The 123502-nt window shown below is 39.6% G+C and overlaps 7 protein-coding genes across 7 annotated transcripts; all 7 read right to left on the bottom strand.

Moving 5' to 3' along the window:
• Positions 1–10899: 10899 nt before the first annotated feature.
• Positions 10900–13664, bottom strand: LOC139146135 (uncharacterized). Its single transcript, XM_070717563.1, has 5 exons — positions 13520–13664; positions 12787–12915; positions 12325–12435; positions 11551–11698; positions 10900–11092 (listed from the first exon to the last, which is right to left on the bottom strand). Exons 2-5 carry the CDS (start codon positions 12787–12789, stop codon positions 10983–10985), a joined length of 372 nt encoding a protein of 123 aa, XP_070573664.1. The 5' UTR covers positions 12790–12915; positions 13520–13664; the 3' UTR covers positions 10900–10982.
• Positions 13665–17203: 3539 nt separating this feature from the next.
• LOC139146222 (uncharacterized) lies at positions 17204–17689 on the bottom strand. The gene has a single exon (XM_070717630.1). It carries the CDS (start codon positions 17687–17689, stop codon positions 17204–17206), a length of 486 nt encoding a protein of 161 aa, XP_070573731.1.
• A 1307-nt stretch (positions 17690–18996) lies between these two features.
• Positions 18997–20904, bottom strand: LOC139146221 (uncharacterized). Its single transcript, XM_070717629.1, has one exon. It carries the CDS (start codon positions 20902–20904, stop codon positions 18997–18999), a length of 1908 nt encoding a protein of 635 aa, XP_070573730.1.
• Positions 20905–21618: 714 nt separating this feature from the next.
• Positions 21619–22296, bottom strand: LOC139146220 (uncharacterized). The gene has a single exon (XM_070717628.1). The coding sequence runs from the start codon at positions 22294–22296 to the stop codon at positions 21619–21621; it is 678 nt and encodes a 225-aa protein (XP_070573729.1).
• An 11244-nt stretch (positions 22297–33540) lies between these two features.
• Positions 33541–36650, bottom strand: LOC139146132 (leukocyte cell-derived chemotaxin 1-like). The gene is made up of 5 exons (XM_070717560.1): positions 36498–36650; positions 35712–35840; positions 35262–35372; positions 34335–34482; positions 33541–33853 (listed from the first exon to the last, which is right to left on the bottom strand). Exons 1-5 carry the CDS (start codon positions 36582–36584, stop codon positions 33744–33746), a joined length of 585 nt encoding a protein of 194 aa, XP_070573661.1. The 5' UTR covers positions 36585–36650; the 3' UTR covers positions 33541–33743.
• A 5835-nt stretch (positions 36651–42485) lies between these two features.
• Positions 42486–66977, bottom strand: LOC139145538 (neuronal acetylcholine receptor subunit alpha-2-like). Its single transcript, XM_070716768.1, has 7 exons — positions 66857–66977; positions 56374–56480; positions 52550–52704; positions 51833–51877; positions 47519–47628; positions 45847–46849; positions 42486–45310 (listed from the first exon to the last, which is right to left on the bottom strand). Exons 2-7 carry the CDS (start codon positions 56447–56449, stop codon positions 45194–45196), a joined length of 1506 nt encoding a protein of 501 aa, XP_070572869.1. The 5' UTR covers positions 56450–56480; positions 66857–66977; the 3' UTR covers positions 42486–45193.
• Positions 66978–69659: 2682 nt separating this feature from the next.
• On the bottom strand, positions 69660–119840 carry LOC139145537 (sialate:O-sulfotransferase 2-like). The gene is made up of 9 exons (XM_070716767.1): positions 119704–119840; positions 113893–114958; positions 82226–82346; positions 78473–78678; positions 78006–78148; positions 74486–74663; positions 73592–73756; positions 73030–73233; positions 69660–72559 (listed from the first exon to the last, which is right to left on the bottom strand). The coding sequence occupies exons 2-9, from the start codon at positions 114278–114280 to the stop codon at positions 72195–72197; spliced, it is 1770 nt and encodes a 589-aa protein (XP_070572868.1). The 5' UTR covers positions 114281–114958; positions 119704–119840; the 3' UTR covers positions 69660–72194.
• Positions 119841–123502: the final 3662 nt, after the last annotated feature.

The raw sequence follows: 123502 nt of genomic DNA, 5'->3' as shown, positions 1-123502 counted from the left end.
AGCCAGTGAGAGAGTGAAACCCGAATTTCGCTGGTGCTCAGAGAATGTTAAATCCCTTCAGTATATGAAATAAAAACGTCGATTAAACTCAAGGTCAGCCTTCTCCAGATTTTGAAATTCAAAGTCGTCAGTGTAATAGGTAAATTATTTTCTTCTCCGAGCTGGACAACATATTCTTTATTGGAAAGCACAAAATAATATAATTGATATCTATCTATTCTATCTATCTATCTATCTATCTATCTATCTATCTATCTATCTATCTATCTATCTATCTATCTATCTATCTATCTATCTATCTATATGTCTGTCTGTCTGTATGTCTGTCTGTCTACTCATCCATCCATCTTACCGTCCTTCTGTCTGTCTGTCGATCTATCTATCTACATTTGACATTGAACTTACAGTGACTGTCAGACGAGTCATCTTTCACTTATCCGGATCACTTAATTTGACTTAACATTATGATAGTAAAATTAACGAGTTACCTCATAAAATTTGGTAAACATCATTCATGAAAACGATAGAATTACCTCGCTTTTCGTGTTAATGAAATAGTAACAATGATAGTAATGACTGGAACATACGTTTATACATGCCTCAACCACAAATCGTTATATCCACTTTAAAAGAGTAAAATTTAGGTAATCGTCATAAAAATATCATTTCTAGGTTTTTGTGCTTTGATATCATGTCGTTTGCGTCCCTCCAGCCTGAAAATTGATCAACATTACAATTTGATTTGTTTTGGTTTTATATATAGTATTTTGATACCATGAGTTTTATATTTCGGCAAAAACGTGTAAATCTCTCAGTAATATACCTGTTGTGTCCTTTACCCTGTCCTGAACCCGGAAAGTGTGGGTGAGGCTTAATATCATGAACCGGATTTTATTTTGACAAGCTTACTTGCACAAGAACGTGTCAAATAGTCTTAGTAAGTAGACAGATGTTCACACGGCAATTTCCGCGCTTCCAACAACAAAGTTTTGAAATTACAGGCATATTGTTCTTTTATAAGCATCTTTTCCCGGTTCATGCTACTTTTGCACTTCTCACTGACAGAAACTTGTCAACGTTGACATGCAGCTTTTGACCAAAGTAAAGCCAAAAATATATCATTTTCGTCTAATCCTTGAAATGTGGCGAAAATTATACAATAGTTCGGTTCGAATATCATTTTTCTTGTTTTAAATTCTCTTGCCCTAACCACTTTTGTCACGATATCCATCAAATTCTACAATAATACATTCGTTGTTTCAATAAAAGTTTGTGAACATACTAGATAGCGAGAGTGTGAGTCCGGGTGCATCATGAACTCTACAACGTATGGAGGGGTCGCAGTCAGAAAAATTGTAACAAGTTTAGCTCGGTGATTGAGCCACTATTTTAATGGTGGGGATTTAGCCGAGCGGTTTGACACTGTGATGTCTTCGCTAGGTGACTGCGGCGTATGTTGCGAGTTCGAATCCTGTCGAGAATTTACTGAATTAATACTACAGTTGGAGGGCTAATAATAGACAATGAAAATATACACTCTTCTTTATATCCCCCTGTGCTTAATATCCTAATATATTTTTGTGTATCTGTCACTTATTTAACTACTTAGACATCAAAAGTATAGCTATCCAACAGCACAACCTCAAGGTCTCTGTTTATTGATATGCATTGTGTACCTGCCGTTTGCCTTACTCCAGCCAAAGCATGCCATGTCGAGAAAGTGTCATGTCTACTCTGCGTAGATTTGGTAAGGTAAGATATTAATAAGGCAAAAATGCATGTTCTTCTACTTAACTCATATTGTAAACTGACGTCAGAAAATTACAGAAATAATCTTTATTTTCTGAAATATATTTTACACTGCAATAGGGCTTTGAGATCCCCAAGAGACCCCCATTATGTTCTGTGAAAAAGGCGTGACCGAACATTTGCAGTTTTCTATTTAACCTTGAGATGACGTATCTGGATTTTCCCATCCACCCCGGCCATAGTAAATGAACGCTCCCTTAAGCCAAGAAACACTCAAACTACCGGTATTGACAAATTTCGTGTACTATTTTGCATTTTGTTTCGTTCGTTGAAATGTGATAAAATTCAGAAATATTGAAGCAAAAATCGTTATCACAAATTTACATACCTAATTATCACAGGCATTAAGGTACTTCTCATTAAAATCATGGACATTATCCATTTGGACTAGTCGAGTCGATGGCCCCAATACTTGGAAAAAAATTCATAGCAAATCAGAGCTACCAACCATAATGGAAAGACAAAACTTATCAAGAATAATAATCCAAGAAAAGAACGCTTTACTGTTGATTTGAAACTATGTTTGACTGTATTTTCATTATAGATGATTGTCGAGAGTTTAAGTGTTTGCAAACGGCACACTTTGGGTTGTGTTGAGTGCATGAACTGAAGGGTTAATGGAGGGACTAGATTACCATACTCAGTGCTCGTTAAGTAAGGATCTTGGGTCAATTTCAACATAGCAAACCAAGAACAAAGATTGTTCGACATTCTCTCAATATTTTCGTGTCTGCTTATTCTAACCAGCTGATACCTGAAATCAATGTCACACATAGTGAGGGCTTGTTGTTCACTTGTATGAGATGTAAAAAAGTTGTCCTTGTGCGTCGATCTCTAAAATTCACGTCGCTTGTTAATACGTAAAAACTCATCTGAAAACAACAGTCGTGGGAAAGTACTGTGATTTTTTATGTCCTGTAAATGTCGGTCATGAACCAGGAAACCAAACTGGGGGAGAGAGAGAGAGAGAGAGAGAGAGAGAGAGAGAGAGAGAGAGAGAGAGAGAGAGAGAGAGAGAGAGAGAGAGAGAGAGAGAGAGAGACAGAGACAGAGAGAGACAGAGAGAGACAGACAGACAGACAGACAGACAGACGACAGACAGACAGAGACACAGACACAGACAGAGACAGACTACAGACAGACAGACAGAGACAGAGACAGAGACAGACAGAGACAGAGACAGACAGACAGACAGACAGACAGAGACATACAGAGACACAGACAGAGACAGACACAGACACACAGAGACAGACAGACAGAGTCAGAGAGATAGACAGAGAAAGATAGACACAGAGCGAGACAGACAGACACAGGGAGACACAAAGAGAGACATACACTGAGAGAGAAAGAAAGACAGACACACTGAAATCGTTGGGTATAGAGACAAAGAGACACAGGCAGACAGATAGACAGCCGGACAGATAGACAGAGATATTAAAATACTTTCATTTGGGATCAAGGTTAGTATCAGCGAGAATAAGCTAAAATGGAGGCAATTTCTTGATACAAGGAACACTCGTTAGGGTGATTTTCGACTTTTTCAGTACATATTTGACGTCGACTTAATTCAATGTTCCCGCCGACCACACCTCAAGTTACCGTGAGTTGCGTGTCTGGCACAGATTTCAAATTGCCATGCGCTGTAAGGTCAGCATTTTATGAGCAAATAATTACAATCAGAATGAAAGAATTAATTTGACAGGTTATCAATCATGCAATCTTTCATACTTTTCGCTCAATTATTGTTGGACTGCCGCGATACTTTTGGATGTGTATTATATAATTGCTTCCCTGACACTGCTTTGTGGAGCATAACCGCAGATCTGAGTTGTGTATTTTCTGTTGATAAAACGTTTACAATGCATAAACAGCGATGCCTGTAAAAAAACGCGGTGAATTTCGGTCATGAACCGGGAAACCAAACTTTGGAAAGCTGATCAGAACTCGGTTCTGTATTTTCTGTCGATGAAACGTTAACACAAAGAGCGATGCATGTAAAATACACAACGCGATGAATGTCGGTCATGAACCGGGAAACCAAACTTTGGAAGACAGACTGAGAGAGAGAGAGAGAGAGAGAGAGAGAGAGAGAGAGAGAGGAGAGAGAGAGAGAGAGAGAGAGAGAGAGAGAGAGAGAGAGAGAGAGAGAGAGGTAGTTAACTTAGTTCTGTAGTTAAAGCGTGTACACAAGGCGATGCCAATTACAATAGCGTACTCTATTTAAGAAATCCTCAACCGGCATTTACATGACCTCACCAACGTCTGTTTTCCTTGATGAATTAAGTATTGCAGCAGTTCTTCGCTACGGGAACTGTGATGAACAAGCAAATGCTTGAGCAATTTTATGCCAATGTCCAAACACGAAAACTCAATCATGTATGCAGAATAACAGATCACGACCTAACATATTGATATGTTTACTCTGCAGACTTTGAATAGCAGACAAGGGATAGCAGACTACTCACCTTGAGAAATCTAAAGACACTTAATACAGGTAATACTTACACGTGCATGCAATAATTAATAGAAACGGCGAAATGTTTTCCCACATGGACACTATTGACATCATTAATATCGGAAGCCGACTGTACATCGACTGTTCATGAAAGCATGCAGCACGAAGATTTAGTGCCACTTTGACACCACCAATACGTTGCATCAGCACGTGGCTTTACGGATCCACATCGTATAGTTGTATTTTTTTCACTTTCTCCTTTAGTTCCAGTTTTGTGTTTCGGACCAGAGCTAGCAAAATATTTGCGAGTGAAACGCGTGGGTAGGGTATACGCTATACAGGGAGTTTCATCGGCAGATACTAATTTACAACTGCGCTCAAAGGTACCGCGTTCGATCGCTTGGAAAGCCTGACCTGGGCTACATGGGTCTGTACAAAATACAAAAGACACAAGGGAAACTATTGCAAGTGATTTCATTTTTTTTTTAAATCACCGACTTGAAACAAGTCTAGAACTGTCACAGTGAAGAGATCGATACAGGTAGGCCCTGCAATTCAAAACTACATCGGCACTTTACTCATGTAGCTAGACGAGTATATCGCATGGACAACATGTATAAATTGCTACTCTATTTTGACTGACTGCACTAGCGATGGTTCGCATTACACATTACTGAAGGAGAAAATTTACATGGCACATTTTTAGTCCTTTTAGCTGATCACATTGTTCCTGAACTCGTAAAATAAATTAAAGCCAGGTTTTCATCTAAGTGACATGTGCAAGCGCGCAATTTTTACTGCTTCTTAAGAGTGTCGATCTGCCATGTTCTGCTCTGAATGCTAAAGCTCTTCTCTGAGCATTGCATCAGTAGCTCTAAATTGTGAAATAACATCCCCGGCAGTTTTTTCTTTCTAATGTTTGGATGCTACATACCCTGTGCTCTAAAAGAATTTAACATCGTTCCACTATCCGTGGTCAATGGGCTCTGCATTTCGACGTTTCGATTAACAGGTGGTCAAGTTAGAATCGGCAAAGTTGCAATGAGTAGCGCCCTCAAGCGACCGATCTACAAGTTTGTCCGAAACACAAATGTGGAATTTTAGAAAAGAGTGAAACAATTAAAAATAAAATGAGGATTCGTAAAGCCACGTGCTGATTCAACGTAATGATGGCGTCGATACGCTAAAAGCTTAGTGCCTCATGCTTTTATGAACATACAAGTCAAGTCAACATACAGTCGGTTTCCGACATCTATGGTGTCATTAGTTTCCGTGTATGAGAACATTTCGTAATTTCATTAATTATTGCCTTCACGTGTGAGTAACAATTATCTGTAAGTGTCTGTAGTTCCTCAACGTGAGTAGTCTGCTATACCTTGTCTGCTATTCAAAGTCTGCAGAGTAAACATATCAATATGTTTGGTCGTGATCTGTTGTTCTGTTTACTTAATTTACTTTCCGTATTCGGACATTTGCACAAAATTGCTTATGCAGAGCTTGTTCATACGTTTTCTATAGCGAACGCCCACTGCAACTCTTAATTCATCATGGAAAGCAGACGTTGATGAGCTCATAAAATGTTTGTTGGAGATTTCTTAAATGGGCGTTTGCAACTGGCATCGCTTGTTATGTACTCTCTCTCTCTCCAGTCTGTCTTTCAAAGTTTGGTTTCCCGGTTCATGACCGACATTCATCGCCTTGTTTTGTTGGTTTTTGGTTTCTTTTTTATTTAACAGCAGGCATCCTATATGTTTATTTAAAGATTTTATCAACAGAAAATACACAACCGAGGTCTGAGGCTATGCTCCACAAAGCAGTGTAAGGAAAGCAAATGTGTAATGCATACCTTGTGCTTTGAAAGACTTTAACGTCGGCCCACTAACTATGGTCAATGGGTTCTACATTTCAACGTTTTGTAGGTGACTCCATGCACGGTCACTTACGGAGAGATTCATCGTGTGATATCGATGACCATCGTTCGTCATATGGACATTGCCAGTCTCACAAAACTGAAATCAAACTTTTACTTAGGGGTAAAAAGTTCAGTCCTAGGATCTGTGATTATTCGTGGCGCGCGGATGCTGGCCATAATCACTTAGTTTGTGTTTAGAAGTTGAGAGGTCACCGCCTACGTCACTGTAGTGACGTGCTGCAGGGATGGTAGTGGTCTCATGCTACATGTGCTAACGGTCACGAATGGGTTAAACACACGACGCCAAGTTAGATGTGAACTCTCGTACCTTTATGAATGCTCGTACGAGGTTTGGCCTGAGACCACTACCTGCAGGGATCCTCGACCAACAGTTTTACGCTAGCAAAATTGCGGTCTCCGTGTAGTCATGTCGGGCAAACCTAGAAAAAAGGCAATATTTCAGTGAATTTTGAGCGGATTTCTGATCGTGGTGAGTCCCTAATAACCAAGCTGTCGATGAGTGTTGGCAATTTGTAATTTGGATGGAATTTTTTTACGAAATATCGTCGAACAAACTTGCGCAAAGGGTGAATGCGGCGGATTTGGACGCTAGTCTATTCAATATCCCATAGCTGTGGTGGCGGGGTTAAAATCGTAAAAGTCAAAACCAGCCCGTAAAAGGCAGGAATCCCGTCTGAAAACACCACAGCTATGGACCCACAGCTAGACATCCATCTTGTTGTCGCAATCTCTCTTATCAAACTTTCAAACTAAAGTTAGAGTGACTGCTAAATTCGTCATCTTACGCTGACCTTGATCACAACCACTTAACATCTCGAAATTACCTGGCTATCTTTAACAATTTTGTGAACATGCTTTCACGAAAACGATAAAATTTCTTTGTTTTTTATGTTTGATAGCAACGATTTTTCTTCATGGCAATAAAATTTGTTGCATGGTTCGTCCAAATTAAGGTCATAAAGCCATTGTTTCTATTTGAACTTTAATAATGGTTGCTTCCCTCCAGTCTTGGATTAAAACAAAAAATATTTCTGAACTTTGAGATTTTTCAATTTCTTTTGCTTTTAAATGTGTTCGCACAATTTATAGAGCTTTTGTTATAATCAATTTCCTATTCGACAAAAATTTGTATTCCTCTGTCATAAACCTTTTGTCTCCTTTTTCCTGTCCTGAACCCGGAAATAATGGGTAAGGCTAAATGCCATGGACCGGATTTATTCTAAATTATTCACTTATACAAGAAAGTATGCCAAGTGGCTCTGAGAAGACATGTCGTGACGGATCATTAAGTTGTCTTCTTACGAGACTATGTTCTTTTCATCACATGTACGAGCGTTTACTCAGTTGTTCACACGGCTATTTTAAGCCCGTAAAGCAAATATTTTTGAAATTACAGGCAAACTGTTCCGTTTGTAAGCATATTTTCCCGGTTCATGTTACTTTGCACGACTCAATGACAGAAACTTGCCAACGTTAACGTTGGCATGCAGTTTTAGACTAAGGTGAAGCCGAAAATAAGAAATGTTGCATCTGATCCTTGAAACGTGGCAAAAATTGTGCAGCCATTTGGTTTGAATCCCTTTTTGTTTTTATATTCTGTTTCCTCTTACCACTTTAGCCATGTCCATCAAATTCTACAGCTATATTGCTTCCATAAAAGTTAGTTAGCGATGCGTGATATCGACAGTGTATGCGGGTGCTTCATGGACTCAACTGCGCGTGGAGGGGTCGCTGTCAGGAAAATTGTATCAACTATACTCGGTTATTGAACCTGATTTTAAGGGTGGGGATTTAGCCGAGTGCTTTTTACTGTGGTGTCTTTGCTAATGCCGTACGCTGTGAGTTCGAATGAACCGCTAGAGAATGTAACGAATTAATACTACTGTATAGGAGGTTTAATAATAGACCATGAAGAAATACTATCTTATTTATATTCTCTTGCGTTAATATCCTAAGATATTTTGAGTACAAGCGCAAGGTCCATATTTGTTTACATGCAGTTGGCACCTGCCGTTTGGCTTACTAGAGCCAAAGCGTGCCATGCTATGAACGTGTCTTTTCTACTCTGCTGCTAAAAGGTATGGAATGTATCACAAGTCTTTGTAGATTTTTGATGGCAAGATGTTAATAAGACAAAAAGGCGAGTACTTGTATTTAACTCATAGTGTATACTGACGTCTGAGCAGTACAGAAATAAGCTTTATTTTCTTAAATGTCTTTGTACACTGCAATAGGGCTTTTTGTCCCAAGAGAACCCCTCTGTGCTGTGTAAGAAAGTCGCGACCTCCATTTGCAGTTTTCTATTTAACCTTGAGATATCCTCTCTGTAGGTTTTTTACATACCTTATTATTACAGGCATTACAATTGTTAAGGTCCTTCCTGACTCGACCATGTCCATTATCCATGTCATTTGGCCCCAATGCTCAGAAAAATACATAGCAAATCAAAGCTACCAACCATAAAGGAAAGACAAAACTTAGCAAAATATAACAATCAAAGCAAAGAACATTGTTGATTTGAAAGCATGTCTTGACTCTATTTTCTTTAGCGTATGATGGTCAAAATTTTAGGTGCTAACAAATGACAGACAGACAGACAGACAGACAGAGGTTAAATCTCTTTCAGCAAAATCAAGGTTAGTATTAGCGAGAATAAGCTAAGATGGAGGTCATTCCTTGGTACAAGAAACACGGCGATTTACGTAAACTTAGTTCACGCATGGACTACCTCCATGGTTCACGTGACCACACGTCAAGTTACCGTGTATTCCGTGTTTGACACATATTTTAAGTTGCCATGCACTGTAAGGCCATCATTTTTATGCAGCAAATGATTACAATCTTAGGGAGAGAACCGGCATTTTGTACTCTTTATTTATTAGATAGCTTATCAATCATGCTATATTTCATGCTTTTCACTCAGTTATTGCTTGATTGCTGCGGTACTGCGGGATATGTATTATATGTTTGCTTTCTTGACAGTACTTTGCGGAGCAAAGCCTCAGATCTCGGTTGTAAATTTTCTGTTGATAAAACGTTTACATAAACACGGATGCCAGTAAAAACGCGATGAATGTCGGTCATGAACCGGGAAACCAAACTTTGGAAGATACACTGGAGAGAGAGAGAGAGAGAGAGAGAGAGAGAGAGAGAGAGAGAGAGAGAGAGAGAGAGAGAGTTCAACGTGTACACAAAAAGCGATGCTAGTTACAAACGCGTTCTTTATTTAAGAAATCAACAACACCATTTTCATGACCTCATCAACAACTGCTTTCCATATTCAATTAAGAGTTGCATGGGCCTCCGCTATGAAAACGTGATGAACAAACATTGCATGAGCAAAACCAAGTTTGCAGAAGAATAGATTACAACCAAACATTTTGATACGTCTACTCTGCAGACTGAACAGGAGACCGTGACAAGGGATAGAGGACTACTTATGTTGGAGAATCTACAGACACTCACAGATATTAGTTACTCACACATGCATGGCAATACTTAATGAAATGGCAAATTTTAGACACGCGGATACTAATGACACCAGATGTCGGAAACCGACTGTATGTCGACTTGATAGGTTTTAATGTTCATAAAAACATGCATCACTAAGCTTTTAGCTTATCGACACCACCAATACATTGTATCAGCACGTAGTTTTATGAATCCACATCGTAGTTTTTATTTTTCTTCACTCTTTCTTTAAATCCCAGTTTTGTGTATCGGACAAGAGTTAGAAAAAGCTTTGCAAGTGGAAATGAGGATGCACTGTCGTACATCACACTGGTGGATCAGTCGCTTTAGGGTGCACCTCTCCGTGTTCCCTGTGAGTCCCTCCAAAAGTTTAACCTGACTTGATTGGCCGTTACAGAAGTGCAGAGATTCACAGAAGTACAAAGATTATAATCTTTTAAGTTTTCCACCGGAGTGAAAGTTAATTCTGGTCCATAACGATTTCTCCCGACAGAGTTCACCTCATTTGCCAGGATAGGACACACCACAAATGCCACCGATAGGGTATCCTACAATTAACACCTATAGGGTACAACACAATCGCCATCGATTTGGCACACCACAATTCCTTTTCCTCCCACTCTACAGTACCGGTGTAAAGAAGAAAGTGTTAGTGAAATCAGGAGCACCATATTGTTTCTAATATGTACAATTGAAGACTAAAGTCTTTAAATGTGATATCAAGTCCACGATAGCGATTCTCGGATGAGCTTGAGATCACCTTCAACCGATGAAATCATAGGTATCAAAAATATCGGGAGCACTTTAATTATGTTGGCAGTGGTGACGACTACAACCCTAGCAACACCAACGGCGATGGTGGTTATGATGATAATAACAGTGATGACAGTGGCAATGATAACGATGATGATGATGATGATGATTATTATAATGATGATGATGACGATGGTTTGAGTAGTGGCAATTGCACACGTGACTATAGCTTCGCGCATTGTCATTGGTTACACATTCTTTACAATTTACAAATCCCCTCAATGTTGCAAAACGCACAGCCAATCGACAGAGGTAAATGATCAAATTGACAAGATACACTAACAACAATGCAAAAACACTGTTACAGTAGTTTATTATATTTGACTTAAACCATGGATTCCTTGGAGATTGTACATCAGTTACAAATTATGCAACAGTTCATGTAGAGCAAGAAGAGAAAGAGTCTATTTTATTGAGTGATCTTGATTTAAAATCAGTCATATTAACTGTGCACTCCGGGGTAGGTTTCCTTTTGTGAGATTGATGGCGCTTTTGATGACTTTATTTGCCCCAAGAACATCTCAACTGGTACCTGCATCCATATCGCCAACTACCATTGATGTATTGGACTCCGCACACCAATTGGTGGCGACATTGTCGTCTTGTGCGGCCTGATACAGACATGATACAAGTGAAAAAAGGTTTAAACTAGTGATTTGAAACAACATTCTCTATTTAGGAACAGTAACCTCTATTATGTTGACTCTTACTTTATTGGGCTATACATCGTTGGAATCTCTGGTATTAAAATCTATTTCTCTTGTATTGACGTTCTAGATGTACTTATAATGATCATTAAACTACGATAGGCTAATCTTACATTTTACTGCTTTGTATAGTGGGTTTATTTTATTTGTCTCTTACTCTGTCAAGTGATCTAAAACTAGTATAGTGTCGGCTACAGAAGACTTTATGTTCGTGCATCCCTATGATATATATATTTACGTTTAAAATATTGATTCGCCTCAAAGGTAAATCCCTCTCATTTTGTTCGAGAAACCTCTTTTGAAACATTGAACAAAGTATGTAATGTAAAGGAAACAGACAAAAAAGTCACTGTTCCACATACCAGTCTGCTGGCCAGCGATCACCCAGTACGCATCTCTGTCTCCACACTTCTCGCCAATCGTGCCGCCTAGGACCGACGAGTCCTTGATTGGATCGCCGGCAATGGTAAAGTACTCGTCAGACCCGTCCGCTACATCTTGTGGAACACCCTGTTGGTGGTATGATCAAAATGACTCCTAGTATTTTTCCAAGCGACTAAATAGTAATGGTATTACTCATTATTCAGATAGGGTTCGATACTGCGGCAATTCGCTTCCCTTGGCAGGAAATTCCCCGTCGTCCACTAACAATATTAAATGTTTAAAAAGCGATTGCATTTGAGTTTCAGCAGTCCATCTAAACTTACTAAGCGTACAATATTTTGTTGCAAAATTCACAGGTCTCTTATTTCGATTCATCAAAGTATAATTATTGTTACTACTAGACAGTAGATGTATATAACGCTGAATTTATTGAATTTCGATTTAGTCATTGTTATCCTAAGGTAAATACTTTGCGTAAATTCTATTTCGGAAAGATACAAATTCGCTACTGATACATCCCATAATGTTTGTGTCTCCTTCGCGATACCCCCAAATATAACGTCTCATTATAATGATTCCATGGGCACTTCGACAAAACCGTGACTTGTTTCTAGTGTCGTGTCATGAATGTCGTAAATTGTTATGTTTTTGATGTTTCACAAATCCTACGATCAGGACTGTAGCACATGTACCTACGACAATCTTTGCCCGACGGAACACTTTTGCATCCTATTGAAAAAATTTTGTTTTACCTTTGCGTTCTCTAGTACAGACTTCAACTCAGTTGGCTGCGTGTTCTTCCTTGCATCCATAGGGTTGATGTAACAGATTTTGTCGTCCTCTGGAATGACAGCTTCTAGACCCTGTGTGAGAAAGATGAATCTATTCAGTTTCGGCGGTATGTGAATAATTTACGCTTATTGATATTTGGACTTGCCCCATCTAATGCTACGGAAGAAATTCTGACGCATTGCTTGAAAGCTAGTATCGTAGGGCACAGCGATTGTTAAGCGTCTAATACCATATTTAAACACCCACCCACAGGGATAAAAAGAGGCAGCCTGCCTCTTCGGTATTTGAACCTCTGTAATTATTCAGAAGTTCTTCGAATTCTGCCGTACAGCGTTCGTCAACACAGTATACTTACACGACTATTCAATCATTCGATCCTATATTTTGAATATACAGCTATTTCAATTACTATATGTACTAACCATGTTGAAATCTTTGACGACCAATGCTGGAGTGGGATCGGTAGTCTTGTAGATCTCGATGTTCTTGTCCTCGTTGATGTACACATGTTCATCTTCTTTGTCGGTGAATTTCACTGTGTACGACTTTCCCTGAATTCAAGGTTTGAAAAGTTGAATGTATTTACTCAAACAAAGAGGAGCAACTCATAGTAGTATGTAGATTGTATGTAAAATATCTTATATACATAAGAAACTCGACAAAATCAACTCAGAAATCTGCAGGTATGAAATACACAAGTACCAAGTGCCTCCAAAGGTGTGGCTACTGTTCGCGTCATTCGTTATTTTCGGAAGAGTGGCCTCTGAAGATGTGGTTATACCCTTACGGATAAATTTTAGGGAAAGAGTGCAAAATTTACCGTTTACTCGGTAGACCATAACGAGCAAGAAAAAGTAATATTAGTTCTCGGCGGAAATATTGTTTTGATTTATATAGAAACACATTCTAGGTAAACATTTTTTAATATGTAATACTATGCCATTGTTTGAAACGACTGTCCGACTCAGAAAACATGAATCCGTGAGAAAAAGACCCGTTAGTGTTATTCTCAGAGTTAGAACTGTTACAGTGGCTGTATGGTATGGAGTTCGTCAACAACCTCTTACTTATTCTAGCTTGCAGGGGAAACTTTGAAAGACAGACATTAAAGGAGGCAATGTTACGTAAGATGAATAGTAAAACAATATTTCTTACTTCAAATCCAGAGATTGAGCCAGCAGTAGTTGATCGAATACCAGTGACGGCCAGACAAAAGATAGTGAACTGTAAAAGTTGCTCATGGTTGCTTCTGTCTTGAGTTCCTTTTGAAATAACGATAGGTAATACTGAACAAGCTCGTTCGATATTCCCTTTATAAAGAGTCAGAAAATATGGATTTTGCTGACGATTGCAGGTAGCCTAGTCAATTAAAGTTTTTGGACAGGTGAACACACGATTGGACGATCATAATCGGTTTGGTTTTTTGGTTTTATTGGGCTCCATATACAGACAACCCGCTACTTGGTACTTCTTAGTTGTTTACGAATTAGAAGAAAAATTGCCATTTACATTGTATTTTTTATTGTATCAATATATATCATCGTCAGTTAATGCTGTAAAGCTATCAATTATAACCTTTCTGTGCCGGTTAAGCAAACTATTGAATTAAGTAGTAAAGTGAACATTTGAACAATCCGATACGGACGCCGCTCTGTAGTTCACAAAATGACCAATATGTAATTTCAGGGTATAAACATGCCACGTTTCAAAAGCCTACATGAAATTCAGTGAATGCAGGAAGAAACGAAAGAGGGATGCTGTTTATCCTTTGCGTTGGCTGCAAACGTTATCTGACAATTGTGCTGTCGTACTAAACAATTTATGATCAACTTTTTTTCAGTCATTTGCATAACTTCTATGTTGAAAAAATCATAAAATGTTTTAAATTTTTCGTATTCTTTGCTAAAGAACCATTTTCATCCAAAGTAAACTAAACTAAATGATCAGCGTTTGAAGTATTTGTTAAAGCGAGGAGGTACTTCTTTAAATTAACCAATCTTTTGAATTCAAAGTGAAAATCATATCCATATTCATCTTAAACCGGGCGGGGTCGTTGGAATCAAAGCGATATGGAAAGATAAAACTGACTCCCTCTCTCAGTTCATCAATTGTAAGAATGTGGCCCTCTTTCTGAATTGTCCTTTACAATGTACGCTGGAATCCTAACTTACGGATAGTAGTATACCCGCACCACTGTTGTAGGGGACAATATCAATGCGTTTACTGTATTTGAGGCGTACATTATGATGAGTTAAAATATATAGACCAGTCACAGTCAAATAATTTTTAGAGGTTTAGCAGACGGTGAAGATTTCTGGACAAATATATAATTTGCCAAGTCTGAAAAGACAAGTAAACTATCGTAAGGGCAAAAAGTAAATGTCTTCATTCTGATAACACCCCAAAATCTAGTGCCGGCGATTCTATAAGACTTCATTTAGTAGACTCTTAAGATTAAAACGACTGAACGTCATGGCCATTTTTGCTAACAATTTTCTCGTTTTGCAATCTTTTGGGGGTCGGGCATTGTAGACTGTTCTGCATAATTGATAGCGAAAAGACTGCTCATTGACGGTATTGTGTTGTCGAGTTGATGGAATGGCGTCATCATAAAACTGACTTAAAATTAACTAAGCCTACTGGCAAACAATGTATGAGTCACTATAATTTACGAACATGCAGAGTCGGCAAAACTCTTTACATTGATAGTGCAAAGAAATATGAAAATAATAAACCAGCGTGTTTTTAATTAAAGTACGCGTTGGCGTGGCACAATGAATGAAACAAGTCAAACAGAAAGAAAGATCGTCAAATATAAAGAACCCATGCTGTGGCAGCTTTTTAAAAAATTGGAAAAGTAAATGAGATGTGGCATATCCCACTGTTGCATATACTTTCACTAATTTTATATATATAAAAATTCACGGATAAATGAAAATAATGACAAGTTTTCGTTGAAATTTTAAGAATATATTTGTACCTGATGGTCGGGTATAATAATTTTTCATACAGTAATAATTTAGGCCGATGAAAATTTGCTGCAAAAGTGCTTCAGTTCACAATATTAACTGCAAGTTGACTTTGCGGACAGCTACTTCAAAAAAGATTTAAAATGGTAGAGTTGAAAGGTCGCTTAAAGGTACATGACTGCACTCCCTCCGAGTTACGAACTGCCGATCTGCTGCGGCACGCAAGGTCTGATGGGTAATTTTTGATAACAGTGAACGCACCTGCCATACGTTAACGGCTCCACTTTTAACCACATTCTTCTCTGCGGGACAAAATTTCATCCGAGATACAGGTGCGTTCTAGTTAATTCGTGATACAAATAAAGAATGTGAAGGTTCGACGTCCTTTGGATTTGCTTCTCCGTGGAATGTTATGATTTGACCGAGAAAGTGGTATTTGTTTGTTCGATGCTTCACTTTGTAATTACACATCCTTCTTAAATCCATCACTACAAAACAAAACTCACAGTGTCACACTACTATGAATTACAAAGCCAATATCTTAAATACTAGACAGTTCCTGAGATGTTGTTGCATCTGCATTCTTTCCCGCGGTTACCGTTCCCATTTTCGGTTTGCATACAATACAGTGCAAGTATTTTTAAAAAGCGCGTAGCGGTATGTGCTGACAAGCCTACATTGTGGAGGTGATCAGTTTTATATCCAGCATTAACATAATGTTGACAACAATGGGAAAGAATGTTCAGGGATGTTTAAATCTCTCATATGACCTTCTACCTATATGGATACCACATAGTAAACCTGAAAATGAGAGTTTCTGGTTTAGTTATCGTTTGTGGTTATGGGTTGAATTGGAAATGTCACTAATGTATATTGATAAGGTCACTCCACTTATATTTAAGCAATAATATACCCCCTCCCGACCCATGCTGTATGAAAGCAAACTTTGCACTCCGTAGTGTACGAGGCGAGGCCGAGTACATTATGGAGTGCAAAGTTTGCTTGAGTCCATTATGGGCCGGGTGTCGTGATGGGGTTTTATGATCAAGGTTCTTGTCTGACTTATACACAGAACTGCGAACGACACCAGTTCATGCTGAGAACACAAGCTTTATTATTGAACACGCCGTGAGATAGAAAAAGGCGCCAACCGGAACACAACTGTAGCAATTACATATAAAGGCGCCAAAGCGCATGCACCGAATGTAATAGAACACCAAGGATAAACATTTTTTGGCGGGAGATTATAGTCCACAGTCATTGGATGAAAGTTACCAAAGAGTCTGATTGGTAGACGGATAACACATAGGCTCTGCTTAGTCCTATTAATAATGTTCAAATGATGTGTCATTTGTTCTCCGACATTCTCCCGGCGACGAAAGATAATCTTGAACACTTTCAATATGAATTATCAATAAATGTTTCGTTGAACAAAAACTTAGAAATTTCAAAGAGTTAATTGACTCAACAGTTACAGCAATTTATGAAAGTTCGGATATTCTCATCCTGGCTGCAATGGCTGCATCTCTGGACGGTCTGCCCGACTCTGGCGGGTCATTGGTTTTCTCAGTAGAAATTTCTTGCCGATGGGTGTCTTCCCGCTCGTTCATATCTTTGTCTTCAGATGATGATAATTCTTGAGAGGCTACCTCAAGAGGATATAACTTGTGTATAGGGCGGTTGGTGTGTCCCCTGGCGGTGGAGATTTCAGCTGATCGCACCAACTTGTCACGTCCATAAACAAGTCTCTTCACAGTCCCGAGCTGCCATTTCATCCTACGATCGATATCACTATGGATCAGTACCACATCTCCCACTTTAATTACATTGTGCTTGTTTCCGGAACCGGAGTGACGTTCTCTCAAAGCTGTCAATACTCGGTTGACCACCGCTTCCAGAACTGTTGTTGGAGATTTGACAAATGTGCGTAACGTCTGTTAACATCATTGTGGTTTCCAAAAGTCGGGTCTTCGATTTCTTCATCGGAGACTGTGATGTATGGTAGTGAGGTTAAGCTTCTACCATGTAACAGGTGATTTGGGGTCAGGCTAACGTCATCATCCGCACTGGATGAAACGAAGGTGAGTGGGCGATCATTTAATACAGTCTCAATTTCGGTGACGACGGTAGCAAGCTCATCATACGTGATGAATGATCGACCGAGAACCTTTTTAATCGCATTCTTCGTGAGACTTATGAGCCGCTCCCAAAAGCCGCCAAACCACGGCGCACGTTTGGGTATGAAAGTCCATTTCACTCGCTGAGATGAGAGATAATCTCGAACATCAGGCGTGTCGAGCAAGGAGCGTATCTCCTCGGCTCCAGAGATGTACGTCGAGGCGTTGTCGGATAACATTCGGCTAGGCAGGGATCGTCTTGCAGCAAACGGCGAAACGCAGTAGAAATGTTTTAGTCGTCAAATCCGGTACCAATTCCAAGTGTATGGCCCGTGTAACCGCACAGGTAAACAGGCACACGTATGCCTTGTTTTGTTTACCATCAATAGCCTTGGTGAGGAGAGCCCCCGTGAAGTCGACCCCCGTCACACTGAATGGAGGGGTGATGTTCACGCGATATGCAGGCAGCGGAGCTTGGACTGGGTTAGTGTACGGCTTTCCTTCAACTTTCAGACAGGTAACACAGTTGTGAAGAATCTTGCTAACGATACGTCGTATTTCGGTATCCAGTACTGTTGACGAATTTGTGTTACAGTCGACTGGACTCCTCCATGGAATACGCGTTCGTGTGCTTTCAGAACGACCAGTTTAGTGAATTCATGGTGAGGAAGGCAGCAACGCTGGAAATTTCGTGACATAGTCCAATGCTGCATTGTGTACACGGCTGCCACATCGAAGTGTGCCCTCGTTATCGAGAAATAGGTTAAGTTGTTGAACAACGGTCCGAACCTCTTCACATTCATCCTCATGGAATGAATAGTGTCTGTATATATCTCAGATTGTACGTCTTTAATCCAGATCTGTTCAGCATGTCGTATCTCGTCCTGTGAGACTTCTCCTGACGGCGTGTCTCTCTTTCGCTGTAGTCGAGATTTGAAACGAAATACATACGAAGTAACGCGGAATAGTTTGTCTAACGAGCTGAAACGAGTAATGTCCACCGCGTATTGTATGCCAACATAAACTGCGGGGTCGATTTCCGTGTTTGATGAGCCGATGTTCTCAGTGGATCGGCGAGAAAGATCCTCAACGTGTTGCAATTTTATCGGCAACCTCAGCATCGATTTGTGTGTGAGGCTCGATCATGAAGTCGTCCGTTGTAGCGATATGGTGCACTGCGCTATCAAACAGTTCACAGATTGGCCAGTCTCCATTTTCTTTCAACCAAGTAGGGCCATTCCACCATAGAGTAGAATTGGCTAGTTGATCAGAAGTAATGCCTCGAGTTAACAAATCAGCTGGGTTGTCAGCGGAGGGGCAATATTTGTAGATGTGACGAAAACCATTGATCTCTCTGACGCGATTGCTTACGAAGATCTCTCTGACGCGATTGCTTACGAAGATCGGCAGCTTCTTGACACTGTTGATCCAATACAACGCAATTTGACTGTCCGACCAGAGATACCGCTGTGTAATGTTATCTTGCCGGAGAGAGCATTTATTACGAATTTGCTGAGTCGAGTGCCAATCAGGGCGGCCATCAGTTCTAACCGAGGCAGTGACAAATCGGACGTTGGGCGACGCGTGCCTTGGCCATAACGATAGAAGTTTCACTTGAACTGCGGAGATAAACTACAGCTCCGTAGGCGGTAGTGCTGGCGTCAGCGAAAACATGAACTTCGCAGTCGTCGTTATCTTTATTCCCTGAGAAGTATTGGCGGTTTATTGTCGTCTTGCGTGTAGCATTCAAGTCCGCTGCGATCTGTATCCATTGAGAGTTCAATTCAGCATCGAGCGGTTCGTCCCAAGGGAGCCCGCGTTTCCATAGTGACTGCACAAAGAGTTTAGCTTTGATGTGAACTGGAGCTACGAAGCCCAGTGGGTCGTACAGTGTAGCGGAGGAACTGAGAACATCTCGTTTCGTTATCAATTCATTTGGAATAGGCTCGCTATTATTTTCTGAGTAGGTCATCGTGTCGCTTTCTGGCTCCCAACGCAGGCCGAGTACTGGTACATCACGAGAGGGTTCGTAGATATCGTCCTGTTTTGCGAGTTCACATAGTCGTTCACTGTTGGACGTCCATGAGCGTAGCTTGAACCCACACGACTGCATGAGGTGGTTTGCGTCGTTGTAATATGACACGGCCTTTTCATCAGACTTGGCACCGTCTATCACATTGTCAACATAAATATTATGTTTGAGGTCATCAGCTGTCGGTATGGAGGCGTTACTTTCCAAGTGGGTCTTGATTACAGCGTTGAGCATGAATGGGGAACAAGCCGCCCCAAACAGAACAGACTTGAATTGATAAACATCAAATGGACTTTCGGGATCACGAATGTCCGATAACCAAAGAAATTTGGTGTATTGACGCTCGTCTTCCTCTAGACGTATGTTTAAGAATGCCTTTTCAATGTCACTGACGAAAGCGACTCGGTTAGCGCGAAATCGTAGCAAAATGGCAGGTAAATCATTGATTAATGACGGCCCAGTTTGAAGACAGTCGTTTAGACTTGCCGAGTCAGCATTTTGTTTGCTACTGCAGTCGTATACAATACGTATCGGAGTGGTAACTGAGTCCTTCTTGACAGCTCGATGCGGCAAATAATGTCCTTCAGTTTTGTTGTCATCTTGAATCTTCTCGACGAAGTCTCGGCGCAGTTGATCGGTGATGATGTCGTCATATCTCTTCGTTAAGTCAGGGGTCAAACGGCGAACCATAGCGCGCGTGCGATTTTCAGTTGCCGCATAGTTTGAAGGCAGTGGCGGATGATCAGTTTTCCATGGTAAACGGGCTATGTATTTACCATTTTCAACACGTAGATGAGTGTCCCGATATGTTTCGAAGTCGGTATTTTCATCATTTTGCGAGTCTGCCTTCACTCCGATGAGCTCTAAATTCCACCAGTTTCGTATGTCATCGTCGGTGTGTGTTTCTACGTTCACGTGATGAATATTAATGTCAGAGTCCAATTTCCCACGCTTTCCAGTAGGACCGGACAACAAGTAGCCGAACTTAGATGATATTGCAGTTGGACCTGCCCCGCGCACGATATGGTTTCCAACAAAGTTCCAATATTGATCGGCTCCGATGAGCACATCAATTTCCATAGTTTTAACATTGGAAACTGGGTGGGCAAGCTTTAATCCCCGTAGATGGTCTGAGTTGAGTATTTCTGCTGACACGTGGTTGAATAGGTTGGACGAAATCTCGGGAATTATCAGGGCGTTGACAGTACTGGTATGCCCATTCTGTTCGTGCAAAGTTACCATTGCACTTTTCATGGAATGAATTTGTTTCGAATTGTCCCCGAATGTTGACAGGCTCACGTTCTCATGAGTGTCCGATTTCAAGTTGAGTTTGTCAGCAAATCGCTGCGTGATAAAAGTTCTGTTGGACCCATCGTCAAACAGCACGGTAGCGTTGATAGGTTTCCTATCGCCGACCGACATAGGAATGACTGCCGTCTTGAGGAGAACCGATCCGTTGGGTGTAGATTTCCCTTTGTGTCGTCTGTCTTCGCCAATGCCACATGAACTTCAGAAGTTCCCTTTTTCTCAGACGTTGTAGCTGATTTGGTGTCATGAAGGGTAGAGTGATGTTTACGCTTGCAGATCTTGCAAGTGTAACGAGACTTGCAATCGCTCACGCGATGCTTTCCAAGGCAATTGTAACAGAGACGATCGCGTTTGACAATGTCTAAGCGACGTTTCGGGTCGGTGACAACTTGGCAATCACTTGTGTAGTGATTTCCCTTACAAAACACGCATGTTTTGATTCTCAAAGGCTTTGTTGTGCGCGTAGATGCGGCCCTAGTATGAAATGAAGCGGTCATATTAGGCTGTGTTGCTGTGTCCGCAACCGATAACTCATCGAGTGGAACTCCGGCTTGAATGGCGTCGATTTCCCGTAGGATGGCTTTGCGCAACTCTGGTAAAGTCCAAGCCTTGTTTCCGTGATCTCTTGCAATCTGTTTCCGAATATTGTTAGGTAGTTATTATCTCGAATCATGGGAATGAGAAGTTCTCCATAAGCGTTCTCTTCTTTGCCAAGTGATTGTAAACCGCGAATATGACTTTCTAATGTGTCATAAAACAATCTCAGACTGTTAATGTCACTCGTAGGTTGAGGAATCTGCCACAGTGCAGTCATGTGCGCATCGATGATCAATGATTCTTCGTAGCGTTCGATCCGTAGCGTTCGATGAGTAGCTCTAAAGCATGGTCGTAGTTGGAGTTTGTCAAGGCGAGACCGCTAATCGTACGGGCAGCTTCATCAGTTAAAACGCTGCGTAAGTATGTGAACTTTTGAATGTTCTCGAGGTTCTTATCATTATGGATGGACGATTTGAAAGTGTCGTAGAAACTCACCCACTCGAGTACGTTTCCTGAGAAAGTTTTCAGCTGTAGTTTCGGTAATGCGACCGTTTTCTTCGATGTGTCTTGAGTAGCGGTGTCGGAGTTCGCCGATGGGCCAGTCGCATTGTTCGGTTTGTTGTTTTTGATGAAATCAGTGATCTTGTCGTTTCTCTCGAATATCTCGGACATGTAGTCGCCGGATTCTTGGCTCGCAGCATCGTAGCTTGCTTCATCCGTATTATCTAAGATATCTTCTTCGATCTTGGTTAAAGATTCGTATTTCTGAGTTAGTTGAGTGTTCAATGCTGTGAGTATCCTGTAAGCTTCAGTCTTGTTCTCAGCTGCAGCGAACGTTGATGTGAGTTGTTCTGCACGGTTGAACAGCCTCGTCATTTGGGCACGTTGTCCCCTGCGCTTGAGTTTCAACTTGGCCAATTTCGTTGCCAGTTGCTCGGCTTGAGTTGGTTGCTGCTCCTCGTCAGACATCCTAATCCTGGTCTCGGCACCAAAAAATGTCGTGATGGGTTTTATGATCAAGGTTCTTGTCTGACTTATACACAGAACTGCGAACGACACCAGTTCATGCTGAGAACACAAGCTTTATTATTGAACACGCCGTGAGATAGAAAAGGCGCCAACCGGAACACAACTGTAGCAATTACATATAAAGGCGCCAAAGCGCATGCACCGAATGTAATAGAACACCAAAGGATAAACATTTTTTTGGCGGGAGATTATAGTCCACGGTCATTGGATGAAAGTTACCAAAGAGTCTGATTGGTAGACGGATAACACATAGGCTGTGCTTAGTCCTATTAATAATGTTCAAATGATGTGTCATTTGTTCTCCGACACCGGGAGGGGGTATACTATTGCTATTATTTTATAGTTTTGGCAATGCCAGTGAATTTTTTAGTAGTAGAAGACACAATAAAAAGGGAATTTAAACTGAAGCAATGTCTCTGTCGTGAGCATCGTCGGCATGATCGGCCCTGACTCTGTATACTGTATACATTTACACGCACTCCACACTGCACTGCACTGAACACGCACGTTCAACACAAAAAGGGGCAGTACTTTCACGGTTCGATTTTGAAATACAAAAAAAAGCGATGTATTTTAATTTCGAAGGAAATGAAAAACTTGAAAAGTCAACTTGAATATCATGCCATTAAAGAAGTTAAAACATGATGAAATGCCAGGCATAAAGAAAATTGAACTTTAATGCTTCGACATCAGCGAGCTACATTGTATCAACTGATCGATACGATCGTTATGACGTCGCTAGTAGTACAGCATTTAATTGAAAAACAATATCAACAGAGTTTAACACAGTTATTTAAATGTTTAAATGATTGTATCTATAATTTGATTTTCCGATGGCGTCTTGAAAAGAGCTATTGTATTTGGCGAACTGGAAAACACGATGTAAATGGTTGCTTGAAAATTACGGTTGACAAATACTGGGGGTTCTTCGTCGGGAACTTGTCGAACCCGATGATGAAAGTTGTCGCCGATTACAGCCGGTGCATCAAAACTAGGTAACCGAGATGTTAGATTAACGGAGACCTGACGGTCGTCATGATTGGTAGTGGTAGCTGGCCTTGATTCGAGACTATGAATGACGCCGGAGTCATTTCCGCAGACGCTACCTGTCAAGGTTGATGACAGCTGCCGTTGTTGGCCCGTTGATGACTGGTTCGAGTATCTTTTCAAGCTTACCTCGTTTACGTGCCACTACCGTACATAATATGCCGCGTGTCAAACCCAGCATAGTCTAAAAGTGCTAGTTGCAAGCGTACTGAGTTCTGTTTCACCTATACAGCAAAGAAGCGAGCCATGTTGTAAACAACATATAGTATACTGCACACTGCAGCGTATCGAACGGGAACAGCTGAGCGCGAGCCAGACAGAGCATACGACAAGTGCATGCGGGAGGATTAAAAATATTTGATAAATCTTCAAGTAAGACATTATTATCGATATTGTGCACCATTATGAAGCTTTATCGTTTTATATTTCCCAGAGCCTACGGGCTCCTTTTCAATGCCTTTGCTTGTTTACAAACAAAACCTTGTATCGTTATGCTCGCTGTGGGACCACAATGCTGATAATCAGATACATTATCAATAATAATCAGGGTATGATGTCACAAAATTCACTTGTATTGACAAAGGTATAATATAATGTCTATTTAGTTCTCAGAATGATTTACAATCAATAAAATGCAAGTAACCTTTGCGTCATTGAATACGCATCTGACGTAGTAAATGGTTCAATCGTCTAACTAGTCGTCCACAACGTTCATTAGTTTTCAGCCTCAAAGGACTATTGACAAACAAGATACCTTTTCTGAAAACAGACTTTAATGGACAATACACGGGGAGATAACTTACGTCAAAGATCGTAGTATCATGGCCCACAGTCAAGCGCAATTACTCTAAAAATGAACGTGATTGAAAAAGTTGTACCTATATAGTGTATACCGATCAATTTCGTTTCTAATTAAACGGACAGTTGAGGGCGTGCTGTGAAAGCCAAAAGTTTGAAAAAATGATAAAATGCGTAGATACGAACTGTGCAGAATGAGAACAGTGATTGTGACAACGCCATTATCTTACAATTCACAGGGATTAGAATGTAATGGAATGGTTATTGCTTTTTGCTCGGTGAGTAGGCTGTGTAGGTTGCGAGTTTGAATCAGTTGAAAATAATTACTTTGAGAAGCTCTCTCAAGCTCTCTCTCTCTCTCTCTCTCTCTCCTCTCTCTCTCTCTCTCTCTCTCTCTCTCTCTCTCTCTCTCTCTCATCTCTCTCTCTCTCTCTCTCTCTCTCTATCTATCTATCTATCTATCTATCTATCTATCTATCAAATCCATCTATCTATCTGTGTCTGTGTCTTTGTATCTACTATCTATCTATCTATGTCCGTCCATCCGTGTCATCCATCTTTCCGTCTATTCATCTATCTATCTGTTGATCTATCAACATTGAAGTTACATTGACTGTTAAATGTATCGTCTTTCACTGATCCGGATCGCTGCCACTTAAAAACGAAAAATTACCTAGCTGTCTACAACAAATTTGGGAACACGATTTCATGGAAACGATAGATTTATGATAGCAACGATTGAAACGTGCCTTTCTGACATGCGTCTGCTATAACTCGATACATCCAATTTTATTCATGGCGTAAAATTTGTTGCATGGTTCGTTCAAATTTTAGGTCATAAAGCCATTACATCTATTTTTCCTGCTTTGGTAACAGTTGTGTCCCTCCAGACTTGGATAGGACGAAAAATACTTCTGAACTTTGAGATTTTTTTCCTTTCTTCTGCTTTTAAATGTGTGTGTACAATTTATAGTATTTTTTCTTAAAATGGGTTTCATATTCGACAGACACTTGAAAATTCTTCCGTCATAATCTGTGTTGTCTCCTTTTCCCTGTTCTGAACATGGAAATAATGGGTGAGGCTAAATATCATGGTCCGAACGTTATTTTAAAAAGCCAACTTGTACAAGGAAGCATGTCAAAGTAGCTCCGAGAAGACATGTCATGACATAACATTAACATTAAATTGTTTTCTTACGAGACATTAGTGTTCTTTTCATCACATGTGTTACCTTTTACTCAGTTGCTCACACGACAATTATCAGCCCGTACGACAACACATTTTCGGAATTACACGCATATTATGACAGAGCTCCATGACCTCGGAGGTCGCTCTGTGGCGTTCCGAAGGTATTTCCCGACGGATACAGTTTATTCTGCCGCCAGTACTTTTTCGAGCGAAGAATTTGTTATCAACCCCACTCAATATTTTACTCATTTGCCGTTGTTGATCTTCGTTGGCGACTGATTTACATGTATGGTGACTGGATACCGAATCCAGCTCATACTCTTCGTCGCCATGCTTCCATACGGTGACGTAAAATCTGGCAAGAATTTACGTCGTGGGTCAAGCTCGACAGGTGGAAATACTCTTGGGTCTACCAGTTTTCGTTGTAATTGTCCAACGCCAGTCGTTGGAAACAGCAACTTCGCGACGCGTTTTCATAACGACATTTTAGTTTGTTTGCAACCTGACGAGAGCTTTGACGTCTTCGGTCGAGACCGCAGGAACTGGCATGCAAAGACTGCACACGGAAAAGCAACTCGACATTCTAGTATCAACCGCTCTGCATCTTGTGAAGACAACAACATATAGCAGTGAAAATTGTAATAGTCACCGTCAGAAAATACTCTTCATAGATGAAAGGATAATTGCTTCAAACAAATGAAACTGCATGTTGACTGCATTTAGCTCGTCCGAAAGTGATGGACATCGCACGCCAAGTATTTCATGTCCCAGGCTTTGGCTACCATTTTATGGACTTTGGTAGCCCAAGGGAAAAGTTGGTAGTCTGTGGACGCGGGACTACCGCTAATTTCGAGCCCTGTCTGTGAAAATGGCGTAACCTCCATTTGCAGTTTTCTATTCAACCTTGAGATGACCTCACTGGATTTTTCCCATCCACCCCGGCCATAATAAATGAACGCTCCCTCAAGCCAAGAAACATTCGCTCTACTTGTTTTGCATAACTGTTTACATATTTCGTATATTATTTTGCATTTTGTTTTCTTCTGAAAATGTGATAAAATTCAGAAATATAGAAGCAAAAATCGTTATCACAAATTTAATTAACTATTAATTATAACAGGTATTTCATTGGTTTAGGTACTTTCTGATTAGATCATGGACATTATCAAATACAATGAAAAAATACATAACAAATCAGAGCTAAAAACCATAATGAATCGACAAAACTTATCAACTAATAATAAAGAAAGCAAAGAACACAAGAACGCTATTGAACCCATAATACGGTTTTAATGTTGATTGGAAAGCATATTTTGACTCTATTTTCTTTATAGATGATGATCGAGAGTTTAAGTGTGTGCAAACGGTATACTTTTACTTCACACGATTGGAACTAATTTTGGATGATTGGATTTTCATATTTTTCAAATTTCTCAAAAGTGTTAGGTGCCGTATAGCTAAATGTTTCAATATTGCAAATTACTCATAAAATCAAGTGTGTAATGTGAAAAGAAAAGCATATGCGATTCAATTTGTAGATTAAATCGACATCACTTCACCATTCAATTATCCCAAATTAGTTCCAATCGTGTTAGTTGTGTTGAGTGCATGATTCGCAGGGTTGATGGTGGGACTAGATTACCATACTGAGGTGCTCGTTTTCAACATAGCAAACCAAGAACAAAGATTGTACGACATTCTCTTGAAAATTTTTGTGTCTCCTTATACTGACCAGCTAATACCTGAAATCCGTGTCACACATGGTAAGATTTTAATGTTCACATGTATCAGAAAAATGAAAAAGGGTTCCTTAAAAATCATGTCGATTTTAATGCATAAAAAGTCATCGGAAAACAACAGTCGTTGGAAAGTACTGTAATTGTTTTATGTTCTGTGAATGTCGATCATGAACCGGGAAACCAAACTTAGAGAGAGTCTGGAGAGAGAGAGAGAGAGAGAGAGAGAGAGAGAGAGAGAGAGAGAGAGAGAGAGAGAGAGAGAGAGAGAGAGAGAGAGAGAGAGAGAGAGAGAGAGAGAGAGAGAGAGAGAGACAGACAGACAGACAGACAGACAGACAGAGACAGAGACAGACATTCAGACAGACAGATAGAGACAGGCAGGCAGAGACAGACAGACAGACAGACAACAGACAGACAGACAGACAGACAGGCACAGACAAAGAGACACAGGCAGACAGATAGACAGCCGGACAGATAGACAGAGATATTAAAATACTTTCATATGGGATCAAGGTTAGTATCAGCGAGAATAAGCTAAAATGGAGGCAATTTCTTGATACAAGGAACACTCGTTAGGGTGATTTTCGACTTTTTTGCTCACGTGTGAACACGTGAGCATATGTCGCAGCGATGTCTGTCTGTCTGTCTGTCTGTCTGTCTGTGTGTCTGTCTGTCTGTCTGTCTGTCTGTCTGTCTGTCTGTCTGTCTGTTGGTCCATTTTCTCAAAAACGGCTGAACGTATTTCAGTCAAATTTGGTAGACATCTTCAGAATTCAAATGGCTAGAACTGAAAAGGTTTTGGTGGGCGTGGCTTGGATATTAATGAAGTTATGAAAGTTTTAATTTTTCTGTTACGCCGCGTATGACAAGTGAAAACAATCGACTGTTTGAGGGCGCTGTGAAATGTGCTTGTCCAGGTTGGCTACAGCTGGATAGCACTGGTTTCAACCACGGTCCCTCCGTGTTTCAACCTCGTATTGAACATTAAAAATATGATATTTTATTACTCATTCAACTCACTATTCAAGATAAAATATCGTTTAGCAAATTAGCTTTATCCTTGGTAATTGATTGTTTCCCTCGCTGTTCGATCGCCAGAAATGAGTACATACGTTCTCTACCTAGCCTCATGGCATGGAAGTGCTGATGAATAATAACTTTGGGTCAAAGGTATTGAAGTGTCCAATCAGGTTCGTGCACAGAGTCCAAGGCCATGACCTACTTCATGTACTTCTGCACTGTTTTGAATTTGCTTCGCCAAGAAACGTGTTCGTCACTGTCCATAGAAGTATGTTTGCTCTCCGTTGAGGTTGTTTGTGAAACAAATTCCGGGATAGGCCTTGGAATGCATACGATCGGCATCGCGGCAGTGCATGTAGCTAGCCCTACGAGTATGACGAGAGTGTCCGGCTTTGGCTACGCCGCCTCCCACCTCCGGTAGGCGGCGTAGCCAAAGCCGGACACTGTCGCCATACTCGTAGGGCTATGCATGTAGCGTACCATGCTTGTGTAACTGCCGAGCTCAACGTGCATTCACGGTTGATACTCGTGTACAATCATGATGTGTTCAATTCTGATGAAGATTCATAAGTCTTACTTTTGCAGTCTTTTTTCCGTACGATAATCCCGACAATACGTGTTACTGTTAGACGAGGTGGCCATTTTATGATAAGTTTCAATACTGCACAGCTACATAGCGTCACTATCGTGTGATCGAGGTACAGCGTTGTTGAACGGGATACAGAAACTCTGCAGAGGGAGAAACGATCGTTGACATGAACAGTCAATGTACTTCAGCACGTAGTCCGCAGATAGCGGATCGAGAAAATAAACGTGTCCCAGTAAATAACGGAATATTTATGTACATTAACTCGATATTAATCAAATTTCCAGCTCATCGCAAAAAAATGTATTGCAAAGATTAATTTGTCACTGACAAATACTGCACTGTATGGAAAAAACAACTTCAAGTGGTATTACCCGAGACAAACACTTGTGTTGTCAATTTTGATTTCATTTCATAAACTTCATACTTCATCGAGTATCGTGTATTTCAGCCTTTGTGAAGCCATTTTATTGATATTTTCAATTTTTGTCTTGGCTTTGTTGTGGAACATGTTGAATCGTCTCCGTGGACATGTAGGCAAAAGTGTGACGGGGTCGAAGTGACTTGGGTACCTGGGGCCGACCAAAACCAGTGTGAATTACTGGGGTCAAAGCGGACAGCGGCCGGGATGACGTGTTCCCCAAGCGAGCTACCTTCAGAAGTCTGTTTCATCGCAAAAAACGTCAACTTTTAAAACCCGTCATTTATTTACTGATGTTATTCTCAGCATCACAAACATATACGCCTCTGCTATGTATCACAGCAAATAGTTATATTTGAGCGCCCCGTAAATGGGATCCTCGTTTTTTTGCGAACCCGGAAGTGTGTCTTGCTCAATGCATTTCCTACCTACAGCGAGGGAAACTGCCCGCGTTCCCATACTCCCATGCACCCTTTTTCAATGCCAGTGCAACGCCATCTGTGCAAAATTTGTGGTGGTATGCTCCCGTGTGATGGAAAACCTCTCTTATTCTAACAATGACGTAGTTGACTTTGGACTTCGATTTCGTAAATGTGATGTCCATGCAGTGAGTTTGGGTTGGCGCGCTTATAATGCAATCTTCGCCCGCCTGCGGTCCGATATCCCGCATTTATTAGCGATATTTATCTGTTTTGACTTGACCAAAGTTGGCAAAACTTGCTATGTACATTAAAGATACTATGATACAAGATTATTGAAAGTCATTTGACATTTTTTTCAGCCAATTCCCAATATGCATATTTAATGAACCTTCCAAATTAGGGATATATACTGGCATTTACTTGATAAAATTTGGCGAAACATGCTGTGTACATTGATCATTATACCAGGTTATAACAGTATTGAAAGTCATTTTGCATTTTCATGTCGGCTAATTCATAATTTGCATAAATAGCTAACAAGCTTTCACGGTTTGGCATATAGAGCTTGAAGGACTTGACCAAAGGTAATTACACATGCTATATTGTGATACAATGACAGTACTCAAAGAAATTAGTTATTTTTATTTCAGCTAATTACATATTTGAATACTTAATGACCTTTAGAATTGATCTGTGGTGAAATTCATTGTGTTGATCATAACACTTTAAATGTAGCAAAGCATGTAGCAAAGGTTCAAACTTGCACATAAATGCAATATATAATGAAACACGTGAGCATTTTCAGTTCATATCTGGTTCAATACTGTTTTGACGTCCACTTATAGTTCAATGTTCCCGTCTAACAATACGTCAGGTTACCGTAAGTTGCGTGTCTGTCAAATATTTCAAGTTGTCATGCACTGAGTAAACATTATGAGTAACAATAACATTTTGAGGGTTAGTTGTGAATTAGATAGCTTACCAATCATGAAATATTTCACGATTTTCACGCCTTTCAATTATTTTAGTTTGCCGCGATACTTTTGGATATGCATCATATATTTGCTTTCCCGACACTGATTTGCGGAGCATAGCCTCTGACCTCGGTTGTGTATTTTCTGTAAAAAACAACGCGATGAATGTCGGTCCTGAACCAGGGAACCAAAGTTTTGAAGACAAAATGGAGAGAGAGAGAGAGAGAGAGAGAGAGAGAGAGAGAGAGAGAGAGAGAGAGAGAGAGAGGGGAGGGGGTTAAAACGTGTACACAAAAAGTGATGCCAGTTACAAACGCGTACCCTATTTAAGAAATCCCCAGCAAACATTTTCATGACCTCATCAGCGTATGCTTTCCTAATTAAATTAGGTGTTGCAGTTGGCCTTCGCTATGAAAAACGTGATGAACAATATCTGCATGAGCAATTTTGTGACAATATCCGAATACGGACACTGGATCGAGTAATGCAGGAAAACAGATCACGACTTAACATTTCTATATTTTTACTCTGCGCAGACTATGAATAGGAGACAATGGATAGCAGACATCTCACGTTGGGGAATGTACAGACGTAGACATGTACAGATAGAGGTTACTCACATGTGCATGGGTAGTATGACGTAAATTTAACATACGGACAATATTGACACTACAGATGTCGGAAACTGACTTTATGTCGACTGAATAGGCATGAATGTCCATAAAAGTACAGTCCTTCCATTCTCCACTTTTTTATTTCTGTCTAGAGCTAGCATAAGGTTTACGAGTGGAAATGAGCATATTCAGTCGTTCACCGGACTGGCAGATCAGTCGCTTGAGGGCGCTCCTTTCCTCGTTTCCTGTGAGCAAAGAGTTTAACCTGGTTTTGCTCTTTTAAAAAAATCGATCGGGATTCACAGAAGTACTGAGACTAATGTCTTTTAAGTTTCCGTTTGAGTAGAGTGAACGTAGCTGATACCTGAAACCATTGTCATACATGGTAAAGGCTTGTTGTTTCACCTGTATAAGAAAAGTAGAAAACGTTTTTCCTTATGCGTTAATCTCTAAAAATTCATGTCGATTGATTACAGCGAAAAAACTCATCGGAAGATAACAGTATGTGTGTTGTTATTTTATTGTTCGATGAATGTAGGTCATGAACAGGGAAACCAAACCTTTAGAGAGAGAGAGAGAGAGAGAGAGAGACAGACAGACAGACAGACAGACAGACAGACAGACAGACAGACAGACAGACAGACAGAGACAGACAGAGACAGAGAGACAGAGACAGAGAGACAGAGAGACAGAGAGCGTATACATAAAGCGCTGCCAGCTACAAACCTGTTCTCTATTTAAGAAATCCCCAATCAACATTTCATGACCTCATCAACGTCTGCTTTCCATATTAAATTAAGTGTTCAATGGGCCTTCGCTATACAAAACGTGATGAACAAGCACTGCATGAACAATTTTGTGCCAATGCCCGAACACGAAAAGTAAATCAAGTATGCAGAACAGCAAATCAGATCACGGCCAAACATTTTGATATGTTTACTCTGCAGACTCTGACTAGGAGACAAGGGATAGCAAGACTACTCACATTGAGGAATCTACATACACTTACAGATAATAGTTACTCACACGTGCCGGCAATCATTAATGAAATGAAAATCTTTTTCACACACTAATAGTGATGAAATCTGGTGTCGGAAACTGACTTTATATCGACTTGATAGGCCTTAATGTTCATCTATAAAAGCCTGCATCACTGAACTTTAATTTTATTTTATTATCTATAAATCTATAATTATTATTATTCATCAGACAGGCGAACCCAACTACAAGATGAGGTATCCATAACCCATTACCCGATGGAGCAAAGAGGAGTGCAGTGCCTTGCTCAGGAGCACAACACCGTGATGAAGTCTAGAACTCACATGAACTCGCCATACTCTGATGGCAAGTCCGCCATTCTGGACCCACAGGTCTCAGACCACCATTCTTCGATAGTGAGTTCCGTTACCCTAACCATTGCCCCAACGGTGCCTCGTATCTAGCGTAGCGACACCACCAATACGTTGTATCAGCACGTAGCTTTACGAATCCACATCGGAGTTGTAATGTTTTTTCATTCTTTTCTTTAAATTCCACTTTGTGTTTCGAACAAGATTTAGCATAAGGTTTGCGTGTGGAAATGAGGATGTACAGTTGTACATCAGATTGATAGATTGGTCGCCTGAGGGCGCTCCTCTGTGCTAGCATATAGTCCCAAAGAGTTTAACCCGGCTTGAAGTGGCCGTGGTTTGTCTTTCGGAAAAAGACAGAAGTACAGAGATTCACAGAAATACAGAGATGAATATCTTTCAAGTTTTCCATGGTGAAAGTTAATTCTGCTCCTTAATGAATGCCCCTGATAGAGTACATCACACTTGCCAGCGATAAGACACACCACAAATGCGACCGAGAGGGTACCCCATAATTGACACCTAGAGGGTACAACACAATTGCCATCGATTGGGTACACCACAAATGCTTCTACTCCCACTCGACGGTTCTGATGTAAAGTAGAAAGTGTCAGTGAAATACATTACACTTACAAATGTACACTTGGAGACTAAAAGTTTTTTTTTTTTAAATTTGATATCAAGTTGATAGCGATTCTCGGACGAGCTTCAGATCACCTTCAGCCGAAGCAATCATAGGTATCAAAAATATCGGTAACACTTCAATAATGATAGGAAAAGGTGACGACTACGACACTAACAATACCAACGATGATGGTGGTGATGATGCTGATGATGCTGATGATGATGATGATGATGATGATGATGATAGCTATCTCGTGCTAGCACCTACTAATATTGGTTGCGCATTGCAATTGGTTAAACATTCTTTACCGATCCTCTCGACGTCGGTAGAACACACAGCCAATCGATGGAGTTAAATGATCAAATTGACAAGATGCTCTTAACAAAACAAAAACAAAAAACACTTTTAAAGTAGTTTGTTTTATTTGATTTTAACTATGGATCCTTGTAGTTGAACATTAGTTACAAATTACGCAACAATCTATATAAAGCAAGAAGAGAGTAGTATTTCGTGGAGTGATCTTGATTTAATGTCACCAGTCATATTGACTGTGCATTCCAGAGCTGCTTTCCTCTTGTGAGATTGATGGCTCTTTTGATGACTTTATTTGCCCCAAGAACATCTCAACTGGTAGCTGCAATGACGTTGCCAACGACCATTGATGTATTGGATTCCGCACACCAATTCTTGGCGACATTGACGTCTTGTGCGGCCTGATACAGACATGATACAAGTGAAAAAAAGGCTTCAAACTAGTGATTTGAAACAACATTCTCTACTCAGAAACAGTAACCTCTATTTTGTTGACTCTTACTTTATTGGGCTATATGTCGTTGGAATCTCTGGTATTAAAACCAATATCTCGTGTATTGACGTTCGACATGTTTTATAATGATCATTAAACTACGATAGGCTAATCTTACATTTTACTGCGTTGTAGTGAGTTTATTTTATTAGTTTCTTACTTTGTAAAGTGATCTAAAACTAGTATGGCGTCGGCTAGGGAAGAATTTATAGTCGTGCATCCCTATGATATATATACATATGTTTACGTTTTCAAATATTTTAAAATATTGATTCACCTCAAAGGTAAATCCCTCTCATTTTGTTCGAGTAACCTCTTTTGAAACATTGAACAAAGTTTTGATTGGCAATGTAACAAAAACAGACAAAAAAAGTCACTGTTCCACGTACCAGTCTGCTGGCCAGCGATCACCCAGTACGCATCTCTGTCTCCACACTTCTCGCCAATCGTGCCGCCTAGGACCGACGAGTCCTTGATTGGATCGCCGGCAATGGTAAAGTACTCGTCAGACCCGTCCTCTACATCTTGTGGAACACCCTGTAGGGTATGATCAAAATGATTCCTAGTAATTTTCCAAGCGACTAAATACTAATGGTATTACTCATTATTGGGATAGTGTTCGATACTGCTACAATTCGATTCCCTTGGCAGTCAATTCCCCGTCGTCCACAAACAATATTAAATGTTTAAAAAGCGATTGCATATGAGTTTCACCAGTCCATTTCAACTTAAATATCCAAACTTACTAAGCGTACAATATTTTATTTCAAAATGCACAGGTCTCTTATTTCGATTCATTAAAGTATAATTATTGTTACTACTCGAGAGTAGATGTGTATCTCGCTGAATTTATTGAATTCGATTTGCTCATTCCTTGTCTGGGGTAAACTCTTTGCGTGCATTCTATTCCGAAGAAATAGAACTTCAGTACCGATACTTTCCATAATGTTATATCTCTTTAGCGATAGCCTGCCGAAAGTTATAACTTCAAAGATCGTCCGACAATGGGAAAACACACGGAAAGGAAGGGATGTGATCAAAAGTCGTGATGGCATGAAATACTATGCCATGTTGCTTTTCTGCCGCTCTAAATGTATCCCGGCGATAGTCGTACATCTTATATGTAATGTCTCAATTTAATGTTTGCTTTAGCCATTCAGCTAAACTTGTTTCTAGTGTCGTGTTTCGAATAATCGTAAATTGTTATGTTTTTCATGTTTCACAAACTTCACGATCAGGACTGTAGCGCATGTAGCTACGACCATATTTGCCCTACCGAACTCTTTTGCAAAACTATTGAAATTTTGTTGTTTTACCTCTGCGTTCTCGAGTACTAACTTCAGCTCTGTTGGCTGTGTGTTCTTCCTTGCATCCATAGGATTGATGTAACAGATCTTGTCATCCTCTGGAACGATAGCTTCTAGACCCTGTGTGAGAAATATTGGTCTATTCAGTTTCGGCGGCATGTGAATAATTTATGCTTATGGCTATGTAGACTTACCCCGTTGAATTCTACTGAAGAAATTCTGACGCTATGCGTGAACGCTAATATCGTAGGGCAAAGAGATTGAGAAACGTCTGATACCACATTTTAGGACCAACCCAAAGCCATCAAGAGAGGCAGCCTGCCTCTGCAAATACTAGTATTCAAACGTTACTCGAATTCTGCCCACAGCGTTCATCATCACAGTACACATGTAGGACAATTCAATCATTCGCTCCTATATTTTGAATATTAAGCAATTTCAATTTCTGTCTGAACTTACCATGTTGAAATCTTTGACGATCTCTGCTGTGGTAGGATCTGTAGTCTTGTAGATCTCGATGTTCTTGCCCTCGTTGATGTACACATTTTCATCTTCTTGATTGGTGAATTTCACTGTGTACGATTTTCCCTGAATTCAAGGTTTAAAAAATTGAATGTATTTACACACAAACAGAGGAACAACGCATAGTAGTATGTACATTGTATGTAAAATACCTTACATACATAAGAAACTCGACAAAAGCAACTAAGAAATCTGCAGGTATGAAATACACAAGTAGTGTGTGCCTTCAAAGGTGTGGCTACTGTCCACGTCATTCATTGTTGTCGGGAGAGTGGCTTCCAAAGATGTGGTTATACCCTTTACGGACAAATTTTAAGAAAAAAGTGGAAATTCATCGTTCACTTCGTAGACCACAACAAGCAAGAAAAAGTAATGTTCGTTCTCTGCGGATATATATATATATATATATATATATATATATATATATATATATATATATATATATATATATATATATATATATATATAATAAAAATCCAGAGAAATACTCATTATGGAATACTATGCCATTAATTGACACGACAGTCCGACTCAGAAAATATGAATCCATGAGAAAAAGACGCGTTAGTGCTATACTCGGCGTTAGAACTGTTACAGTGGCTGTATGGTATGAAATTCGTCAACGACCTCTGAAAAATTCTAGCTTGCAGAGAAAACCTTGAAAAACAGACATTAAAGGTGGCAATGTAAAGTAGGATGAACATTAAAAGAATATTTTCTTACTTCAAATCCAGAGATTGAGCCAGCAGTAGTTGATCGAATACCAGTGACGGCCAGACAAAAGATAGTGAACTGTAAAAAGTTGCCCATGGTTGCTTCTGTCTTGATTTCCTCTCGAAATAACGATAGGTAATACTGAACAGGTTTAGCTCTATATTCCCTTTATAAAGAGTCGGAAAATATGGATTTTGCTGACGATTGCAGATGGCCCACTCAATTAAAGTTTGTGAACTGGTGAACACACCATTGGACGATCATTAATCGGTTCGGTTTTATTGGGCTCCATATACAGACAACCCGCTACTTGGTACTTCTTTGTTGTTTACAAATAAGAAGAAAAATTGCCATTTACATCGTGTTTTTTATTGTATCAATGAATATTATTATCTGATAATACTGTAAGGCTATCAATTACTTGCTGATAACCCATTTTTGCCGGTTAAGTAAACTATTAAATCAAGTCGTAAAGTGAACATTTTGAACAAACAGTCAACTAGACGCCGCTCTGTAGTTTACAGAATGATAGTTTCAATATATGATTTCAGGGTAATAAAACATGCCACGTTTCAAAAGCTTACATTAAGTTCAGTGAATGCAGGGAGAAACGAAAGAGGCATTTCGTTGGCTGCAAAAGGATGATAATTCTGTGCAGTAGAGCTAAAGAAAAACCCGACAGAATCTATGATCAACGTTTTCACTCATTTGCAAAACTAGTATCTTCAAAAAGTCATGAAATGTTTTGAATATTTCGTATGCTTTGCTTAAGGAAATTTAAAGAACCATTTTCATCCAAAGTATCGAAACTAATTGATCAGATTTTGAAATATCTGTTAAAGATAAGCAGTAATTCCTAAAATTAATCAATCCTTTGAATTCAAAGTGAAAATCACAATATCCATATACGCATGTTAAATCAATAAGGGAGCCTTTTTATTTTACGGGGGAAAGGGGGGGGGTCGTTGAAATCAAAGTGATATAAGATGTACAATTGATTCCCTCCCTCAGTCCATCAACTGTAAGAATGTGAATTCTCTTCCCGAATAATCCTTTACAACGTATGGTGGAATCCCAACCTATTGCGTTAGGGGACAATATAAGTGCATTGACTGCATTTGAGGCGTATATTTATGTTGAGCTTAAATGTATAGACCAGTCATGGTCAAATAATTTTTAGATGTTTCCAGCCATGGAAGAGCGGGTCCTCGATTGAGTAAAACTTCCGATCTGTGAGTTGGTATTTAGTAGACGCGCGATTTTGATGTTTTAAACGACTTAACTTCTTGACCACTTTTACAAACAATTTTGTCTTTGAGCCATCTTTGAGTGCTAGGCATCTTAGAATGGTCCGCATAGCTTGTAGCGAAAAGTTTACGCATTGACGGTATTATCATGTGTTGTCGATTTGATGACACGGCTTCATTACAAACTGACATGAAATTCACTGAACTTACTGGTTAACAGTATCAGAGTCAGTAAAATCTAAAAATGTCCGGAATTAGCAAAACTCTATACATTGATAGTGCAAAGACATATGAAAATAATAAACCAGCGTGTTTTAATTAACTTATGCGTTGGCGTGGCAAATTGAATGAGACAAATCAAATAGAAAAAAAGATAGTCAAATATAAAGAATCCATGCTGTGACAGCTTTTTAACAAATTGGAACAGTAAATTATGTGGCATGGTCCCACTGTCGCAATAACCTCTCCTATTTTTTTCATATACAATAGATGAAATCCACAGTTAAATGAAAATATATTGACAATAATTTTAAAGAAATGGTGATAATAAAGAGATAAGTAGACATTTAGAACGACTGCAAGAAAGTAAAAGTATGGTAAGTGATAGTGCTACAATTCTCATAATTTTGTATTTAAACTATGCAATGTTTTCAAGTACCTATACACAGTTTGTCGACTGAAAAACACACTTCAAAATATTCTATCATGTTTAGACACTGCGGAAGATTAATGAAGCATAAGTCCTGAACGTATGTTGACGTATGTCAACTTATTGCTCATTAACTCGGGCTCTTACGGGACTATAGAAGAATGGATGGCAGGGGAGCTGATTATGAATTACGTTGAATCAATATACTCCCCCACAGTGCTGTTTCTCTCGGAATCAGACAAAATTTTAAAATTTCTTTTTAGATGCTAAGAAAATCTCAGACTAAGCTTTATAGATGGCAAGAAAAAATTAACTATTTACGTCGAAGAAACGGATGAATATTCTGAATTCGATGGCTTGGCTAGAACTTGAGTTTGAGTTTACAAATTATAGTCTTTTTGACTGTCATATTACATCACGGGGTCCACGGTACGATACGACATGGGGATCCCGTCCATTTGCGTTTATACAAACTATACAGACAACCGTTTTGGTGGCAACGTTAACCAGGTATGTGACTTTATTACTCTTTCAGTGTGTTATCTCTAAAATTTCAGATACGCTAAAATTGGAAAATAAGCAATCACATATGTCTGTCTCCTTATTGGTAAAGAATCTGACACAGACATACAATATTAGAAAATCTTAACAAACTCGGAATAATACTGTGTGCGACCGTCAAGTTTTCGTTGCGATTTGAAGAAATATGTTTGTACCTGGTGGTCCGGTACAATAATTTTTCAGACAGTAATAATTTAGAGCGATTAATATTTGTTGCAAAAATACTTCAGTCCACAAGATGGTATGGTTGACTTTGCGGACAGCCTCAAACAAGATTTTAAATGTTAGAGTTGAAAGGTCACATAGGGAAAATGACTGCTCCCCTCCGGGTTACGAACTGCTGATCTGCTGCGGCACGCAAGGTCTGATGGGTAAATTTTGATAACAGTGAACGCACCTGCCATACGTTAACGGGTGCACTTCCAACCACAGTCTTCTTTGCGGGACAAAATTTCATCCGAGATACAGGTGCGTTCTAGTTCATTCGTAATAGCAATAAAGAATGTGAAGGTTCGACGTCCTTTGGATTTTCTTCTCCGTGGAATGTTATGATTTGATAGAGAAAGTTGCATTTGTTTGTTTGATGGTTCACTTTTTAGTTATATGTCCTTGTTAAATCCATCACTACAAAAACAAATCACTGTGTCACACTATTATGAATCACAAAGCCAATATCTTAAATACCAGAGAGTTCCTGAGATGTTGTTGCATCTGCAGTCTTGCCTGCATGTGTATCTTTAAATTGGCATATATTACAGCAAAAGTCTTGCCCATTTTCGGTTTACAAACAATACAGTGCAGAAATTTTTAAAAAAGGCGCACGGCGGTATGTGCTGACAAGCTTGCATTGTGAATGTGATTAGCAAATTGCGAGTGCCGTTTCATATCCAGCAGTACCATAATGTTGACAATTGTGGGAAAGAATGTTATAGGATATTACGGTTTTAAACCTCTCATATGACCTTCTAGTACCTGTATATAGGCCACATAATAAACCTGAAAATGAGAGTTTCTGGTTTAGTTATTTTGTTTGTTCTTGAGTTGAATTGAAAATGTTATTAATGTCTAGTGATAAGGTCACTCGACCAATATTGTCTTCTCGGTACTCAGAATGATTTACAATCAAATAACCTTTGACCATCGAACACGCATCTGACCTAGCAAATAGCTGTACCATCCAACTAGTCTTCTACAACGTTGACAAAACAGACACGTTTGAGGATTAGCAATATTTACAATTTAGGAGACGATAATTGAAAACACAGACTTTAATTCGCAATACAGGGAGACAACTTACATCAAAGATAGTAGCACCATCGTCCTGCAGTCAAGTATAATTACTCTATCAGTAATCGTGATTTTACTTAATGAAAAGGCTGTAAGACTTTATCCATCAATTTCATTTCTAAGTAAACGGACAGTTGAGGGCGTGCTTCGAAAGCCAAAAGCGGGAAAAAAAATAATGAAATGAGTAGACATGAACTGTGCAGGATGAGAACAGTGTAGACACGAACTATGCAGGATGAGAACAGTGATGGCGCGCAGGGATTTTGTTGTAAGCTTCCAAATAGCAGCAATCGTAGAAAAAGAATGATAGAGTACGTACGCGAAGACCGTTTAATGAACTTTATAAATGAAAATAGCACTACTAAACAGCGATTAGTTTTATCAAGGAATTCTGAATACCATACTGTCTATGTGAAATGCCACCTTCTTGTGTTATATATATGGCAGATTTCTGAAGGAAGAAAGGCGCCAAAATCACAGAGTAGTACAACTTCGCAGCCATTCTTTGCAACTTAATCGGTTGACGGTAAACGCCCTGTCGTGAGAATTATTCTCGGTAACGGCTAGATATCTATCGCAAGTGAGAGTAGCTGGATTTAAGTGAGCGCCCGAATATCTTGAAAATCGAAATGTCACTCTATACCACTACATTGTCATAGGTATACTTAGCTCTTGCCTTATCGCCGTGTCATTACGTTTGAATAAATAAGTCAAGTAATGACCTTAAAGGTATTAAAATGCCCATGTGAGGGCGCTGTTATTTAAAAGCGGCCACCCGCTTAAAATCTGTGATTGGTTAGATTTTCTCTTTCAAGAGATCATTAAAGATAGATATGCACGGTAAACTTTTCACGGAAACCAAAACTAGACAGTGTTTTGACAATCTAGTAATATCTTTTTATCATCACTATATTAATAAATGTAATGTTCATTCGAAAGTATGATTGTTAATTTCCACTAAATATTATTGCACCATATGAAGATAAGTGATCATCTCAGGCCCGTGAATATTCTCATTGATCAAGACTAAGAAAGGCTTGTTTTGAATACTCAGACATTAATAAGTAACACACTTTACATATAGGAATTTGTTTATCGAATATTTGACAAACATTTTAGCACATTTCAAAGTCAAGTCGACCAAAAGTCAACTCAACCTAACAAAGCACCCACCAATTCCTTCGAGCTGACTTGGTCAATCAACTTTAAATTTGTTGACATTTTTTATCATGCTTCTTGCCTTCTAACTTGAATCGGATGTTCTAAGTGAGTGACATGTTCCTTTTAGTGACAATGCCACTATCTTGCAATTCACAGGGACTGGAATGTAATGGAATGGTTACAGCTGACTTTTTGCTAGGAGAGTAGGCTGCATAGATTGTGAGTTTGAATCAGTTGAAAAACTTACTGAATTTTCTTTTAAGTGAGGCCCATATAAAGGTAAACCTAAGGAGAGATGAAAGGCAAAAAAGTGGATATATAGTGACCTACGCGTATACCAGGATAAGAGAAAAAAAACATATTTTGGCCTTCTTGTACACAATTTAACAAAATTTTCAGCACTCTTAACATGCTAGAAGTAAGATTTCGATACATACGTACATATACATACATACATACATACATACATACATACATACATACATACATACATACATACATACATACATACATACATACATACATACATACATACATACATACATACATACATACATACATACATACATACATTTTCACAGCTTTCTTGCTTTCTTGCCTACTTACTTAAGGATGTACGAGCGGTATACGCGCGTTGAATGATTTGTCACTTCCCATAGGATTACTTTGAAATTTGCTGGAAAATCAATTTCTACTATTGTCATTTTCATGAAAATTTGCACAAAGCTCAGTCTAGAGAAATAAATAATAGTGATCAAATAAAATTATATGGTCACCGCGCTAACTTTTGAGATAAACAGCATTGAATTATTTCGTCCATAGAAAATGCATTGGTGAAAAAATGCTGACTCAGCATTTTTTCTCATAAATGGCAAAATTCATGGTCATGTATCTCAAAAACGAGCGCGGTGGGTGACCCCTATTTTTTATCAAACATTTTGATAATACTTACAAAGGAGAATCCAAAAATCGACAATTTAGAGAAATGACATTACTTTTAATTTTACCGATCGTACATCCTTAAGTCTTTCAAGTAATACAAATCGAATCAGATATTGACAAGTAAAGGAAGCACAACGGACACTATGTTTTGACCTGTATTTACTCTGAAAAATGACTTGTGTTCGATACTTATAGGAGTATCATAAACGAAGTAAGCACTGGGGACGCTTGAAGTACATAACGAGAAATTTGTCCTCACGACTCTTAATGCTTTAGTTATTTACCAACATTTATCTGGCAGAGCGTTTACTTTGATACAGAAAGAATGCAATACTATAAAATCTAAATTTGTTTTGGTCAATTCATTTATGCTTTGTTAATCAAACAATCTTATGATTTGTCACCCAAAATACCATTCACAGCAATTCATCACTCTGCTACACACAGCGATTTACCACGGACTTGAAAAGACAAATTGTTGATACTGTGAACAGCGCCGCCAATCGAGTAAAACGTTGTCAAGAGCAATGACTGACTTTACAAAATAAATAATTTATCCCAAACATCAACGGAATGTGTGTAATACGAGAAAGCATGCTTGTATAGATGACGTTGCATTTAAAAATCTAAATGTAACTTTAACTGCACATACTCCTGCTCGGCGAAAAATTCAGAAAGGGTATATATTACTGCTTCTTCAAGGTTTTTATAGACACATTTTGCGGATAAGAATGTATCTTTGTCTGGCGGTTTTTTTAAGCTTCTCTCGTTTACGTCAAGCCAGGATTTAAAAATATCATCGTGCAAGGTCTATAAACCGTTTTGGATGATACGAGTGAGATGGATTATCGTATGTGGCTTTTGAATTAGAAAGATTAAGAAAGCAAATTTTGTCATCAGGTATCGCTACTATATTTTCGACCTAAAATTCATTTTTTGCACTATCCATTCACAAGATATCATCCAATATTATCCCATTGTTGTAAATTTCACATATTTACGATACACGCTATGTTGGTTATAACTCGCCAACCTCATGAGAAATCGCATGAAAATATGGACCCACTTCAAACGCTGACTGCCCTGTTAACACCACTGCCATTAAAACGATTTTCTTGCATAATAGCCGAGTAAATCTACAACATCTACTGTACTGTTGGCAAATGAATTTAGGAGGGTATAGTACGTTTATTAAATAGCCCTTATATTATTTCACAGAATAAGTATATAACACCTGATTTTGTACGAAGATGTCGCCGGCGGCCATATTGTTGGGTGTACCGATAGTATTACTCACAGATTCAGATTTTCGCCATGAATTACTTTGACAAATTGTAATAACGAGCAAACACGAATTTCTTAATACTTACTGGAACAAGACATAACATTTGTTGAGACATAATATGATCCAAATATTTTGAGGGAACGCCACTACTGGGACTTTAAACATTGGTCGATTTACATAGGCAAATCAATATGATTGCTTCGCAATGAAAATGATAACTTAAGAGACCATTGGACGGCAAAACTTATCATTGATAAGTTACGTGCTGTCAGTCACAGGCACTGATTTTGCAGTAAGTGTGAGACTCGTCTTAGAGTATCGCAAGACGTAATAACCAATCAGAAGTGAGAAAATGGTGACAACAATAGCAATAATATCAAAAGGTTTTAGTGTGCATAACTTTTGATGCACGCAACGAAGACTTAGTGTACCCCTACGAACTTGGATAAACTGGTATATAGACAGCCACACTGATTTCTGTTACATCTGCAATTGGCTTATCGTCAATTATCAGCCGCTTTTCAAAAACACCGATTGAAGTCAAATTTAACATGAGCCTAATAAGTCAAAGTACATTGTAACACATGAGATTATTGGAAGTAGAGGATAACATGTTGGATGGGTCACTATTTTAAATCGAAACGGGTCATTTTCATCGCTCTTGGCATAAGAATGCGTAATCGTCTCCTTACGAGAGCCATATTGGATTTTATGAGGAAACAAATTCATGACGAAGCATTTCGGAGACATGCGTTTTACTGACACATGTTCAGGCAGGAGAGAACCACTTCGAGACTTCATGTCGCCAGGCCACGGTCTGTTCTCAAATTGCAAGGCCGAGTTTGTATCGGTGCAGGAAAATATTGTAAGTACATCTCCTTCCGTAATGAGGAATTAAGGGCACAACAACCTTAGTTTGTGCAAAAACTGACGCTTTCGTCTGCATCTAAACATCAAATAATTTAAGTCTCCTCCTTGAGCATGTTTTCGGAATAATGTAATATAGAGTAATTTAAACCATCAGAAAGTTCGCATTTTAATGTCTTGCATAGTGGTACTGTCCCAGAAGCACATAATATCACCTTCTGGCAACTGTCGTCTCTTAGCATGCTCTGTTGCTAATTAAAGTCAGAAATGACAAAACTTGAAACATTTTCGTCAGTATCCCTGACTCTGCACAACGAGCATAAAATAGATGTAAGGAGCCCACTTCCGCCGCGAAATCATGACCTACATACATGCAATACGTTCGTTGCATAGCAGTGCGCAGGACTCTTTCATTGTTATCTTAAATTGCGTATAACCACTTCATAAAGAGAATTTCTGAAACGATTAGGTAGACGTTTCCTGTTGTCGACCATAGCAATGTATGTATGTATGTATGTATGTATGTATGTATGTATGTATGTATGTATGTATGTATGTAGTATTCATGCATACGTATGTATTATTGTCTGTTTCGTTTTTCATTCATAAATTCCACTGTAGGATTGTCACGCAACTTTGAAACTGGCACTAGATTACACAAAAGCCCGTATAAATTCCTATCTGATGCATTATGGCAAAGACCATATCACGGCGCTGATTGTTGTAGTAATATTGCGCATGCTCCAGAGACGTTCGCAATGGTAAATATCCAGAGGAATATTCGGTCGATCACCATAGCAACAAACTTCCAGTCATCTCTTACCTGTCAAAAACAAAAACAACAAAACGTCTTTTAAACCGAAATCAATTTCCATCCATTCAATATAAATAATTCGATAAAACATGCATCTCGATAAATATCAGTAAAGATATTAATCGATTCAATCAATGCATTGTTTGGTCCGGGATTTACCATGCATTTCGCTGTGGCATCTATCTTCCAGGGACACTGGAAATGTTTCATCCAACAGAAAAGCGTCAGTTTACTGTATTTATGTTGTGTTCTGTAGAGCACAGTTTCTTGTGCATGTAAATAATAACGTTTCATATTGTTCATAAATCTTGTGTTGGCAGTTATTTTCGGCAGTTACTTTGACACCTAGTACTTTGTATTTCCACATGCTTGAGGGGCAAAGAAGGAGAGAAAAGATGCACTGGTTTCATCGAACAGAAAAAATTAAAATTTAGCGAAAGTAACAGTAAATGTATGGCGGTTGTGAATTTTGTTAACATGTCACCTGTAGTTGGTGAAAACCATGCATGGGACTCGATGTCGGTTGAGTCATTAGCTTGACTTACCACGTTAGAACTACTTTCATCCCTGATGTAGTCGCTGATGAACCTCACTTCTTCTAAAACTTTTGAATCACTGTCGTTCAATCGTGGAAAGACCGTTTGCGATGAGCATCTAAGGCATGTGTTGGCACAAGTGATTGAAGAAGTATTTTCTGACTCACACGTTGGCGCATTGAGTCCGTTTTGTTCGCAGGGTATCAAGTTGGAGTTGTAGAGTTCCTTTTTCAACATGGCTTCCATTTCAACGCCATCTTTGTTGTTGACTGCGATTTCTTTACTCATGCGACAGATTCTCGGCCGCATGCAAAGCATTCTGGGAAGAATGTTGAGGAAAAGTAGATTGACCCAGGTGGGCATGTCTGTGTGCATTATTCCCGACCGGTGGTGAATATTCAACACGATGACGGTGATGATAATGGAAACCATAACCATGAACTCGGTGAACATGAGGTAGCGCCCTATCAAGGGCATGGCAACTGAAGAGGGCGGCATGATGTCCGCCACCAAGAGTTGAAACACGGAGAGGGCCAGAAGGATCGAGATGCAGAGGCTTACCTTCTCGCCGCTGTCCGGCGGTAGGTAGAACACCATGAGTGTTAAGAATGACATTATCATACACGGTATGATCAGATTTACCACGTAGAAAGCGGATCGGCGCCGGATGACGATGACGTACTCAATGTTGGAATAAATCTCCGGGCAACAGTCATACTTCATCGTGTAATTGATGCCGGGGGCTTCCAAAACCTCCCATTCGCTGTTTTCCCAGAAATCTTCTTTCTCCGCCTCATCTTGCATAAGCATCAGTAAGAGTTCAGTGCCACTGTATGCCCATGACCCGAACTTGAGCGTACAGCGTTGTTCATCGAAAGGAAAGAACTCGATGTCGATTTGACATGGGCTCTTGAATATTGTCGGTGGCGCGTAAAACAAAGTACCATCGTAGTAGAGTCTGGCTTTGAAAGTCTGCTTTGTTGACATAGATGACCCATAGTTTCCATCGGCACTTAAAATAAGAAAAAAAAACGAGATATGTCCTTATTTCTGCATTGAATTTACATTGATGTGAGGTTTGTCAACTGAACGTGTCCTGCTTATTAATTGTATTTCATAATCAGAATCAAACGAGCCAATAACGAGAGTAAAGGAAGTTCAAAGTGTTACTTCCAACGTTTATATCCCTGGAATCAATTAGACTTGTTCAGTTGTCGCTTTTAATGCCAGGCTAGATCGATTCCACACCCTGGAAGGTCTTGGGGTTAAAATACTGAAGGGGCTTTAACTTGACAAGGAGTCGTCGTGCATAAACACGGTGTGCTACTTTGACGTCAGGAGGGATACATAAATTGACCTTTTTTCGCTCTATGAGGAAACAGCTCAACCATGTAGCAATACTAGAACGCCAAATAGATAACTTACGGCCGTTACTTTACTTCCGTTGTCTTTCTAGTTAAACGATACTGCTCTCACTAAAAAATCTCACAATAGTAAAAATAAGATGAGCTAGCTGTTTTGAAAATAGCAGGGACTCGCACAAAATATTGTCATAGCATTGTTCAAAATGTATTATTATTAGTATTAGTATAGTGTAATTTTTTTTTATTTATTTATTTATTTATTTATTTATTTATTTATTTTCAATATCAAAAAAGCATCAGTGAACGTTCGTACTTACTTATTATAGAGTACGATGTCTGGGTACCATACAGTATGTTCGGGTATGGAAGCCGCCGTCAGATTGTTGTAATCCACTGGATCCCATCTTAATCTATAATCAATCCATTGCTGAAATGAAAGGGAGGCAGTGTATGAACAGCAACCGCGGCAAATAGTTCTTTTACTGATCCCATGTTGCAGTGCGTGCTAGGATATGCATAAAATGTTTGTTACTCATAGAACTTTTTAGCCGTAGGGTATACGCAGGGTAAGTTACCTATTTTTTTTTACCTAATGGATACAACTACACGATGCATTTTTGGCATGGAAAATTTTTGCCATTTCGTATAATAATTAGTTGCACAACACCAAATCAGTATGTTTTTGTTGTTCTAAGTGTCTATGTGGTTTTTGATATAGCCGTAGCACTGCAATGTGGGATAACCAGGAAAGGTCTATAGGGTATATGTTCTGTTTCGAATCGCATAGACGATCGATATGGTAAGAATAACTTCAAAACTGTGTAAACGTCTCTTAAACTCAAAACTCAGGCTCGTTTTTTATTTGGGAGGTGAACGCTACGGTTGTGTTAGATGGTGATACATTTTTTATGTACACACAGCCGGAAGGGGATTGCAGAACTGGGACATATCATTCATAACAGAGAATGGAGGCGAAAACATCAACGGTTCAATAAAATCGCAGTGTAATTATAACTTTCCAAGTCACCGAAGCATTGTCGTATGCTTTTTCAAAGCAGCAGTCAATGCCAGCGACGATGATAATGATGATGAAATGTTGTCAATAATAGGATTGATGAGCGTCAAATGGCTTTACATTTTGCGTGACAGTTTTGTATTAAAATCTTGATAGGGAACATGATATTGACAAGACAACCTGAAAGCGAGACTAGCTTCTCGTTTCTTAAATCAGGTCAGTGTAAATATATATTATACGTACTTCTATTTCTCGAACTATTCATAAATAGCAAACATACAAAAAACACTAATGGGTGCATTTCATACAAAAACAGACTCTGTGGTTTACCATATCTGTTATTAATTTCCTGTGTAGACAGCACATATTGCAGTGTCTTAATTCAGTAGCGTTGTTGCGAACAAAGCGGGCGATTGATCTTTCGAAATCTTGTAAATTGTATATTTACATGTAGATCGTTTTTTCAGCACCTTATCTTTATTGTAAATGATTAACAAAACAGTTCAATAATTTAAAAAGGGAAGGCGCGACAGCTCTGAAAAAAATATTGACAATTTGATTTTTGTAATAACTCATTATACGTTGCATTTCTTTATGGAGATAATGTTGAATCTCTCAAGGAAGAAAACATCTGTTCGATTTTTTATCTGTGTGTTATTGTGACCCAGGTCATATCTGCCTTGTGTTCAGTGGGAACGTCATTTATTAAAGAAATGACGAGAGTCTCCATACTTTGACGCTGCAATAATAAAATTTGCCATCTCGATGACCTGAACCTGCTCTTTAAAGGGATAAAACATCAAAGGCTCAGTCAAGGATTTACCACCGTGTACCATCCTTCGCATATCGATTCGGGTGCTTTGACCTGAACACCAACGCAATCCTGTATCCAACATCAGAAAAAAAATTACAGCGCATATACGATGTGTGTGTTCATTTGCGTGTGATCGGTGACAAATCTAGAAAGGTTGGAAACCCAGGGCGATTTCTGCTAATCATGAAATGTTCACCAAGTGAACGACGCGATATGAAGTGCCCCCGATTATCTACGCCGAATCGTTTCGCTTTGAGGAATTGTGTACGGCTTTTTGAAATACCTCTCCTCTGTCAACAGCTTACATTATCCACTTAATGCATTTCAGCACATTTTGCAATTCCCAGCGGCATTGCGAGTTGGGCGCATAAAAAAGGGGCAAATGGAACAGCATCGACGTCTGAGTTCAATGTTGCCACTTTCAAAATATTTTTTAACCACAATTAACCAGCATTTTCGTTGACTTGATATTCCAGAGGGAGTAACAATGCCATATTTGTCACAATCGTTCATGTAAGGCAATCGCTTTAAAAAAAACCCGACGACTCATGCAAACGTATTTTTGCCACTTTGTTCGGTACTCGGTGCATCGAGTTTCCTTTCCCCGTATAATTGCGACTTGACTGAACAAACAGACCAAGTTCACGCTCTAGATGTTGAAAATAGTTCAAGGTCGGCGTGGCAATGTGTCTTGAGAAACATTCGACATCGTGATTGACGCAAGTTGTGGCATGGCCCTCTATGCTCATTTGCAAAAGCATTGCAGAAGATTCGAAACATTGAGTATAGGACATAATCCTCTATTACTGGGCATGCAGGACAAATGCGTTTGGAGCGGTTACTGCATCTGGTTCAAAGACACTGATATTTCATCTGCCATTGATTCATATTAATCGTATTAATTTTCATGGAAAGGCTAGAGACGCATCGGATTTAAGCAGCAAAGTGTAGAACTATATGTGCCCGAGCAATATTTCTGACATTTGTTGCGCTTATTGACATCATGCCTCCGCCTGTAAAACCGTTTGCGTGCTGAACTTACGAAGAGTCTCAGCGCGCGTAATCTAGCGATGAAATTGTCGCAACCCACATTGATGGAAGGACACAACATTTGTCGCATTGTAATGTGCACCTTTAAATGCAATTTTAGTCCATCATTGAAAATGTCGAACGTCCGCGTCGTTTGATTTATTTCTTTTCCGCCGTGATTGACGTTGAAATCAACACAAATTAGCTGAAAGGAAGAAGTATCGATTTTTTGGTCCGATGAAAACAGTCCGCTCGGAATTCAACCCGCAAAGACTCAATCGATGCCCAGTTTTAAATTTCCACACGTTGTGCTGTCGGGCCTTCTGAAAAGTTAGAGCGCAGAGAAGACACTTGACATATGGAAGGTATCAGCTGTCAGGCATCGGCAAAAGCTTTCATTTCCGTCGAGTAACGCTGATGAAAGTGCTCATTATCCCTAACATTCGTTGCCATCGATACCGTCATGTTGATCGAAAGAATGTACAATCGTCTTGTCTCTATCTATCTATCTATCTAGCTATCAATCTATCTACCTATCTATCTATTTCTATCTATCTATCTATCTATCTATCTATCTATCTATCTATCTATCTATCTTTCTATCGATCTATCTATCTAGTTGCTTTCTATCTATCTATCGATCGCTCTATCAGTCTATCAGTCTGTCCGTCCGTCAGTCCGTCCGTATGTCTGTCTGATATCTGTATGTCTGTCTGTCTTACTGTCGGTCATGTATGTATGTATGTATGATTGTATGTATGTATGTATGTATGTATGTATGTATGTATGTATGTATGTATGTATGTATGTACGTATGTATGTATGTATGTATGTATGTATGTATGTATGTATGTATGTATCTATGTATCTATGTATGTATGTATGTATGTATGTATGTATGTATGTATGCATGTATGTATGTATGTATGCATGTATGCATGTATGTGTGTATGTATGTAGGTAGGTGTGTATGTATGTATGGCTTTCCGTTTCGTGATGATCGCGAATTACTGAGCGTGTTCTTATTTAGAGACCCGAGCTATTTCCATGTTTCAATTTTTAAATAATGAATGACTTGCTGAAGAAAATAAAGATGAACTTCAATGGCATCTGAGGTAGGTTATAATGTCCAAATGTATCACTAAGGCCGGGAAGAATGAATAAATTCTTCCCTTAAATCGCAACTTCTACTATAACCAATCTGGATTTTTTTTAATGACAGCAAATACATACTTCCTAGTTGCAATTATTTCAGTGCTAGTGTTGATGACACCCTTCAGTCTCTCGAGTTTTCATGCCGGCGGGACTTCCGGAACGAGACTTCCGTATGGATTCCGAGTAGAGCGGCTATCAACTAATTTAATAGCTTCAGTATTTTTATGTGGTATACCGAAACAGAAGTCGAGGTTGTTTGACCTTGACCAGTTTGGAAAATCTAGACACCAAGCTGTCAGTAACATTGCATTATGTTTGAGAAAAAATCTACGGATAAAAAAATTTGCTTGTTGCCTCTTTAGCTTTGCCAAAAGTAGCCCGAGAAATGATCTTCTCTTCTCTGGCCTATTTGCATATTTCGCAATGTTTTACTCTAAGTAAATAACAAATGCATGGCGGTAAGAAAGAACGAATGAAATTATTAATGAAACTTCTTTAGATTTAACAGACTCTATAACTGACTTATAGTACTCCTGCCCTGTCGGATGCGTTTGAAAAAAAAGATGTAATTGTGTTGTTCGCAGAAGTGCAGAGGGAAAATATTTTTCAAAAACTTACGTGTTTCATCCAAACACTCGTTGTCATGATTTGATTCTTCTCATCCTGTTGAATGGTACATGGTACAAATCAAAATTAATTGTTCAACGTCTGGTACAAGTCTTTAAAAGAGGCACAGGTCTGTGGACACTTAAAGAAAGGTACGTAACATTTCTCCCTGGATGTTTGTTCGGAGTAATAATTTGAAGAAAAAAATTATTGAACCAGTTCAGAAAATTCAATGTTTTTTGAGTGAAAATGACTCTTTCAATGTGTACTGGAACTGTAAGTTGATCCATCATACAATCACAGAAGTCGAAAAAGTTTGTTTTTCTGTTCAAGAGATCAAAAACATATAAACACAGACATGAACACAGTTCTCGTGATACCCTGTTCATCATGACCTTTCCACTTGTTTGTCCATGGCGATGGATAATAACGGAGGTTTAAAACACTCTTTTATTGTATTGTCATCAGTTGTAAACAAATGAGGTCTAATTTTACACAAATCTACCTGTAGAGTACGTTTGTTTGGGAGTTTATAGTGACAATTATTATCATCTACATTGTAAGGAGAATTCGTCAAACGATTAAACTGGTCATTTTTTTCGCGATGAATTATCGATGACGCACATTTTAACACGTATTTCAACTCATAAATATAAATTAATATTTTATGAATCACTGATACTTGTAAACTAAATCACGTTTCTCCTTTGTGGTAATAAAGGTACCTACCACATCCAACAATTGTGTTATTGACAATCCAAACGTCACTGTTAGTGTTTCGCTGGGATTGTACACCGGTCTGGCAAAGTGGTTGTAAACGTCCGCTCGGTTAAATAGTCCCTTTTCATAGAGCAGTCGGTCCTCTGCAGCCAGTGGCCTCTCACCTGTCAACAAGTAAGCAACAATAACTTTCACTTTATAATGATACATCCCTTTGAAGAAATATGCCAGATGGCAGTTTATTGAATGGCAAAGCAATCTTTACAGTGACAGATTTCGCTCTCGTTAACATCCCAAGAAACAGTTGATTTTCCTTTAAATTTGACCAAGGTTCATGAAAGTCTACAAATCTCGCCAGAATCCAAATAACCCTGGTATAAGGCTGTAAGAATTTGATTGTGAACAATCATGTTTAAGCATATGACCTGACTTCCATGTCCCTATATAATTAGGAAGTATAGGTCGAAGACGCCACTTTTTCTGTACGTCTGCACTCGCACACTGATGTCTTATCCTTTACATATCGTAATAAACACGTATTGTAATTTCGAGCCGCATGAATATTACATAAGTCCAAGTTTAACATCTAATTTACTACCATTGCAAACTACACTAGTTGCGTCTACTTTTGATCACCGCTTATGTACGACAGTAAAAATCAATAATCCCTTTAACCTCCTATTTCAGTGTAGGAAATGAACACATCAGTGAACTAACAAATGGTTGTGAGTGCAACCTCATTTCTGCTGTCGTAAGAAATTCACAGAACACATCCCCAACCTTCAAACAGATGTCAATCGATATTTTAAACTCTCTTTTAAAAGCTACCATTTGGCCAATTCGCTCGTCCTCGGGATTTTTTATTAAAAAGTGTTGTGTTTATTGACACAGCTGATTCTCAGGAAAGTCGTGAGGAATTGCCAAAGCTTCATGGGTAACATTGTGACATCGCCATGTCAAGTATACTTGTACTTTTTTAAAAAAATGCAACATTGCCTTATTCTGCGCATGTAATAGCTGTGCATTCAGGTTTGTTCAAAGTTACACTTGAACGTACGATTCTCTACCCGACAACAGAATAATGGTTTTTCCGTCCCTCGGTTGTCGCCCCTCTGTTATCCTTCGGTACCATTTGCTGATGCTTTCTCAAAAGTAACGATGACGGTAATATAGCTATTTTGCAAATAACACGATTTGAACTAATTTGGGATAAGTGGATCTTCATATTTTTCAAATTTCTTAATAGTGTTAGGTGCCCTAGAGCTGAAAGTTGCAATATTACAACTTACTCATAAAAACAAGAGTGTAACTTAAAAGGAAAAGCCGATGAGCTTACATTTGAAGATAAAACCGATCTTACTTCACCATTCAATCATCCCAAATTAGTTTCAATCGTGTGAAATAAAATTACTGCAAAATGTTGTCTCAGTGGCGATGGGTATGAGCATGTAAGTTACATGACAAGCCCTCCGCAAAAATTCGAGAATATGCATCGTTAATTAATGGCACTGATTTGCGACTATCTCAATCAATGCAAACGGATATGAGACATACAGACAGACAGACAGACAAATAGACAGACAGACAGACAGACAGACAGACAGACAGACAGACAGACAGACAGACAGACAGACAGACAGACAGACAGACAGAAAGAAAGAAAGACAGGCAGACAGACGGACGGACAGACAGGTAGACAGACAGAGACAAATAGATGCATACACAGATACACACGTTGTCTCACTTCCATTTCTTCGAGCATTTGACGACCCGAGTAGTGACGTTAAAGGGAACAAATCAAAGAGTTATCAAAGGACTATTTACAACACAATTATAAGAATAATTACATTGCAAGTATTTTAATCCTCATTTGACAGCTGCGCTATAAGCTAAAGATGCAGGTTGGGTTGCAAAGAACAAAACATGCACATTTGTCGGAAATAATGACAAATAAGACAACACAATTTACGTTTGCATTTATGACGATATGCATCTGTACCCCAAATTATCTGGAGCCAGATTCCCTCTAATTGATTGTTCATTTTGTTTGAAGAACGATCTCCATTCCTGAACTTTAGATGAGAAAACCTACTAGGCACTAATGCAAAGCCCAATCTACAGTAAACGTCGTCTGTTTCTGTGTCTGTACTAAAAAATTTCGAGGACCATTGATAAAAGTAATTTGTATTTTGCCCACTTACGGTTGTCCGATCAGATTGGAAGTAAATTATATCTTCAAATAGTGTATTTTTGAATTATTATTTTTGAGTGTAGGTTATAACACAGTAAAATATAATGGCCACCATTCGAGGGTCAATATATTTTACTGTGTAATTACCCTACACTTAAAAAAAGTGGTGGTAAATTTAGCTTACAATTGTGAAAAAACCAAGAAGGCATGTTTTCAATGATGGTTTACCTATGAGCTCAAAACATGCACAAGGACAATAATATCTTGCTGAACCATTGACTTTATTTCTTGTGAGTACGTTATCGATGTAATCCCACGAAAACTACGCGTATATCCATGATGGAATAACTTAATGTTATGACGGTGATGTATTTAATTAACAACTATGAACATGAAAAGGACATTGTCATGAACAAAAAATATGTTTAACAATCCAACATTTTCCGCCCCGAGCACGAGTGGAACACAAACGGACACACTATTAGTTATTCTAACGTTTGCATGATACAGACTTTTTATTTATATACATCATTCTATTAAACAAAAATCTTTTTAGAAACAAGATATATTTTGTTTACATTACTTGTGGCGTTTTCTAATGCAATGAACATTGTAGAAATTCGGAATTACTTTATTCAGCTAATTCTGCTTTCATCGTAGTTGTTACTTGCAATAAGACAAGCCAAATTGTTGTTTACATAATTTACATATTGTGGTAAAGCAATATCAGTAAGGACACAAGGCAAATTTAACGTGAGCAATATATGCACTGTATACATTCCCGGGTAGTTTGAGAAAGTGATAAATCATTCATGAAGAAGGAAGCTATGATCATTTGACATTGGTTGCTGCAAAATGAATTGGTAAAGCATGCCAAAGTAACTTAAAGTATTCAAAGTGCTTAGAATGGCTATTATGAGTACAACTTTGCAGGCAGGATATTAATTGTGCTGTGCGGGTGCATATAACAGTATGCAAATTAGTGCTGTACGAAACACACAAACCATATTAGGATAAGCTATCAGAAAATAGCCAAATTATCGTCGAAAGTTTAGGAAGTTTTGTAACTCTGCGGCCCGTTTTGCGAGCTAGTTAACTCAAGACTCAAGCCTACTTATGGTTCATTTGCCATTTCTATGTATTTTCCATCTCAAGGTTTGATTGGTTTTTACCACGAGGTAAGATATTATGTGCAAACTTAAACTGAAATACTGCTGGCTGGCTGTTATTGCATGGCACCGAAATTGATTTACATTAAAAAGAGGCAATATCATCACAAATCTTGATATTAAATACGTAAAACATGGTTATGAGTTACTTTGTCGTAAGATCAGCCAATTACATCAATAGCTTTAGTTTTAATGAAAATAACCAAATCATTTAGGGCAAAAAAACCAGTAAAATTTGACATATCTCAGTTTTAGGACACAAACTATCTTAATGTGGTAGGGGATGCATGTAAAACTAAGTGGCTAGCTTTAACTTCCCAGAGGTCAAAACTTGTCGCCACACTTTACCCAGTGGTAACTGCTTATGGCCTTCTGTTAAATTAGCTGTTTGTAAGTACAAAGTGGGACATGCGTAAAAGATGACAAACGCCCCTTTTATTTTATTGCAATTCAGTTGAGGAGTTTGTACTTACCGTCAACCTGATGAGTCTGGATATTGCAAATCATGATCAATGTGCAACTCAACAGTGTAAGGAGAGCTGAAACCATCCTTGTGAGCGATGAGTTGTGAAAACCATATCTGACGGATACAATGGAATGAACAGTATCATTGTGAAAGAACGCAACTCGTCAAAGCCATCTAAAAAAATCAATGGCAATCAATGTAGCTGCAGTAATACAAAGCTTTGGAGTGGATAAACGGAGGGAATCGATACCATCTGTTGAAGCATTTTAAGTGTACATGAGCATTATAGCGTTAACGGGTTCATGACTTCAAAGTGATGTCGATAGTAGTGTATGTGTGTTACTTGTGTGGTACTAGCTGTAAAGTATGTGTTTAACAAAAGCGAAGTTATATTAGATGAGTGTATGCGTGGAATATGAGCAATGCAAGGTGGTGCGACGCCTAATGGGGCACAGTATGATTTATGACAGTTTGCTTCGTATCTGTTATATTGCAAAACATGATAAACGTTACATCGATGAAAATGTTCAGGAATATTGTAGGCAGGCGCAGAAGATCAGTTTCACCAATGTCCCTTATTCATAAGACCGTGTTAAAGCTAGCTCGAGCCTCGAAAGTGAAAGACTTTCTCAAAATTTTCTCGAGCAAACTTTCAACCACTCTCTTTCAAATTCAAGAGTAAATTCCGGGATCGCCGAGCAAATTTTGGTACTAGAGCAAAAATTTCCTAATATATCTACCGATATTTGAATTCAAAATGGCCGCAATCCATGTGTTAGCTCTATTGGGAAAAATAAAATTCCCGATTTTCACAAAACTGAGCATTTAAACACTTTATATGCCCCATTAGCTTCAAACGAAAGAATATTGCAAATGTTTGAGTGTCTACATATCTGTCCCCGAGGCGCATTGTACCTTAACGAATCGTATTATTATTTATGACAGTTTGCTTCGTATATGTTATATTGCAAAACATGGTACGTTGCCCATTGTACCTGCAAACGAATCAGTATTATTTGCTTGATTTCGGATTCGCGCCACATGTTAAACTGTACTTGCACTAGCACAAAATGCATTTATCATAGTGTTGCCCTCTAAAGCTTTAAAACTTTTTAAAATATAGTTGGCATTATTCTTTATTCGTTTTTTACCGAATTATACAGGATAAAAAAATTTTGAGCTTTTATTTAAACATCACGGTAGAAATCACATCAACAAGCAACTTTTACAAACACCGATATGAAAGTGTATGAGACAATACAGGATTATAGATATCTTCAGAACAGACATCTGCTTCTGACAAATCGATTTGTTCCCCTAGGCTCTGTGTCGATACAACTGTCACAAAGTGAAGTAAAAGTTGAAGTAGAGATGAGAGAGAGAGAGAGAGAGAGAGAGAGAGAGAGAGAGAGAGAGAGAGAGAGAGAGAGAGAGAGAGAGAGAGAGAGAGAGAGAGAGAGAGAGAGAGACTATTTATAATAGTCAATGGGAAATTCGTGTTCCACTAGCGACCGTAAAATATGTATGATTTGAAATAATCCTTTGTTGTAAGAAAAGCAACTACAGCATGATTTTATATTCTATGAACCAAAACATATTTTATTTACTGTAGTATCCGTGGCCACCTTATCAGAGAACGACCGATTCACTTGAGCTGCGAAAGACTTGCACATTAACCCTAATTTTTGGAACTATTTATAAATTTATAATCAGTATGACCGATAATGGCCCTCGATAATATAGTAAGGGCTAATAGCATCATTGTTGACGGAAGCGAAAAACAGTCGACAAGACACTATAATTATTGGCCGTCGACATGCTTTGCCCAAATGCTCCAGTTCACAAGCGCATGCGCCATTCTTTCACATGCGGATCGATGAAGCTCATCCTTTATTTCGGGCAGTATTAGGAATAGTTAACACACCAGAAAGTGCTCGTAAAATGCCATGAAAAAAGACCCGACTCCTGCCTCAATGCCTAAGTGGATTATTATATTCAATGTTTTTGCAACTGATTCCTGCTGGGTCGACCGCCACATCCTATTGTCTAAAATTCTCTCATGTCGTCATTATTTCCGTATGACATATTTATATGGAAAGGTCAAAGTGGATCTACTTAAGAGATTGACAGTACAGTGATTTTATTTATTATTCTCCAAATATTTTTTGTTATTCATTATTTATTTTCCATCAATTTGATGTTATTTATTATTTGTTTTCCATCCTAATTATGTTAATGTACTTAGTAATCAACTTTCAGTATAAAGAAATGAAATAACAGAAATGTAATTTTTGTATTGTGACATGCTGCTTTCATCAAAGCCTTCTTAAACGAATATTAATATATTTTATGGCATTCTTTACGTTGGTGCACGAGTAATACTGAAAAAACAGCTGGAATCGCAGCAAGACGAAGAAAACATCATCAGCATTTAAAAACACGTTAACCTCGCCCTAGAAAACTACACGTAAGGCAACTTTATTTATAAAAATCTCTCATCTGCAGTCATTGATCTGTCTTAAAAGCTATATTTCGCACTTTAGAAAGAGCCAGATCGGAGATTATTGACGAAGCAGCTATGTCAACTCGGTCATTGTACAAAACGACATGCTATCTCGGTGTTAATGTAAATTTAGTGACGTCATCCTGGGTAATAAAAGATGCAATCGTTTGTGCTACACTTTGGCGCAGCGTGCCATACTTTTCAGGTGAAGTGTTACAATGTCACGGCAGGATATTGTATAAATTGAGGGGTAGATTTTAAGTATTACAGCTAATGTTGGAACTTAAAAGCATGTAATTTGTGAAAAGGGGTGTCAATGGCGTTGACCTTATTGTAATTTCCTCAAACTGTAAAGGTGTCACTACTCTAACAGAGTTCTAGTACACAAATGGACTGTTTTGGTGTTACATGTACGTGCGTTGAAACTGAAATATTTTAATTTTTTTCAAAAACTCCTCAAGGAAACTTCAACCACAATTTACAAAATCACGAGAATAATTATCGTAATGGATGGATAAATGCCTGAAAAAAGCTGGTCTGAGAAAAAATATATTTTTCGATTCTCACAAAGACAAGGCGATAAGAAAACTTCATGTATTCTATAAGCTTCAAAATGAGTCCACGATAGCAGAATACCAATAAAGCGATGAAAATTTGACAGTCTGTATGTCTCAGAGGAGAATTGTTCTGTAAGACGACACGAAAAATATAACATCAAGTTTGTTTACGTGTCCCCAAGAACAGACTAGGAATACCTGTACGGTGTTGTGTGTGTCCTCATCACTGAACGTCGGTATTTGCATGGAAATGCCTGAATTACGAAATCTCTGGCAAAATTATTGCTACTCGTGATCTGACAGAGCAAAACAAGAGACAAATAATGAAGGTGATTACTCAAGGTAGAATGCCGCTTGGGAACAGATATCCGAACTCTTTGATTTTCTGGTCTACCGCTAATAGGGGCTCATTTTAAAAGAACAATTTTCACAGTTTCAGTTTTTTCAAATCGAAAATTTTATTTCCGCATAAAGTTAGCACAAGAATGGTGGCCATTTTGAATTTGAAATCAGGTCAATGTTGAGTAAATTTGTTTCATTATTCCTAAATTTGCAAGGTGACCCTTGAATTCTATTGGCGATTTTGAAGGAGAATAATTGAAAGTTTCATTGAGGAAAGTTTCGGCAGAAGTTTAAGTCTTATACTTTAGAGGCGCGTATACCACCTTAATGCATTTTTCAGTGTACTGAAAGATAAGTAAGTCGATTTCGCTGCGTAAACGTGGAACAGGCAGACCTTGGAGTAGTAGGGTATGCCTATTATTGTTAGGATGATGTTGATGACCAATAATGTCCCAACAGTGACAAGCCATTATCTAATTATATAATTTAGTCATGCGTTAATTAACTGACACTGAATTTTACTGAGCGGTGGGAGATGATTATGATGAAGTTATGATTAAGAGTAAATATAAACACAAAGCGTGCAAATTTTATGCGTTTCCAATTCTCGCTACCTTGAATAGCTAACATCTTATTGGCGGGGGCGGCAAGCTACATGGTATCGAAATGTATTGTGGGTAAAAAGTCGATTTCTCTCCGCAGCAAGAGTTTGAGATGGTGATTTCATATTTACTTTTAACTCACTTATAATCATTTTCGTGGCAAAAAAAGACTGCTTGTTCGTGAAACTAATTCAACTTATTCATCTTGTCATCTTTTACGCGTTTCTGTCTATAAATTCCTGATAACCTTACACTTTACTTTTGCCTCTGTAATCTTTTGTGTTGAAGATATGGTCGACCGCCTGAGACTTTTATGACTCACTTTGCTGGCAAAATCGTATTTGATGTACCGACCGGCAAAAACAGACTACTACACCGTCAGTCAGTGTGCATAATCTCGCAAGACAGTCCCGCTCAAATCGTATTCAACTATCGTAAAAGAGGTTTTCACAATGTCCCCCGGTATTCGGACACTGTGATAGTATTTCTGATGACCGAAGAATGTTGAAGAACTTTCTTCACATTTCCATAGCGATTGAAAGGTGGAATTGACTTGGAGTTATAAAATTTTACGAAATGGTAAAAACCTTGACTCGTATAATAATATTTGATTAGATTTTCATATGAATGGAATGAAGGCGGCGGATTAAAAAAATTTATTTGTAAAAGATGTCCGAAGCTGGCGGTTAAAATGAACGTAAGGGGCATTTACATTCAGATTCTGCAAATACTGATGGGTTTCAGGCAATCACTCTAAGGTTGTAAGTGTATCGGCACTTATATTCTTTCGATTGTGTAATAAATTTGTCCATTTACAAGTCCTGCAGTGAAAAAACGCCGCTTTGGTGAAATTGTGAAACGAGGAATTTATGTCATAAACACGCAAAACTGCGAAATAAAATTGAATTAATCGCCAGTGTTATGTGATTCATATGTTGGAGGATTGAACTCGAAGATACAGTTTCAATTCGTTCAGTGTTCAAGCTTTTTCTTTCCATGGAAGATGGATGGTACAAACAATACGTGTTTATTGAAACCCAAACCTTGAATCAAATTATCGAACATAGAAGATTTAATTTCCGAGGTTATCTTCCCATGAAAATACCTAAAAATAAATAAAATTCAATGAATACGTCAGCAAACAGCGGTTGTCATCGAATCATCGACATTGCAGGCTTAGATAAAAGGTACGAGGTGCCAATAATTTATTGTATTTTTAATTCAAGAGCTATCTTATCGCACTTTTGAGAGAAAATCGTTCTAAATAGGGCTATTGCTTGACACGGCCCACTAATTGCTAAGTCGGCGATTCAAAGAGTGTAGATCGATACGATTGGGAATTCACACTTCTAGGAGAACAATTGACAGAGATTTTGACAAAGAAATATTCGTCAAAACATTACATGCCCATCGTTTTGTGTTTGGAATATTTCTAAGTGAAGTAATCCTTTCACACCGCCACAGAAAGATTGTTTACATTTCTCTGTGTCGTGACCAGCTGTCAAGTTGGGAACATTTTTCAAAGTATTAACGGGAGAAACATCTTGTTTGAATATTCCAGGTGAATGATCAGTGTGTACGTTGTTTTTCACACATATCATGGCCAGTATATCATGCAATATTTGAGTTGCCTCTTCACGTTGTCATTACAATTAAACTTGATAATTCTTTCATTTGGTATCGTGAAAAGTCAATCTATGTACTTGTTGCTTTATTTTACTGTAAGCTGCGTATTATATTTTCAAATGTTACTTGATTGATGACCTTTGATTTGAATACAAATTATGACACAAAGTTTATGTTTCTCGAACTTTTCTTTTCGAGTTGCGTTTTACCTTCACATGGCGGTCAGAGAACCCTGACAGAGAATATTTTCGTCTTTAATACCGGCGAGTTCGTTTAACCAGTGTACATCCTATACAAACATGCCATTTAAAAATTCATGACATCTGGGTATGCTAATTTACATTTACAATTTTGTTACCAAATTCAGCTGATTTTGGTTGACGGCATGAAAAGCACACAAAAATGCAGCATTGCACTGGTTACGTTACGTTAATTGCACAATTGATTACAATGTATTTACTATCCCTAGCATGCAGTAACGTCTGCTTGCAGAAGTCCGCTACACAGGGAATGAAATTCTCTTCGGAGAGCGTAGCTCACGTTATCCATAGAAATACTGAGAGAATAGTACTATAGAAAATATATGATGCTGCATCACCAGAGATGTTTGGCAAGCGTACAATGAACAAAGGAAATCCATCTCTCTTAGCAAATAGTTTGTGAACGGACATTCCCCCCCCCCCGTCCGCAAATGATACTATCAATCTCTCGTTATGTGCCATTCGACTGTTGTCTTTGCGTTCAAGCATGAGAAACTGGGTAAATAACGAGATTCATTTGGACGTGTTTCTTGTTGATCTTCAAGACACACATAATATTACGGACAAAGGAATAATGCAGCGCGGTAAATTGGTAGGAAAGAAGCTTAGGGGACTAGAATATTCTTTTATACGTGTTTTCAATGACTTGCCATGTAAACAAAGTTTCCCAAGCCTTTCGCAATAGTGTCTTTATTGCGATACATAGTAAACAGAACTTCCATGTTAGCTAGTTTTTACTGCATTAACACAGATGTGTGAAATATATACACGCCATTGTAAGTGCTGCCAATAATCACACTTGCCGGGCCAAAAAGCTTGTTACACATTTATTTCAACATTCCAGCCTCGTATTTGCTTCCATTGATCAAATAAAGCATTTATTAATAAACAATTAAGCCAGAGATGGCAACACAAAACCGAAACTGAATGCGCACTGCTGTACGGATATCCCCACCCTGTGTCATTCATAGAAGGCGGCCGTACTAAACATTTTGCCTATACCGGAACATGATCATAAAAATGAATGATTTTTGAATGATGTCAACAAGATGTGACATTTGCAATAATAGGCCGTAGGTATTGTATTGACCCTGGCTTTTGATTACACGTATTTGCATTGGATCTACCTTTCACGGCGTTTTAATTGCACTCCATTGGCAATTAAAATATGTTGCTTACACAAATTTTGATCTTTTTCAGACACAGTGTTTTCTTTTATTTGTTCATTGGGAACAGACGAATTTTACATACTTAGTCGTTTTAACAAATGATATAATTCGAAGAGTGCATTGGTTATTTTTCTTAGCATTCAATTTTGAGGTCGACAAACCTGAAACATCGGTCGTTTACTTATTGAATTATCTCGGAAACATTGAAGCATGTCATCCTTCATTTAAGTTGAGCAAAACAGGGACTGATATTTGCATGTTGCAGCCGTTAAGCAATGTAACTCTGAGCTTACTACACGCCGGAGACATGTTGGCACGATTTGTTTCGAGCAAGACGGACTGCGAAAATCGCTCCCAAGGAGTGAGACTAAATGCCGTTCCTTTCAGCAGGTCTTCCAATTTTCTCGATGGAAAACGGATTTAACATGATTGGGTGGCAGACCCTCTACTTTCGCACTGACAAACATGGACATTTTGAATAAAAGTGTTTGGCCTGCGAGTAATCGGTCAAGTGAGAAATTTTAAAACCATAGTTACGTAACTACTGTAGCATGATCTCTTGTGCCGTGTAACTTACATTTAATAAGTCTTAAAAGACGCAGTAGCTATGACCAAAATTTTACGATTTTCCCCATTTTTGTTACTATAACACAATATGCATTTTCTTATTTTTCTCCCTCAGTAAGGTGTGATGTAAAGCGTTCGTCTTGCAAACGCGATGCACTGTACTGTTTTTGGTAAATGTATTCTAGGCCGGACTGAAATTCAGTGGTTACCAATAACTCTCTACTGTCTGTGCTTTTACGTAATACAATACACACAGGCTGTTTTGATGAGTTGAATGCTGGGTATTGAGACATAGTTGGAAGAACTGGATATGTGTGATATAGTGATGCTCTACTCTGTATGACGATACTTCACACATCACGTTTTTGTGTGATGTGAAATATCTCAGTCGTCTATTTCTACAGGATGATAGGTTCTGACAATGATACACACATGTCGACAAGTCATTTTACGTAAAATTTCCACTGAGTCAAAGTGCGCATGGCTAAGCCAATCGGAAATTTTCAGTTCGCCCCCGGACCGAACACTGGCAGTTCTGTCCCTGTGGACACTGCACCGAAAAATGAAAACAACTGTTTCATTGTTGACTGACGGATGTTTGCTGGGAACTTGAAGAGTATTATATTCAATAATGAATTTTCAGAAACGTAGACCCCAAAACACATTATTTACCAGTCACCCTTATTAGCATTGCATCGATTCTGACGTCATCGCCAATCATTCTAATAGCGAATAATGAGGCAGCTTTCAAAGCCAAAAGTCCAAATTAATTATCATTTAGTCTTCGCATGACTGATTCTTAAAATACCGTCTCGTTGTCTTGCCAAAATCAGTGTAAATCAAGGTCGACACTCAGGGTCCTCGGTAGACAGCAAGCGTTTTCAAAAAGTTCTTTTAAGATGTTTTAACGTCGATCCACGAAAGGATGCGTGTGTTTCCTGGTCAAAGGGACAGTATCTGTAGCTTTTGATGATATTTTCACTATTTTTACTTTTTTCTCCACTTTCTTGCCCTACTCCAAAAAGCATGTTGAGATGCACGCTGTTCAGCTTGTCAACTCAGCCTCGGGCTGTATGTCACACGATTGGCGCTAATTTGGGAGAATAGGATGTGGATTAATCAGCAAATTGTAGCTCATCTACTTCTCCTTATTTTGCTATTCACTTGATTTTATCGGTAATTTGGAATATTACAACTTTCAGCTATTCATATTCTCCAAAATTATTTCCAATCGTGTTATATGCAGACTGCATTGTTTGTTATCAAGCGGAGCATGGTCCGCGCTAAAATTCAAATGTAAACAATAACGGTGCATTCTATAAGTATGAACGCTGCGTTGGCAAGCTATACATAAGACATTTCGACCATATTTTGGAGAGAAGAAAAAGAACTTGCGATTACATTACAGAACAAAGATAGTGTAGTGAAAAAAAAATTGTAAGAGTTACAGCTATACTGGCCCTTTAATCTGAAGGTTTCAGGCTCGAGATATAATCAAATATATGACGCATGGAATTTGCATTACAGAGGAAACAACTGGTGGTGCATATCTCGCGACTATGCAGAAAGAAATGCAATGACAAAGTGGCACAATCTCATATTGCAAACATCCCTTTTAAACGGTGTACAATGTGGGCATACTGCCAGTACATAGGTCAGTTCTTTACACTCATGAGAGGGTCTAGCGTGTCTGCAAGTGATCTCAATATCGGATTACAATTGACAGTAGTTTTGTAGGGTTCATCACAATTTGTAAGAAAGAAACGTGTAGCTTCGCATCATCACTCGACTGACCTGTCTGTGTGTCACTGGGTGGTGTTTGCCACTGGGATATGTCAAAAGTCTAGAAAATCCGAGAACGCTGTTAACATATCGCGTAAAGTCGCATTCACCCGAATTCATTTTAGATGCGATGCCTCTTTTCAGAGCACTTGTGGGTGATTCGCGCCTTGTTTTCGATCATCTTCTAACGGAAGATCGATCCAACGGAAAGAGTATAGCTAGCCTAAAGCGGCACTTCATGGGCGATGTCACTTTCACTTGCAAGGTATGCAAAATAGAGCCAGAAGGAATCAGAATGTAGGTTATAGAAAACTGTCCTGCTTGTTTTTGACAATGTCATAAATGGCGAATTAAAACAGTGGAGCGGAGGCAGTCGTCAATACCTGGTTCTCGCAATAGCGGTTATTGATATAGTCGATGCTAGTCATTTGGTACCTTTAACACGATTGGCACTACTTTGGGAAAATTGGATATTTATATTTTTGTCAGATTTCTCAGAAGTGTTGGGTGCCCTACAGCTGAATGTTGCAATACAAATTAGTCATAAAAACAGGTGCATTGTTTTTTGCAGATTAAACCGACATAAGTTCGCTATCCAAGTATCCCAAACTATTTCAAATCGTGTTCTTTGAAAGATTTGTCATGGCAATTAAACAATTTGTTCATGAAAAAAACCCGTCCATTTCAACTGAACAATTAACCGATACCGGTAAACAAATTTGTCGCAAACATATAAGGAATTAATACAACCTAAAGTTACAAAAGCCTGCATTGCTATCAAAGTTATGTCAGTTAATCGTAACGGCACAGCGAGGGTCGCGTGCTAGTAGATCATAACTTTTAATGCTATTAGAGCAGACGATACAGAGAGGTCAATCAGACGTCGTTTGGGAATGGCAGTTTGTCACAAATTATCTTTTTTACTTTCCTGTGATGGTTGCGTCATTCCCATGGCGGTAGTTTAGCTTGAGTTCCGACAAGATATGTGTGTGTTTTAAGAGTAGTCGTTTTAACCGAATGTTCCTTTACTTAAGGCTCTTTAGGAAATTTTCGCTCTTAATTTGATGCAATAGGGTACTTACATAATCAGTTTGTCCGATGCACCATTTCGAACACAGCATTATTCTGCAGCTCAAAAGATCATCGTGCCCAGAATTGAAACTAGGTCTTCAGACACTGCGGTTGTGCCACTTGTACACTTCATACGCAAGGCGAGAAAATAGCGCGGCGGCATTAAGGATGGCTGCTTAACGAGAGTATCTCTGCAGCAGATATATTTGTTTGATATTTTCCACTCAAAGCTGCAAACGCTGCTCACATTATCGTAGTTGATGCGCGGATGAGGTTGACTCTCTCGTCACCACAGGGGCGCTAGTGGGCTAGTCTTTCTCTCTCGTTGTAAACACCTGTTATTGGCAGCTACAGCGGCGTGAGCAGAATCTCGCCATGAGAAGTTCTTCAGCACCGTGGACCCACGGAGGTTACGATGGCCTCAGTGATTTTGCCGGGCGGAAGACCGAGACAACTCTACGAGCTCAGAGTATACAAACCGCTTTGTGGCAGCGTTCATCCAGCTCACGAGACAAACCGTGGATTCAGGTAGGATAATATGCGAACAAAAGTACGCCGTGATAAAGTTCAATTTTGAATAAAAATAATGGAGCATGCGCACTCCTCGCTCAAGGAAGACAACCATATTGAATATTAAGTGGAAACATAATCAATATTAAGTGAATACGTTAGGATAGATAGCATGTTAAAAACGTTGTCAGAAACAACGTAAGCATTGACAATAGTAACAAGGTTTACGACACGTGTAATCCTTGCCACAGAATTAACATAATCGCTCCTGAGGGTCGAACTTTTTACGAAATTTACTTACGATACCATGTCGACGGTAATCACGACGAATCACTACCGAAAGAATCGGTATTTTACGTCTCCCTCCAACTATCCGATAAGTTTATGTATTTTGAGATCATTAACATCACTATGGTAACCAGCTCTGAAGGAAATCAAAGCTATGCTTGGTTACTCGAGATAATGCTTTCAATATCGATTTGCCGAAACGTGATTTCAAAAACTTTAAGGTACATTTACCTGGGTCTCTTTCAATTAATCTGCCGCCAATGTCACAAGTAAATTAAGGCTAACAGAAGATATCATCTAATATACTCTGCGACAGATATAGGTGTTGTAATTTTATCTCAGAATCCCCTTTCCCGTTGGACTAGGCCTGTTTCCACAGCCTCATCCCGAGATTGCGTCGATGACGACGCCCTCTAGAGTTCGCCCGTCTTGATTCTGTTGCACTATTTTTTGTGTGTGTAGCTGACAGCGTTTACTTTCGTCTTTCCCCTATTTTGTTTGATTGATGCTGCAGTTATCTAACTTGTGAATATCATTAATTTCTTTAGCCTTATAAGTTTGACAAATCCAAAGAGGCTTTTTTATAAAAAAAAAAAATACATGTCATGATGTTTAGGCGGTGTCTGTAAACTCCTCTTGAGTCCAGGAGAAATTTGAGGAGGACTTGAAAAAAATGGGGTAAATTGGGGAGTTAAAAGTGCAGTGGAACTGATAGGGGTTTTGAAAAAATGCTACCGATTGCAAGCAGTATGATGCATCAACATTTAGTAAAAAGTAACCCAAAAATAAGTTTAGCAAAATTCATTCCTAGTGCTTATTTTACACTGTTTCTTTATGACGCCGATGAAGGTTCGCACAAATCACATGAAACTGCTCTACCCACTTTGTTGTGCCAAGAGAACGTCACGTGTTTACAGTAATACGAACATCGCGATCTAGATTACAGTCACGTGACGTTTTCAGTTTTTCAAAGCGTTCTCTCCCAGTTTTCAGGGTATATGCAAAACTTCATTGCTACAAAATAACATGTTAAATTTTCATAATTTCCTCACTGGGGGAGGGATTACCCCTTCCTGCGATCCTCCTAAACCAGCAATCCTACCTCTTCTGTCTCTCCTCGTTGCCTATAAACAATAAGCCTATTTCAGACAAAACCTGCATTTTAAAACTTACTGTTTTAGCTAACGGGGGATCTGTCAAGGGATTGTGTATTTGTCAATGAATAGAGAAATGAGTGAGTATCTTACATATGGCAAATTTTAATGAAGTAATGCTTTTTGATCGAGCACTTGAATCGACCGTTGAGATTCCCCCATTTCGCCTTTTTGATTCGACTTAACATTGAACGAGCGGTCGCACTGTCATGGGAAAATTAACAAATTATTACTAATTGCTGGCCATGAACCTGAGTAGCCATCAAGTGATGGCTACTCAGGTTCTGACTCGGATGGCTAGTACTCGGACCACATCCCTTATAGCAATGTCCTAAAGTCAATTTATCATGAAGTATGATTCAGCGGTATCTTGCTGACCAAACCAACCGTTACATGTAAAACACCCCAACCTAAATTGACTGAACAGGGACTTCACGAGGATATTACACTTGGCCTCAGTCGCTGTTAGACTGATACAGCTTGGCCGACTCACGAGTGACAATGTCGGTGAACTTCCTTACACTTTTTTTTTCAAATATCTAGTTTGTGATATGTAGTAAAGAAATCCAATTTTGTCTAAATTTGCTCCATTTATAATACGAAAAATATATATTGCTTGGATGTTGATGAGGAAAAAAAACTATACACTCGAATAAAACGGGGTATATACCTACAAGTATCGGTCCTTATCGCTCTTCTTATTTACTTTTACATAAAATATTTATAAGAGAAGTTATGGGGCAGACCAGTGATACATTCTTATGTACCATTGGAATGTAGCCGGGCCGAGGTTTGCTTTCATTCGCTGTATTCAAGGGGAATATGACAAAATTGAAACACGACAACAGACAACAGCGTCACATTTTGTATTAAAAATTAAGAACATTTATTTTTGAAAGTGGAAAAATACTTTGTCGTTATCATTTCGTTGCTATTAGTTTAAATCACATTATAAAAGACTTAAACATATTCCATACAATTATGAAGATCAATCCGAGATCAGAATGCATTGGCTTCGCCGCCCTCAAGAAGCAATCAATTTCAAGATAGCTTCACCTGTAATTTCAATAAATTCTTTCATTTTTTCCCCTTCAATAACAGTTTAAATCTCATTATCCCTGACAACGTTGAAGTTACATTGCGGGAAAAAAAACTGGTTCATCAGAACAACAAGGGCGCCAAGAACTTCGCTGTCTAGTTACCGTCTTGCGTGACGCGCGACGGGAATACAGAAATAATCACACGAAAGCCAGTTGGTTCCCCGTAATCGCAGCATAAGCTCCTGTAAAATACTAAGCTCATTTTAACTTCTTTACAATTTCACGTGTGTCATCGGATGTCTTGCGCACAAGAAAAAATAACCCGTCTATTGCGATAAAGGTCAGCGTGAACCTAATATTATACAAGCTTGCTCGAAATAATATGTTACACACACGTAACCTGTAACAAAGTCATCCATTAGTGTTTCGTCTGCTTGCTTGAAAACCTCCTATCACAATTTCTCTTGAAAGTCATATTTGCATGTCTTTTTAGGACTTGAATTCTTCTCATCAAACTTACATCACAATCTAAACATACACATGTTAAAATGCATTATTTGTCGAACAAAACAATATACAAGGCTCTTATATCTTTGCAGTTAATCTTTTTTTTTTAATCCATAACGAAGTTTAAGAGGTTAGGTCCCTGAGCGCTTGAATAGGCTAGCACACATATTTATTTTCATGGCCTATAAATGCGCCACTTATCACGGCTATGGCATAAATCACCTTATTACAATTGAATTTCCGTAGTCGCACTGATACTTAACGCCAACAGTTCAATAACTATGTACGGTTTGATCAGCCGATCGAAGAACCCACGGTAGAACTTGAACGTTTTGTCGATCGGTGCATGTCCGTCACGCCCTCGAAAACGCTGTGTAAAGTTTCAGAAACTTAGTGAGTGGACTGTGGTTAACGGTCCCTGGAATGGGCAACTTCTGCTCCTGTAAATCACTGACCTCACAAGTACAAGATCCCAGTTATAAAACCTTTTGATTGCACGGAAATCTAAAACAACAGGTATTTCACCATTTTATGGAGACCGCGCCCTCTACCGTCCAGACTAGCCTACAGTGCACAGCTGTACTTTTGAATGGCTGCATGACATGAATGGCTCCTTCCGTCGGTTATCCTCGCTCGCCCTCTCACTCATTGAAAACGGACAAGTTATTGGTTATCACACGATGGTACAGTAGTCTACAGAGTTCAAAATATCAAATGAAGAAGATGGGGGAAAAATAAGGCAAAGCTCCCACAACCAAGAACGGCAGGAAGAAGTTGCCAAAAGCAGTAATCCTGAACACTGAACACCGATATAACCGGTAAGTAAATTAATGTTTAAATATAAACTGCCACCATTTAAGACATTCTACAACGTTCATAACATAGTATGAGAATGACAGAATAAAAGCAAAGCTCCCGCAACCAAGAACGGCAGAGGTTACAGACAAGAATAAATTGTGCCCAACATTAACACCGATATAAACGGTAAGTAAATTAATTTTTAAATATAAACTTCAAACTTTGTCCCTGACGGAGAATTTTGCATCGACATGCCTTACAGTCATCACAACAGCGAGCTGGACAGCGCCAGGTGCAATCATCGGGTGCCCACGAATACCGGAAAGTCGCTGATAAGGAGCACCATCGTATCTCACTGTTAAATATGGCTGATATGTACTTTTTTGATTCGAAGAGAAAGGCATTGTTGTGAAAAGTTGTTCTTGATGGGGGTAAAAAAACAACAACATTCGAATAATAAACTGTCCCCCTCTTCGGCATTGCACTTGATTATGCACACTTTGGAAGTAACAAAACGCTTCCTGACCCTGTGTTACGCTGTCTTGGACGAGTATATTCCGCGACCGACCTCTTGAAAAGACGCACTTATGAAAGTTCGAATGCTCTCCCGACATTAAATCGTCACCTGAAAGTAATGTCGTGTTGACGACGGATAGACTGGAATATATGTGGTTACGCAGGTGGCCTGGAGATTTCCAGGGCCTCAAATATAAGCCAACCAGATTAAAGGTCAAGGGGTCAATTTTATCTAGCGGATTAGCCTGTTGTTCACTTGATCCAAGCAAACAGACTATAGCAAAATGACGAATCCCAATGACGGATTGGATTAGAAAGGGGTGTCTACTCTCCAGGTGACGATTCGGGTTCAGAGCAACGTAAGCGCAGGTCGCGCAAGAATACATGTCTAAATTTCAGTTTACCACACCCCTCAAACATTTCCTCGTTACGCCACACTAGAAGTCGAAATATTCACAACAAAAGTCTGCTTGAAGTATAGATTTCCCTCTTCAATGTCCAAATGCCTGCATTGGCCAATCAAACATGACGTTTAATCAGAGATTCAGATCAGGAACGTATTCCTTCGGCAGGGGAGGGTGGCCATGAAGCTTTAACGCCATGGCGACGGCTTTGATGTAAATGTCCACGTATTCGTGCATTTCCTGGGTGAAAGGATCAAACGACAGGCCTTTGTTCCGGGAGGGTCTCTTGAATTTACCCGAGGAGTTCAGTTCGGCGCACAGCAGGCGTTCTTGGCTGATTTCTATGTTTAAAAAGGTCAGTAGCCGGTGGAGCTGGCTGTTGATGTCCGACAACAGGTCTTCGTAGTGAATCACCAGCACTTTCGGGCAGTGCTGCATCCACATTAGGGCCGTGTTTGTCCAGGTCCGCGATTTGCCCATCACGAAGTCCGTCCACTCTGCAGGGAAAAACATGGAGTTGCCGATGAATTAATCGGTTTACACTCAGTACTGGAGGTTTATATTGTTTTCTACGTGTCTGTGATATTATTAACGACTGCTGAATCAACGGTCTGCCAACATTTACGCGGGAAGTGAATCTACTAGAACGGTCTACAAGAGGGAAATTAAATTTAACAACACAATGACAGGTAATTTGTTGCGCAGGGATTTATCTCATACTTATAGCAATATACGTTTATGAATCTGGTATCTTCTTCAAACGTATTTTTTCCTAAATGGCATGATATGTATAATAAACATTGTCTGTTAATTTGCTAAAGGCTGAAGCAATACAGAATCATTTTAGAGAAAAGTGTTTACGGCGCTGCTGAAAGTTACAGCACGCATTTTGCATGGTGACATGCAACTTACAGCTCCTTATCTCTGCGAATTGCGAAAATTAAATCATTGAGGGAAAAACGCCTACCGGTTCCTTTCGTGTATTTGTCCTCTGTGGCGTACCCGGTATGCCCGCCAAACTTCCTGTTGTGCTCGGCTATCATTGCTTTGTAAGGGTTCCTGATAATGAGCACCACGGCATCGTAGTCTTTGATGTGCTCTTGGCTGAAGTCGTGCGTCTTCACGACGACAGTGTTGCGTTTCTTCCAATGTTCCCGCTCACCTTTGAACCCTAGATACATGTAAATACGTATATATTGAGGGGGGGGGGGTAGCACATAGATCTTGAAAAGGGGTGGGGATAGTCAAACTTTGAGAGAAACATCTACACAAATGCGTGGATGGAAACTGAAGAGAAGTGTGACTATGTGAAACCACGTATGTTCTGAATATGCCTAAAGATGGATATCGCATCTTCGAAAATGAACAAGGTCGCACGCCCTCGTTTCTGATAACTCCTTGAAAAAAATCTGGCAGTGCATTCGTGTTCATACATAACGACGAAAGCCTCATTGCCGAAGGAAAATGATTATGATATTTAAAGTCGTGGAGCACTTTCCACGATAATATTTCTATTTTAATGCCGCTACCTTTTTTGAAGAGTTCTCCATCGGTATAAAAGCTCCCTGTGTAAATTCCTGTGGCACGCTCGATTATGTGGCGCACCCACGTGTTCCCCGATCCTGGAAAGCTAGCTAGCGCCACCAACGACATGGACCCTTCAGGTTTCAGTGTGGTATTCTGGCAGCGGGGATCTGAAACAATATTGTTGATAAATGACAAAGTATGTCACAATACGGGTGTTCTAATGATTACAACGCTATTTATTATCCGCCAACGGGGAAGCAGCCATCTGAGAAACAAGGGTTTTCGTTTCCCCCCGGAATGATAATTTGAAAGCGGAAGAGCTTAGATCACAGCCCGGTAACCATGGTAACGCTGCAAAAATTCAAAGGACGGTAGAATCAGCATCAATCACAAGACGACACGGTACTGTGTTGCTAACGATGAACTACTGACGTACAGATGCAGACATATGTCGAAACTATTAAAAGTTTGAAGGGCCAGGTTGTTTATCAAAGCTTTATCGATGAACTGACTCGATACATATTTTCACTGGAGATCATAAAGGAATGACATCAGGAATTTCGTCACTAATACGAAAACTAGGGATTAAAGAAAATGTTGCCCAAAAAACCTGGATTATTTCATCGAGTCGGCGAGAAAGAACATAAACATAATTCAGGTTGCCTACGCGAGTTACCATGGCATTCAAAACCCTCTAGAAATATTCACTTCAAAAACAGTTGAAGCTTTAACCGGAGCAACATGATGCTAGTCTCCCAAGTTGCAATATTCGGAGAGAGAATTTCTACTGTGGACGAGCATTTTTAGGGCTTGTCGCCGTGGCAAACATCTAATGTGGCAACGTCGGCGTATTTGCCTTCAAAGGCTGATGAATTGGCTAAAGTAAATACACATACCTTCAGCCGCAGTTACGTAGACCGAGGCATAGCCACGTCCTCCACAGAAATGACCCTCAAATCCACCGCACGGTACCTCGCATAGACTATCATTTTCCGTGAGTATGTAATTGAAGTTGACCTGTAGGTGTCCACAGTGACACTCGTTCCCGCCACGTAGAGCGGCTATTGAATATTGCTGTGAAGAAGATGCAAAAGAAAGACCGTTCGTTGGTTGGTACATATTGACCGGGAAACCTCAATTAAGAGGCCTTCACATAAGACAAAAGGCAAGACTATCAAAATATGTGCAAAGCAACATCAAAACATCAGAAACAAATACGTCATTTATGGCTGCATGGAATGGATTTAACGATAAACAACACAAAATCAAAAATATCTAGGTGTTTCTTGTTATGGTGTAGGTCGGTCTGCAACAATTTAGACCTTTATTCTCCTAAATGCGACAGTAACAGCAGGTGATCACACACTATGAAAAAGGGGTCAGTGTATGAAATAGGGTAGGCTAGTTTACGAGAAACACTCGAGCTTCCTGCCTCAGGTGTCGGAACTGCACGCAAAGGTCGTATGGGACCCATACGACCGATGTAAACACTGTATCCAAGGTACGACGGTGATTGATGAAAGTTAAAACATGTCTGTCATAATCTACATCGTATAATTTACATGATGCAGCGATGATGAACAGGTGCATCTGGACATCTCGCACGAAATACATTGTTTGTCAACGAGAAACTCGCACAGGCGCAGTTCCGACGACGGTTTCCCTTTAAAGGCAGTGTAAATTTCATTTGAACACTGGCATTTTGAAGCTAAATGAAATGCCTGCAATATACAAACACACACAAGAATACCAAAATAGTTTGGCCCAAACATATTGTTATCAATGGTAAGGGCTGGGTGGGCAACAGACCTATTTATAGAGAATCGGGGAATGAACAGGTAAAAAAACTGAGGACTAAATGAGAATTTGAAAAAAAGCAGATATGGTGTTTTGCTCGTTCATTGATCTGGAAAATGGCCTGGTGACAATGGTAGAGCCACTGTGACTCTTATTGTTCATGTTCTATCAGGCTTGGGTGTTCGTTGACTGTAAAACGATGTCTTATAGGTACGTTCTTTTAACCGTCATAAGTAAATGTTTGATGTTAGCCCCTCCCCGTCCCCACTGAATAACAGGATTATTTCTGGTCAGCGCGCATCATTTTAAAGCCATAGCACAAACCTATTTTTTCCTGCACCTAGGGAGCAGAGATAGACGACGGAGAAAAGTCGCAAGAGATGGTGCGCTTTTATACAAATTACCTTTTATACAAGCATTCAAATAACCAGAATTCGGTACAACACATCATGATAATTAACTGTTTCACTTTATGTTTGGAAAGCAGACTGATTGGAATTAACATAAAAAAAGAAAAATGCGTGTCGCGCATTTTTTTTTTTTTTTTTTTTTTTTTTGAAACTGGGGCATGATCAGAATCAGTTCTCTATTTTACTTTACAGTACATAACGCTGTGATCGCCTCAAAAAGGCAGATCGGGGAGGCCACATGTCCAGACCTCTCTTCTCCAAACCACAGGTCACCCTGTCTCTGTCACGGTTCAGTCTCGCTTGTGATAAAACGCATCTGTACCGCTAAATTTTGACTTAACATAAGACCCAGACAAAATTCCAAATCAAAAATAAACTGTTTTGCTTCAAAGTGTGATCCATATATAAGTTAACATAAAACAGGATGTACATGTGGGGAGAGGTTGTCGAATAACAAAGGACCAACGCGGACAAAAAGGGCCACGATATCCTTTTTTTACGATTACTTCAATCACTGTCTAAAACCATGGAAACTGTAGTAATTAGTAGCGTCGTGCCAAAGCGCACGGAGGTCTGTGTCAAAACACCTTAATTGGATCGTAATTCATGCTCTACAACGTCTTCGCACAACATCCTGCTTGACTGATTAAGCTATTACCTGTAAGTTATCTAAGACCCCATAGTCTGCTCGTTGAAGACTGTGCAACTCAATACAATCACAGTGGATTTCAGTGTCATGAAGAAAATTCAAAATACTGTGTGATGCGTATAATATGAACAATAAGCCTAGGTATCACAGTATAGATTATCGTCACCGCAAGCAAGTCACTGGCGAGAAAGCTTGTGTTGACTGTGCGGATAAGAAACCTTTCAAAGACTTCAGGCTGCTGCTTTACGTCCGACTAACTGTATCTGTGCAATAGACGGACCACCTGCCTGGCTAGACAGACTTGCCTATTGCTGGTTTTCTGTATTAAGTTGGCGGGCCAAATGACTTTGAAACTGTTATGATACGCGAGAATATCGTTTATACTTTATATGCAACTGGATTGTACGTGAGTTTTAATATGAAGCTTGAATGAAATATACTGTGAATGTAGCCCCCTATTTCCCAAATTGTGTTATTAGAATGTACCATGGCTCTGGCGGTGAAAGGTGTATTTATACAAGGGTTTTCCGCAAGATGTCCAAAACATATTGTATTAAAATTCTTCATATTTAACTGATCACCATACAGGAAGTTCCCCCGACCGACAGAGCCACTGACGTTGGAAGGGTGCAACAACTCGATAGAGGGCTCGGCAGTTTGCAATATGTTCTCACTTGGGCATGTGCGAATGGAAGTGTCTCCACACAACGGCGTCCATGGCAACATTTTCATTTCACGGAAGTTGAAATTATCAGCAACATGTTTCTGAAGCCTTGTTTCCCTGTGCGTTCGTAATCCGAATAAGGCACTCCACTGTTCGATCCGTCCTATACTTGCCGCTGCTACGGACCTCTCTATCACTATGTTGTTTTAGTACCGTACCAAAAAAAAAATGTTGTAGCACGTCTAGCGTTGTACTCTGATTTTCCATTCAAACCATGAAACTGCTTGTTTGACTGTGAAAGGACTCCGGTCTATAAAGAATACAACTTTCGTTCTAACATGACTCGTTCAGCTGGCTGGACCCGGAGTCTGGACCATATGCCATAATTGGGTATAACATACAAGAACAAAGTAACTCCCATGATATTCACAGTCAATTACTAGGAAGAGATTTAGTGATTGACTTCAACGGCACGCGAGAGACGTAATTTATTTAATTTATTCCGGAGTCCATTCATGGTCGAGAAGTTTTGAGCACCGTCGCTAGGTGTAAGTTTTGAGGGATGATACTGAATCAACGAAGAGGTTCTAGACATAAGATTAATGCGTAAACATCTACTGTGTCCCTGTTTCTGACTGCAAGAGCGAGATCGCACTAATCAAAATATTCCATCACAGTGACCCAGCGTAGGTGGCGTCCAATAGCTTCCGGGTAAACTTTTTTTTTATAGATGACCTGGGCCCCTCTAAAATAATGCGTTAGCAATGAATTTTACAGCGTAAGCCTATATAGTCTCTTCATAACACGATATTTTGAAACCCAAGAGTCGCCCAATATGCAGGGAAATGGTGCAAAACGTTTTCAGCGTTATAAGAAATGTAAATACACTTCTTTACCTTCTGTAGGCATTGCGTTTTGCAAGCAGCGATGGTCATGGACTTCTCGCGACTAACAAGTCCCTTTTCGAATATGTTTTCTTTATTCGATGTGGCCACGCAGCCTTTGTAACCATCTGTCGTTCCACTCGGAGTTTCATTCTCTGCAAACAAAGCCGGAAACGAGTGTAATTTGGTTGAAAGGAATGGAATATTTTTGTGTTAATGTTAAATACATTTCACAATTACTTCATGTACTGTATTTATTTATCAAGGATGATAGGTGAATTTCATCACATATATTTCAAAGAGTGTTGGCAGTGTCTGTAAAATATGTGTACATGACAGCGAAAGGACGCCCTCTTGAAAGCTAAAACTCATAGTCAATATGATGAATGAAGTAGCTAGAGAAAACGTGCATGTACATGCAGTGTTTGTGTGTGTGTTCTTGTTTTGTTTGTTTTTCCTTTGTTCGCTGTTGTTCTCACCGTTGTTTGTGGTCTTCATATACGCCGGCATGGGAACAGGCTCTCTGACGATGGTGTAGACGGAGAGGAGGAGCGGACCGCCGCAAATCTGCTCTTTGTTGCCGGGGCAAGGCATGGAACATCCCGTTTCATTGGCAGCGGCCGTCTTAATGGCGTTTGAGCACCAACACTCGCTCTGAAATTCTAATCCTGCGTGCATGTAATTCCTGTCACAACGAAAAAAAACCACGGTTGATGAATCGTCTTCTGAAACTGTACAGATTCTGTTTGCTTGTGTGAAATAATTTCAAACGACCTCTATATAAACATCAGAAGAAGAAAATTCAACTATTCAGTGCATTCCTGCTCCTCCTAGTCCAACAGGCTAACTGAACTTTGGCTGGTAATTTAACTATAGGCAGGCTTTGAGAAAGAATCAGCGAATGCACCTTCGTGCACTGACGTTTCAAGATGGCGGTGCAGCCTGGAGCACCTTGGAGAAACGCCAAGAGCAAGATTTGTATTTCAAAAAGAATTTAACATGTCGTTTGGCGGGCTAAATAAACATTGGCGCCTGACATGCGAGTTCAGAGAGCTATCATCCTAGTAGATAGTCGGTACTGGTAGGGATTTGCTGACCAATATAGTGATTATTTCCCGAAAAAAACCGGACATCATTGGAAGAGCAACTACACAGTACAAGATATGCTTCTGCAATGAGTGACACATAATTAGTCAAGCAAACCATTCCAAATCTTTCCTATACGTTTTCTTCGTATCTGCACTGTATTGTGTCTGCACATGTGCAACGCAAACTATTCATCGCTTGACAGAGAAATGCATGCATTTCCCGGCTTACCCCATTAAAAATCAACGAATATACCGAATACTATATTCTAAATCGATTTCTTGTGCACTGGTACAGTTTTTTTTCATTGAATCTGAGTTTATCAAGTTCATCGGTATTGTCACTTTAAGTATAGCGGAAGTTTGGTGCGCCTTGCTTCAAACACTATCAGGTATTCGCTTGGTTGAAATATCGATGACGATCATACTAATATTTATATCACCTTTTCACTAAAAGTATATTAATATACACGCGATGCCGTGCTTTCAGCTATAAATAACAGCTGGTCGATACAAAAAGTGCAAGTTGAATGAATTAGCACAGGGTCAGGGCACGTGGACGAGTTACAATTATTCGTATATTGTTGCACAATGTTCACAAGGTGCCATGGACCTAACCTGTTCACACCAATTCCCTGCAAAACAGGTCCACACAACCATCATTGGTGACAATGGTATTTGGGCCAAACCACCGTGGTAAAAAGGTAAAAACTGCACACACCCAGCAGCGAGGGGGCGCATTATTCCATTTCAGGTTTTCGCTGTGGAATATGTGAACCGCTGACTGATCACTTCATTTTTGTTGAATAGACATGCTAGTTCATCGATCTGTCTGTTGCAATATTGCGACAAGCCTAAACCCTGGAGTGCTTCCTTAAATAGTGCGTTGACTTGGCAAGTCTAATTGGATGAAGGCAATTAGGTTAGAGGACGAGGGTAGATGTGTACGTCTGGGGAAGGGTAGTCTTAAAAAAGATTGGCATGACAGTTTCAAAAACAAGTTTACCTCATCGCCTGCATGAAGTGTCAATAATTGTACGTAAATGATGTTATTCGCAGCAGAGAGGCGACATAAAAATTTTATCCACTCGGAACACATGCCAGCAACTTATTAAGACGCTGAGCCTGTAGCCTTTACTCGTATCCTGTGTAATACCCGCAAGTACAGCTGAATCGGAAATTTTGCCATGAGAATTGAAAACGATGTCAACCCCATTCAAAAGAGCGATGTACTCCTCAATAGACACTTGAATCTGGTTGATTACCACAACAAGCAACGTATCTCTCAGTCTATGGGAGGAAATTAACGGGGTCGTGACCCCTGTTCATGCCATGCGATGCTTTAGCATTGAGTAAGTCTGCGAAAGGGATTATCTTGAAATCATGATTAATCTCTTTCTTTCTCCCCGTTCGAAAAAAGGTCTGATGTGCAGCAGCTCAAAGCCGTCACGGTAATTACGCTCTTCTTTAAGGTAGAACGCGCCTCGGGGACACCTATGCAGACTCTCAAACTATTCTTGTCTGATTTACCACTTGTGAGAACTCACTTTAAAGCTCTTGGTGTAAGAAAAAAATTGACCGTCTTAGTTTTTAGACAATCGAAAATGTCATTTTTCTCTAAAGAGTTAACACAGGGATGGCGGCCATTTTGAATATGAAATGTCGGTAAATCTTGAGTAATTTATTTCTCCGGTACCAAAATTTGCTCGCTGACCCCTGTTTTTATTCTTGATTATGAAAGAGAATGGTTGAAAGATTCCTTGTGGAAAATTTGAGCAAAAGTTTAAGTCTTTCACTTTCGAGGGGAATACTACCTTAACTTGTCTGTTACATATTTCGAGAACATGAAGATGTCATTAAAGGTTATAAGCACGCCAAATGTTGTCGAATAAGTAATTCAAGTCTGGTCTGTTAGTAAGTTATATATCTGTCTGACACAACCACGATCCCTTGAAAGCTATGTCACGGTAAATATCAATAAACGCCTATACTTGATGGATGAGGTCAATCCGTGCTTTACAAGGTGTACACTACCAGAAGTACATTGCTGCAAACGAAAGTGAGCGACGGCCCCGAAAACAAACTAAAATTTGTAAGTTTTATCTTCAAGGGCGGGACAGAATCGGGCAAATGCCCTAAAAGCACAAATGACGTCACTGATGTCTGAGAAATATATAGAGTTTAATTAATAAAGGGAAAATGTCCGCCCACGTCGCAATTTGCAATTCTGGCGTGACCATCAAAGGGGAATGACTGCACATCATAATTTCCTCAACTCACAAATCAACAGCGCGCAGAAAAAAAATTCTTCCGCTCATTATTTCGTAGACTGATACCGGAAAATGAAAATTACCCATAGCTTGAATCGCCGTAGGCTATCAGCTTGTTTTTAAAAATATGACATTCCAGATGCGAGATAAGAAATGGTCCCGAACACGTTCTGATAAATCAATCAATCGCCTATATTGTACTGAAAACGTCTAACAGACCAATCTGCTTAATTGATAGCTCAAGGGCAGAACGGTGTTTAACTTCTTTTACAAACGGAAGGGAGTGTTTTATTGTTTTTTTCTCAATTAGAAGCCGACGCGGTAATTTAATCGGTTGCAAAAATAGTCATTTCTAGGTAATTCGACTGACATTTGCAAAAAAAGATCGATTCGGATGCTCGTGCATATGTTATTTGTTTCAAAATTAGGTGGTCGACCTCTTTTTTCTTTTCAATGTCTTCAGTTCATTTACGGTTAGCGTGTACAACATGGATCTAAGAATTTTGAGAAAGATGACTGACAGAGTGTCCCACATAAATATATGTAATTATTTTTTATTAGAACCTGCTGAATTAATACGGTTAGGAAATTATCCGGGAGCAATAATTGTTGACGATGAATACTGTTGGAATCATCTTCATATATCAGCTGCAGCAGTAACAAGACATATCATCACAACCATCACTATCATCATTCATCATCATTCATCATCATCACCATCATCATCATCACGATATCACATGACTTTACGTTCATTTTTCCCCGAATACAAACTTCAGGGACCACGTGAAAAAAGAGAAAGTATTGAAAACAGACTTAATCCATGCAAACACTAGTTGTCACTGTCTCATAAATGAACAGTACTATAGGAACTCACTTTCTGTGGCAATGACGGATACACGCATCGACGGACATCGCTTTGCTGTCGTGCCACATCATACCCTGTAAAGTCCTCTTGAGGGCGTCCCGGTCGTCCTGAAGACACCCTTTGTAAATAACTGAAAGAGATAAAAACACAAGAATGCAGGTTAACATCGCAAGAGATGAACCATGAGCACGTGGTTGGAAAAATTCAACGGCATAAACGGCATAAAATATAGTAGATGAAATACAGTTGATCACGCATTCAAACATTTGTACCGCCATCATCATTGGCGTGTCTGTCAGTTATGTAACAATATGAACTCACTAATGTTCACACTTACTGTGACATATTTTCGAAGTTTTACCATATTAATTTAAACATATTTCGCTAAACACCCGAAAACAACAGTTCCCGCCGTGAGCCAGTGTGGAATTTCGCAAAATTGCGAGTGGCATTTAGTCGCGGTACATTTTTCTTTTGGCGGGAAGATGAGTGGTAGATATCGTCTGTCAGTTGGCTTGTTTTAGGGACAGCCATGACAGAATCATCACCGACCTGAACTCTTTCATATATATGCACCAACAGTTCACTATGTCTTGGCGCTAACACAATCGGAAGGCTGTCTTACATTCGCAAAAGTTTGATATTCCGGTCTGACGCAGAAAAAGGTGAAAAATCGGAAATCGGAAATTTATCACCCACCCACGTGGTCTACTGAAAAACTGTCACAACGTCTATCGACATCATCGCTCTCGCCTATTAAAAATTAATTCGGTTTAAATTCTGAAGTTCAGTCCCAACGTCACATACCATTATCACTATCACATCATATTATCGAGTCTAAAGCGGAAGTGACGGGATTAAACATAAAGCAGTCGGGGGGAGCCTCGAGACTACATTCGGGTGGGGGGGGGGGGGGCTACATACCCCAAGTATATGGACGCTGTTGAAGTCCTGGCATGGCATTGCGAGAAAAGGGATGTTTCAACCTTGATAGTACAATATAGCCTTACGGAAACAAAAACACCAGCAAATGCGCGCCAGATAAATAAAGACTTGCGAAGCATTTTCAACCCGACGTGAGGATTGGCTCAGCTATCATTATCTACTCTGTCGTCATAGCAACGCCGAGATAGCATCTCCGCGAGACGTCTAATTTGTCGGAGAGAGTACTACTCGACCCAGGGAGCTAGGATAAATCCATGCGATATGAATTTTTACACACCGAAACTGCTCGTCAATAACAAAAGCCGCAAGAGCCCTTATTATTTGATAGTATGACGGCAATTACAACCTCCGCCATGATAAATAATACAGGCTGTTACCACGGTAACAACTGATAGTGTAATATTGTGGCTGATTGATCAAACAATAAATGGATCAGGTTCAAAATATGGTTGGCAAAAGCTATTGAATTGCAACTGTAGATCAAAGCATGGGATGAGTGCCGTACGCGTAATTTTAATCTTTTTCAGAAGAGGGTAATAATCAGAAGCAACAATGAACTGAAACGGTTCTCAATGAATGCTAACAGTAATGACAGCGACATATTCTCGTATAATCGGCCATTTATCACCCATTTCATTGCTTCATCAGGTTTTGTGATTCTACGGCTTTGCCACTTGACTCCCATCAATGCATCTCTGTCGAGCCGGGCAGTTCATCAAACCTTTGAATTTAATTTTAACCAGGCGACACTCAACAACAACAACGACTTTCTTCAAGTTAGAAATATTCACTATTATAGAGACAGATACAGAATCAGGTTTTCACGTCTGGTGGTCTTTCGGAGGGAACGAAAGATTATATCAATAATAAACACCAGTTACTCCAAATGTCTCACTTTTATCTCGTTGTTGATTCCGCAGTATCTATCGCTTACAAGGAAAGAACTTGTGATAGCAATACACGAACGACATTCAATGCAGCACCTAGGTTCTGACGGTATAACGTTTCTTTCGAAACGGAAACCCAGAATATTCATATTTCACCATTATTGCATCCATTTCTGATGTCATCAACACGATTGGAACTAATTTGGGATAATTGGATGGTGAAGATTTGCAAATGTAAGCTCATCTGCTTTTCTTTTTAAGTTACACACTTGTTTTTATAAGTAATTTGTAATATTGCAACAATCAGCCAAAGAGCACCTAACACTTTTGAGAAATTTTAAAAACATGAAAATCCAATTATCCCAAATTAGTTCCGGTCGTGTTCACCGAATATTGTTTGTCTTGCTATATATAATGGCAAACATTTTACAAACAACCCAGCGGCTGGTAAAGCCATACTGCGATGTGCATAAAGCGAAAAACATGCATGACAGTTAACGCATTTGATATAATAAATGACCATTTAATCATGAAACTGCAAGTAGTTCCATAGGGGCAGTACATGTCCGTCCCCAGCCCCTGGGGTTAGACATTTACGCTATCCCCTATGGTAGTTCACAATAACTTGAATTATAAATTTAAGGGTAAAACTGAATAAGTGCGTTACATTCAAATTAACACGATGAAGGATCCGTCCGCGCTGTTTTTAAATACACAGCTTTATACTGACTTTTGATTCACTATGGGAAACCTGACCAAAAAAAAATAAAATACAAAATACCATTACCGCTGTTACACTCAGGAATGTAGTCATGAGCAGATATGATGATAAAACGTTTAAAAGCAATTAGGTGAATAGTTTAATAAAGAAAAATGATGTTTTGACAAAAAATGATAATAGTGACCGACAATATTAAAATATAAAATTTAAAAATTTGACGTGAGCTTAATTTGTACGCATCTAAAAAAAATTATCCCCATAGCCCTACATATAACACCGAAACTGGGAGCCAGTCGACACGCATTTTGAATAAAAAATAAGGAAATCTTTGAAATTGATAGCTGGAAATGTTATGCTAAGTCGGCAAATAGAGGTATCCTCAATGATATCCTCAATACTAGTATTGACTATCACAGCAATAGGATCAGCGGTTTGTGTAAAGATATTCCGCCTACCAAAATTATGCTGGACACAGAACGACAGCCGGCGCCGATAGACGTCGCCGGTCAGTCACCAGCCAAATACGCTCCGCGCCGTTGCCCGTGGAGTTAAAACCGTAAAGCGCGCGCGTTGCTGCACACAGGTCGCATTCGTCTGGTATTTGCGAACATTAACCTAGATTGAAAGAGCCAATTTCCAAGATGGTTATCTCAGTTATATGTAAATGTTGATCTAATCAATATATTTCCGGGAGACTAATGGTACCTTGACTCCGTGTAATTCGTTCAAAATCCTGTCAGTCGAGCTGTTGAAAGAGCTCTCAACTCGGATATTTTAGGATTCCATGCCGTGTAGGTGGCAGAGAAATCCACATAGTGTATGCACATCGTGCAGATCACTCAAGGTGAAGCTATCATTCTTTCGTTACAAAGTAATGGCCCTTCAGGATAGGCAGTCTTAATTACACAGGGAATATCTGTGTGTTTTTTACATGCGGAAAAATCACTTAAGGCATACTACTCGCCTCGAAATTGAAAGACTTTATCTCAACTTTCCTCAAGGACATGCATTTTAAACCAACCCCTTGTGATGTCAAGAATAAAAATCTGGTGTCACCGTTCAAAATTTGGTACCAGGGAACAAATTACCCGATATCAAGTTAATACTAACACTTTGAATTCAAAATGGCTGCCATCCCTGTGTTAGCCTCCTGGGTAAAATAATGACTTTCACGATGAATCCACAAGTGGTAGACCAAAATTTCAATGTTAAAATTTCAGAGTTCCACTTATGTCCCCGAGGCACATTATGCCTTAAAACTCGGTTGTCTCGGACCTGACGACTTCTGTATCGAGTCAGAAAAAAATGACGTGAAGAGCGATCCATTATGGAATAATGTCTTTTTACAGGAATATCATTTGCCGATACTATGAAATACGTATTCTTCTTTCTCTTTCGATGATGTTCAAAAATAAATTATTAGCGTAAATACTTAACAACGTGTTGTGTTAGAATGGCCGATTCCTTGTGTTCACATATACTTGTGTAGTATCACAAAAAGAACTTTATAGAACATATTGAAAATATTAGTTTTGAGAACAGTTTTAACCGTGGCCAACCTCCCATGTTGTCGGTCTTGGTTTCCGCAAGAAGCCTTAACACCGGTGACCCTGTCTTGTTTATCACGTGATTTGATTGTGATCATGGATAGCAACCGATGGATTGCTTCGCATTAAGTACCTGGTCCAACGAATGGCTGTTTAATACTCCGCTGAATGCACATGAACACGAATTAAAGCTGCGTAAGATACAATTATAGCGATGGACGTGTTCAGTATGGATTGCAGCGTCTATATACAATCCACAGTGGGTGTCGTTATCACGAAGGAAGAAACTGACAGGATCTAGGGGCGTGCTCGATGCTCGCAGCGCTTTTTACACAAGAGGCTTTCTATTTTTTCCCCCTATTTTCCATGCACGGAGTGGATATGATCATTGCTAGCCTTGAAACGAGATGGCACAATGACCATCGACTGGGACGTGGCACACAGGAGGGTACATGTAGCTAATTGGGTACATTACTGTAACATTACGTTTCGTCATAGACCTCCAAAAAGTCTGCTGTTTTCATCACACACCACATTCCTAAAGTGTAGTCGTATTGTTGAAAAAAATCTCGAGAGCACAGATTTTACGATTGCGGAAAATTCTTTATTAGGCATTTTATGATGATTTTCGCCCCGATGTAAAATTATTGACATCACCAACATCGAAGGTCCAGTAGTTGGGCAAATTCAATAATCGGCGTACGAACTGACCCGCTTTTTCTCACTAGATCAATTGTCTTGAAAACTGGAGCCATTTTGTAAAATATTAATAAAACCGTCGCTGTGTTGATTTAATTATCGCCGACGCGCAGACAGTTCCCAGGTCCAACCTGGTCCTATCTTCGACGTCCAATCAGCCAGACAGGTTAAATTGGAAGTCCTTATTCGTGGCTGTAATTCTTATCTCAGCCTTTGCAATATATATTGCATCATTTTGCACACACAGCAGACCCAACGTTTCTCCCACCCACAATACTAGAATGTTGGAATAGGCGGGCAGATACATCTACTGCACACCGAAGTAAGAGTCCAGTATCTACATAGTTCTTCCCAAACCTCTTTTATAAATTATTTCCATACAAAAGTTTCCAATTGTCCAGCTTACATTCCTCATTACAGCGATTCTCCCTCGGTATTTTGTTCTCAGATTGTTTCGGTTTCTCGTGGATCGACTGGGGACGGAATGGAAAGAGTATAAGCAATTCACCGGGGACTTTGGTGATTACCCACGCATGTACAAGATAAATTTTATTCGAATTCTACGCTTTAAAATCCCACATTCGACCCAGCTGACTGAGATTGCACGCAACAGTGAAATAAGCAGCGAAAGGTGTTTTTCCCATCGGAACCGATATAATATAATATTAGCTGTACATTTTTTCTTCACCGTCCACACTTCATGAAATGCATGGAGTGCCGGCCTGCAAAAAGTGGATATTTTGCAAACAACGCATCTTCGTTAAAAAGACGGCAGTCAACACTGTATGCCGAACGCAACAGCATAACCACTCGTTTTTGCACCCAGTAGGCTTTAGACATTGAATGTAGCCCAGATATTGTTGGCGTTCGATTTTAAAGTAACGGCACATGACGAAAGGGAAAATAACATTTTATTCGCTTATGAGAAAATACGTTTTATTGAACAGCGCTATTCAAGATAGAATCGACATTGAGTGTGCAAATAACAAGGTTCAGGTTCGGCATTGATGTCTTTCAAGAGTGTCGGAAAATATTGAACTAGAATATTGTTTGTATAGAAATATGGAGCAATAAAACGAAGGGCTGAAACGAACCTGTAATCTACCTGCACACAATGGATTCGAAATAATTTCAGGAACTGTAAACATTGACGAGTGTGTGTTTTCTGACACGCAAGCGACAAGTCGATGACGTGTGAGTGACAATAACCGATTCAAGCAGCTTTGACATTTAGTTTTTGTCGATATCGCAGGCGTCGCAATCGACATCTTCCGTCAAAATCGTTCAAAGACTAAACTATGCAACCCATGGCAGCGAGATTTTGACGTCATGACTGCGATATCGATCAACGCAGGCCTGTTAAGATAACACATGCACACGTCAGTTTCTCACGCCTGACGCCCAGGCGAGTCGGCGTTGAAGCGGATTTGGCTGTGTCATCAGCAGCAATATTGCAAATCCCAGGGATCACGTAACGGACAACACACAGCACCGCCACACGAGAATCGTTGGCTGTAAGTCGGTATCCCTTCGCACTTCATTAGTTCACCGTTCACTACGAGTTAGTGACGCCCTCCGCTGGGAATAACTTTTAGACATCAACGTTGAACGTAAGCGACGTCGTTCAGATTGTCATGATGACTGCCGTTCACTCGCTTGTTTGTTTGTTTGTGTCTTATTTGCTGTGTTGTCCGGTCGGCTAAGAACAAATTCCGCTACCTGTGCGACTAGATTAGTAGTTACTACAAGAATGATAATTGTTTTCTGAAGAAGTGAAATATTAAGTTTTTCAAAGTTTTCTTTCCAAGTTTCATTTACTAATTAATATACATTTTGTCCTCGAGAAACATTAAAAAAACTGGCATTTAATAAATAAATTAAAAAAGTCATTACCAGCATCATCATGACAGCTATAATTATTATTATCGCTACAATGATGACGATGATGAATGTTGTTGTCGTTGTTGTCGCCGTTATCTGTGTCATCCTCATCGTTTGTTCAGTCTTTATCTGAAGGTAATACCAGCCGTTGATGATGTACATGTTCCCATGGTGACATATCACTGAGCGCCTAAGTAGTCAGAAATGATCCCCAAGCCGCTCGTTATATTCCCGCTTTACTTTATTTATTACTTTTTATGCATGTAGATGACTCTATCCCTTGAACATTTCACAGATCAGATAATATATTTTCCTTCAGATGCGACTGAAATCATTCATCATTCTATCAGATCTCAGAAATAGATCCAAGGACATTTTCTGCGCCATCCGCAGGGATTCTCCAGTCTGCTTTTCCGTCCACCTAAAGACCTCAAATACCGTAATATATGAGGGCAAGTTGGGCCTAATGACGTGAAAGGTGTGTTTTGGACCGAACACGATTGGAACTAATTTGGGAACATTGGATTTTCATATTTTTCAAATTTCTCAAAAGTTCAAAGTGCCCTATTGATGAATGGTGCAATATTACAAATTACTTATAAAAGCAAGTGTATAATGTCAAAAGAAAAGCAGATGAGCTTATATTTGCAGATTAAACAGACATTAATTCACCATCCAATTATCCTAAATTAGTTCCAAACGGTGTTACCGTATGATGATCTTTCAAACCACGACAGCGGTACATCTTCCGATCAATATGCATAAAGACATGCGTTTATGGCAATGAAGCGATGTACACCTAAATATCCCATTCGTCATTTAATGTCAAGCCATGTGCTTCGTGACAATAAGTCAAAGGATGTCGAATGACAACGCCGTAGGGTATTCCACCGGACATTTTCCCCCGATGACGGTCTCTCTCGACTTCAAATTATGGCAGAACTCATTTCCTTTATTCCCAGTTTTGAAAGGTCGCTAATTTCCTGCAACCGACATCGCTCTAACGGAGCTGTTATTCTCACGCTATGAAAGCACGGTCGCCACGTACAACTGTTCGTTAGCCGCCGACTTGAAGACTACCAGTATGAGAGTATGTTGTATCACTTTTCTCTCCGAAAATAGTACAAAAAAGCAACAAAATGGACAATACACTGATAGTCACGAAAAGAAATATATCGTATATCTCCCATCATTTGTAACAATCTTAGCACATTTCTTTCTTTCTTCATTCAGTCTTTCGCCGGACGTATAGTTGCATGGGCAGATGGTGAAGTGGTCATGTTGGCCACATTATTAAACTCCATCTGCCCGCTCGGAGGAAATATGCTAAGGTCACTTTTCCGAGAACTTGATCCAGAGTAGCTGTGGGTCCATAGCTGTGGTGTTTTCAGACGGGATTCATGCCTTTTACGGGCTGGTTTTGACTTTTACGATTTTAACCCGCCACCACAGCTATGGGATATTCCATAGACTAGCGTCCAAATCCGCCGCAAGCACCCTTTGCGCAAGTTTGCTCGACGATATTTCGAAAAATTTTCCATCCAAATTACAAATTGCCAACACTCATCGACAGCTTGGTTATTAGGGACTCACCAGACCAGAAATCCGCTCAAAATTCACTGAAATATCGCCTTTTTTCTAAGTTTGCGCGACATGACTACACGTAGACCGCCATTTTGCTAGCGTAAAACTGTTGGTCGAGGATCCCTGCAGTACGTCACTACAGTGACGTAGGGCCGTGACCTCTCAACTTCTGAACACAAACTAACTTACGGCCAGCATCCGCGCGGCGCGCCACGAATAATTATAGATCCTAGGACTGAACTTTTTTCCCCCAAGTAAAAGTATGGTTTCAGTTTTGTGAGGCTGGGAATGTCCATAAGACGAACGATGGTCATCGATATCACACGATGAATCTCTCAGTTTGTGTTTAGAAGTTGAGAGGTCACGGCCCTACGTCACTGTAGTGACGTACTGCAGGGATCCTCGACCAACAGTTTTACGCTAGCAAAATGGCGGTCTACGTGTAGTCATGTCGCGCAAACTTAGAAAAAAGGCGATATTTCAGTGAATTTTGAGCGGATTTCTGGTCTGGTGAGTCCCTAATAACCAAGCTGTCGATGAGTGTTGGCAATTTGTAATTTGGATGGAAAATTTTTCGAAATATCGTCGAGCAAACTTGCGCAAAGGGTGCTTGCGGCGGATTTGGACGCTAGTCTATGGAATATCCCATAGCTGTGGTGGCGGGGTTAAAATCGGAAAAGTCAAAACCGGCCCGAAAGGCAGGAATCCCGTCTGAAAACACCACAGCTATGGACCCACAGCTAGATCCAGAGTATCAAGAAACTGCCATATCGCATTTTAGATTTACAGCTACCTCAAAATATTGTATAATATGTATGTATAACCTTGACGTGAGTTTATAAAGTGCGAAGTTAGCGTGATAGAATGGATTCTTGGTGACCTTATGAACTTAACTCGCGGACTCCCCTGTGTCACACTTCATACGGAAAGATACGCATTCTCCCCGCCTTCTTTTCGCAGCATGACAGCGGCCCTCTAGCGCTATCAACAAATTAATGTGTTTCCAGGGAATTCAGGCGATTTTCTATATTTACGAAGGCCAAAGGAGACCGAGATTTCACCAAGGGAATAAGTGTTCAGTTGTGTAATTATCGGAGTTTGCGCATGCGTCAGCGCACGCATTTTATGGCCTGTCTGTCGGAATCACTCATTTACATGGTTACTTAAGCAAAAGTTCACACAGACTGTCACTTAAATTGTCAAAGTTTCGATCAAAGATCAGAGGCACACCCGCATTTCCAATTCTTAAGTGTTTAAACGTCCGTTATCCTAACCATGAACAGTCCAGCTATCGGAGTTAACATTATTGACGATGCACAAAGTGTTCACATATTCCTCCAAAGCTAAACAATCGAACTACGTGGCTAAGGATAATTTTTTTTAATTCCATATTTGAACTTACATGAATTCAACAACTATTTTCAAAACTGCGGATCACAAAGGGGCACGCATGTCCTTCGTGCTGTTCATGAGAATTGTGAAAGGAATGTTGTAAAAATACGAAATGTTAATTTATGTTCCCATCCTTGTACTGTCCGAAGCAGGTAAAGGAGAAACATGGCGGTACGTTTTTTTTAAAAAAACTAACGATGTGCTGCGCCAGACATGCTGGTACATACATAAAAGTAAACTCGTTTGAATATGATATGCAAATACGCCTAGACTTGGCATGCATGAGTTAAGAGATAAACACGCAAAACGTGCTCATAAACCATTTGGGACCGTACGGCATATAAAACTTCCCATTTGCAATACGAGGTTCAGAAGGAACATCACGCAAACCGTTTCAGGAATAAAAGTGAGCGAGCTTACTCAATAAAACGGTCCACCTTTTTGAAAATATGCGCAATTTTGTTGAAATGATGTCTGTGACAGCGTTTCCTGTCAGTCTGTATCATGCGATTCGCCAAATTTGGCTGCAACTGAATGGAAGCCTAGATGCCATACCTTTGAGATGAGAATTAATTTTGAGATTTTTTGTGTATAGGTAACTGTTCTTGTTGTTCCACCTGAACCAGTCAATTATTGTATACATCTGAACGGTCTATAAAGTAAAGCCAGCTGGCAGCGTAATATTATGCCCCAATTCGTCACAAACAGTCCGTACAAACGTTCAAAATTGTTTAATAACTGTACAACCAGTATAAAAGTCATGGTGTCAAAGACGTGAGGCAAACATGACAGAGCTATCATGGTACGAAAAATTGTGTTCAGCGTTCCATTTTCTCGCCGAATAATCATTCTTGATAGCATATTAGCTCTATCAATAGCAGTGAATTTTGATAATGTATCCGATTATCCAGTATCCAGGCCCTAGGTATTTTCTACATTCTACGAATTCATTGGCATTGCCAAAACTATCAAATAATACAACTGTACACCCTGCTACCCAACCCATAATGACCTCAAGTAAACTTTGCAATCCATAATGTACTAGCCTTTGTGTACAAAGTTTGCTTTTGTCCATCATGGATCGTGGAGGGGTTTGTTATTGTGTCAATAATTATATGCAAGTTGTTTCTCAAAAACAGCAGCAGTTTCCGACTTGCATTGCCGGTATTGTTGGGAGCATTATCAAACTGAAATAATGCGTCGCGCGACGAGTTTCTCAGGGCCATAAACGAGGTGACAGGTCCAATAACAATCGGTAAAATTCAAGATAAGTGAGTAATTTACCAGGCCAGGAAACAAGTAGCAAATGCCAATCACGATAGGGGTCACTCTGGACAAAACAATAATGATAAAAAAATAACAAAATATGAATGTGCTCTCGAGATATAGCTCAGAATGTGGGTAGGCTAATCGGGAACATTAGCGATACAGTTTTTATCTTTCTCACTCTAATATAATATTTTTGTTTCGCTGTCTTTCCATTTTATGTTAAACTAACGCATTTTTGGAAAAAAATGCAGAAAATTGTTCAGAGTCGTTGAGAGTGTCACTGGAATGACAGGAAGCATGTCGCTTCCTGTTTTTAATTAACAGAAACTGTCACACGATGGGAATGGCCGTCAACATAGTGGCTGAGTGGGAAGGATGGTAGGTCACGCTAGAAGCCTGATATAGTCGAGGCCAAAAAAGACATGAAAAACACGTAATCGTTTGAACGACACAATATATACACAGTAGAATGCCATGGAAGCGACAAGCCATTAATAAAACAGAAATTCGCAAGCCGGAATGGTTCGGATTTGCAAAATTTATGAAAAAGATAAAATGTTCGCTGTGGCACGAACACGCCTACTCGGTATTTCGATATTTCGGATTTTCTCTGCCGTCGAAGGCAATCCCCGGTCTACAGCCTCATGGAAATAACAAAGATTATGTTAAGCTCTCCGAGGGCTCGGCGACCGTGACATCTCCATTGCTAAAATGTTCCTTGACATCGCTTGGGCTGCCGTTACCGCGTATGCCAGATTCATATAAGAATCCTTCCTCTTTTTGTTTACATTTTTGTGTAGCCCACGCATACATGCAGATTTAATGCTCTCAGCACACAAAAGTTGCAAGAGCGTTCACATCACACGTGTTAACGCGTGTCTAACACATCCGTCAACCGTGGCAAAGATAGCGAGCAATTAACCCCTCTCACCGAATTTCCAATAGCACTTTATGCTTGCCCAATGACTCATGTGATTTTTCTGCCTTTTAAGAGTCAAGAACTCAAAGATATCTCCTTCCCCTTTTCATGATTTTTTTAAATTGCAAAGACAGACGATGGTAATCATCAGGCAACGAAAATTTTCAAACAGTTCTCCCCGAGCTGAAGATGACACAGTTTCTTGCCTCCAAGGAAAATTCACAACAAACCATCGTTTTACACAGGTCATCTCGGTCGCTTATCGGGAGTCTGTGAACAGAAGACCTTGCACAGCATTGCGGGGATTGCAAATACCCATTAATATTAAAGGCCAAAAAAAGGACCATATCTGCGCAAAGATAGAGGGAAGCACTTGAGGGCCCATCTAATTGCCCATAGGCAACGGAGGCGTTGCTATGGAGGTGATCACGACTTGTCAGGAAGCGTTCGCGAGTCAATGATTGATACGGCGGCCAGTGCGTTTACTGATCAACGAGATATGTAATGGCAAAATAGTCGATGGGCGATCCATTTTATGGTTACCTATGGATGTTACATGCAAAAAAAGGCTGAATGTTTGTACCTCATGTCGCAATGATGCACGATCTAAAAAGTGAACTACCCTCTCGTGTTTTCCAATGGCGCAAACGGATAATAATAGCCGTTCACAGACAACAACAATCCATGCTTCGAAACTAACTGGCCCTGCCTAGCAATATGCATGCACTTCCCGCTTCACCCTGTGTTTACACAGCGAGGCCATCATCATTCGTATGAGTCGGTGTCCTCTTGTTTACACTCGCGTATTTTACAAATATTAACTCGGTGAGCTAAATTTGTCATCCCTGTTGAAGTGGGTATCTTGGGACGGTAACTTTTGAACTGTCTACATCGTGTCAACCAGTTAGCGGCAGCTGCCAGTCCCATCTTAACGAATCGTGAGGGAGTGATTAGGCTTCACTTCAGATCAGAAAGCTTCAATTTCTCTGATCTTGCAATACCCGTAGGCCGAAACAAGCAAAACATCAGATGAACATTTAAGTTCCAGATTTAAGTGGTTTTTGATATCACATCGGTGCTATACCGCTGTACTCGTGACACGAATAGCATCAAGTGTCTCGCTATAATTGTGCTGTTGGTTGGCACTGTCAGACATAATGTGTGCCGGATCCGTGTATGGAAACCGTGCACGCGTGGAGGCGTGAAAGCGGGGGGAGGGGGGAAGACACATGCATTAAACCCCGAATCGGCCTGCCGACCACGTGAGACCCATGCTATCTCCAATGCTGTTGTGTGGCGCGAAAGGCTCTTTTCTGGCAGCGGCGATTACAACGATAAGGTGCGAGCTGTTTCCTCTCGCTCGCCAGAAACAGCGCTGATAGCAGACTACTGTTTAATATTGATACCATCAGTTTTAAGAGAGACAACGTCATAAAAAAAACATCTATGGACCATAAAAATAAAAGTAGAGAGAAGGTTCTGTGTAAGGAAAGAGCGAAGTTGATAGGGAAAACAATTATGCACATACGCCTACGCCAAATTCCGCTATCAGACGAATTAAAATTAAGTCTGTTGCTCATTAAATTGGGAACGGAACAAAGCAAAACCGCACACCATAACAAATGTAATGTATTTTCTATTGAAACAAATTGGTCATCGATAGCATTCTTTCATTATCCTGATTAACTCGTACTTTTTATTTGAAAACTGTTGTCTTCAATTGTAACCATCTTTGCTATCAACGGCACGATATCATCAATAATTCACGCGAAGATTGCGATCGTTTATGTTGCAAAACAGTCCAATTCAGTGGCGGAGCTGACAACCGGTCTGTTTAGATAGTGGAAATGTTGAAGGGGTTAACCCTTTGAGTGCTGTAATTTTTCCCACCAAAATTTTAGAGCAATATTTTACCATTTTTTATGAATTTTCCTGTAATTTTTTGATAATTTTGAACAAAATGGATATCGCATTTCATAGGCTACAGTTTTTTATCAAAATTTTGGCAAAAATCAAAAAAATTGACAGGAGTATATTTTGTAAAGGTGACAAAAATTGACTTTGGCGCTCAAAGGTTAATGAAAGGAGACAGTCGCGGCTTGTTTCCACCCGGGAATATCAATAGTCTCCTGGGGTTCCACCGTGACACATACACACAGCGATGGCCCCTGTAAGCATCTTTCTGAAGCAGACAGGATCCTTTGCCGTGTATCGAACCACAAGCAACGATACGAATGTCCCCTTTTGTGGATCATCTGTGATCACATTGATTGGATGTGCTATTGGTTACTGCACGTACGCCCTGCCATACATATGGATGATCTTTTCTATGGATATACTTTGAGGAACAACGGTGAAATTATTTTCCAAACCCCGCATTTTTTTTGTTTTAAGGTATATATATTTTTTCGACCGAAAAAATTCAAACTTTTATTTGGCCGATTTTCCAAACCAAAAAAAACAGCTGTCACTTTAAAGTTGTCACGTTGAACGTCAATGTTCTAAGCAGTAATATTGCCCGCGGACTCTCTCCATTTGCCAAGATCGTCGTATGCCATCATGCAGCCAATTGTAGGAATATGATCTCGCGTCCTCGATCAAATGGATGCCCGTAAGGTATTCACATTCAAACCCTGCATCTGCTATGAAGTGCAATGTGCATCATCAGGTCCAGTATGCCTTCGTAAGACATGTCCGTGAAAGTCATGTTTACCCATAGAGGTCTGCGTTCTTTACTGTGGTCAGTCTGTCAAGTCCATTGAGCGTACTTTGCTTTGCTGGTTGTAAAAAAGAAAAATACCGTCAAGGACAGTGTGCTCACATTTGGTTTGAATTGGTCCATTTGAGAAATATTTAAACCAGGAAAAACAAGAATGACAAAAGCAAATAAGGTCTCCAACTTAGGTACTGGAGGTCATCTTTAGAAACATGCATATCAACTTCTATAGCAATGGGACAAGCAGATCCTAAATACATAAGCAAATGTCCACAACAAAAAATAGAAGGAGAAGGCTTGATAAAAAGAAAAGGTGGAAGTGGTTAAAAAATGTACAAGGGATCTGGTAAAAAGTAATGCTACCTCATCAATCTTCTGGACCTACCCCCTCCTGAATATCAAATGTTCCATCCCTTCGTATTACATAACGCCAGATGACAGGAAATGTATTTACAACCTTGGGAAGTTTTTAATTAATGCTATCAGTGTTATCATTCTAATGTAAACAGCACTTAAGTTAGTTACAGGTAGTGAAATGCCTTCCACTGTGGGCGGTGATTACAACATCTGGAATTATCCTGGATCCAAATTTCTCATCAGTTCTTGTATGTCTACATACAAAAGTTGCAAAAATTGGTCCGCAATGAAAAATTCACCTCAGCTTTGTTTTCTGGATCAAAATTTCCTACAAATTGATACCAAATATGACAAAAATTATGTTCACAGCCTTCGAAACTGTCTCACAACATATCCTGGGTTGTGTAGGTCATTTAAGGTCACAAACTGAGAAAATTACCTAAAATATACAAATTTGGGGGTTCCCAACACTTTGAGCAGAAAATTATCTAATAACATCCCTAAGGGCTTTATACCAAATTACAAAGCTATCAAACAAGTAATTTTGAGAACAAGTTTTCTTGACCAAAAATGACAATATTGTCTTAAAAATACAAATTTTTATATTTCAGGACAATTTCCACATATCTAAGTATTGTCATCTCTGTACGTCTGTGTACAAAATATAAAAGCTGTCTGTCCAGGGGTTTTAAAAAGAAAATACTGTTTAAGATTTTTTGACCAAAAATGACAAAATTGCTCCAAAATAGTAATTTTCCCAATTTTGTCATAATTTCAACAAATTAGAAGAGTAACACCCTCGCAAAGATCCAACCCAAATTTGAGAGTGATTGGGCTGGCGGTTTCAGAGAAGAAGAATTTTTACTGAAAATGAGAAAAATCACCAAAAAATTCAGCAAAAATACAAAATTAAGGATATCTTCACAATATTCATAAAACTGTATAAGGTTCACCTAAGGTACTTGCACACAAATTTTCAAAGCAATCAAAACAGCAGTTCTCGAGATATTAATTCTTAACCATTTTCACATTTTGTAAGCTCATTTGCATAATTTTGGCAATGCAGACTTCATTTGAACAAAATCCCATCTATAGCCCAGGATGCATCCACACACCAAATACCAAGCTGAAACGTGCAGCGGTTTGCGTGTTTTTGATGTTGACGGACATACTGTACATACATACATACATACATACATACATACATACATACATACATACATACATACATACATACATACATACATACATACATACATACACACATACATACAGACGCCATCGACTTCAGCCTATACGATAAACTCACATTGGTAAAACCAAATGTGAGCTAAAAATCACCTTAGCTTTGTTTTCTGGATCAAATTTTCCTACAAAATGATACCAAACATGACAACATTATGTTCACAGCCTTCAAAATTGTCTCACAACATATCCTGGGTTGGTGTAGGTCATTTAAGGTCACAAACTGAGAAAATTACCTAAAATATACAAATTTTGGGGTTCACCAACACTTTGAGCAGAAAATTTATCTAATAACATCTTTTGGGACTTTATACCAAATTACAAAGCTATCAAACAAGTAATTTTAAGATAAAGTTTTCTTGACCAAAAATGACAATATTGTCTTAAAAATACAATTTTTTATGTTTCAGGACAATTTCCACATATCTAACTATTTTCATCTCTGTACGTCTGTGTACCAAATATGAAAGCTGTCTGTCCAGGGGTTTTAAAAAGGAAATACAGTTTTAGATTTTTTGACCAAAAATGACAAAATTGCTCCAAAATAGTAATTTTCCCAATTTGTCATAATTTCAACAAATTAGAAGAGTAACACCCTTGCAAAGAGACAACCCAAATTTGAGAGCGATTGGGCTGGCGGTTTCAGAGAAGAAGAATTTTACTGAAAATGAGAAAAATCACAAAAAAATTCAGCAAAAATACAAAATTAAGGATATCTTCACAATATTCATAAAACTGTATAAGGTTCACCTAAGGTACTTGCACACAAATTTTCAAAGCATCAAAAAAGCGGTTCTTGAGTTATTGATTCTTAACCATTTTCACATTTTGTAAGCTCATTTGCATAATTTTGGCAATGCAGACTTCATTTGAACAAAATCCCATCTATTGCCCAGGATGCATACCACACACCAAATACAAGCTGAAGCGTGCAGCGGTTTGCGTGTTTTTGATGTTGACGGACATACTGTACGTACATACATACATACATACATACATACATACATACATACATACATACATACATACATACACACATACATACAGACCCATCGACTTCAGCCTATACGATAAACTCACATTGGTATAACCAAATGTGAGCTAAAAACTTGACGTGATCGTAACAGGTCACCCAGATAGGAAAAGAGGGGTTCACTAACAGCGTCATTTAATTTTATTTTGGAACCTTATGCTTTCGTTAAAATATGCGCACTCGAAAGTGAACAGACTTAAACTTTCGCTCAAACTGTCCTCAATGAAACTGCCAACAATTTCCTTAAAAAAATAAAACATAAAAAATCAGGGTGTCGCCGTGCAATTTAGGTGCCCAAACAAATTACCTAACATTTACCGATATTTGGAATTCAAAATGGTCGCCATCCTTGTGTTAACTCTATGCGAAAAAAAAATAAGATTTTCGATTTTCGAAAAAACTAAGACGTTATTTTTTTTTCTTATTGCAAAAGCCCCCTACAACTGGTAGATCAGAAAAGAGTTGTAAAAATTAAGCGCATTCTACCATAAGAATCTGTAACAGAAGCTGTCCCAATTTCTCTGCCACATGGTAATAACCAACCAAACGCTTTACCACAAGCGTCACTTAACAATTTTCGTGATTTCCTTTCCTTAGTTGGTATCATGGCATCATTTTGCCGCCTGGCAACAGAGGTTACTCAAATAAAAATTTAATATGCATTATTGCGGAACGTAATTCCCCACTATTGGCACATTTTAATCAAGGGAAACCTCTAAAAGGCCTTCACCAATTCCTCTCACGAAATAATTACTGAACACCCAGAGCAAATATTCGCAGTGGCAGGGCTCCAAAACAAGGCAGGTTACCTCTTTATTGATAATTCTGTGCTTGAACTTTCCAGGTACAACTTCCCTAAATCGTGCCTGCTTTTTGTCCAGTTCTTCGTCGCCACGTATTAATAGAATTTCACATTCCGATCCCGTTTAGTTTGGATGTTAATATGCCGTTCCTTGGGGCTATCGCAGGACCTTCACGTAAGTAGAGGAAGTAGCTAAGACTACAGAGATATTCTGCTGTGATTGAAGTTTTGTTTATTTTTAATCATTTTTATCAGATGGAGCATACCATCTGCTCACAGAAACCTTTTCATGTGTAGGGTAATCAATATGACTCTTGCACCACGTGTGTAGAATAACATTTGCAATAACATTTTACCAAATAAAATTTACTTTAGTTGACTTCAACAAAGCATAAATGAAAATGAAGCCTTTTGCACAAAGGCATGTTGACGGGGTGCTCACTGACCTCGATGAAATGCGTATAATTTACGAGATCATTTCTATCGACAAAATGGGATATCTTCCGATAACACGAGGTTACGCGAGACTTCGATATTCGATGCAAACTGTCGGTTACGAACTCTCAAGCTTGACATGAAAGCTGGGTATTTGTACAACCTGGATAGAAATTGTGACAATTGCTGTGCATTCCTAAACTCTATGTTTTTCCTGTGTTGTGGAGCAACGCTCTGCAAAACACCAGAATCAAGCAAGGACTCGTCAAGTCACGCGCTCAATGGAAAATTATCCCTTTTCATTTATCAGACTGATTGTAGGTGGGGGGGGGGGGGGGGGGGGGTCTCTTCACCAGATACAGTCAATACGCATGCTCTGTGAGTCGTATTTAGGCTCCTCAAAATCCATCGAAGAGCAGACATCCAGCCTCGTCGGCTGCGACACAGCGTATCCTTCCCACTGAACACGCCGTTTACCGTCCCTTTTTACCCAATTACTGTCAAGCTACGATACGGAGATTACGCTGTTGACGTCCTTTGTGCCGATCGATGGTTGCTCAAGCGGATCAATGATCAGCGATAGATTCGACTTCACTGGCTGTGGACGCACGCCATGCTTTCTCGTCCGTACGGTTCAGCGTTAATGGTGCACAAGAGATATAAGGCATTACCCATACGTCAAATATCCCGTCCGCTATGCCTTCATTCTTGAAACATTCATAAACGAATACTTTCACTTGTGTGAGTGACATTTGAAAATTGAAATTGCGTGAGAACTGTGGCTATACTATTTTGTATTTTGACGTACCGAATAGTGCACCGTGAAAACGCTCTTTTGGACATATTATTACTTCGTTTTTCCCCGAAAAGACAGAAATTACTAAGACACGATTGTAAACTTGACACAGTTTCTACAGAAACAGCAAGCTTGTCAATTTCTGAATAAATAATCACGCGCCTCTCCACCGGTTCACTGATGTCGAGCCAGAACGTGCTGTCATGGCGTGTGCGTTCCGGTCCGGTGGATTTAAAGAGTGAAACTAGTCACCAGTAATCGCCCATCGACATCAAGCTCCTTCAACATGAACGTGTAGCAAGTGGGGCAAAATGCGCTCCACTTGCGGTTTTCCTTCACGTCACTCATGCAAGCCACATTAAGTTTATTTACAAAACCCTGGAAGAGGAGCTGCACTGAGGCATTCTGCATCATTTTGATATGATTTTTACAATTGCAAATGTACCACTGATAATAGAGGGAATAATATTGCACCAGTCCTACCCTGTTTCTAAAGAACAATATATGTATATGTATGTATGTATGTATGTATGTATGTATGTATGTATGTATGTATGTATGTATGTATGTATGTATGTATGTATGTATGTTTGCATGTATGTATTATGTATGTATGTATGTACTTACGTACGTTCGTATGTATGTATGTATGTATATATGCATCTATCTATGCATGTATGTATATGTATGTATGTACGTATGCACGTATATGTATAAATACGCCCTTCATTATCCAACCTTCATGCAGTATACAGACCATGTACTTTCTCTTTGCCTCATAGCAAAGAGGCAATCAAACATGCCGACGTAAGTGTTTTCCGCTATTCATTATCAAAAACACCCTTATTGAATTATTATCACCTTGACAACCATTAGGACATCATTCACGCTGTAACACGAGCCTGCAGGTGAATACGATAAATTAAGTGTGACGGTATGCAAAGTTTGTGGCTGTCAAGGACACGTGACTAAGTGTTAAATCTCACTCGGAGGCAGGTTCTCGGTTTCGGTTGAATTTCCGTTCGACCCAACGGTCCTCGCGCAATATTTGCGCTCGTCATATATGCAGTACGATTATCATATACAGAAATGTGGGTGAATATCTTGGTGGCTGTTCCTGTCTGTGTGTCTGCATATCAAGGCTTACTACAACAAAGTGTGTAGATGTCATATTTCGTTTTTAAATTTGATTTATGAAAATGCCACAGTATATTAACGCTTGCAATTAACGGTTGGTTGATGCGATGTTTATTTTCAATTACATTTCTACCGAACTTTATCGTCCTTTATGGCGGATGTAGACTCTTACCTTACCCGGGCCGACTGGTCAAATATAAATCAATGCGCCTATAAACGTCAGTATCAGCGACAGTAACTGATGTAAACCCTTGCAGTCAAGGAAAACCTGGCGGCAGTGAACAGCTGGTGTACCTGAATCCTGGGGTCTTGAATTTTAGGTAATGCTGGAAAGGTGCCTTACATTCAGTTTTTGGCCCATGAATATTTTTCATTTACAATGACCCATTATTATTTGATTTGCATACTCAAAAAATTTTCTTTAATGCATTTTGTATAAATGAATGCACTTGTTGAGGAAATAGAGCATTAAATGACGAAAAGACGTGTAGATTGCACATTTTTAATCAAAAACTAGGTTTTCATTGGGGTTTTTTTCCGAACCCTTAAGCAAAAAAAAATCTAAATTGCCTTTCAACACGGTTATGTTCCGGATTTGTGACAAACTTCAGCCAAGCTTCGTTCCAGCGTATGTCAATTCTCAAAGCTGGGAATACCCATCAAAAACTGAACATCAAATAATTCAGCTCTGCGATCCCTGTGTGACAATGGACATGTCACGTTTACACGAGATCTCGTCGAGATAAAAAAGGACTGATATGAAGATATCTCCGCGTTTGTGAAGATTTTAGTAACGCATGCAGGAAGAGAAGGTCAACGACACTTTCCAATCTCGCGATAGAAGTCTTAATAATGATAAAATATATCGTAGTATCGTAAAAGATACTCGGATTTTGAAGGTCATTTTTCTCTGCCCTATTCAAGCTTGCGTCGCCAAAAGCACCACCTGAATTTTGGCGCACATTAAAATCTGATACATCGAGAAAACTGTAAGCGTTTATTGCCGATTCGTTCAAATCTTTAAGGTTTCCCAAGAAACATTCCGAGATTAAAATGATGGCGACCATATCTTATAGCCCCTAAAACTCTACCGCAAATACTACATGGTTTGCTTAGTGCGCTGCTTGATGGAATTCTACGAACATGTTGACTGGAAATCAGACGGTTCATTGGTTCCTGCATGCAGCAATGATAAATTGTCATACAGGGTTGATACACTAGGTCGGAAATTCTCATAAACAACATGGGCACATCATGTTCAAATCCTTGTCACTGGTCGGCGGCTCTGTCGCTGATGGATGAGAATGTACGATGTTGTAAAACGTTCCTGTGCCCGCTCAACATAACAGACTAATGAACAGAAAATTTCACTGTATTTTCACGCGGCGAACTTAACGGGATCATTAACTCACGCAAGTGATAAAACAAACCTTCCCGTCGTGCATTTCACTCGGCGGGGTGTCCGACAAGAATGGACAGACAGAGTAGCATTCATAATTCATTGTCCTCCCCCTCCCCCCTGATACCCTGGGTGACTATTGGGAGATGGCACCGAGGCGAATAGTACAACGCGCAGGCGTTATGCATTTCGGTGGGTTCTCCCAATCGGAAAACGGACGGAAGCCTCATACATTGAAATTCGCTCCAGGTGTCTTTGAGGCGCAGGACTATATCTCGATAACATTATCAGAATTCTGGAGTGTCAATTTTAAAAAAATGAAGTCTACGCCGGACGTTTTCTACTTGAATGCATGACAAGCGCTTTATCGCTTCCCTGGTAACGTTTTACTATGAGACCAGGGCAAGAAATGTATTCAAGATAAATGTACCCCCACATTTGACGGCGTCGAATTTCTGTTTTTCAAGCGACGTTTTCTGTCAATATGCTTTTATTAAATCTACTTCAACGTTGATGTACTTAATGTAATAGCGCACTTCCGTGTGTTTCAATTGGTGCCGTGCGAAGAAAAGAAGCAATAGAATCGATGTCCCAATTATTTCTGCCGCAGTTGAGTGTGTTAATTCACATCTAGATGAAAATATCACAAATTATCGAGGGTCCTGCCTTTATTCCTTCTGTGGCAGGCCAAGTGTCGTTTTTCCCTTTCCGTGGAATTTCGAAGTTCTTTTGTATCAGCCGATTCGGATATTTTCGTACGAGCTTCCACTGTTTAATTATATTACAAAGTAAATGCGTGACTGTTTTTGCGGTCTTTGATCCACGTCAATGTTCCGCTTGGCTGGAATTTCGCGCCACTAATACGATTATTGACGTCGTGTAAGCCAATACAATTGTTTCTTGCTAAAGTTGCTGGATATAAGAATATTCGCCAATGAGTGCATCTGGCGTCCACATTTCGTACATTGTAATGTCTTTTACTGGGCACTTTCCAGTCAACGGTATAGAAAGACATAACATCTGTACAGTACATGTAGTTCTGATTTTTTTTTTGGCCTTTCTAAGTTTCATCCGAAATTTGTGCTCAATGAATTATATTAGATCACCTGCAACTAGTATAGAAACTACTTCATGTTTTGAAGATTGAAAACTTCGCTGACTCGCTCAAGAGCATGAAAGCGCGTTGCAGGTACGTTGCATGAAGGCTGTCTTGATATGCTCGATTGATTCGTATTTCACGTGAAGAAATAGCCAAGAAACTGCAACAGTTAAAAATTTCCATCGGAGACAGCAACAGGAAATTGCAATAGCTGAAGCTACTGGCGTTTTCGTAAGAGTCATGGAAGAGCATGCATACGGTGCAGCACGAGATTACAAAATTCACATTTATTTATTTATTTTTTTATTTTTTTATTTATTTATTTATTAATTTATTTATTTACTTTACTATCTCAAACCTCCGTTGACTTTACCTCTCATTCGGTTACGGGAAACGTGATGATCTGATAAACTGCATACAAAAAATTCTACAATAATACAATATATACAATAACTACAACCAACGAAAAAGCAACCACCAACAAACGAACATCATCAATGGCAGGCGTTGACAGTAAAAATACGGCGTGCCTCACGACCCAAACGTTCTATGCAGTTAAAGAGTTCAGTGTTGTTCCCGATCACAAAAAAAAACCGTGATTAAGTACAGAACATCCACTTGAGCTAAACATAATTCAAAACATCAAAGTCAGATGGCCATTTGCTTGTAGAACTAAAACCTATTAAATACTGTGGCGGCGAAATGCGATCTTAGCATCGAAATGCATTAGTGCTATTTACACAATAATTAAATTTCACCCACTTCGATTTAAATCTCGCGGATGTGAACAAACTGATGTCATGTTGTTGCTACGGCAAACCATATAGACCCTCGAGAAATTATGGGCAAACGAAGCTTAACGGAGCTAAACTGTGATTCAAATACAATAACAAGCTCATTTCATGTATTCTGTGCGCGTCTTGAGTAGAAGGAATACGTGCGCCGACTGCGTGACTATACTGGGGCTAGAAAACCAATCATGTGTTGTAATCCCGACATGTGTCTCCAGACCCATAGGTAGAAACGGTATTTCCGCTTCAACCTCCTTGCTTGATTCGACGACTTCACTGTTATAATATGGTGGCCTGAGAGAGAGAGAGAGAGAGAGAGAGAGAGAGAGAGAGAGAGAGAGAGAGAGAGAGAGAGAGACAGAGAGAGAGAGAGAGAGAGAGAGAGAGAGAGAGAGAGAAGAGAGAGACAGAGAGAGAGAGAGAGAGAGAGAGAGAGAGAGAGAGAGAGAGACAGACAGACGAGAGACAGACAGAGAGACAGACAGACAGAGAGACAGACAGAGAGAGAGACAGAGAGAGACAGAGAGACAGAGACAAAGACAGAGAGAGACAGACAGACAGACAGACAGACAGGGAGACAGAGACGGATAGGCAGGGAGGCATAGACGGACAGGGAGACAGACAGACAGACAGAGAAAGAGACAGAGGCAGAGAAGAGACGGAGGGAGAGACATAGACACAGATCTCCTCATGCGTGCGAGGACCGGGTTGAGACAATGCACTCAAGTATCGTCGGGACAGAGTAGAGAAAAACATAGGGGCGAGAAATCATCCATAAAAAATAAAAATTTCGCAAAGATATCGGTAATGGCAGTTGCAAATGATGTTGATTTGTTGTGTGTGGTGACCTTACGCTGTATGTCAACGCTATAACGAAGGGTAGAGGGCACGATGGATAATAGAAGAATGTATAACTTGTGATGAATAAAACATTGACTTTGGCTGATTTTGTGACCTTCATTTCCACATCATCCAGAACAGCACAAAAGACGGCAGCATCTGAACGAGAAGTTAGTTTTTTTTTTCCATTGTTTGTGCCCTTTATGTCTATCTGTTGGTAATTTTTGGAATTTTTCCGGATTGTGTTGCTCTCTTTTCGTCATTATTGAAAGTATTTCGCATCCTGCGTGATTTGTCATCAAAGGTGTCGGCAGATTCCTAGACATGTGAACGTACGTGCGTGCACAAGAAAACAAGTGCGTGCGCACGTGCACCATGAAGGTGAGCATTGTTGTCTTTTCATAATGACGTAATATAGCTGAGTCACGAGAAATACAATGAAGAACACGCACCAGATTCCCAAATGCGATTGGAAAAAAATGTTGAGATAAATGTAAAGGACAGCCGTTGGAAGTAGGGCGACTTCGTATTTACCCCGAGCGAAGCGCAAATGATAGATAACTGACGCCCACGGTTACGTATCATCCAATGTGCGGGGTCAAGGTGAGGTCACGATGAAATATGTGAGTTTCTTACATGATTCAAAGAAAATCCTGCGTATAGGGCGGAAACATTTTTTCTATTTTATCTCGCGGGGGATTTAAGATTTGAGGAAGAGTGCTAAATATGGCTAGATTTCGCCCACTCGACTTCCCAAATGTAATGAAAACAGCTGGAGTTGGCATGTCCAGGTTGGGTAACCATAAGCATACATATTCTGCTTACTCTTTAGACAGGTAGTCAAGGCAGCAGTCTGGGGTCAGTTATGGTTTGTTGCGAGCAGCCAAAACGAATTTCTGATTCTGTTATATGTTGCAAGACGGCATTTTCCTCCACACAGTGCATGATATTCCTCCACAGAGTGCATGATACAGGTATTCACAATAGTCGGAAGTAGCAACGGTTCTTCTTTCCATAACGTGGGAGTGAATTTGGCTCTGATTTCAATAACGTTATAGTCTACAACTCTCAGACAGGTATAGATATGAAATGTTTTAAATACGCAGCGGTCTCCGCGGTATCGGCTCGGCTTAATAGGTGCGTCGCCACTAATGGATAAAATGCTTGCAAATTTAAACGTGATGCCGGGCTTAATTGGTGTATTCAAAAGATATCGCCGCGTGTCTTGCAAATTTTACCATGACATGAGAAAGCCATTGTATAGTCCCACGTGGAACAACACACGTTTTCCCCCGTTTCCCCGACATTCTTAACAACTGTGCTGACGATAAAAAAAAAAAAAAACCGGGCTGTTAGCAAACGTGTGGATTCCCTGGTTTGGCACTTTCAAGTTTCCATCATGGCATTAAAAGGGGTTTGCCACGAAATTCAGTGCCGGAAGCTTGATGAGAAGGCCCCGAGGGGAAACGTTTTAGATTTACTCACGAACGCTTGCGGAAGACAACCACACGAAATGTGTAGTTTTTTTCTCACAACTCTTTGCTGCATACGCCCGTCACGAGTCTCATCGTGATAAATACACAATTTTAACTTTAATTTTAACTTTTCACTTCGCAAAGGTAGTGTAAATATGCAAGTTGACATGTTACCTTACGACTGTGCAATAAAAAGCTTAGATTCTCGTTCGTGGAACTGAATAAAATGGAAGGTCTGCTTGCGAGTACAACATTGTAAGATTTCGGTACAATGTTGCTCTCGGTGTGCGTATGTTTTTACATATTGAGAAGTAGGGGGAGATCGCTTTTAACGACATTTGTCGTAAAATAGAAAGTGGCCCACTTGCCCCGACGGCCCACTTGCCCCACTTTCCCCTAATATGTATTCATGCATATATTAGAACGCATTTATATAATATACACATGTGTATTACCAATACAAACAGCATATATGACATCTACACATGAATATACACATTTACATCATTCAACCATTGTCTATTGGTAGTGTACATGCATTAATGTGTGTATATGTACACACGTATGTCTATGTATGTGTCTATGTATGTCTGTCTCTATCTGTACGTACATGTATGTATGTATGTATGTATGTATGTATGTATGTATGTATGTATGTATGTATGTATGTATGTATGTACATGTATGTACATGTATGTACATGTATGTATGTATGTATGTATGTATGTATGTATGTATGTATGTATGTATGTATGTATGTATGTATGTATGTATGTATGTATGTATGTATGTATGTATGTATGTATGTATGTATGTATGTATGTCTGCAGGTGTGCATGCGTATGAATTTACATATCAGTCAACTGGTATCTCGAGCTTTTTGCCTATCTTTCTGTCTACCTATCAAAATATCCATAAATCACGCAAACATCTATGTTCAAATTAACAAAGAAAGTATAGTGGAACGAACGTCTAGCCGATATTTCGGGGTCATACAGCGTTCAGCTGAGTATGTTACCTCAACTCATTTTTTACAAATACATGCACTGTTTGCAATATATTGAATTCAAATTTAGTTCAGTACTAATGGCCTCCGGCCAAAATGTACTGCGTCCCCGTGTTTGCAATATAAGATGTTAATGATTGTGATGTGATAAAGTTCAATTCAATGAATGTCTAATTTCTACCAAGAAGCAACATCAGACTGTTTTGAAGACTTGAACACCGAGTAGTAGCCACACTTTCTACAAAGCCAGGCACGTATTTTTTCAGAATGAAGGGGCGGGATAATAGATATACCAGCTTTCACGCGAGAACTTGGAAGCAGTTGCCCAAGCTTTGGAATCGTTACGTGTTGTTGAAACCGTTACGTGTCATTACGTCATCATCCAAGTAAACCATGTCTCAAGGTAAAGTGTCTTCACAACACTGTTTACCGACAGAGAATGACGACACAAGAGGAATAGGCATTACCCATGTAAATTGTCGTCGTTACTGTTCGCTGTGATCACACAGTCTCCCTGCTAAGAATGACCTTTGGAAAGAGGGGGTGGTTCCGAGCCCCTCGAGAGTGTGACATTCTGTCGTCTCGAGGGTTTACACAGTGACTTACTGTGTTACTTAGATATAGTGCAAGTAAATATTCGACGCCCACCTGAGAGAGTAAAATCAAGAACCGTAAACGGTTCTCTGGCCATATATCATTGTACATTTCCCAAGCAAGAGCGCTCCTACATGAACCATCCTCAAAGTTGGCACTTATTTCTCACATACTTTATTCCATTCAATTCGAACCGCGGGCCGTACTCTGTGAGTCATTCAACTTCTTTCATGCGGCAGTCGTACGCATTGTGAAAGAGAGGTGCGCGGGAGACGTATGACAATGGTTCGGGGCGCATTTTTGCCTCGAGAAATAATTCTGAACATAGCTTTGTTCACACTACACAAACAATACCCTCGCAAGACTAGTTGCCTAAGAAGGACTGCGTAGAGAGGATTAAACATTCAAAACGGAATCGCACCTTTTGAAAGAAACGTGGAGAGATTTTCCGTTTTGCACAGGTAAAGAATGAGATCTTTTGCGGCAAATAGCGCGAACTAAATACCGTGTCAGCGGGATCAAATTGCCAGCGGGTATAGATGCGAAATCATATTCAAAAAAACTGGATACGGTAATTCTGCCGAGTCGATGCATCCAGCAGAAAGTGTTCAAACGAGCTGGTAAATTTTACCGTACTTAAATTTAAAGTGGGCGTATTCCCCCCTGCTTTTTCATGAGAGTCACTGACGGAGAAACGAATCAAATGGCGCATGCGCAATGAGGGTAAGAATGTAGCGGACATTTTAAGGCTATGCAAGCTCGACACTTGGTTACGTTATACATTTTCGCTCGTGCCTCGGCACAAAGAGACGTGCTTATGTTTGCACGTCAAAAAGTAATGCCGACCAAGTATGCAAAAGATTGGTTTCCATGGAAAATTGAAACTTGACTTCAGATGCATTGTACTACTAAATCGACATGTCAACTTAAAGGACATTTAATATCGTTAATCGAATACGAGTCATTGGCGTTTTCTGTTTTAATTATTTTCTAGTGATTGCGCAAGTCCATATATTTCCAATGAAAGAATACATCCGTTGGACATGTCATGTAGGGTCATAGTTTGCGAAAGAAAAGAAATACACAACAAGGTATTTTAGCTGGTCATGTTCGACCTGAAACCATCACAATCCTTAGCAAGGTTTGCTGGTTTTGGCATTTCGTTCACCTGTAAGTACAACTTTCATCCTGACAGGGACACATCAAAAGAGACCTGTTTCGAGGTCTGCCATGGTTCGGTGATACGTTTCAGCGCACGACTTGTTTGTGTAAATACTGCCAACATACGTCGCCAGCAGCAACATGCCACAAGCGAGATACGTGTTCACACTCCAAACCTGCAGCACGTCAGGCTGCCTCCTGAACTTGTCACGGTCACGAAACACGCACCCGTGTTCACCGAATTCATGGCCATCGTTGGCACGTGGGTGAGAACTTCGCGACTTGTGAAGCTTTGAAACCCCTCAAAACCCTCATTAAATGAGCGAGAGGGTTAAACACGTCATCTCACGCCATTTGAGGCAGTCTGAGGTAAAACCAAAGGCACTGGGAAAATATTCAAACCCGTCAAGACCTATTTTATAATTTCATACCTTTTTTTGCAAACTGATACTTTTCGACGACAAATTGTAAACACACTAGTTGTTATGATAGATATCAAATATCGACCGGTGCTCCAGACAACAATAGAAAAAGATAATAGGCTAAAGCGACAGACGTAAGCTCATATTATTTTCATGTTCCTCGATGCCTCGATCGATGTACAGGTAATTGCACCGACCTGTAATCCAACCACCAGTCATTTTTTATTCGATTTACGAGATTAAAATTAAAATTTGTACTGGTCGATATTGTATGAAACGACGGTCCTCTCACATAGTGTTTTGGACAATTGTTCCATATGGTAGAAAAATTAATGTAAATATTGGCCCGGAAATTGCTTATGGGTAGGTGAGAAAGGTATAGAATTCTGTCAAGCATGACTTTGTTATGAATAATAAATACCCTTGTACGTACATTTCTCGTGTAACCTGTTGGATGTGAAACGCGCAGACCTTCATGTGTTACCATGGTAATTAAGATAGAATGCGCCTTCAACTTGGAGACAGATGTTCGGACTCTCAAATTTTTGCAATACTTTTTTTTTGCCTACCGAAGTAAATACAGCTTTCAACTGCTTATTTTTGTGAAAATCTAAAGCTATCTTTTCCGGACAATCTTTCAAGATGGAGTTGACACAGAGATGGAGCCCATTTTTCATGTGTAGGTAAATATTGGTAAATTCGTTTCTCTAGTACCAAATTTTGAAAGGTTACACATTAATTTATTATTATTCTTTATTTCGGAAAGGACTGGTTAAAAGTGACATTATGAAAAATTTGAGCAACAGTTGAATCAGAAGTCTTTCATTTTCGAAGCGCGGACTACATTAATACAGCTCGAGCAGTTTTGGATGTACCAGTGTTTCTACAACGAAGGTAGCCAAGCTATATTTCTGATCATCCCAACCATGCATGGGCTCGCTATTCATCAAGTGAGTTCTATATTTGTCGGTACATATTCCAGACTTTGAAAGGATCGCCAAAATTATACTGGTTGCAAACGCTGAGTGTGGAGACATAAAGCATACACATTAACAACTGAGTGACTTTCGTGCCCGGCATATTGGTTTCGTGCTCGGTACGCAGTGCCATACGTCTGTGCGTTTTTAACACAAATAAAATTTATGACGAGCATTTGCCAAAAATGGCAACTATATTTTGCGATATTTTTCAGTTGCATGGTTTGACACGATAGTATACACCATTGTACCGATGCAACACTCCCTGCATCAGTATCTTAATTTGCATGCCTCTGTGAAACAAGTCGGAGCAAGCCTTATAATTATGTTTCCTTTACGGATTAAACTCGGGTGTGAATGAGTTTAAGCCTTTTCCTGCAAGACAGTATCACTTCCCCATAAGCCAGGTCAGTGAAAAGCGGTATTGAGCCAAAACATGACGTATTTTCACCCACTTGGCTTGGTATATTATAGCATCTTTAGTCCCAAAAAAATCAAGTTTACAGTATTTATGTTTTCAACAGCCTTCAAAAGTACAGTATTATGTTAAAATACACCATATGGAATATGTTGTGTTTCATTAATTTGAACCATCTTGACCTGATTGTGAAATATGGACTTGGCAGGAAAAGGGTTAATATGCGAAGAAATTTAATTTGTTCACCATGTATCGTGATGTCGACATGTATATAACATGTTAACATATATGTAATTGATGTGTATAAATATATTAACACAGTACACATATATATGCATACATAAGTACACATGTATCAACATGTAGCCCTTATACTGTCAGACAATATCAGTTCACCGCCAGCAAGGTCAGTCATCAGCGGTATTGAGGCAAATATATACGATTTTTTCACCCAGGCTCGGCACGGTATCTTTTGCCAGGTTTAGTCAGTACAAGGATAATGTTCACAGCATCTACGTTTCAGATCCCTTCAATTGTTTTTGTCTCTCTTGAATGCACCGTATTGAACGTGTTGCGCTTCACTGCTGACAAATTAATTTGGCGGGATGGGGCACATAGACTATGTGTATATAAATACAAAAGATATAATTTATACATACTAACGTATAATGATTGCAGGATACATGAAAATAACGTGACACTGAGACATTATTACTTCGTACTTGAAGTAATTTGTGTTATTAGCATCGAACAATGTAATATCCCATAAGAATACTATACTTTTGGTGTATATATATAGAGAGAGAGACAGACAGACAGCATGCATATACAAAAGAAATTGAACCTTTCAACATAGACCCTCGATATATTTCTGTCTCTCCCTCTGTCTCTCTCTCTCTCTCTCTCTCTCTCTCTCTCTCTCTGTCCCCCTCTCCTCTCTCTCTCTCTCTCTCTCTCTCTCTCTCTCTCTCTCTCTCTCTCTCTCTCTCTCTCTCTCTCTCTCTCTCTCTCTATATATATATATATATATATATATATATAATATATATATATAATATATATATATATATATATATATATATATATATATATAAATATATATATATCAAATTCAAAGACAGCCGATTACCTTTCATTCCGCCTAAATTTAGTGTCTGCTGCTTGGTCGTTTTCGATCCAGCCACGACTCCAGGTGACTGCCTTTGTTCATCCAGTGCCGGAGCTGCCTTCTCTACCTGGCCGTTGGCCACCAGAACAGTGGCTTTGTCTTTCACGCCTTTAGTACGGACTGCCGGCTCCGGTTTCCCGTTGATCGCCTCACCGAGGAACTGATCGCGAGTCTTGGCGGCTCTGTCCCCCGGTCCCGGGAAGTTGCCTCCGCTGTCGATGATTGAATTGTGGTACCGAGCCGATAGCAGCAGCAAGGGAGTCATCACAAGAATAAAGACGATGATGAATAAACGATTGGTGCATCTTCGGCGCCAAGAGCGGGTTAATTTCGTGATTATACTGGCCATGCTCCGCTTGGCTTTTCGCCATACAGCGTCTCTTGTTGTAAATATCCTTCACCAAATGTCTGAATATGATTGCAAAAGCTAACGAAGTCGTTAAGGCAAATGTCACGTATTTCTACCTAATACTACACATACACGACTGCGTTCGTCACCTCAGCATTGGTGACGAAGATTTCACGGGCAAACGAGCGATTTCAACCACATGCCAGCGTATAGGCATCGTGACCAGTTCTAATCTTAGCTAATGTTGGAAACGGCAGGCTGCAGTGGTTCACGTGACAGCGACGCCGCTTACAAAGCAACGCACGCCACACACACAACGACGCTGAATATGTTATCGGAACGAGGAGGGGGAGAAATCACTGGATTTACCGTTACACAGACGCCGTTACCGTGTTCCAATCCTACATGATTGTTCCCTCACAAGCGCACACATATACGTACAGACGAACACAGATTATAGTCTCCTCTTTTTAAGCTTGTTCTGTTATGTCGGAAAACGGTCTCGCGCTCGGCGATCTCTTGCTGATCTCTGCGTGTGGGGCTTCCTTATCGTAGCCGACGTGACTCACCGGTGTGTATCGAGCACGACGTAAGACAAGACTCGACAGATCCGAGGTCGACAGCAGAACTACAGAATCTTCTTCACTCGGCGTCTCCCAACGATCGAAGGAGCACAACCTGTAAAACGATGCAAAAACATTACAATCGACGTATGTACGCCGTGACATGTACGAGTAGTACAGCTGTACACACGCAGTCAACGTTACGTTGTGTTGTGATCTACTCAGGTGAGCTGTGACAATGCAGCGGCGCAGTGAACGCTGCCCAGCTTTGACCGAGCTCACAATTTCATAATGAGATCACGTGACAGGGCGACCCGGAATTCAAAGAGGAGCTTTGACGCTGTCGTCTCCCTGCAAAATGCCCGGGAACTATATAAATGAACTCAACTCGGTGCTGTTGTGCAAATGTCATGGTTACCCTTAACATAAATGATGAATTAATAGTAAAGAGAAAATTGTCGCTAAATTTGGCTCAGAATGCACACTGATTTTTCAACGAAAACGTGTTGTTGTAACTATCAGTAAAGCGCTGCCGGACCCAACTTACCCTCGGAAAGTAAAATAACATTAAATTCATCAATACAAGGTCGCCTGTCGTGTCTAAATTGTCCAAACACCTAATTTCTTGACCTCTAAGACTAGAATATCAGAAAATGACAGCCCAAACACCGACCCTCGTTTTCTCAGGGGTCTATATAGCCTGAAGGCAGGGTACAGGTCGTCCTGTCTCGTGATCTCACTCCTTGACGTAGTTTGAAATAGTATGTGTGTGCGTAAAATTTGTAGAACGCCTTTGGATTCCCATTGAATTCTAATTCCGTTGAAGCAATGCGCTTCCCTTTAAATTCACCACGTAAGCTATCTTTTATCTTATAGACGTGATCCACTCATGGGTCTTGTGCATTTCTACCCGTGAAAGTGACTACTCCACGATCTTAGGAACTTTTTTCATGCGCAACGTGTCTCGAGTCGAGTGCTTGCGTTTGGTGGGCGGGTTCCCGTTTCCTTGTGGAATTGGTTAGTGTTTTGAATACTTGTTCTTTTGTGTTCTTAGCTGCCTCATTTATTTCCATTCTGTACAATTCATGTGAAACCGCAGAACCGGCAACGGGAGCCTACGTGTATTTGTGACTCAGGTGCGTCGATAAACCCTTGAATTTGCATGTGTATATGTATGTATTATATGTATGTACGCACGTATGCATGCAGTGTATGTATGTATGTATGTATGTATGTATGTATGTATGTATGTATGTATGTATGTATGTACATCTTATATACATGTATATTATATATATATATATATATATATATATATATATATATATATATATATATATATGGAGGGCACATTGTATACATTTTGTGTGTATATATATATATATATATTAAGTGCCGCGTCGAATATAAATTTTAATAATATGTCTTTTGTCATAGTGCTTTTTCAGGGTATCTCCTTTGACACCTATGTGCTTACATTCAAATGCATGGTGGGTTTCATAGAGTTATTTGGGTTTATATGCCCCATGTGTCAGCAGTAGTAAACCGAGTGAAAGTGTGGGGAAACAAAGGCAATACTGTCCCAGGCTGCATCATTGACAGTGATTGGGAGGGCTGCCTGCGGTATTTATCGGGGCGTTAAACTTCTGGTCATGTTGAGTTTGTTTTGTTTTGTTTTGTTGTTTTCGCGGTGTTGGGGGAGGGTGGTAAGAAATGTTTGATGTATTGAGGGAGGCATAATTACACAGACCAGTCTCAATTTGAAGCATGTGTACATTTTTCTGAGTTTGCACGCGGCTGCTCTGTGTATTGATCTTTTTTTATTATTTCTTGATACTTTGCAATTGAATAATCCATTTTCAATTGTCTGCATAAACGCAGTGTAGTATTTGTGACTTACCCTACTACCATCCTTGTGTAATAGTTTAATGCTACTCTAGACTGTTCAATTAAAGCTCTGATGAAGCTATCAGTACTTTTGATCGTTAGTATATACCTGCATTCATTTTGTTTTCAAACTGAAGATATTTAACAACCGGACACCCGATTTTGTTGTGCTTGTTGATTCTTTCCGTGAATTTACTGATATCCTTCATAAGTAAGGGTATCTTCTTTACTTTGTAACAATTTTGTTCCATATTGTTAGTTCATCTCTGTCAGGCCTGAAACCAACAGAGGACTAGATATTGGTCAGTTCCAAGAGGCATGCATGCTAGATTAGTAGTTTTGATCTCAACTTTCAGAATATACTTACAAAATTTAGTATGTATGCAGTTTTTTTTTCCCATTGATATGTGATATTAAACAAGTTAATAACTATTGTAAAATTCACTGTTACGTTTTTGACATATCAGTATCAATGTGTCGAACTATGACCAGGGTTAGGTCAGTTTTACGTGACCTCAGCGTCTCTGTGGGCTGAAGTTGAGCATGCACTTGGTATCTATTCAAATACCATAGTATTCTTTTTTATCTGTTCTGTCGGTGAGGAAGGGTATCGTACATTATGTTGACCCCTTTTTCATAAATGACGGTTTCGGGTTTCCGACCAATTAAATTCAACAACTTCTCAAATAGCGGAGCATAGATAAAAAACTGGCGAAAGAAAGACCCTTTGCACCAGTAACGTGTCAATACAACGCTCAACTTTTTTTTTCTTTTTTGTTATGTCTTAAATATTTCTTCTTTTATGCCACTTCACAGTAATCCTGTATAGAGCAAATATTATGTTTAAAAATATTACTCCGTACTGCACTAAACATATTAAATTCTCCACAGTTGATTTGGACCGGTGGGGACAAGTCTGTATGACCCGTTGACCACTTCGTGTATGTCATTAGATCAATGAAGATCATTAGATTTCCGTGACGTAATGTTACCACATAATGACAGCTTTTAAATGCTTCCCACGAATACAGAATTGTTTTTATGGGAAATGACCATCGTGATTTGCTCGTTCAACACAAGTTGAACTTTAGGAACATTTGTCATACAAATGATAAAAATCAAACTTACAACAGTGGATGTAATATTACGATTCCGAAATACAATTTTACAAGTTACAGGTTTCTGATTGAGAACTCTGTCGTAGCGAATGCCTGCTAAGTACCTTATGACAAAAAGTAACCTCTGCCACCGAGTTAGCGCCTAGCGAACACTCTGAGCTATGTCGAGGAGCAGTTATTAAAATTTCCTTCGGGGTGGGAGGGCGAACGCAGCCTAACCTTGGTGAATGAATGTATCAAGCATTTGTCCACCCAATCGATGGTGTTAAAAGAGAAAAGTATATTAAAACCCTACAGAAGTGGACGCAAAAATATCATTTTAACTTCGGATGACAGATATCGGGGGAATGTACAATGAAGGGCTGTGCCTGGACAAGAACATTCAACTTGACATAGATCATAGTGCTAGTAACCACGAAAAACCACCTGCAGCATGACTCATCGGGGGGGGGATTACGATCTGTTGAGGGTTGAAATCTTTGCGTTGAACTTTGTTCTGTCCAGTGAGATGTTTGGAAAAAAGATCATAAGTTCGTTCAACTTTAAACTCTTCAAGTATAGAAGTAATGTTTGGCAGCGCGTGGCTACTTGATTCGCGGTCACTCTGTGACCATGGTTTATTCATGGAGGTGCCTCCACGGTTGATTGTAGGCCTAATAAAATTCCTGGCAAGGCTATTCAATTGTATGATTGAGGTACCAAGTACCTCCATGATTGTATTGTCTGCCGTAGCTCTATGCAATTCTCCCTGTCCCACGATTTCGGTCTTCATATAGGCCCTATAGCCTACCAGGCGATTTTTGGATCCTGGGGCACGGCCGAGTCCTGCCGGTCAGTGACACAGTAAACCAGTTTCTGACAGTGAATGAGGAGATACTAGTTTGCTTGTGCCTCTATGATCATGACATGACGAAGAAAGCGAGTTTACCAGGGTTCTTTTTCACTGTTGGAAATCACAGATCGTATATACCTCCATGGTCCCATCCACCTACCGGCGCGGCGCGTGGAGTTTCAGTGTAGAGTAACGTAAACCACACCACATTGACAAGGCCAAGCGCCTGTGGCCCTACCTATATATAGCCTGGGTCGAGAAGGAATACGTGTGACAGGTGAACATTGAGTTCGAGGTAAAATGCGACAGCCCATTCATGGATGTGATCTATTTTTTTACATGTCATCAATAATATAGGCCTACAGACTGCTTCCGGAACATGTTTTTAGACTGCACAGACCTAAATATTGACTGACAATAGATATGAGAACCTAAAATCCTGTCGCAAACTAGATTGCTAGGAGCCTACGTTCATCGGCCGGGGTGTAACTAGGCAGTTGTAACCGCCCTACAATACACACAGTATATTGAGGAAACCATGTTTTCTGTGTAGTAAGCTTACAGGTGTGTGCTTTGGCTAGTTGTTATACACCGTTGAGGTCTCTTCCCACCTCTATGGTAGCGATCATGGACGTGGCACGTCATGGTAAGATCTGAATCGTGTACGTGTACACGCATGTATGCGGCGTTGGCTGTCAATCTGTTCATCGGTGCGTGTAGGCTATGCATGTACGTAAAAACGCACGTGTTTTACCTTATATCTGCATAAATGTTCTGTCAATATGTAAATTCACTATTTTGCTATCGTGCATGCTACCTGCACCTGTACCCCCACCTTGTCAACAAGCCGCCATGTTGCCTGTGCTCTACGCGCATGGGGCAAGCTGCAGCTGTGCGGGGACTCGGTGTGTGACGATCTGAAACGACGTACGTTATATTTACATTAGTGCAGAACAGGTTTTCAGTTAACCGAGACCCTACAAACCGTACAATAGTTTGTCATCCCGGTAGTTATAAACTCACCTGTCCCAGCAAGTCGTCAGTGGTCACCAACTTGGACTCGTTGATCACAGAATGCGACCTTCGACGCATGTAGAGAAGTGACTACGCTGAGCCAGTTAGCGGGTCGCGGTTGTCGTGACTCATGAACTGCATTATCATGCTAATTTGTGTTAAACATTATAAATACTCACTCAGCCAGACAATAGCAGTGGAGCCGGCAGACGACGTAACACTATGAAGCCGTTCATACACAGGCCATTGAAACGTCTCTGAAACGGTTCTGGGCCAACACTGACACAGAAAGTTATGTGTGGACACTCCGAAATGGTTCTGAAGCGTTTCAGATTTGAGACGGTTTAGTCGGCCCGACCAGAGCCGTTGTAGGGATTAACTCTATCCGCAAATCGCTGTGTGGACAGACTGAGCCGCTTCAGAAGCGTTTCAAACGCCCTCACGCGACAGGTATTTGTAACATAAAACAAACAACAACCAATATACAATATTCACTTTCGCCATGGCTGCCGAACACAGTACTACATCTCGCGGTATACTGGTCCGACGAAGAGATAAGCTTGCTACCAAAACCCTATCAATTCGACCAGAAAAATTCATTACGATTTGAAAAACGTCGAATTAATAGGAAATTAAAACTGCCGAAATAATTTAGTGGTCGAATTTAATTTGGAACGACGAGGATGAAATTTAAGCGAGACATTTTTGCCATGTTGAGACTGCTTCAAAGCATGGACTGTGAAATTTTGTGAGGTCGACAAATTTCGTAACAAAAAAACCTCAAACGCACGTTGGTGTCACATCAAAATCAAAGTGGCCGCGATTACAAACGGAACAATCTGTGAGACTGCCACCGGCCGCTCGACGGACGACACGTAAGTTGACATCGTGTGCCAGCCCTTGGAAATATATTGTAACTCCTTGACAGGCAGATGAGATAGTCTTATAGCGTTTGATGCATAGAAAGTTTGTAAAAATAATAAAAAATGACATCACCGATCATAAGAAACGTGGTGTTGAAGATAATAGTTTTTAAAAGAAGACTATGACGACCATATTTCTGTAAGTATTATCTAACTTTAGAAAACCAACATCTGAAGATTTACTTCCACCAACACTTTTGGATTTGTTCCACTCTTTATTATAAGATTAGTCGAATTTCTGGAAAGTAGGTGTACATTTTCGATGTCTGTGTATCGTCTACACCGAAGTCATATCCGAAAGAGTATAATCAGTTCGCGACCGCGTAAACCTCTCTCTCCCTCTCTCTCTCCGGCATTTCAATGATTTATATTGTCGACATTTATATATCAGTCTGAAGTTTCAGGTCACTGCTCATTGCAAGTAGTTGATGTCAATTTTTCCGTATCGGGCATGGTCTCTATCGTCACTCTAATTGTTAGTGTTTTCCTGTTATATTCCATATCAAACTCAAAACACAACGTGAACAACGCTGATAATATATTGCATATTTCGTATCGAAAACCGGTAAAGTTCGTAACTGGTGACATGTCACGCCCTGGAGAAAGTTCATCACCATCGATCGAATGTCCGTGGCGCTTTTTTTCCAAATAGACATATTGAAATGCACAGGGAACTTCGCGGTATGGAATTATATGAACTTTACCTTGAAGAAGGTCTGTGACTTTAAACTGGCCGTACAACCAACAATAAACATGGCGGAGCAATGATACCGATTTCAGAGACTTCGATTTTTTTTCATTGCGACCTCGACCGCTGGTGAGAGCGAGTCGTCTATTTTTTTCCCACTGGCTATTTGGCTTTGAATTTTCAATTGCCATCTTGCGCTAAGTTAAAGCTAAAAACAAGACGGGCGTTCTCTGTAAATCAATAAGCCTTTTGAATATGAAAAAATCGGACATCTGAACCTCAACACGCAGCTTGAAAGTTGTTCTCCGAATCAGGACAGGGACATCGGCCCGGGACATCGGTGAGGCCGGATTTCACGTAGTAGCTATGGAAACCGACGGCTCTGTCTATGGTTCGTTGTAAGAAACCATGCGATGTACGCTCCCTTGGGCCGTGGAATTTCGCCGTATCGCCTCTACAGACTACACCGTCTATTACCTAACCATGCTATAAACAATCACACGATAGTTCAGTAACATATATCTTCATTAATCTACCGATCATCCACCGTCGAACACTTCGAAAACAATGGTCGCGGTCACGGATTCAAGGACGTTCACAAGAAGAAATTATCAATAAGTGGCGCGCAGAATTATTTTTACTGGTTTTGAGAACTTCTAAAATAACTTGTAATCTGTATATCTTCACACATCGAACCGATATTGTATACCTATCACCGTCGAGAACCGATATTGTATACCTATCACCGTCGAAGTTTATGTCTTTCACTGTAGAGTTCTTTTTATCCAAAACACATATTCAGAAGAGTCCCACAGAGCAGTCAAATGAAAGGATAATTGCTTCAAGCGAATGAAATTGCACGAAAGAATGAAAATCAACAGCACACACACTGGACGTGATTTAAAACAATAGAGCTTGTGAATAGGACTATTTGAGTAAAAAGTGCCGTTTTTCTCGCAATTTTAGCAACTGTAACGACCCTTTATTCTTTAATACCTTTCCATAATTGAATTAAACTAGGTTTAGGGCTTATACACACAGTGTACACTGATGTACAGAACTTTAAAAAGTATTCTGCTGGTAACGAACAGGGGTTTACACTCTAATGGGCGCAGTAAAACAATGGTCACGTCCATAGATTCAAGGACGTTCACGGGGAGAGACACGATGGCAAATAGTGCAGTGTCGTAAAATTGCTTAGACTAGTTTTAAGAACTGTACAATATCTGGTCATCGGTGTACCGCTACCTGTGAATCGAAACGACCAGTGTAGACCTATAGCTTCGAAATTTTATGGGAGAGACACCACGACTGAGACCGACAGTAGCATAACAAACTATTCCCAATTGTTCGTCGTGTTTAATACAGACATCTCTGTAGGTGATTCTGGTTTCTCTTGAATCAAAAGTCCGACATTGACAAAATTGACATAAAATAAGTCCGAAAAGTTATGTTTTATTCAACTAACTGATTCATCTCCTTTGATATCCCCTATTAGCTACATGTAAACAGTCCGGAAAGACTGACATCGATGTCTCCCGGGCCCCCATTTCTTCACCGTTTTGCAAAACATCTCATCAGCCGGACGCATGGGCAATATCTTTGTTACGTTGGTCAAAACTAATGACAGTATAGGTCAGGATGTAACATCGGTCAAAGTAATATTGAATATGGAAGACGAAAATGCTTTCATTGATTGACAAAAATGAGAGGGAACGAGTCAGTAAATATCGAACCATAAAGGGGAGATCGAGACTGCCATCCCCCATGATTAATCAACTGGGAACAAAATATATATTTCGATCAACAGACTTACACAACCAGAGACAGCATTTTATTCAGCTGTAAAATAAGTCACCGCCTTTCCTATAATAACACCCCGTTTGCGTTTCGATCTACTCTGCTCTGTCTCCAATCGGTATGGCCGTCCGGGTTTCGCCTGCCGTACTGACTGATACATGATATTTTTTCATCGTTTGGCATAAAATACAGCATCTCTTTGGTGCACAAGGCAAATCAACGTTTAGAAGGAAAGTCACAGGAGGTTAGGATATTATATACCGTAGGTGAAATTAGAATGGAATGTTGAAGATGAAAAGACTTTTATCAGTCGACAAAAATTGCCATAAACCGAGAATTGAGATTGTCTATATGATTTATTAATTGGGAACAAAAATATTCGATTGAGTCATTAAGT

The sequence above is a fragment of the Ptychodera flava genome, chromosome 12 (genome assembly GCF_041260155.1).
Source record: "Ptychodera flava strain L36383 chromosome 12, AS_Pfla_20210202, whole genome shotgun sequence".
In the NCBI taxonomy this organism is placed as follows: domain Eukaryota; kingdom Metazoa; phylum Hemichordata; class Enteropneusta; family Ptychoderidae; genus Ptychodera; species Ptychodera flava.
The sequence above is the reverse complement of the archived record's forward strand: the minus strand, read 5'-3'. Positions and strand labels throughout refer to the sequence as shown.

What these genes read in the sequence shown, in the direction of transcription:
- LOC139146132 (XM_070717560.1), bottom strand. Translation starts at nt 36,584, where the DNA reads ATGGGCAACTTTTTACAGTTCACTATCTTTTGTCTGGCCGTCACTGGT. An exon ending in GCTCAATCTCTGGATTTGAA is followed by an intron (nt 35,841 to 36,497) that starts GTAAGAAAATAT and finishes CCTTGAATTCAG; the next exon opens with GGAAAATCGTACACAGTGAA. An exon ending in GATCGCTGGCCAGCAGACTG is followed by an intron (nt 33,854 to 34,334) that starts GTACGTGGAACA and finishes TGTCTGTATCAG; the next exon opens with GCCGCACAAGACGTCAATGT.
- LOC139146221 (XM_070717629.1), bottom strand. Translation starts at nt 20,904, where the DNA reads ATGTCGGTCGGCGATAGGAAACCTATCAACGCTACCGTGCTGTTTGAC.
- LOC139145538 (XM_070716768.1), bottom strand. Translation starts at nt 56,449, where the DNA reads ATGGTTTCAGCTCTCCTTACACTGTTGAGTTGCACATTGATCATGATT. An exon ending in GACATCGTACTCTATAATAA is followed by an intron (nt 46,850 to 47,518) that starts GTAAGTACGAAC and finishes TCTTATTTTAAG; the next exon opens with TGCCGATGGAAACTATGGGT. An exon ending in ATGAAAGTAGTTCTAACGTG is followed by an intron (nt 45,311 to 45,846) that starts GTAAGTCAAGCT and finishes TGTTTTTGACAG; the next exon opens with GTAAGAGATGACTGGAAGTT.
- LOC139145537 (XM_070716767.1), bottom strand. Translation starts at nt 114,280, where the DNA reads ATGGCCAGTATAATCACGAAATTAACCCGCTCTTGGCGCCGAAGATGC. An exon ending in ATCCGTCATTGCCACAGAAA is followed by an intron (nt 78,679 to 82,225) that starts GTGAGTTCCTAT and finishes TCGTTGTGACAG; the next exon opens with GAATTACATGCACGCAGGAT. An exon ending in TGGAGAACTCTTCAAAAAAG is followed by an intron (nt 73,234 to 73,591) that starts GTAGCGGCATTA and finishes ACATGTATCTAG; the next exon opens with GGTTCAAAGGTGAGCGGGAA.
- LOC139146135 (XM_070717563.1), bottom strand. An exon ending in CTGTACTAGAGAACGCAAAG is followed by an intron (nt 11,699 to 12,324) that starts GTAAAACAAAAT and finishes TACCACCAACAG; the next exon opens with GGTGTTCCACAAGATGTAGC. An exon ending in GATCGCTGGCCAGCAGACTG is followed by an intron (nt 11,093 to 11,550) that starts GTATGTGGAACA and finishes TGTCTGTATCAG; the next exon opens with GCCGCACAAGACGACAATGT.
- LOC139146220 (XM_070717628.1), bottom strand. Translation starts at nt 22,296, where the DNA reads ATGTCTGACGAGGAGCAGCAACCAACTCAAGCCGAGCAACTGGCAACG.
- LOC139146222 (XM_070717630.1), bottom strand. Translation starts at nt 17,689, where the DNA reads ATGTTATCCGACAACGCCTCGACGTACATCTCTGGAGCCGAGGAGATA.